At 39.1% G+C, this 144,179-nt stretch overlaps 1 protein-coding gene across 2 annotated transcripts; it reads left to right on the plus strand.

Moving 5' to 3' along the window:
* The first annotated feature begins 15,571 nt into the window (after positions 1 to 15,571).
* STIM2 (stromal interaction molecule 2) lies at positions 15,572 to 78,620 on the plus strand. 2 transcript variants are annotated; one of them, XM_063157755.1, is made up of 13 exons: positions 15,572 to 15,764; positions 51,327 to 51,457; positions 61,852 to 61,966; positions 68,830 to 68,941; positions 69,595 to 69,710; positions 70,922 to 71,099; positions 71,963 to 72,140; positions 72,713 to 72,880; positions 73,073 to 73,173; positions 73,419 to 73,657; positions 76,934 to 77,135; positions 77,409 to 77,557; positions 77,946 to 78,118. In XM_063157755.1, exons 1-13 carry the CDS (start codon positions 15,587 to 15,589, stop codon positions 77,981 to 77,983), a joined length of 1,905 nt encoding a protein of 634 aa, XP_063013825.1. In that variant the 5' UTR covers positions 15,572 to 15,586; the 3' UTR covers positions 77,984 to 78,118. The 2 variants fall into 2 exon arrangements, with proteins under 2 accessions (XP_063013825.1, XP_063013823.1); XM_063157753.1 differs by lacking the exon at positions 77,409 to 77,557 and having other exon boundaries at positions 77,946 to 78,620.
* Positions 78,621 to 144,179: the final 65,559 nt, after the last annotated feature.

Below are 144,179 nucleotides of genomic sequence, written 5' to 3' on the forward strand. Positions count from 1 at the left end.
AGGATTTTTGAGCACTATCTTCTCTTTCATTTTCAATAAATTTGGAAATGCTATAAGTAGGCAGAGATAGAGACTGTTGGATTCTTGTTTGAACAAGCAGTTCTGTGACTAACAGAATATGGTCTCTCTTTATCTCCCATCTGCCTTGCATCCCCTCCATCTTCCCCACTGGGGCACTTAAACTGTGCCTGACCTGCACCAGTGCCTCTCCTGATGCCTGGAAAGGAACCTTGTGCCCTGGAGCTCCTGAGGGTGCTCACACACCTTCTTGTATACAGGAATAGTGAGTGTAAGTGCCTTAAAATGAGATTAGGATGCGATTAAAAACTGAACTAGATCCTCACCTTAAGCTTCAACTATACTGTTAGATTTTTATATATTTTTTAAATCTATTTTTAAATATTTTTACTGAAGTGGTGTTGTTTTCATGTTCCCCTCAGTTACTCATTTAGTTCCAGCATAATACTCTGTTTCAGATTCTGGCTGATACTTGTATTTTAATTTCCTTTGATTAAATAATACTAATTTAATTTAATATTAAAATGATTGGTTTCTATCCTGCAGCTAAATATTTCTGTTGTATCCACAGGTAGTATAAATTATTGAAGTTTTAATTCTTTAACTGTAGAGATCAGTTCAAACATCTTGACATCTGAAGTCTGCCATTTGACTTCCAAATTCCTAAAACTCTTTGTTCATTTTTGCCGTTTTAGGTAATGGCCAGTGTTGTGGTGTGCTGTAATGTCCCATTTTGGCCTTCCAGGTCACTTTCCCAGGTGTGCCTATGTCTCTCTCCCTTCCCCCTTACCCCCATGCTGAGTGAGTCCTGTCACTCAGACCTAACGTTCCAGCAAGGCGTCCTGTGGTTGGTCAAGTTCAAAGGATGCCCCTATGCTCAGAGGTCATTGGCCTGTCTGGGTGTCATCTTCCCCTGAGACCCTGCCCCTCTCACCTGGTTGGTGGCTCACCTGTACCTCCCCTCCCCCTGTCCCTGAGCTTAAAAAGGTGATCAGACCATGCGGTCTCTGTTCTGTTGGAGCAGGTCCTCACGTTCAGACCTCTGTAACCATGGAATAAACCTCTGGACATTAAACCCTCCAGCAGAATCCATCTCCTTTTTCTCTTCACCATCGCCTGAAGCTATCCTCCTGAGGTAACGGGGTCCCTTACAAGCCTGGACTTGTTCAGTGCCCAGCTGCAACCACCAGCAAGCTAAGGTATCTCTGCAGTGACACACCGCAGTTGCTGCCTTTGGCCCAGCAGCGAGGGTCAGACTGGCCCAGGCACAATCTAACTGGTAATATTGGGAGCCACTTTTTCTCCAATAGGCCAGATGTGATTGTAGAATCATATCTAACTTGATAATTACACTGTTTTAAACAGGCTCAGCTTAATGTCCAATGGCTCGATTCAGTCAAATTGTTTTGGTCCATTCCTCCCTATCTGAAATCAATATAAACTGACATTTCAGTACAAGAACCAGTTGTCTTCATTTTTATAGATAATGATCAAATATTTTGCTGCTTACCTTAGGATTCTGGCTATGGTCTGTCAAGTCAAATGTCAAATAGACTGTTGTAAAATATCCAAAAGTAAATACGCTTGTCTAAAAATGTACCCAAGTTATCTTCCTTCAGTACTTCCAAAATATGCTGAAGCTCAAATCTTGATGGCTGGGTCATGGAACAACTGAATAACTAGAACGGTTTATAATTTTTAGTGGATTTTTTTGTCATGGTAACAAATTTTATTATGAGAAATGATGAGACTATAAAGACTGTGAAACAGTTAGATATCCCAGTAAAGGGAAGAGGCTGCAAGGAGTCTCCAGTTTAAGACACGTTTCTACTTGTTGCCACAGCAAAAAAAATATGCTGAAGGTTGCACCTATTTTACTATCTTCTCATGAATTTTATAAAATGCTTCCAACAAGTCTGAAGGGATTCCTTGAAACAGAATTGCTATATAAAGAACAGTTTGGGCATAGCAATACAATGAGCTGTTAATTTACAATAAAATAAGCATTTTATAAAAGATATTGAAATTGCAAAACTGAAGGGCTGTATCTTTAGTGAGGAAGGGGAAGAGCCTTTCAACATATTTTAACAAATCAGTAAAATATTCTGTCCAGTATTTTATGTGAGGAAATGGGGGAGGGAGGGGACGGATGCAGCTGGGGCAGTGGGAGCTGCTGGGCGCTTCCTTTTCCTCTTTTCCTCCGGGCCCTTTCTGTCCCTGCCTGGCAGCTTGCATGGGCTGGAGCAGCAGCTTCCATCCCTCAGCCCACACAGAAAGGGCAGTGAGCTACAGCAGTGTTTGTGCTGCCCAGGCAGCTCCTGCAGGTTTCCTGCAGCCCCAGGAAGCTCAGCTGCTGGGCAGGGAGTGCAGCAGGGCCAGGGTGAGGTGAGGGCACGGGGGCATTTGCCAGCCTTCCTGTTGGACTGGGCAGCACTGCAGGAGAAACAGCCCCTGGGAATAATTCCCCCAACAGCAGCCATAGGAATGGTAGCAGGTATCATTGTTGTGGGGGCTTTCAGAAGTGCTGAAGGACAACTCCAGCACTTGGGTTTATTCACAGCTTTAGCAATCAGTACAGAAGGCAGAAGGTACCCTTCTGGAGGTTTCAGGCTTTTAGCACAAAGTCACATGTGTAGTGAGGGGCTGCACATCCGTGATCTGAATCACTTATTGCAGCAAATAACCACAGAATAAACCAAAATTTCTAGAACCTAGAGATTATGTGCTGCTATTTGAAATCACTGAAAGGCTGGGTTTATTTCTTCCTGTACACTTTATGCTCAGCTTTTTCAGTACCTTAACAAAATTGTTAATGCAGGGAAGATCGTTTTGATCCAGCAGTTTGACGGTTGTGCTCTGCTTTAAAACTGTGAAAATGTCTCAGCTTAGTATTTTTTAAATTAGGCAATTAATAGTATACCTACCAAATTACAGCATTACTGGCCAATTTTGCTTTGGAGAAGCATCTCAGGATACTTGTCTTTTCTGTGGAGGACACAGTGCAGCACAAGTCTCCAGTTACTAAGAATGGTTAGGACAAGATGTTTGGCTTGGGTTAATCACCGTGCTTTATAAGACTGCAACAGATAAACAGTGGTACTGCCATCTGACTGAGCTAAATACTAACCAGGGATCAACCTTAAAATTAATACAAAGGGAGAAATATTGCTTTTTTGGCAATTTTTTTGAGTCTCTGTTTAAGCCCAGGGAGGTTCACCTGATTCTGTGTCTTGTCAGACATTGGTGGTTACAGGAAGTGAACTTGAGGTTCTCTGAAGAAAGTTGCAGAGGGGCCTGAGTGTGCCCAGATTTCCAAATCAGCATGTTGTAGATGTTGGACTACTGATATGTGCAAACAGTTATCTCTAGAGAATTGGTTTTATGGAGGACCACAGTGCTTTGCCAAATGACATTGTGTTTGGCTGAACAATTTGAACAAATTGTTTCTTTTGGAATTATGACCAAAATAAATGGAATATTTAACAAAAGAGTTAAAGACACACTTTGTGCAAGACAAAGCATGTGACCAATTTCTGTGCTTTGCTTTAAACAAAAAAGTCTGTATCATGTTGCTAAGAGACAAGCTGGAATCTGATAGTCAACGGCAAAATATTATGTTTTATTCACATAATATGTTTTAGTGGGTATCTGATTGTTCATTTTATTCAAGCAACATCTCTGAGTGTTACATTCTATGGGTTTGGTTTTTTTTTCTGAAAAGCTCTCTTTAGGATAGTTATACCCTAATAAGTCTAATTATAAATAGTAGATCAGCAGAAAATATTAAAAGCAATAATATTTAATTTTCTATGTGTTCAGTACTATTTCTTATCTATTTTTTTTATAATAAGTCTAGTGTCACAACATTTTCCCTTTTCTCCCTTTTTTCCAAGTGTATCTGGGTTACAAAAACAAGCATTTCTTTGAAGCCCAATTGTGGGTCGTTAAAGTTCTAACTGTGGAAAATGGCATAGTTACAGCTTGTGAAGGAAGTTCCAGTTGCTAGCAGCGCTCACATTACTGGTGAAGTTCTCTCCATCATTTCTGACCTTAAGACATAATTAGATGTCTCATTTTAGTTTGTGATATATTCTCACTGGACTCAGTTTCTGAAAGCATTTCAGCTAGACGTGGGAAAGGGGTGTTAGGAGCATTAATGCCCCTCATTTCCATTAACACAGAGGCAGCAGAGCCCATCTGCCACCTCTGCCTCACCCAATGCACTTCCACTGTGGGGAAAGCCATCCTTGAAAGAAAGGGAAAAGGTGTTCAAATGCTGTAAACTGACCTCTTCAATACAAAAAGCAATCATTTGCTACTTGTATTTTTAACAAAGTAAACTTTCTTCTACTGACTTAATATTGCATCTTTATTCAACAATTAATTCTTTTCTTATTTTAAAAGCTTGAATAAGTTTGTTAATCATACAAAAGAGAAAATGTCTTTTTGAAATGTTTGTATAAATTTTGAAGGTCAGACTTATACCACTAGATTTTTCTATTCCAGAGCTTTACCTTCTCTCTTCTCTTTTTGCTATGTTCAACAAATATCCTTACATAGTTCTTGTCTAATCTGGACTTCCTGTATGAGAATTACGGTTTACAGCTTAGAGAAAAATAGGAAACTTTCTGATTAGGGTTGTTCTCTTCCCCTGAGAAATATGTTTCTCTTCTGTTACAAAGAAATTCTGGAAAAACTTTAAATTCGGTATCAGTCCATTCCTGCATTAGGTGGTAATGGGGATAAGGGATGAGGAGTTGTTTTAGGGCAAGTATTAGTTTATAGTGCAGAGTTGGTTTAGGGCAAGTATTATTTATTTAGGCAGCTAATCAATATTCAGTCTTGAAAACACACAATTAAAAGGTGAAAGTGGTAGATGTTTGGCTTTGCAACAATCTAGGTTAATAAAGACCTAAAGAGAGGTTTGCAATCTTAGAAAGCCAAATATATCAAAGATCTTCCTGTCAGTGCAGTGTTCCAGAAACAGCAGGAAGTGATGCCCAGGGTGTTTTCTTGAACACCCTAGGTGACCATTCTAAATGCAGACACTGGAGAGCTCTGTGGACAAAGGGAGTGCTGCATTGCCTGCCAGGATTTCAGGTAGAAGGGAGTAGTGAAAGAGAAGCAGGGAAACTGCAAGCACCATAGGAAGTGCAGATTTCCTCAGGCTGGATGATAACCTAAGTGTTTACTCAAAGCTGGAAAAAACCTGTCTAAGACCTTGGCCACCTTGGCTTTGGAAGAAATCACAGACACAGCAGTGCTAGGCACTGACTTGCAAGCAAATAATGGAAAACATTGCCAGAAATCTCATCCCTACTACTAGGCTTTGGATGAGGGAAGGGCCAAGGTGGGAGATTGTACAAATAAACTTCTTTGTTTTGAATACACTAGATCTTTACACAGGATTCTAGAACATGAGACTAGGACAAAGTGAAATACTGTTTCCAGAGAAAAGACAGAAAATGTTAGGGCTAGAGTTAGGCTTAAGTTAACCTGGCAAGCTGGGCAAAGAAAAAGCCAATTATCATCTTACATGGTATCTACAATAGTCATTCATAATGTTAGCAGCTGGACAGTTTTATCTAGTTTGTCAGATTTTCCTGGTCTTTGCAAAATGATGAAATTCTGCCCCTGAGATGTGTAGGTTTTTTTTCTTTTTTTTTCTTTTATTTTTTTCTTTTAAGAAACTGTAGAGAGTTTTTTGAATATAAAGAGCATGAGTCTCTCTGACGTGTAAGGTCCATCTTTGCCCATTCAGATGGGATTTTTTTGTTTTCATTGAATTATTAATTTTGTGTTTGTATATTATTATATGTATTTGTATTTTCCTAGTTTAAAAGCTTGATCTGTAATTTTTAGTTCTGTGTTTTCAACTCAAGGCTACTATTCTTCTTGCTAGGCAGTTCTGAACATTATTATAAAATCTCAGTTCAGTCTGTTTTATTTTATAAAGGAAAATATCACCTTCTTTTTCAGTAAAAATACATGCAATGTAAAATGTTTTAGAAGAAATAGCCCTTCATAGATAGAGATTTTTTGTTCACAAGTTCCAGAAATTTTAATAAAAAAATATTCTGAGTTGAACTGTCTTTTTTAGTCCTCTTTTTATAGAATTTACTGTAGATCTTCCAGAAAACTGGGCACAACCCAATGAAATTAGCATGTTCTTGATGCAAATGTAAGCCATCTTTTCAGTTTTCTATAGATGGAAGTTTTCTTCTATTACAGCGACCTGAGGAGGTCACTGGGGTGAGAGAAGGATGAGAATCTTGTTGATGATCAGAAGGCTGGATTTATTGATATATGATATATAATATATTATTACTATACTAAAAAGAATAAGGAGAGAAGTTGCAGAGGCTTGCTAAGCTAAGAATAGAATAGCTAAGAATGAATAACAAAGTTCTGTGTCCAGGGAATCTTTCCCCGAGCTGCTCCTGTGATTGGCCCTCAACTGCACACACGGAACATGAACCAATCACAGGTGCATCCTCTTGCATCCACAGCAGCTGATAACAATTGTTTACATTCTTCTTCGGGGGCCTCTGCTTCCCAGAAGATGGACAAATCTGAAAGAAAGAATTTCTATGAAAAAATGTCTGCGACATTGTTCCTTCTTAGAAAACACCATGGTGAGATTTCTAAATGACAGGTGCAGGATAAATGACTCTCTCCTGACTTCAGTCCAGACATTTAAACAGAGATGGTTACTGATACTGCCCAGGAAATTGTTCCAATGCAAACAGGTCAGTGCTGTGCACTCTGCTTTTGGTGGGACCATGCCATTCAAAGGCAGGGCTATTATGGAACAGAAATGTTCTTTCAAGACTCAGTGCTTTATTAAGATTTCAGTGAGGATTAATGCTAGGCATTTAAGCTTTCTATTTCCTCCATAATGTAATATATTTTGAATTTTCACTAGCCCACTTACTCACTGTGAGTTTTCAGGCCGTGAGATATGTTAGATCCAAAAAGGGAAGTTTGTAGCATTTAAGAAGTACACCACTTGTTCTTTTCAGCTTAAAACTCTCAGGACAAGGCAACCACCCTGTCTCAAAGAACAACACCCACTGCCATAGTTTATGTTTTACTGCAGTCCCTCTCCAGTAACTCCCTATAGGTGTCACATCTGCCTCAAGCCTTTACAGTTCAGAGCCATTAGCAACATACAAGGTGACCTGTAAGGTCCCTGCCAACACAACCCATTCTGTGATTCTATGAACCTAAGTTTTTGGGTCATGTAGGTAACTGTTTCTGGAGCTTGTCTCTTCTTACAGATTACAGAGAGATCAAGATTGTGTAGAAGAGACCTCCTGTGAAGTGATACCAAAACTTTCAGTATTGAGTGATGACAGACACTAATTCCAGGGGAAGGGAACACTGCTGGTGCTAGCACAGGTAATCCCAGTGGGAGCACATCTTAGGAACCAAATACTCTTCTGAGTCTCCCTTTAGTCATTTTTTTTTCTGAAGACATTCTCTGAAATTACTACAGCATAAACATGAAAGCAGATGCTAAAACATTAGGAAAAGTTTACCCATTGCTATGGGATGTGCATTCCAACTCCTTCATGCAGTGAGCAGTTTCTTTTATGGCTGCTTTCTGGTTATATCAGTAAGGCTTAGAAGGTACTTTGATTCCTGTGTCCCAAGAACAGGAAACAAAGAAAGGCATCAGGGGCAGTGTTAGTTGGTCATTTCCTAATGGATAAGAGACAGAACATACATTGTTTTTCCTGAAAGCTGATTTGCCTCTCCTCTCTATGTTTGAAAAGCTTCAGATCTTAGATGCTTATTTTAGTAAGAAATTAACAACCTGAAGTTCCCATTACTCTCTGTTGATTCTAAAGGGATTAAGAGTTGACTGTCTCAGATTTAGACTTTTAGCTGAGCCCTTCCCTGCATTTCCTATTAACTACTATAAACAGTTCAGAAAGAACTGCTCGAACTCATTAAGTAGAAGATAAAAAAATATGACCTGTCCTATACAATTCATATCAGAAAGCTGAAAAACTTTACTGAATACAGAACCTTTTTGTCTCATCCTAACCAAAACAATTTCATAATGGGCAGATTAAGGAATAAAAAAAAGTCCAGACCAAGGAAGATCATGAAAACTTGTTAGACTCCAATGCTCAAGGAAGCTTAGCACATTGCACACAATCTTGCAAGTACCACAACCTGCAAAGCAAGCAGGAACAAAAATGAACTGTTTACTCTTTCTGAAAACATAAGCAATAGATAAAATTTTACTCTTTTTAAGAATTAATTTTAAATTTTTTGTGAGAAATACAGCTGTTTGTAGCAAGTGATAACACCAAATGCCAAGGTTGTGTTCTGACAGTAGGAAGATGGTTTGTATCCAATGACCTTGTAACTGAGGATGCAGTCTCCAATGCTTTCCCCTCTATTACCCAACTCAAAACATAGAAAAACTGAGGCAAAGAAAAAATATCTATTGTGTGATTTTCTTAGCAGTGGTTTTCATGTGTCCTTCAGCTTTCTGGGTAATTTGAGACCAGCTTTCTCTGCCTCTGGAGAATGATCTTACTTACTACAGTCTGTGTCACTCACAGTACCTGGCAGTGCAATGCCACAGATATAGAGAGCTCCTGTTTACAGGATGTGCAACTTGCCTGCAGAAATTCCAGGAAACAGGCAGCTTGCTGTGACCTCAGAGCAGCCATTTCAATTCACCACAAGCCATCTCACAATAGAATTCTATTTACATGATACACATGTTCACTAGGCTTTTTATTGCTCTCTGTTAGTCACAGATCATGAGAATATCATCTCCTACTCACTGAAGTTCTGACTTCTGATTGAGTGATTTCTCATTCCACTTTTCAATCAACAGCTTCTAAAAGTATCAAAACCACACTTGAAGTAAAAGATTTGCCAATTTCTTCTTGCTTCTTCAGAAGGTCATAAATAGTCTTTGTTTTTATCCCAAATATTATCTTAAAGGGACAAATGATTTCCATTGTAAATAATTAATCTGACAGCATTTTCTGACCATGCTCATTCAGGTAAAGAACAGCTCTATATATTATGAATTAAGCCTTTATTTAGACAAAAAAAAATTCTGAAAGTTACTACTCACATTATTTTTAATGCAACAGTTACTTTATAGGCACTGAGAAAATGAAAACTGATCCCCAGAATGCCTCTACCAGCCTGAATAAGCAGACTCCATTCTGATAGTTCCTGTTACACGTGAGTAGGAACTATTTTCTCTGAGTAAAACCAAACCCAAATGTGTCCCAGGAGGCATTCTTCAATACTTGCTGCACTCACGAGAATGTGCTAAATGACTCTGTCCAAATGATATTTTAATCGTGATTTTTTTAAATTGTGATTTTTATTCTTTTTTTTTTTTCACACAGTTGGTCAATATGCTTGTTATAAAACAAAAAGTAGGCATGTGCAGTAGTGACTCTCATCACCTCCTGATTGTGCTTTTCCTTGTTTCCTGTCTAGCAGGAAGGGAGGGAATAAGAAGACACAAAGCACTGACTGTCTCTGCTTAGGTAATGGCAGATTTAGAGATTTGCTGAGATTCAGGGAAAGTGAAAGAAATATTATGTACATACTGAGATCTTTCTTTTTTTTTTTTTTTTTTTTTTTTTTTTTTTTTTTTTTTGGTGGTAAAATGCTCTGTTCTCCATTCCCTCTAAGATAGCCTTTTTTGGCCAGTCATGTCTATAGCTCTCACTTCTGTGTTGAAATTTGTTCAATTCTCACGTTGCTTGAAGAGTGAAAAAGTCAGCAATTTATTTTTAATGTATAGATTTATTGTGTTAATATTGCTGTTCATTAAACATCAGGAATGGTTGCACTGATCATTTAAAGACAGTTTGAACTACAAATGAACCCATTATGATTTTACTGTGAATGCAAAATTACCAGAATCAAAGTCTTGTTAAAATTTAATATGATGCTTGGACTTTTACAGTCTGGCAATCAATTTTGGCAAAACCAGATGTATGTTCTGAGTAGATCGGATGATGAACTTTGTCATATCATGATCTCCAGGACTGTCCCTTGGTAGTTTTTAACATATTTCTGATCACTTAAATCTGTAAGGTAATTCATTTCCACAACCATTTTTGTGTTGCTCCAAATGGTCTTTAGCTGTCAAAATATGTAACAACCCATCACTTTGTTGTAATTTGACAAGCCAAAATACTCAAGATAGCAAGGTCCCTCCCTGCTCCTGCACCACCAGTAAGATTGTGTCCTGGCAACTGTTTGGCTCCTACTATAGATTCCAGAAATCCAAGTGCTGCCTGAAATATTTTATTCCCTCATTCTGCCATTGTTTTCCTTCAGACTCGGTATCTCCGGATGTGCCTCCAGATCTTGTGTAAACAGATTGAGTCTTTGTTTATTTTTGAAATAAACAGAATCCAATCACAGTCTGCCTAGCCAACATCTTCTAACTGGAATGGCATCTCTGTTCCCATAAAGAACTCAACAATTTGAAAAAAGGATAAGCAAAGCTTCTATGCAAATACAAGAATCAGCTGCAATGAACACTTGCTGAACATTGTGTGTGTGTGTTCCAAGATTTCTTTTCTATTTGTCTTTACTCCATAAGTGTTAAAGAAAAAAATCTTCTGCAATGCCTGTGACAATGCTGATTGAAAAAAAAATTCTCAAACTAGGAAACTTAATTAAAAAGTTCTTTGCAGATCTACAGCTCTTGTTTTGCCCTTAATGACTGCTCATTCTTTCTTATTGAAAGAGATTTTGTATTTTTTGCAGCATTTTAGCCTATTACCAGGGAATTTGCTCGTTTGAGGGATATCTAGACTCATGGTCACTGATAAGATCCTAAGGGCTAATACTCCCATCAGATAAGGAAGATGTTTCACTGACCTCCATTCTCTGAGTTCAATTTTCTTATTGAACTGAGATGACAACTATGACCCATACTTTCTTAGTCCATTAACAGCTGGAACTACAGGACCACTTCAAATACTTTGTATAGGTTCCTCTTGAACTAACAAGTTTCCCTCCCCACAACATAAGCTTCAGTAATCCAGAAACAACCAAGAAGGGGTTCCTAAACGGATCCTCTCATCCTGGCAAATATATATCTTACAAAATTCCACCTTCATTTGATATTTTATCAGCACATGAAATCTGGGAACTAGAAAGTTTTACATAAATATTTCTAAATATAAATATTTATTTATAAATATTTATAAATAACTTCTCTAATCAAGAGAAGACATTTGAATTTTAATCTCAAGTCTATTCAAAAATGAATGTTTCTTTTCACAGCACTAATAGAATCAAATGTTTCTTGGACAACTTACAAATAATCTGAATTGCTTATCTGAATTTGAACTTATTGCCAGTTTGTACTTGCACTGTTTTTTAACAAAAAAAAAAAAAAAAAAAGTATTAATTTCTGAGCCTTCTTTCCTTTAAGATAACCTTATAGCATTTTTTCCAAGTTCGTGCTTTGTTTCTGTTTCCCCACCAGGTTTCTTTTTCATCTGTTATTATTAGTCTGGCTCATTTTTCCTCATCAGTCTTCTCATCTACCCAGAGCATTCACAGCTTTTAGTTTGGAGAGACTGCAAATGGCACTAAAGGGCAGAAAAAAAGATTGTTTTTCCTTTATTCCATTGTTCAGACCTGCTTCAGGTTTACTGTAGGGCTAGCTGAATGTATATATTGGAAAGAACTATTGGCATCAAACAACTCTGAAGATTATTTCTCCTCCCTTTTTCTGTTCAGATAAATCAATGTGGTGATTAAGGCTAGGTGAATGATAAAATTGCTAACAGGAAAGGCAACTCAAAGCAGTTAATACACATTAATAAAAGGCAAAAAAAGCTTTCTGCTCTGAAGATCAATGGAAGAATGCAAGACAGAACTCACATAAAAGCCTCTCAGGTTATCCATACAGCAAAGAACACTCAGAAAATTCGACCAAGACTGTAGGAGTCCATTAATACTCATCAGGATTCGTGACAGAAAGTAACATAAATGGCTGAACTCTTAAGGCTTCGAGACCAGTTTGCTCCCTGCAGAAAGATAAACGTAGGCACTTTTGGGAAATGCTGTTGCAACATTTTGTCAACAATGTGCATGTGCCAGTGCCAGACCTTCTTCGGGGTAGGTGGTTGTACTTGGAGCAGACCTGGAAACAAAGCAACTTTAACTTTTACTCCCACTCTCAGGGTGTCCCACGCTGCGGAGCCCCATGTCCAGCATCCATGGCAGTTACACAGGACAGAAGTGACACCAACTCTGAGGTTCTCCTCATGTCTGGGTTCCTCTTGGCTGCCAACAGGCAGAGATTTTGGATATGCCTCTTTGTAGCCTTTAGCAGCTGATAGGGATCAGTGTCTCTATCCTGTCTCACCTCTCTAAGTCATCAGGATTTCTTCATTGCTCTTCTCCAGAACAAGAGAAGTGTCTTGCAAAACTGCACGCAGATGTGCGGGGTTGGGTAATTTGGATGCCAATAGCATAGTCCGAGGTGAGAACTCTTTTGCTGCTGTGTGCTTCATTCAGCAACCCCATGCCCAGAAATTACCATCCATTCTCCATTCACAACAAATTCCAGCCCTTCTATTACAACTGTCTACATCCAGAGGTAGAGAAAGCATTCTAAATAGCAAGCATACCCCAAACCCACACAGCTCTGCTGATGGATGGGGCGGGTCACTAGTGATAAAGAACTGTGAAAAGGCTGAGATGCTCAAAGCCCTCTTTCCCTTGTTCTTTACTAGCAAGGTCAGCCCTTAGGGTTCACAGAGCCCTATGCCTAGTTTGGCAAGGTTTGGAGAAGGAGACTTCAGCAAATTTAGCAAATTACATGTTTGCAAGTCCTTAGAGCCGAACAGGAGCTGCTTGCAAAGGTGCTGAGGAAGGTGAGTAACTTCATTGTGCTGCTTCCTATCACCTTCTAAAGGCTGTGGCAATCAGATGGGATTTCCAGTTTTTGGGAAAAAGCAAATGTGACATCCATCATCAAAGCAAGGTGCAGGAAACTGCAGAGCAGTCATCCTTACCAAGTATCTCTCTCAGAGGAGATAATGAAGGAAAAGTTTCTGGCAGCCATTTCTGGGATGACAAAGGAGATGAGTCACTTCTGAAAACCAGCACAGTTCCACCAACAAAGCTGCCTTTGGTCATGAGAGAGTTGGCTCTATGACTGAAGTGATAAGAGCAGCACATACTGATTTCAGCACGGGTCTTTTGATGTGACATCCACAGCATCTTTGTAGTCCAGTAGGGACTGGGTAAGTAGATGAGGTGGATAGCAGTCTGAACCACTCTATTAAAAAATATTGGTGACCAGTCTGAAATGAAACTGGCATCTTGTTATGAGTGATGTTCCTCAGGGCTGAGTAAGGGAGTTAGACTAGAGGAACTCTAGGTCACACATTTTTCTCTGGTTCTGTGATGAAGCCTTGCAGGGCACTCCTTAGAATTAGGGTCCCCATATTGAAACCACAAATTATTTAGGTTTCTGTGGATTAATGGGTTAGGCTGCAGCCTTTCCTTGATTCTGAGCTCATGCAGCTGATTCAGCATGATATGAACTGGCACTGCATCGTGAAGCATTTCCAGCCAAGAAGCTTCTCACTGCGAGATCTGCTATGGTGTCCTGACCAGCAGTGACATCCCCTCAACTCCAGAACAGAGACACTGCTTGAAAACAATCCATTCCATGCTTGATGATTTGGGGACTTGAAGTTAAAAGCAGGAGGTGAGAATGAACCAATACTGAAAGAGGACTTTTATTAAGGATCATTTATTATTTTAGGCCCACATCGTTTTTATTGGAGCGTCCCCATCTCACAGCTATTCTGATGCAGAATAGGCTTTTCTTTACAGTGCTTGTGCAGTCTGGGTCTTTTGACTTCACTAACTCTCAGTTAAAACAGTTCACACTTGCTCAGGAAACTTGCCTCTTTCATGTGCCCTTTATGCATTCCTCTCTCTTTGTAATATAACATTAACTAATTAATTAAATTAACAGCTGGTTTCTTTGTTTCCATCTGGGAAATTTACTCTGCTCCAGCTCCCCTCCCAAAAGTTAAACAACACTGAACAAGCTTTCTTAAGATACAGGCTTTTCATTGTTCTCTTTGCACAAGATCTGGTCAGATACTGTTGGTCTTTAAAAGCTGTTGTATTCACCAGCAGAAATGATAACGCCATGCACAGACTTCAAAATTCAATCAGAGTTCATTAGCTTTAGACACATTTTCCAAATCTTTATATGCTATATGATTACTTTTAAGTTTTGGTATTTTTTCCCCATAAAAAAATGTTTCAACTGGGATGGAATTTGCATGCCAACTATATTAGTAGAGGAATTGTTTCCTGCTGCATTTCACAGTACTGTAATGATTTCAGACTTAGCTTTCCAGATTTTGCTGACCCACAGAAGCAGCCCGTACAACTCCATTTCGTGCTCCTGTCTCCTGCAAGGTCTACATAGCAGGCAAGGGCTTTTCTCAAGGCTCTTTCAACCCCTCTTCTGTTATTTCTTAGGTAATTGCAATAGTTAATAGAAAATGTAATGTTTATATAGCTTTTAGCACCTGTGTTGCATTTTTTTCTCACGTACTGTGTATCTAAGATAGTAGATTGAATTTGGTCTTTAAAGGCTGTGTTATTCTCGTTAAATGGCTCTAAACGGAATGCTGTAAAGTCCTGCAGGTTTGGACAGGACAAAGCACAGGCTTTACTGCCATTCAGTGGCTTGATGGAAACATCAGCAGCAAAAGTGGATTTTTTTGGTAAAGATTTTAAGCACAATGAAATCACGGTTGAATCTTTGTGAACAGTTAGTTCTCCTGGCTTCAGTTGTGTGAGATCAGATTTGAGACTCCTCCTTTTCTCGTTCTGTCGATGTTTTGAGAGTGCTGTAGTACACCCGAACCTGAACTTCAGACAGTTCTCCTCAGGTGCGTGCCCTGGCCGCGCGATAAGGGCAAGTTTAACAAAGTCCAAGGTTTTGCCCTGTAGCTAAAACATCTTATTTTCACCTTGTGCCTTTCTCGGGTCCGGCCCAGCCGGTCTGGATCGGAGGGGTTCCGGGACACGCCAGGCGGCGCGGGGGTGCCGGCGCGGGCTGCCGGGGAGCCGGGCGGGACCCCGCACCCCGACAGGAGTGCCCCGGAGCCCGGCCATGCAGGCACCTGCGGCTGCCGCCGGTCCTGCCTTGTCCTGTCCGGCCCTGTCCTGTCCCGTCCTGTCCGGCCCTGTCCTATCCCGTCCTGTCCGGCCCTGTCCTATCCCGTCCTGTCCTGTCCGGTCCCGTCCGGGCCGCGCTGTCCGGGCAGCGGGACCGTGGCCGCGCGCCGCTGCCGCCCCCTCCCCGGTGACGTCACCGCGCGGTGACGTGTCGCCCGGCGGCGCGGGGGCCGCCGGAAGCGGCGGGAGGCGGCGCGGGGCCGGCGCGGAGCGGAGCGGAGCGGAGCGGGTTGGTGCCGCCGGAGCGGCAGCGGCGCAGCGCGGAGCTCCAGCCCTGCGTTCCCTCCTTCCGTCCTTGTGTTCCTGCCTTCGCTCCGCGGCAGCGCCGGTACCGATGAGCGGGCTCCGAGCGCCCGGCGTGCGGCCGGTGCCGACCTGCCTGCTCCTGCTGGGGCTGCTCCTGCCCGCCGCCGCCGCGGGCGCGGGGTGCGAGCTGGAGGCTGCGGACGGCGGCGGCGGCCGGCGGGGAGGACGGTGCGGCGCGGCCGGCTCTGCGGCGGAGCCGGTGACAGGTAACGGCCCCCGCGCGTCCCGCCGGCGGGCGGCTCTCGGCACAGGGGTGGGACGCCGCTCTCCGGGCGCCTCCGAGCCGCCTCCCGCCGCCGCGGGGCCGGGCGCGGTGCGGCTCTGCAGAGGGCGCCGGGCCGGTCTGCAGGGGGTCCGGCTGCGGCGGCACTGCGGTACTGCCCGGCGCGGCCCTTCCCGGGAAGCGGCCCGCCGCAGGATGTGTGCAGGATCCTGTTGAATAGCGATATTGTTGAGGTCCGGAGCCGCCGCTTCCGTGTCGGCTCCCGCGGTGCCGCCCGTGCCGGTGTCCGGGGCGCCGCCAGCCGCGGCCGAGCGCGCCCGCCCCGGCGCCGCACCCCGCACGGCCCGGAGCCGGCACGGGCAGCGCGCCCGTCCCGCTGTGTCGCTGCTCGGCTCCTGCGAGGCACGGTGGCCATCCCTGCCCCCAGGGGGGTTTAGTTCTCAGAGAAAGGGGAAGCATTCCAGCCTTCGCTTAATTCTTTAAAGAAAAGTCACATTACCGTACTTAGGGCAGTTGGGAATGCCTGCAATTAAACCAGCGGTTCTGCCGAAACATTTGAAATCTAATTTCGGCAGGCTTTGATGGCTCTGAATTGCTTATACGTATTCTGAATCTATCTTGTAATGACCAGGAGGAAGCTTTACTGCCTCTACACAGTTCACTTAGCAAAATGGGATTTGTACGTTAGGAAATTCTCGGAAATATTTAGAAGTTTGTCCAGTCTCATAATGTGCTTTTCCAAAAGCTCTGTAATTGAAAGGAAGAACTTGGAAGGTGGACGAAACAAGAAGAACCCATATCCCTTCAGAATCAAAGTAGTGTGCGTTTCTCAGAGAAAAACTTCTGATGTTGTTTGGAATATTGTTGACACCCTGAACAGAAAGTGTTGAACTTCAGCTGATGACACACACCTAGGTTTCTTCTCTGCCCAACACCTTGAAGACATGAATTTTAGTTAGAATTAATGAAACTCCAGCAGTAGTCATGACATAACTCCAAGGGAGAGATGCGAGGCTACGTGATGTAGCGGGGGACGCGACATTCCTGCAGTGTGAATTGTCCAGACTGTTGGCTTGCAGGGTGAACCAAAGGAAGCTGGAACATCCGCAGTCTGTGGAGCAGCAGCTGGACCTCCCAGGGGTGTTGTGGAAGTGCTGTATCAGAACAGCTCTTTCTGCTTTTTGATTGTGATTGATCTCGTTGTAGGTGGTGTTAAGCAGTTCTTACTATGAATACTGCTGATGCTGTCTACATTTTGTGCTTAATCCATTTTGATGTGTCAGTCTGTATGGAAAAAAACAAATTTTTTTAATGTTTTATGGACTGTAAAGGTACTGAGATGCCTATCAGTGGTGTTCTCTTCCACTTTGTAGTGACTGGTGAAGAAGAAATACAATTATTTGAGAAATCTAACATGCTCTAAGGGGATTTATTGTGTTACATGACAATATCGTCTGGAAAATACATAGGCTTAAAAGCCATCTTACAAACTGTTTTAAATTTTAGGAGGTTTCAACATAGTTCTGTGTTCATCCGCATGTAATAAATACATATTTCAATTTGTCATGGAGGTTCTTTGCCTATCTAACTAACTCTCAAATAGTTTTAAGTTATTTTTTGCAAAGCTGGAAGACCTCTTGAGCATTTGGAAAAAAACAGATGGCTTTTTCAGGGGGTGATTTTAGTTATATTATCTATCATTTTCCTAAAAGGTGAAAGTTGCAAATATGCTGCTGGAGAGAATATTAACACTTGTCTGGAGAACACTTGTCTGGAGAGAATATTAACACTTGTCTGGAGAACAACAGAACAAACTCTTAATTCACTAATCTTGACTGGTTTGAGAAGTACAATCCAGAAGATAAAAAGCTGATGCACATAAAATGCTGTGCTAGGAAGAGGCTATGGGATGCTTAGATAGAGATGCTTGGGAAGCAGAGCTGTAGGAAATAATTCAGGACTTCTAGTCACAAATTGGTCCGAATGAGAAACATGCAGCTGGCAGAAGTAGATGCCATCCTTGGATATGTTGATTGAGTTTAAAGTACAGAAGGTTTTTTTATTTTTTTTTTTCTTTTTCCTTTTTGATTGCACTTTTGTGTCTAGGTTTGAGTATTAAATCATGTGGCTTGAGAGGTTGAGAACCTATGCATGAATTTTTTTATTTTATTAGAGTATTGGATTATTTTGATGTGGTGGAAAAAGCTGTGGTATGGATATGTAAGAAATGGTTCACGGAAGCACTGCGAGTTTTTTAAAGCTTTTTTTCTATGTTTTTTTTTAAACTTTCTTGTAATTGGGGTATAGGTTAAGAGGAAGTAAATTTTTGTGGGTGGGATTTAGATTAAATATAGGCTGGAAAGTTTTTACCTATAACAGTCAAATTGTGTAGATTGTTAAACAGGTTCCCAGTATCAGAGGTTTTTATTGGCTTAGAGAGGAAGCTGGCAAAGATAATCTAGATGTTTGACAGAAAAGGGATGTGTGGTGATGAGTTTTAGGACTGAGAGAGAGGTTATGATTCTATTTTTGCCATATTTTATCAGATATTCAGGTATTTACTTAAGTGAGTATATAGATTATCATTACTGTTGTCTTTCCTGTGTGTGTGTGCCTTTTTAACAGTATTTTTAAATGACAGCTGAATATGTAGTGTGACTTGACTGTGCCTGAAGGTATTTAGTCATGATTATGAAAATTGGACCAACAGAACTGTCTCCCTTGGAGGGAACACCATGAGGCTGTTTGCTATTCACTCCAGCTCTGCTTGTTCACTGCTTAATTTGGTAGAAGGTTTTAAGGAACTTTCTGTTCTAAGCTTGAAGATAGCACTGGCTTTCCACATTTTTATATTCACCCAATTTTAAGTTGCTTTGTAATTCTGGATTATTTTCATGTTTAAATTTAATCCATGATCATGGATTAGCTTGACTGCCTTTGGGTGCAACAGAGATCCTGCACCTGTATTTGGCTAATAAATTTCTCTCTAATTATGTCTCACAATATTTGAGACCAGTTTTAACTACAGCACTGCATTGAAGCAATAATAGGCAACGTAATGTAACCTGTTTTTTTTTTTTTAGTAATTCAAAGATTTTTCTTTTAATTACATTTCTATTCTGGAACTTAGCCATCATATTAACACTCTGAGCTCTTCAAATTAATCAGGCTTTGGCATTTGAGAAGTGAAGGTTTCTGGAAAATGTGTTTTTAGCTGCAGCTCTAGAGTTGGCTTAAGCTGTTCTAGTGTGGGTGGCTGTTTAAGTGGGGCTTTTTTCTCTGGATTGACCCCAGCTGGTCATGCAGGCAGTAGTTCCCAGAAGAGAGCTGGTAGGAGTAGTCATGCTCGTCCCACTGCTGGAAACCCAGCGGGAGGGAAGGACTTCCACGCTCCCTCTCTGCTCTGTACCACCTGACTCGCCCCGAAGTTGTGATGAGCACTGTCTGTGGCTTTGGCCTGCAGGAATGTGACAAGAACCACAGGCAAGAGGTAAAACCATGAGTTTTTATCAAGACTGTTTCCTAACTTACTTTAAGCCTAGCACCAGTGCAAAGGAGAGGGAGACCATGGTGTCAGGAGAGGGGAACGAGGATGGTCTGCTTCCTGTGATGGCACCTAGTGTGAACAGAGCTGTTCATAGAGTTTTATCACTAAGGTGGCTGTGAAACTCCATCAGTGACCTTTTTGGGGCTTGAATAATGCGTTTGGAATTTGGTGGTTGTGTGTGAGACTTCATTGTATAGTGAGCTAATGCCAAGAGGACGGTGAATTCAGGCACATGGTGAAATGCTTTTGCATGACTAGTTTGGCATGCACTTGTCCTAAAAGTTTGAGAGCTATGAGATTTCCATTGCTTTCTTAGTAAATTGCTAGTAGATTTCTCTAGCTATGGAGATTCAGCACTACAGGTTTGGGGGTTTTTTTGTTGTGTTGTTTTTGTTTTTGTTTTTTTTTTTTTGCAATTCCATTTCTTCAGTTTGCCTCTAGAAAAGCTCCTTGTAATCTGTTTTTACTATTTCTGGTGGGAGGAGTAATTTCAAGTCCTGTCTCTAAAGGGTGTTGACTTCAAGCTACTATTTACTTTTTGATAGCATCTCAGTGCTGTCATTTGTCTTTGAATTAGAATGAGTTTCTCAGTTAAATTAAGTTTTTAATTTCTTAGCATGTTTTTTATTTTTAGTGATGAAGAATAGAAGAAATTCAGGAGAGAGCTGTGTTTTGATAGCTCACTCAGCAGTTGCATTGTCATAACTGTGAGATACAGTTAAAAAAGCTGTGAGTGACTGGATTTGTAGACAGTTTTGAAACAAATATTAATAATTAATAAACAATTAACCAGGAAAAATCCTGGCCTTTATGTAGCTTAGTGACATTGGACTCCCACTCAGAGATTAGACAGCAAGCACTTGTAACTTCCTTTGCCCTTAGCTGAGTTTTTTTGCCTTACAGCCTTCCAGTGTTTTGATTGTAACTCTTCAGTGCTTCTGCCAGTGTGTTCTGCACCTTCTGGTGTCCTGTGAGGATTTTCCTTCACCTCTTCTGAGGATTCATTCTGAGTGTTTTCGTTTAGACAGGTTATTTAGCTGGTATTTTTTTCCTGTGTTAGAGTAGCAGCATGTAGCAGACCCTTTCTTAATACCCCCAGTGTTGCTCCCTGGAATGCTGGGGCTCTGTCATCTCTCCAGCAGCAGGATTTTGTGTTGCCCTTTCAGCTGCGAGCTTTCTGAAGACAGCTCTGCTTTTCTGAGGACCTCCCACCCGATTCTGCAAAGCTGGGCCCACGCAGCCTGGGCATGACTCATTTTCTTCTGCCTGACTCCAGGGATGCTGATCTGTCAGAGCTGCCGTGTGTTTGTCAAAAGGGGACTGTGCCCAGGGACAGGAGCAGTTATCTTGATAACATTTCCTATGATGATACTACAACTGTGAAAATCACCTAAAAATACTGGGGTTTTTTAGCATTTGTATGAAGAAAGCAGTTTGATAGTCTTCTAATTGATTTTTAGGTAGTGTTCTCTAGCTTGGACATCTTTACATCTTTTTTGTGTTTAGTGTTCATTCTCAATCAATATTTAGGAAGAAGAATGCATAGTAAAGAGCTGTGATGTGAGGAAGCTAAGAAAATTACTAGTTTTTTTTAATTTTTTTTTTTTAAATATTAGGGCATGGTCAAAGACTCTTCAAAAGTCAAAAGTTTATTACTTTACATAAGTGCTGACTAATTTACTGCAGAAATCCTGATATATGAGAAGACTTCTTTGGGATTAGTCTGTTAAAACCTGTCTGTGAAACTGGCTTTTTGAAATACAGAAACTTGAGATATTTATCTTGACCACATAGGGAATGTGTAAAAAATTAATAAACACACAGTTTGTTGTTCTAAAAGAAGCATATACACTTTTTTAGAAACCAAGGTAAGTTTCAAGTTATTACATAAGTTAGTGTTATTCTGCCTTTGGTTACTACTAAGTAGTGCCAGTTCCTATGGAAACTGCATATCTGAAAGAGGAGGGGTGAATAAAATTATAATGTGTTGTTAGAATTTAGAATCAGCACAAACAGAATGTGATGATTGTCAGAAAATTTTCCCTTGTTCACTTGATTTCTCTGAGCAATTCAAACTTAACTGAAGAGAGTTTATTTATACCTTTCCTCCCCCTGCCCCTTTATTCTGGATCTTGCTCATTTTCCTTCAAATCCAAAAAATCCCTGGCATTTTTCAGAGACCTGGTAGAGGCAGGCGTCTTTAAATCTGTATAATGAGATGTAGAATTTTAACTAAAATTCATCTTGGAAATCGAAGATAATGTGCTTGTCAGTACAATTCAGAATTAAGAGCTCACAGCACTCAGAACTGTTGACTCATTCATTTCAACAGAATTCAAATTAAGAGCTAAGAGCCACTGACGTTTTTGATCTCATTCCCGTGGTGTCTGGCCAAGGTTTTTATATCAGGAGGTTTTCTCTCCATGCAGGCAGTGTTCTGTTCCTGCAGGTGAATCTTCAGTGATTCCTAGATGTTGAGATGGGAAGGGAACCATCACTGAGTTACTGCAGCTGGTACTGCAAACCACAAGCAGCACCACAGAAACTTGTAAACTGGAATTGTTGTTGAGGCAACAACTGGAATTGTTGCTGGATTGTGTTAAGCTTAACTTCTGCAGTAGCTCAGAATTTATAGAAATGCAAAGATAGCTTTGATCCTTTTCCTCTAGGCAACAGTTTCTGTTTCCTACCTTTTCTTATGCATCATAAATAATTTAAAAACTGTCAGCAGCCCAGCCTTCTGGTACTGTCTCTAGCTAAAATTTTAATACCTGATTTATTTTTTGTGTGTGCTGTGTTTCTGTAGTTAATGTTCATTTCTAAGAAATTGTCACGTTCTCAGCCTCTAGAACTGAGTAGTTTACTAAAAACAGTAGGTTACCTTAACCTATTTAAAGCTGTGTTTAAAAGCAAACAAACTCAAACAAACCTTCTGATGGAGTATTCATTTAAGCAAGGTTGTCTTGAATAAAAATTTGCTTAAAATGTTTTGGTTTTCTAGGCTCTGTGTACTTTGTCCTTAAAAGGGGAAACTTTGTGAAAGCGTGGTCTGAATGCTCCCTCTCACTTTGTAGTTTAGAGTAAAGGAAGGGGTTAATTGTATGCAGTTATTAAACAAGTGTTACAGAGATAAAGGAACAGTTTTTCTCAGTTCCATCTAGTGGCTCTGTGAACTGCATTACTTAAATTCAGTTTCCTGCAAGTTAAATATGTTATTTAGAAAAGAAATTTTCACACAAATGTTATTTTATTTTTAATAGTAAATAACTTCTTGTGGCTCCCCTGGATATTTGTCAAGAATATCTCCTGAATGGTGTGTTTTTTGTTTTTAAAATTTGTTTTTGTTTTGATTTGTTTTGTTTGGTTGGTTTTTTTGATTATTTGTAGCCTTGACAAATGAGTGAATGGCTCAATAAGTGATTATTTTTAAGATATACTCAGTTTTCATACAGAAGTATGTTCAGTGAGCTTTGGTGGGGAAATAACAAGCTTTGACTAATAACTTTTGTCAGTCTGAATTTTCTTTTGTCCGAGCCACAGGCTTTACTTGAAATGCATTCCTCCCTCCTGCCCTCACTAGATGCATTAAGTAGATGAGTCTTCTGTTTTTGTGCTTAGATCTGAAGCATATAAAAAGAATATTTTCTCTGTAGTAGTCTGGAAATGACAAGCTTGGTTAGTTTTTCCTCATTTTGAAGTGTTACACAGTATTTTCATTTGAAGAACAACAAACAAGAAGTACTATACTGTTAACAAATAAAAATCCTATGCAAACCAGGTGTTCTGTGATGATTTTTAAGCAAATATGAAAGGTAGTTATTCTGAGTAGGAGTCTCCCTTCTAGCATAGTTTTAATTCTAGATTGCTATATATAGAAGGTTGCAAGGTAACTTCTTGCTGTAACATTGTATGTCTGTATGAAAATACTGTTGGCTTCAGTTGTTTTCATTGCTTGAAGTATTAAAAATTGTTTTGAAGTGAAAATGAAATTGCTTTTTTTTTACTGCCAAGTACTTTTCACTGTTTTGCTAAATATGCAATTTAGATTATATAATATCATATAGTTCCAAAATTTATATTGTTAAGTGTCAGGAAGGAAAAATATATTTATATCCTTTCCTACTGGTGGATCTTAGTTGCAAATGAAATGTATAGAGACAGTTCTGTTTTTCCCAGAGTGTATTTTTAGTTTTCATTTGAAAAGCTTAACTTTGCCAGTATTTTTGTGGAACCTGGCTGCCTCAGTCTCTTGTTGATACCTGGTTCATGTTCCCTGAATATTTTTACTGAAACTATGTGTGCTGTAGAAGGTATTCTAGTTACTTTGGAAGCAGCACACTAAAATGTCAGTCCAAAATACAGATAAGAGCCACTGAAAAGGATTCCATTGACTTGAGTGTATGAGTGTATTCATTGGGATTGCACTCCAAGACTGCATTTAAAGTAAAAGAGATGTTTGGGTTTTGGTCCTGTGAAGCTCCACTGCTGCTGACTGGTTTTAGAGTGGCCGTGCTGGGGACCTGGGGCTGTGCTGCTGTAGGGGATGTTGGTTGGCCTTGTGACTGCTTCACCTTGCCCTTGAAATGGGCTCTCTGTGCAGGAGGGGCTGCTCCTCCGGGGTGCTCGCTGCTTCCTCCCCCTCCCTGCCTGTCCTGGGTGTTGTCACTGCTCACTTATCCTGTCTGCAGGCGGCTGCTTGGGGGCATCGACTGAGCTGAGAGCTGGGGTTTTCCATCAGGATCAGGTCCTTGCTTCAGTTCAGTGCACAGCTGCACAACAGCATCTTGTGAGGAGATAAAAGTGTTGGGGGAAGTTATCATTAGCCATTTTAGTGGAAGCCTGCACATGCCAAGTAAATAGCAATTGAGAAAGGTGGGTAAGGGAAACTGAACTTATAAAAAACCAACATTTTACCCAGATGTTACCAACTGTGGATCTGGAAAGTGTCATTCAAAATTGATAAGGAAGTACTTTGGCTATCCATAGTACGTGGGGAGGCTTTTAGATTAGCAGTAGAGCTGTGATTTTAGTAGGGCTCCTTAAAGAGATTAGTTATTGTAGATGATAGTAACTTTGCTTGCAGAAAAATGGATGGTTTGGAATGAAACTTTTGTTTATGGAGTTAATTTGTTTTGTGCCTGTTGAGTTATTGTAAGAGAGTTTGTATCTCAAAATTAAAATTGCTTGCCAGGCATAATTATTTACTTCGATTAAGTGAAACTGATGAAATGAGATTTTATTAATACAGGATAATAAGAAAATGTCCCATTCTGATTTGGCTGTAGATGTTTGTAAGCTAAAATCCCCACCTATCAGAACTCTAAATGCATCCAGTTGACTACTTTACTTTTATAAAAGAATACAAGTAAAACTAGTTTGTTTTGTTTATTAAGTAAACATCCTAAGAAACTGCATCTGTGATGTGTTATTTTTTTGTCTCTGAAGCACTCGGAAGTTTGTTTTATGTTGCCTCATGTCTGTTTATAGTATCCCATGAACAGTAGTCAAGGCTTTAACTTCTCTTGATGTGGACAAGTGGTAAGAGTTCCTTATTCCAGCAGAGTGGGAGCTCTGTGTGCAGCCTGCTCTGTGATCAGGATTCAGAAATCACAAAACAGCTGTGAACAATCCCAGGTGCTGTGTTGTCCTACTGGAAAGGAAAAGGATGCATCTTCACAGTACTAGATGGTTACAAATGGAGCATCAGAAATGACTGGGAGTTTGGAGTGTAGTGGGGTGATGAACTGGGACCCAATCTAAGCTGCTGTTGCTTGCACAGGTCTCTGAAAGTATTTCGTGATGCTGTGTGGCATGGTGGTGCTGACATGCAAAGGAGGGGTGCAGGGAGAGAAAAGAGGAGGGAGCTGACTTTAATGAGTGCTTTTGTACCATTCAGTGTATTCTTAGAGTTGATTTAACTGATTAAATGGATCTCTGATTAGCTGTTATACTTGGGATTTTTGGGAGTAATTGTGGATTGTTCTTTGGAAAAAGCCTGGGTGTTGGTCAGGAAGAAATACTACAAATTATGAATACTGAGAAATGGAATACTAATAATTGTCTCTTGAAAGGATATGTTAAACTAGAAAATACACAGAAACACAGAGAATATTCTGAGTTAGAAGGGATCTGGAGGGATCATAGAGTCCCTGCCCCTAAGTAAATGACCCATACTGTGACTAAACCCACATCCTTGGTGTTACTAGAGCCATGCTCTAACCAGCTGAGCTAAGATACTTGAATCAAGCTTGCCAGTGCTTTTATATACATATTTTTGTGTAAGATAATCTAGTAGACTCCTTGGTGTTAAAAGACCTGCCCTGTGGCCATTGTTCCTCAGAAGCTAAAGGCAGCTGCAGTTTAGGCCTTCAGCATGTCTTCTTCCTCATGCTGAGCAGTTCAATTGTTGCTGGAATAATACACTGCAATTAGCTAAGCAAAGGTTGGATGAACACTGGGCTGGAAACAAGGAAGGCCAAGAAGGTGGAGGGAGGGATGGATGGAAAAGCACTGTGATGGTCAAATGGGTTTCAAGTCTTAGGAGGGAGGTAGCAAGGGCGTGGTAGGCCTTTTTTGAAATAATGAGCACTATAAAGCAGGCAGCTGTAAGAAAACAGGTACCTATTTTCATGCTGTGAGACCCGGAGGCATTAATTGTAAAATCAGCAGAATGTTTGAAAATAGATATATCCCTGCCCTGCTTCCCAGTTTCCAGGGTGAAATGGGAGAACATGTCTGCATGAACAGGTACAGTTGAGCTAGAAATCTCATTACAGTGGACTGTTTTGTTAAAGAAAAATGTGTTGTTTGGGGGGAAAAATTGTTGTTGCTATCACCCTCTGTACTGCATCATTTGCTGCTAGATAGTTCTTGACAAGATTGAGTTGGGTGGACACCTTGGAGTAAGAGTGGCTATTTCATATGTTTTTGCTAATCTTCTGTGAAATTACAGGTATGATTGTGTTGTTTGAGACAAAACAATTTGACAGTATAGTTGCTATTTCCATGATTTTTCTTTTTGTGCAAATGTTTAAAGTGATTGCTAAAGTAGAAAGAATAAGGGTAGAGTACTTAGAGGAGAATGTCATAATGTTGCAGTAAGCTGCATCATAATTTAGGTGCTTAGGTTTTGGGAGATGTAAATAATTTGGTGTTTTCAATTTGAGGACTAGCAAAATTTTTGCTGGCATTGACTTACTTTTAAAATTGATTTTACTGAACTGTGTTTCTGCTGTTGATTTGTATTGGTTCGCAGTCTCCTAACACTGAAATTTCTTTCCTGGCAGAAGTTAGCAAAATCACAATGACTTTTTTGGTTTTGATTTTCTTACTTAGTTCATACTTAGTTTTCTGTACTCAAAAGGCTGTCAGCAGCACATTAACATTTGTATAGAAGCCAAAGAACAAGACAGCATTGCCTTGTTGTCCAAATTATTGTTTTTATTCTTTTAATAGGAATGTAATAGTTGATTGTTCATTTGAATAGATGTTCTTTATGCTTTAGTAGAAATGTCTTAAGAAGTGCTTCTGTAATTCTGATAATTTGTTGTTTGCTACTGTGTTTTTAGGTTCTGTGAAGTGTTTGAGAAGACTTCAGGCAGAGAATAAGCATACCAACTGAATATACAGAGTTTTCAGAGTTCAGTAATAGTGTCACTGCTTAAAGACCACATATTGTGGCTTGCTGTCTTTGGTCTTTTGCATTCAGGTCTGACTGTGAGTGGCGATTTTAGGCAGCTGTAAGGTTTTAGGTGATAGTGACGATTTTGCAGGTTGGTCAACTAATTTTTGAAGATTATTCATCCAAATTAGTTCAGAAAATGAGCATTTGCTCTGTAGTTACTACCAGGGCATTCTTATTTGTAGGATACTGAGGGAACATAACTAACTTCTCAGACTTTGTGGCCTCTTGTATTTTTTTTTATTCAGTCCACCATGTGCCCTGCCCCCAAAGGTTTATGAAGGTTATTGGAAAGAGAAGAATTGTTTCACTGCTTCTTATATGATTGTGGATACTTGAAGTGAAACTGTCTGGTCTGGTCTTGTGTGTGCTCTGGAAGCTGACTGTAGAAATGTTTCATGAATTATGTCTAGTTCAGTTTGCCTTCTTCAAAATTTTGTTGATGTACGCAACTAAAATGAAAAGTGGAAGTGAAACGCTCTGCTGGTAGTGAAGACTTGTTGCATGTAACAATTAAGGGAAATATGATGTTTAAAGGAGTGAAAATTGTGTTTGCTTTTCCAGGTCTGTGCTGTAGTTAGAATAATCATAAAGGATAAGCTTAATTCTTTTAAGTTAATTGAAAATGTAGTAAGAGACTGGTTAGAAGCTGGAAAGGAGCGAGCATTTAACTATCAAGACAGACCTTGGCAAGTTTTGCATTCAGAATGTTGAGGAAGACTTAAATATGAAATTCTTTGTTGCCTTTTGCGCACAGATGAGAATTGGAAAAATCAGTGGTAAACCATTATGGAAAGCAACATGTTATGTCCTAGGATCAGCTCAGAGGCTGCCATTTATACTCCTGATTGGGTGTTTCAAAGCTCCTTTTGTTTGGCTAGGTAGTGAATTTGACCTCAGCACCTGACCACAGAACAGTTTGTATTGTGTGGAGCTAAAGCATATAAGGAATTTGCCTAAAGTATTCTGCTTAACCCCAGGTTGTTTGATACCTCATGGAGGGGATAGTTCTGAGTCTTTTCTTAGTGTTGGTGTGTGAGCTGGGTGTAAGTTAGAGACATAGTAAAGGGTGAGTTATGACATTCATGCTGGTGTCGGGTACAGATGCCAGCATCAATAATGAAGTTCTCAGTGTATTGCAGTGCTAGGGCAAGGTAAATGCTGTTCTTGTAGAGAGTTTTAAGTAGCCTGTAATATTTGCATGAATAACGAGCCATTGTCTTTGATGTGTTCGCCTACTTTATGAAGTAGGCTCAACTGATAGTCTTGGATATTTTGAAACTTGCTACTTCTCTGGCCTATCTCAAACTGCTGTTAAACAGAGAATACTTCAAAGTACAAGCTGAAGCTAGTTTGTTAAATAGGCAAAATCCCTTGATTTTACAGATTGTATTTTTCTGTTAGCAACTGAAATGGTTATGAGGTTTAATTGTAATGAAAGTAACTTCAATATTTCATTCCTAACGTAGAAGATTTTAAAGACAATAGGTATACCTAAATATCTGAATATGGGTTAAATACTTCCATCAGAAATGATACTTTATTTTTGTTATTTTTATACTTGTGTTATCATGCAAAGGGAGGCTTTCAGGCACCCTCCAGTTCTCTCTTGGTTGTTGTTCCTTTCAGAGGAAATAGGGAAATAATGATTTGCATTTGGCAGGGCAGGCAGAAAGCTTTGTTTTTTGCAATGCTGGGTGAAGCCTTGTGGTGGTTACTGGTGGGGTGCAGGGCAGAGGAAAGCAGCCAGACCAGTAGCAGCTGCTGCTTCTCACACTGGAGATATCCAGCAGTGAGCCTGCTTCCTTCTTGGCTTTTCTGAGTGGCTGTAGCTCATGCCAAGGCTATTGTTGTTATCCTGGGCTTTGAGAATGCAGCATCATTTGGGAGCTGGTGTTTCATACCATGCAAACTTCAAGATGTGGTTGGAAAAGCATATTTGCATTTACTGTGCAGTTTCCTGCTTCACCTAGTCATATTATTTTAATTTGTTGTTTAACATCGTTGAGTTTGTAGGGCCCAGAGATGTTGAAGTGCATACCCACGGTGTTACTGACCAGAATTTTTAGGCATAGGATTCATTTCAGGTCTTTTGAGGTGTCAGCATTTGGGCTCCTTCTGTAATAGACCAAAATTGTTTTGTTGTGAGATAGGAAATGTTGTTTGGGCATATGGACCTTGCCACTAAGTCTGCTCACTGTGTCAGATTTCTGTTGAGTGTGAAGATGACTCTTAGGTCAGAAACAGGTGAATAAATATTGCTCATCTGGCTTTATATGAGAACTGTTCTAAAAGCTTTATTCTGTTTAAGGATATATGTTTATATGTAAACAGAAATGTTTTTTGAGTCAGGGATTTTTGCCACATTTCTTTAATGTCTTTAAGTTTTTTGAATGCTACAGAACGAATAATTAATTTGATATTTATGTTTGCAATGCTTACTAAGTGCACTTAAGTTTTGTTTCCTCTGTTGTTTAGTTTGAAAATGTTGCAGGATAAGGTTTCAGCCAATCAGTAATACTACTTAAGAAGCTACAGTTAATGTTACTCAAGGAAAGGGAAGTGGTATTAACTCCTCCTCCTCATCTTTGATAGCCTTGTTAGCAATAATTTATTACTTTCAGGAGGTTTGAAGTTTCCTAGTAGATGGTTTATTTACTAGAGAAGATCAATGCTTGAATTCACGTCAGCTTTTGAACTGTTTTACAAACTTTATCTGACTTACAGTGTAACAGAATTTTTTAGGATGTAATGTTTCCTAAAATATTTGGTAAATTCTTTTTTAAAATGTTTTATCTGTTGCATGTGTGTTGCCTTGCTTTCTTCACCCCAGCATCAAATCCTGTACAGATTTTATATGTTCTGCATATTTTATATGTTCTGTGCATATTTTATATGTTCAAGCACCCCTAACAGACCATCTCAACTCCTTTGGTTTCCCACTTATTTTTTGCTCCAAGCTTAGAATGGAACAGGAATACTGAAAAGGTAAAGACAGCATTTCTCTAATGCTAAACTTTTGATGCAGGCGTTGTGTAGGTTTTGTAAAATGCTGGATGCAAGAGTACATAACTGGAAATGCCATCTAGATTCCAGAAAGAATTTCACTGCTTTTCTGGATCTTTTTTGGGGGAGCATGTAAGATGCACAGCTGGTTTCAGAAGCTTCTGCCTATGTTCATAAAGAATGTCAGAAGTAAGGAGTAGACTGCCATCAGTCAACATGGTTCTCTTAGTAGATAAGACTGAAGCAGAGCTATGGAAAAAAGGAAGAACAATTCCACCTCTGCATTAATTGCATCAGGGAGCTTAAAGTTAGGCTTTGTGCTTCGCAGCAGAATGCTGTGCTGAATTAGAAATTGTGATATGCTCGCCCACAATCGTTCAGCATCGTGCAGCTGTGATTGGTTTAGTCACAGGCACAGTGCTGGGCTGCCTGCTCTGCCTGTGAAGCTGCCACAGCCCTGGAGATGCTCTGAGTGGCTTATTATTCTTATTTCTTTTTCCAGTCAGAGGGATGAGAGCTGTGGGCAGTGCCTTTTTTACTGGTGGCATAGACTTGTCTTTGAAAGATATCAGAGAGACACAGAAAACCCAGAATCTTCAGGAATTTCTGGTAACATAATTTGCAGCTTGTTAGGAGGCTACAGTTGTCCTGTGTTTGAGGATCTTTCAGAAATTGTTGGGAATATCTGGCAGGATTCTCCTGAGTGGCTGTTCACTTTTTTGGACTAAAGTTGGAATCTGCAGGAGCTCCTGTCTGTTATCTCTGATTAATGCAAGTTGTAATAGATCAACATTTATTCCTAAGTTCTGCACTGTAATTCTGAGCACAGCAAATGTTTTTAATGTAATTAGGGCTTCTAGAAATCTTCCGGGGAGCTCTTTATATGCAAATCTTTTTAATAACTAAATATTTTTAGAATTAATGATTTTTGTAATATAGAATTACTTACTTTGTCATGTACTTTTTAAAATATATATCTTTTTGTTTGGGGAAAACTCTGGCGTTTGATGCCTATTTACCTTCATTTTTGGTCTTTTCCTCAGTTGAATGTCCAGTGGAACTTGCTAAGCAATGGGTTAAAAAAATTCCAGAAGTAGATTTCTGTGCAGATTTTCCTTTTATATTGTTCAGAAAGTAGTTTGGTTCAGATAGAAGATAAATGATGTGAGGGTGAGTACTTGAGAAATCTGTTCTTAATAAATATGATGCACGGCCATTTGGATTAGTTAAGGCTGTATTACTGTCTGAATTTATTTTAACTTTTTGTAATTTCTGCCCAATTATTGAATGCCTGTATCATTGAATATATGCAAAAAGACTGTTTTATGCAGTGTGACAGTGTAATATCCCTGAACTGGGACCTTGCTTGTGTGTAGTGATGCTAGTAAATAACTGAACGTTCCATAGATATGAAATACTCCATGATTAAAAGTGTCACAGTCAGCTTTCAGCAAAAGTTATGTCAAAGTTTTCACTCTTCCATTCTCTCCATGCTCCTGCTTGCTGCAGTATGTGATGTCCCAGATTGCTGTCGCTGGTGCCAGACCAGGTTGTAGAAAGAGCAGAGTGAGGAGGGAGTGCCAATGAATGTTCCACAGGAGGCAGAGACTGACTGAACATGGGCAGAGCAAATCAGTGAAAGCTGCCAGTGGAGTGAGGGTGGGTTGGGAAAACTCTCTAACACGAGGGTAGCAAAGATTGTCCATGCTGTTCCATTGTAAAAAAATTCGAGTTATTTTGGATTTTTTTAGGAAAGAAACCCCTGGCCATTAATGGCATACTATCCCAAAGACATAGAGGTGACAGATTGGTTTTGTGTAGGGTTGAGGGCTTGCACGCACAGTTCCCAGCAGTAAACAAGTCAGGAAGCTGTGAAATGTTGCTTTGATTATTCCTTGTCTCCCATTCTTTTGGTGTATTTGTTCATGTAAGTAAATGATACTTTTTAGCTGTATAAATTTTATAACTGTAGAAGAAACAATTACAAAGCAAAACAGACATGCTAAATTAAGAAACATCTTTAATTATGTTGTTTATTTTTATAGGAGAAATATGGTGATTTTGAAATGTTCCACTCTGAGGGTGCCTGACAGGTTACATTGTGTATTTTTTATTCCACTCATGGCATATTCTTGCATACTTTTGTTACGTGCCTGGAAGTTCTTAGCTAATTCACTGACAAAGCACCTTTGTGTTTGGAGTAGGTTTACTTTTTTAAAAAACTTGGTTTAGCAGAATTTGTTTTAGTGTACGCATGAGAACAGATTGTCCAAAAGTCAGTAGCACTGAAAATATGCTGCAACAAATCCCAGAGGTTTTTCACTTTGTTGTACATAATTTAGCCTTACTTACAATTATTTGTTTTCTTCCAAAGACTTGGATAACAGACAAGGAGAATGCATGTATCATATTCTTCTCCTAACCCATTTTAAAGAAATTAATTAATGGAATCAAATTTTGGATGTAACTGTAGATCTTCACAGACTGTCAAAATACTGGATTCAGAACAAAGTGGTCTTGGGCACTATTTTTACTGCTTTCATAAAAGAATTAACTTGCATTTCTGCTGAGCATCTATCACTGTCATCTCTTACTCAGAAGCATATTGCTAAAATTTCACTTCCTGATATGACAGAGAATTCAATTCCTGTGGGATAAACTTTAACTAAAACATTGGTGTGTGCTTTTGTAAGCAAAAAGCCATGTTTATTATCCATGCTGCTGTTATGTAGAAATCCACAGTGGCTCTTCAGGGAGTTGTATTTTTTCCAGAGACTGCTCTGTCAGACAAAAACTGATGCTATTCACAAATAGGATTTTAGGCATGTTATTGTGTGATTTCCCTCCTGCACTGGTCCATGAGTAAATGATTAAAATCTTGTTTAACAGCCTAGTCATTACCTTACAAATTCAGAAAATAAATAGCTTATCTAATATCTTGAAATAACCATCTGCCTGGGGCTTGAGAAAGGGTATTGCAAGAAGTCTAGTGCACAGCAATTTAATATAATTCTTCCTAACAAAACACAATTACTAATTGCCTTGTGTCCTGAACTGTGAAGATACATTCCGGACTGCTTGATTTTTATCTTACCCAATATAAACATGGCTTTATGTTCCATCATGTAGATCTCATTTGGAAGAAAATTGGTGTCTTGGACATGATGATCAGTAGATTTCATAATTGTAACTATGTATCAAGGCATTTCTGTAAAGACAGTTTGTATCTAGTTTGTATCTTTTTTTAGCTAGTAGCTTTTCAAAATACTGTCAGTTGGAGAATAACTCTTCTTTATTTTCTGTTGTTTTCTTTTGGTTTGTTTCCTTTCACTTTGTTATCCTTTGTATGCTTTTGGTTTGTTTTTCTTAACTTTGTGGGGTTTTTTTTTTTTTTTGCTTATGAAGACTTGTTTTCTTTTTTTTTTTTTTGCTTATGAAGACTTCCCCTTTCTTTCTTTGAAATTATGCTGATTCTGTTTAGAGATGAGCAGAGCAGTATGCAGTACTCAAGCAAAGAAGGTTTAATTACCTCTGCTTTTCTCTGTTTAGCAACTTTTAATAGCTGCTTATTAAGCAAACAATTTAATGGAGTTAACACCAATTAGCAATCTTTCTGGTAAGAAGTTCTCAAAAGCATTCCAGTATGTTTAATTACCTCAGGTGACTTGGTGTGCCAGTCAGCAATGGTCAGCTGCTCTGCCTCTTCCCCTCCACGTCTCCCTCTGCAGCTCAGACCTGAATTTCTCTGCAGACTGTCATAGGCGGTGCTTTCTGCTAACATGTTTTCCTTTGCCAACAGCAGAATTCACTAGGAAGGAAGAAGATTGTTATGCTCGGTGCCATTTCTACAACTGAACTTGCAGCTCTCCAGCAGGAAAAAAGGAAGTTAGTGTTTGTTTCAGGCATAAAGGGGTTGTAAGCCTCTGAGTACAAAAGAAGTGCTTCATACATTGTGTTCAATATTTCTCTGATGCATTTGTATCCTGTCTCTGAAGATTGTCTTTTGTTTGGTTTTACATGTCTCTTCTGTTGAGTACAAGAGCTTATGAAAAGGATTTTGTATGATCTACTGCTGTTGAATTTGTCTACAGGTAAAATACTAGCTTTAAGGAACAAAGACCTTCAAGAAACAAAGTCAGTATTTTTCAGACAGAATTGAATGCAGCTGTTTCTCTCCTGGAACATATTTATGAAATATTGTATTGATGAGAAAACCCAATGTGCTCTGGTAGGCTGAGTTAAAAAGGCCCCTTATGGGGAGGGGTAATTTTCTCATCTTTGGTAAACACGTGATGTTAAATAGCAAACAATTGGAGGACGTTGTGTCAGGAATCTGTTGGCTCTGTGTGACCAAGCATTCCTGTGGATCCAAACAAGGCAAAATTTTCCTGATTTCTGCTAAAACATTTCACATATCAAATGATGAATGATATCACATTTTTGGGGTGGTAACTCTTATTAAGAAGAAACATGTTATTTATGTATTATGCATATTTATGCACAAATCTTCGGTAATGTGGCTTAGATTCTAGTGAGTTACTGTATCTCCAGTTGAATATGGAATTGTGGGGATACTATTTCCTGTAGTTTCAACACATTTCTTGTCTCTCTATTGTCCCCTAACAGAAGGGGTGAACTGAGTGTGCAAGACCACAGACTGGTGATTATGTTCACTTTGTAAGTCCTGCTTGAGGCATGTGCAAGCTGAGTTAAATATTTGCGCCCATACAGAAGAACTCAAAACTGACTTATGAAATCATCTTTCTGTTATCTTCCTGATTAGTTAATGAGGCACCAAAGGCTGCAGCTTGAGCTTGTGCTGCAGTTTGTTCTGGTGCCTTGTGCTTGTGCAAGGGTGGCTGGGCAGGGCAGCTCTGGTCGGAGCTGGGATGATGCTCCTGAGGAGAGAGAGAGGTTGTTGGGTTACTTGGGAGGCTCAGAGGTGACGGGCAGACACAAGGCAGCAGACATGGCTGGATGTCTGACCTGATTTCCTTGTTGCTGCTTGAAGCCTCTCTGAGGTGTGGCTTCTATCAGCCACATCTTCATGTGGGTGGGTAATTTGCTACACTGCAGAAGCAGATGAATCGGACTCGTGTACAGTGTGCAGGCAGAGCAGCATGCAGATGCACTCTTAGGTTTGGATCAAGATGATAGGGATCATTGAACAAATTCTGACATTTTTTGAAGGATAAATGTACCATGAAACTGTTGCCAAGTTTCCTCTAAGTTGCCATCTGGCTTATTTTCAACAAGGTAGAAAACTGTTCTCAAAAGCTCCTCCTCCCTTCTGGGTCTGCCTAGGCTACTGCAGGTGTTTATCATATGTAGGTCAATGGGCCTGTGCTCAGGTATTGTTGTATGAACTTGGCATATATTGATGTGGTTTATTATGTAGCAACACATATGGGAATAAAAATAAAATATTGTGAGAACATATAAATCTTCAGATCCCATTTGTATCAAGATGTCTGTGTGAAAAATGGGGCTAAAATCTTGTCTTCATTTTAATTTTCTGCAGTTGCTTGTGTTTTGTTTCCTCAAATATCTTTTATTTATGAGCTCCTATTTGTGCTCATGTGTGTACTTTTTTTTATGCGTGTATAGAAGTACACAATTCTAACAAATGCTGATCTAATTTGAAAAGTGCAAGTGGATGTTAAAGCATATAAAATATCTCCTTTTATGGAAGTCCTTACCCTCTTGCTCTTTTTTGGAGCCATTTCAAATAGGTCTGCAGGTAGAAAGCCCTTTCAGGTAAGAAGAGCATGTGCTTGTGTTTATTAAAGGAGATTTTTTTAAAGGGTATATGAAGTTGCATGTGCTGGAGAGTAGGCAGGAATTAGAAATTAGTTGTTACTAGTTTTTAGAATAAAGGAATACTAGCTTTTAGCATAAAAAGCTGTGAAAATTCATGTTATGGAGCTAGTTATTTCATTTGTCACCTCATTGGTCTGCATTTGTGGAATCGCTTTTTCTTGTTTGGCCTGGAAGGGAGCACACAAATGATGGCAAAAGGAATGATTAATTTACAGGCAATGCTTTAGTAGCATCATAGGTTGCATTTTTAGTAAAGTAGATTTTTGTATTATCTCTGCCTGTATTTGCAAAATTTTGTTACAATTTGAAAAATTGTACTCGGCTCTCAACTTTTTAAATTAAAGTTGTGGGGTTTTATGTTTTCACTTGTTTGATGGTTTCTGTAAATTTTTGGTTATCTGTACTTGGACTAGCATATACTTAATTTTTACCCCAGTCTAGCGCTCTTGCAGTTGTGTCTTTGGCTTTTAATAGTCGTGTAATATTTATTTCAATTGCCAAGCTAAAAGAATTCTAAATATCAGGTTTTACTACAACACATAAACCTTTGTAAGGGATCAGTAAATCATTAACCATGTGGTCTTGTATCAAACAAGGGAATTTAAAGAACACAAGTGTTTAATATTGTTCGTTGTAACTTACTTGTTGTACCCAAAATGTAAGTTTGTTTTTCTGTTGAAATAATTACAGTTCTTGGGGAAAAAAAAGAAGAACAGAGAAGCTGTTAGTGCAGACATTAAATTTTGCTGTCATAATTTATATTGTCTTCTGACTTCTATATTCTCAAAACCTGCAGATTTAAAAGCCAATGAATCTTGCAATTGTTTACACCAGTACATTTGGTAAACTTAAGCAATGTTTGTTGCATTGATTTCTCTCTGTTTGTTACTTGAGACTGATTAAGTACTGTTACTTAAGTATGTTAATAATTTTACTCTGCTTACTAGGTAAGCTACTCCTGGCAGGTGTGAGAGACAAGGTTTTGATTGATTGATTGCATTCTATCCCACCTTGAGGCAATGCCCCAGCTCAGTGTGCAGTTCCATGGAACAGCTGATGCTGTTCAGAAAAGGTTGGAATTCTTTTGGGCGTTCTGTGCAGGTCCTGAATTTGCTTCAGGGTTTGTACCTTCTGTTAGATGTTACTGTAGGTAGCTACAAACAAATGAGCTCTGAGCTCAGTATTTTTCATATTAAGGTAGAACTTATTTGAATTTAAGAACTGAACTCTATTGGGATGGATTTGGGTTTTTCAGGGTGTTATTGGTTGCATTAATTCGGCATATTAATTTCACTTCATATATGGAATATTTTCTACAGCTTTCCAGCCAAAATATGGATAAAGTTGAAGGTTATCTAGGGTTGCAAATAATTTTTGCAATACACTGAATGTTTTTTGTAAGATGCTTTTGTTACGCTGCTCTTAAACAGATCAATGAAATTGATGGTTTACTATCTTGTCTCTTTTTCTATTATTTCCATACTCTTCTCTTTCCCTTCCCTCTGCTTTTGACTGCGACTTAGCTAACAGCATCTTGCATCTTATTTTTGATCATGACTGCAGTTGTAGTGCAGTAACTTATGTAACACATTTTCATTAATTACTTTTTTGGCTTGTAAAAACATTTTCAAAAAAGCCTGTCTTTTCTTCCATTCTCCTTCTGCACATGAAAATTGCTAATTCTTCACAAGATGTTTTAAAACTTGGTAAATGCCATAAAGCCATATAAAACTTTTTTGAATGTATTAATTCCCAGAGAATCTCATATGTCTCTATTATTAAATCCTGAAAGGAAAGGTGAGGCTTCGTACCAAAACAATGTGGAATTTTGCTGGAACTTTAGAGGACTGGCAGTGTCAGAGAGTTTCTTTGCTCTAGCTATGGGACAGATGTGTAGACTTTCATAATAGATCTCACTTAAAAGTATGGGTTGCTATTTATTTGGGGCTACACATGGCCATGCAGGTAGATTTTTAGGTTTTTTTTTCCTTTATAAGGTTGTGCATACAAATTTCTCCTTGTGTAAAAAGTAGTTCTTTAGGAACTGCAAGATACAAAGCACTTGTATACAATGCAGTGTAGCTTTACAGAGATCCTCATTCTGGAATGAACATGCCTGTTCTTGTTGAGATGAATTCTTTCTTCTGGATGGTTATTGCCCTGTTCTCAAGCTCTGGGTTTCTACAGGCATACCAATTCTTGGCACCCTGTTCTCTTAGCATGCCTTAAGTTCCACTGAAACTCGTCTCTCTTCATTATATTCAGTGTATTGGTCCTAACTGGTGTGATGGTAAAAACATACAGATTTTGCCAAGGAATTGCTTAGGAGAAGTTTATTTGTATGCATGAATGAATACAGACATTCTTTACTATTGACACAAGATACATGTTGAAAGGAAGCAGAACTTGTGCACAGGTAATCCTCTCTGGGATTTGATCAGGACTTTCCAAGAGTTTCTTCACCTTACCTTGTTTCTTGTTCTGTTATAATTTACTTCATGCTTTGGGATGTAAATGTGCTGTGTCAGCAACTTCCTTAGTACAGAGTGCTTCCTAGGAGAAAATAGGGTGAGGACACAGTATTTCATAAATAAGGATGACATTTTTATTTGCATTTGTGAATTGGAGCCTCAGTATCAGGGGGTAGGGGAGGAAATGATGATGACACAGTTGTTTTTGTGGGATCTGCCTTTGCAAAGAGATGATAGATGCTGATTGAAAAGGGACCACTGAATGTCAAACTTGTGCTTTGACGAACTTGTAGAATGTCACCATTGCATAAGAACACATAATTTGGCCAGCTCCTAAACACTGAAGAGAAGTAAATTTATAGACTTGCTTAAAAGAAAGATTTCAAATTGAATTTCTGACATGCCTGGATGGAAGACTTTTCCTTTAATGCCTTGACACCTTCTCCTTTAAACAAATCTTAAGAATACCACATTTAAATGTTAAAGAAGAAAATAAGGACAAATTGAGAACTTAACAGATGATTACTAAGCTAGTAGGAAAGTGGGTCAGTAGCATAGTCTGGTGTAGGCTGTGTGTAATGTTATCATAGGTAAAGGAAGTGAGAAAACCTGCATCTGCTTACAATATGGTGAGTGTACTAAGCTCCCAATTTACAGTGATACCACTTGAAGTAAACTGGAAAAGCCTTGGTTTTCAAAGTTGAGTTCTCTTTTCATGATAGCCTCATCTTTGTCATGTATGCAAGTACTGCTGTTCTTTTGTCTCCAATGTGTTTTCTCTAGAGAATTTTTGAATAGGAATGAAATTTTTCTGAGTATATTCTCCTAGTTTGGAAAGTATTGATTTTTTTTTTGATAGTGTTAACTGAGTAAGTTTAAAAACATTTTAGAGGCAATGTTATGGCCTTGGTTTGATATTGGTAGTAAAATTTCACTTGCATGAAGAGAACTTCAGCAAACATATTTAATGCCAGAAGAGGATTTTTCATGTGTGTCTGTTTTCATAGGAGCTGGAAACTTTTCTAAGTGTTACCTTATATGTGTTATATTTTCTTTGTTTAGTAGAGCAAATAGAGAATTTAGCATTTTGTTATGAGCAGTACGGCATAAATATGCTCCTGTTTTCTGGTATCAGCTGTATGTCAGTTGTACTCAGTATTTTTCAGAAATACAGAACAGAAGAATGCTATCTGCCTGCTTCCAGCAGATGACTTGGCATAAAAAATACTTAAAAATTGTTACAGACAGAAAAAAAATTAAAGCGAAGATTTACCGCCTACAAGTCACTGTGTTGGTATAGAAAATATTAAAACATTTGTGCTGGTTGATAGATGTGACTGACATGGAATAGTTGTTTTTTGGATGTCAGCTTTTAGGGTATTGCATTTAGGGCATGAGAACAGAGATAAAGCCTGGAGTATGTATGTTCCTTACATTTGATTAAATCAAAGTGAGATTACAAGGCAGAATAGTATTACCAAATGTGTTTCTCAGAGATGTGAATGAACAGCTTCATATTGCCTGTGAAAGCCATAGCCCAGCAACAGGACACCTAACAAAACAAGATAGAAACCCCAGCATATTTGAAAACAATTCTGATGTATTAAAATCGGTTTTTTTCTATATGTTGTACTTGCATGTATTTCTATGGGAAGCAGAATCACATTTCTTGTGAAATTAGCTTCCTGTGGTTTTTGAAAATGGAGTCTAATTGAATGTATTGAAGTAGAATTAATCTTTCATGGTTCTGGTTTATTTTTGTTTATGTTTAATGAAGGGCAAATGGCTTTTTTAACTCTAGGAAGTTGCTTCCTTTTTGATATTGAAAATGATGGACTGCCTGTATGTGTTGATACTTGATACATTAAGAGGAGGTAATGTAGTGGAAACACTTGTCTGTGGCAGTTTGACTCAGTGCCTGTTTTCCTGCTGCTGTCTGGTGGGGAGAGCAAACAGCACCTTCAGTAATGCAGTGCAAGGGATGCAGCTCCATTTGCAGTGTGTGTCCAGGAGAGTTGGAAAAACCTGGAATATTATTTTTCATGCATTAGTGTTTTCAAATATGATAGACACAAATCAGTGTTAGTGTTTGAATTCTTATGTGACAAAACTATACACTTAAATTTTATGTTTAAATAAATAATATGTATAAATGTCATAAAGTATGTGTAATGAATCTCAGAAGTAAAAGTGTCATTGTCTGGGAAAAGCACACTGCCCTTCATTTCTTCTTGACTTTTCCCAGTGTGTGTCAGGAACATACAGAGGGGTTTAAATGAGGCCTGAAGAGTAGATTATATATCACCTAATGTCATTGGTTACCTTTAAGGATCTTATATCAGTATTCTTTTGCAATTGGTTATAACTTCAGTTGTCACAGTCTTAAATTATAAAATGTCTTTTTACTTTCTTTCCTTTGAGCTTTCCTTAAGTATGTCTGTTTCTTCTCTTCAGAAAGCTGTCGTCTCATCTGTCAATAATAAACATTTTTAAAAGTCCCTAAAGAGCAAAACAGTCCCAAACACAAACCCATTTGTTTTTGTGTAGCCAAATGTCAGAGTTTGTCAGCTTTGGGACAGATTCTGTTGTGCTGCTTTTTTATAGCCTTGTGTGTTTAGTTGTTAATGCATGTTCTGGCGCCAGGGTTTTGGAAAAGGGTCAAAAAAACTGGAGCTGAAATGAAGGCACAGCATAAATTAGGGCAGTGTTTGGGGTACTCAGCAGACACCGTGAGCTTGCTGGTGTGTGTTTGTAGCGATGTGGTGTCTGTCCAGGCCGTGGTGTCTGTCTGTGATGGGGACTGGCTGCTGCCCGAGTGGGCTGTGCCTGGAGATGGGGCTTCCCTGGGCTCATGCTTGGAGAAAGGACAAATTGTTGGCTTGCTGGCACTGGTGTTTGAAACTGTTCTGGGAGATGTTGTGGAGAGATCTTTTTGAGTTTGCTGTTACTTCATCTCCTGCTGTAGTGTTGCAAAGTTCTGTTTTAGGTTTTGTAAGGCTACAAAATACACTCGAAAAAAACTTGGAAAAACACTTGATAGTTGTTAATTGCAACAAGTTGTCCAGGACACGTCCTTGTCCTGCACCTCCCAGTAGTGAAAGCCAGGATCTAAACAATGAGGTGGAGTTTTCCACTCCAGTAGTGTAGCTGTTGTTCCATTCCGTGTTTTCAGTGCTCGGTCCCTGCCGTGCTGCTGGCGGATCCAGCGGGAGCGTGGGGTGTGCCAGTGCTGGGGCTGTGCAGGGCATCTCTGCCTCTCGAGGGTCTCCTCCTCCTCCCCTGCACCTTTGCTGCCAGAAGTGTTGGTGCAGGTGCACAGAGATCAGATTCAGACGGGATCGGTTTCCCGAACCTTCCTGCAGCAGGATGGTACGAATGTGCTTGTGTTGGTACCAGGAAGGAGATGGTACAGGGACAGAAATGAACAGCAGGGGCAGGAACAATTAGAAATCCTTTTAGCATTAGTCTTTGGCTTATTCTGCCGTAGAGCATATGTGGAATTACTGTCTTGGCTCTTCCTTGCATCCCAAATATGCTGATGCTGTTGGGGAGAAGCTGTACAAGTGGCGTTTGTACAAGGTGTGCTGTTCAAGCAAATGGAGAGTTTCCCTTGTTGTGGTGTTCTGTATGCAGTGACTAGAGGTGGAATAGCACTACTTTAAACTTTTGTGCAAATTATATCTAACTCATTTTGATAGCAAGAGCCACGTGTTTGTAGCATGGACTTTTTGTTAAACAATCAGTCTAAACTAAATTTAACGTGATAGAACTTATTGTAGGTTTTGGAGTTGTTTAATTACTGAATTTCTTCTTTTTCTACTCTGAGTGATTGCATTGCATGACTATGCACAGAGTATATGCTCAGTGTGTACTCATTGTCTAAGAACTGCCTTCTGTTTTATTCACCACTCTAACACCTATGAAATACATGCTGGAAAAGTACACCATTTCCTACTGTTTTTTTGGGCCTAGAAATACATTTGCCAGAATGGTATCAGCCAAGATGTGTCTAAGATATGTGCAGCTCTGGTTTATTCTAACATCCTGATAATTGTATATCTTACTAGCTGTGTTTGGTTTGAGCAAAAGCATAATGCTGATATGGTATCTCCCAAGATCAATGACTATTTAATTTTTTAATTTTTTTTTCTTCTTTATAGGATTGGGTTTTTTTAAAGGCTCTTTATGTCTAATTTCCATCAAATAAGCCAAGGTGAACTGAGACACCATAAGTAGATTTGTCAGCCTGGTTTATCACTTGGTGAAATTCATCATGAGAAAAATATTTAGCAGCATATTAGTAGGAGCAAAACTGCCAGTTATGCAATCTGGAGTCGGAGTGCTAACAGCAGAGCAGTTCACGTAAGCTTCTGGAAGTAGGCTAGTCCTTAACCAGCCAACAATCTGTACTACTAAATTTTCACAAAGGCTAATAGGACTCTTTAAAGAAAATTATATTTGTACATACTTAAAATTACTGGTTTGTTGAATGGAGCTAAAAGGAAGTGTTTCATTATGGTGTTAGTAAATAAAGTGAATCTATGCATTCAGTGCCTTTGTATTTCTGAAAGTATAAAAATAGGCTGGCAAATTTAGTACTCAAATCCTAATAGATTATATATATTAAAAAAAGAGTGCCCAGGTGCTTTATTTTAATCTTCTTTTATAGTAAATACTGTGTTACATCTTTTCAATATAGGTTTCAGTTCTATAATTTTGATATGATCTCTTAAAGTATAAATACATCTTGACAACATGTTGTTACAGGAACTGTGAGGGAACTGATGATGCTACAGATGGTGCTCACAGAGGATTAAATTTGATTCCTTGGTTGGAACAGTTAATAATATGAGTACTAGATCAAATGGTGTAGAAGAGTGAAGTAATTCAGTAATGCCAGCAATGTCATGCTTACATGCCTGATTCATGGATATGGGATATGATTATGAATCACATGTGAAAACAAATATATCAGAGGAAACACTGACGTGATTCAAGCTTTAAACTTAAAGATGTATACCTATATATTTAATTTTATCTGAAAATAATTAATTTGACTTTAATAAACTCCTCTAACTTTAGAAAATTTCAATTTGTTTGTCTGAAAGTATCAGATGTTTTTTAAATTTTAAACCCACATCTGTAAAAATTTCTAAGCCTTTTATTAAGCTTAAAAAGAAAAATAAGGAGCAAAAATCCTTTTCTCCAGTGTTTTCCTCCCTTCACCTTTTTCACACTTGGAAGCTGTGAACTACCTTTTCAGTATGAAAAAATGTGTGACTTCTTAATATCAACCATATTATCACAGTTGCTGTATTTTGCAGACACTGTCTTCCAAACAGGAATTTAGTGGTTCATGCTCCTTCTAGGTCTTGAGCCATACTTGAATTGAAATGAATACACTCAATATTGATTATAGGCTTTCACCAGGTATCTGGAGATCAGACTTCCAGGTTAATGTATTAATAAGGATGGAATTCTGAGCAAGAAAATGAGTTTTTAGTAAGAAAATGGTTACCAGCATATTTGCTTTCGGAATCACATGGGCATGTTATCAGATATTTGAAGGTCACCTGTGTATGTCACTTTTCTCATTTCCTGACCAAATTAAGAAAGTGGCTTAAATGCTATGCTGCTGCTCCTTCTTAAGAGCTGACAAATTCCTGGGCAGATTAAAGTATATAATCAGGGATATACTGCATCTTTTCCAGCTCCCTGCTGCTAGAAAAGAGCAGTAAAGAACTAATCAGACCTGAAATACAGACCTGAAAACATAGAAGTGTGATGTTATATGTGCTTAGATGTGTGTTACGCCTTGTCACCAAGTACATATGAGTACAAATCTGTAATTTTTTTCATGAGATTGATGAACGTTCTATTGAGAAATGAACTCAAAATTCACTAAATCCTTTTTCTCTAAATGTGTTTCTTCTAAACATATAAGGAAAATAAGATTGTCCTTTTAAATTTTGTTTGAGTGAAGGATGTGTTTATTCCAGGTGAATTCATGTCATATTTAAAAGTCTAAGGTTTTTTTTCTTGGAACTCTTGTAATTTTGCAGTGTTGATAATCACTATAATGTGCAGAGTACATCATACATTTCTGAAGATGCATTTAAACAGTCTTTACTACCAAATCATGAAAACTTAAATCTTTAAACTACTTTAAGTATTTCCCTTCTTGGTATTTTACTAATAAATATAAGTAAAGTGAAAGAGACTTTTCTGTTGCTGAGAGCAACTATCAAGCATGTGGCATCTTTTTTTACTCTGAATATCCATCCATATGTGTTTGTAGGTTTGTATAGTAGGTATTATAGAAGTACAAGTAAAGTTAGAAGGAGGAAAAACCAGGATTTTAGGGGCTTGCGTAAGATGCATCTCCCAGTTTCCTCTGGTTCTGCTTTGTTAGGGTTGGCAGGAGTTCCTCTTCTAAATCAGTCTACTTTGACCATTGTATACAATAATTGTCGAACTTCCTCTTCCCTTCAAACTGTGTAATTGCTCAGGGAGGGTGTGGGAAGGAGATGGAAAAGCCATGAACTCATCTTCTTGGTTTTTATGTAGTCAGACAGAGCAGCGCTGTAATTTTAATAATTAATTCCCTATCAGTCTAAATGAAGTATTTATACTGATATTTTCATCTTGACAGAATGATCCTTGGCATGATTAACATATTCAACCCCGTTTTTGCAACTTCCTTTTTAAACAAGCATTACTGATTTGGAATAGTTGCTTTTAATGCAGTTACATTAAAGCAAAATTAATTTGCCATCAAATCTTATTCTCTAGGGAATTCCTGTCATATATTTTCCTTTGAGTTACTGTTTATCTGGGTATGAAGTTCTTAAACATTCTTCTGAGATAGTGTGTGATGTTTTGATATCTTAATGAGCGACCAGAAAATTAAGTGCTTGCTGCTTCTTTTGAAGATTTTACCTTGGAAAGATTAGAAAAGCTTTAATAAACCCGCCTTAACAATTTTGTTAATAATATTATTTGACTGAATTTCTACTTTAAATAAACTGATCTCACTGATACTCTTTTTTCCCCAGTGCCTAGAGAATGAAGTTCAGAATTAGACAGCTTTTTTGTGGGTGTGGAGAGAGCAGAGATGAGCTAGTGATGATTTAAGAAAAAAAAATCAAAGCCTTGCTTGCCTCATCAAGTTTCTATGTGGGGGAAAGAATCTAATTGATCTGTATATATGAGAAGATACTGAAATAGCAGAATAAATGGACACTTTTCAGTAGTGACAAAATCAGATTTGAATCTCTCATGCGAAAATCGTTTGTTACGTATTGAAACTGTAACGATTTATTTTAAGGCTGTTTGAAATGTCATTTTTTTACTGAAGGTGTTTAGTGGATTTTGAAAAAATCATGGCAATTTTCTTCCAGCTTATCTGCAAATAGTTTGGGGCTTTTGTTGAATTTTTTTTTCCTGTTAAACTGCAGTTTTACCAGTCACTAAACATTACATGTGTATTCAGAAGCAAGCGCTCCAGATACCAGACTTAGCAGTCAGGAGTTTAATATATGAATTTAATTACTGCTGTTGCATGAATTTATAAAGTCACTTGAATTTCTTATACAGAGCAATGGAAAAGCCCAATGTGAAACATTTTTAAAATCTTTGGGGACAACAATGTTCCAAATTTCCTTTCCTGTTGCACCTCTTCCCCTTGCCCTTGCCCTGCTGTCATTAATAACCATATTCCTCTTCAGGAAACTCATTTAAATAGCATCACTGTTGTGGTTAGAAGATAAGGTATTCTATACTTTTAGTCAAAATTTTATCTGTTTTTTTTTTTTTTTTTTTTTTAATGTTTTTACTGGAAAGATGTGCTGCAATGATAAACTTTTATTTAAATAATTAGAGTGAAAAATAATGTCACAAATTACTTTTGTCAAGTTAACTGTTAGATGCTGCTCAGCCTACTTGCCATATGGAGGAGTTTAATTATTAAGAGTAGGAGTGATTTGCTTTGGGAGCTTTTAATTGAAAGATTAAAAGAAGCTCACTCTGAGGCTGTCTCAAGCATTTGAAGATTTTTGTGACAGGATGTATTATGTAAGGATTTGACATAAAAACATGTTTGCCTTTACTGTGAATAAATTTATTTTGAACATCAGGTAAAATTCTTGAAAACACTTGCTTTTCAGTATTTTTATTAATCCCTGTTCTATCTGACACTCCAATTTGTTCTCAGGTCTTCAAAAATTGTTGTTCTTGTAAAGGCTTTTTGCCTTGAAAGGTGTCACTGAATTGATTAAGAAACTGCAGTACATTAACGTACATGTAAAACAGAAATGTCAGGGAATAGGAATCCCAGTTAGGTGAATATTCATTTGGCAGGGGGTTGAACATATTGTGGACACCTCCTTTGTGTCTGGAAAATGCAAAGAAATCCATGTCTGTCATGGCATACTGAGGCACAGTTATTTTAAGATGAGAGTATGTACTTAGGAAGCTGATGCTTTATAGTGCTTGCCTTTTCTGTGAGGCTTCCCTTTATCCCCTATGGCTTTTTAGGAATGAGGAATCAGAAACCGGGAACAGCATGGTACACTTCTGAATTCATCAGCAAAAGACAGGCATGGGAACCCTGCAGGCTTCCATAGGACTGCCATATGTTATGATAAAAAACAAGCTTTTCTTTCTTGGTGAATGCTGAACATCCTCGCAGAACAAAAACAATGTGTGGTAGTCAGGATCTTGAAATAACTCCCAACTGCTACATTGCTCTCAGTGAACTAATGGAAAAATTTAAAGGCATTTAAATTTTAGATTTGGAAGTGTCTACCTGATTCCAGGTACCTGTGAAAAATCATGAAACTTCTGTGTGTCCCTGTATTCTTAAGAAGGCTTTTTCAGACTTTGAAAAGTTCCAGACTGGAGCTGTGGACACCTGGTTGTAGTCATTCTGTCAGCTTGGCCCAGCCATAGCTGTTGTGCTCCAGTGTGTGTATGCAAAAGGAGGCGTGTGAGAGAACTGCAGGCTTGTTCTCTCTGTTGGTCTGTCAGTCCCTTTTATTCTGAAGTCTGGAACATTTGCAGCTGTTTAGGGAGAGGCAAATGAAAGGTGCATGAAAGGCTATGAGGTGCATATACCTTTCTGCTTTCAAAACCCTTCTGATGGTGTTGTCCTAAATAAAGTTCAGGGGCTTTGTTGAGATGAGTGCTTGAGGATAAAGGGATATTTAATTTTCCTTACTGGCTTGTATTGACAATGTCACATTTTAAGTTTAACCTCTGTTGTCGTTAGGAAATGGAATAGAGAGCTGTGAATCTAAAGTTGAGGAGAATTTCAAACTGAAATTCTTGTTGTAGTCTCACCTTATTTTAGTCTCACTGAAGAAGATTAAAGTGGGGGGGAAGGAGGGATGGGGTGAAAGGGTGTGAAGTGTTATTTTCCCTTTATTTATAAAGTTTTCTTTATCTTGGGTTGGATAACTGTGCTTGGTTCATTATCAGACTGTCTCCTGTGGGAGCCTCCTGTGGACTGGTGAGGACCTCCCCTCTTGCCTTAGAGCTGGGGGGCACTTACTGCCTTAAGGCGGGAGGAAGGCTTGTTTAAAAATCCTCTGCCAAATTTTGTGAGCCACGAGTCTGACATTTAGTAGTTCAGGAACAAATTCCATCCTTATTATGACCAGTATTTCTGAAACTTCCTTGCTTCTGAGCAACATGGAAAACTGAAGTATAAGTACTTGTGCCTGGAGTGATATCTGCTGTGCCTTTATGCCTCTTGCCCACCTTGTCTCTTTTGTTTCCTTTGCTAATTCTTCTGTGCTTTTCATTAAAGGAAAACTCAAATTCCATGCTGTTGGTTCACTCCCTGAGTGAATTTATCATCTGTTCTTTCTTGTGGTGATGATTTTGGACTAAGCGTATTTATGACAACACACCAGACTAGGATGGAGAAATCGGTCTAGACATTAACTCAGGCTTTTCCTTAAGGTCCAAGAGAAGGTCTGGAATCCCAGAACATCTTCAGTATTGTCAATTCAAAGTGAAAAATTATCAGCTAGGCTTATGATTTGTTGTGGGGCTTCAGGGCTATATTTATGGTGTTTGCTGTGTCTTCAGGCTTTGTCTCTTGGCTTTTGTCTTAAAAACTTCCCAGACATCCAGGTAACTAATTGTACTCCATCTAGTATTAATTTGAATTGGTTTTGCCATGCAACTGAGGCAAACTACTGCATTGTAGAAATATTCTGTAGAACTGCAGATGATTAAATTTCCATCAGCTGTTTTTTGGATTTGGTAGGGCTCCATAGGTATGCTTGTGAAATGCTTTTCCTATATTCTTTAGGTTGTGGCTTTGTAGTTTGGTTTGAGATTGTTCTCTGAGGAAAGGGATGACTAGTGTTGTCGGTCTGTCAGTCTAAAGGTTTAATTTTACCACATGAAAATAAGCTTGAAAATAAATCTGGATTCTCTTCAGAGTGGGTTAATTTTTATTAGAGTTGACATGTGGTCCTGCTCTTTTTCTCAGTCCCATAAAGAGCAATTGGCACTCTATTGGCTCTTAAGAGAGAGATCAAGTGTTCTTGGAGCCAGCACATGGGACATTTGAAGCACAAGCACCCTGTTTACTTCTCTCAAGAAAAGCCATAGCTCTTTAAAGTGCCTTCATGCTTGAATATCCTAAAAAGGCATATTTAAGATAAGTACCCTGATTAAGGGGACTGATCAGCCTCAGTTGTGAGAAAATGTATTCTGAGAAAACATTTTTGATTTGAAAAACTCTGCTGATTAAAATGAAAAAAACCACATTTGAATGAATGCTTGCAAACTGTGAACACATTTATCTGAAATTTTATTCCATGTTAGAATAGAATTAAGTACAAATTAAACAAGTTGGGTTTGTTTGAGGGATCTGTTTATGTTTTGACAACTATACTTTCTTCTAACTTAAGATAAAGTATAGATCATAACTTGCAGTACAGAGATTTTTCTTCTGATATGATTATATTTTAGTAAAATAATATTTTTTGTTCATGGCCATGGAACGTAATAATTAGAACTTTGAGGTGGTTCATTGTTATTGCAAGGGAAACCTTTCTACATGGAGCACCCTGTAGCTGCAGGAATAGGTCCTTCACTCCCTCAAATGATCGTAATTTTTTCATTGCAAGGCAAAAATCTAAATGCTGAGTATTGTGCAAATTAAACCTTTTGTAATAAATAAAAAATGGACAAATAAAATAGATTCTTTTAGTTTTAAAATAGATTTTAAAATTAACCCTTTCCCCTTCATATAATATCAGTTGCATTCCAAAGCTGAAAATTATATTGTTTGTGATTGGTCCAGTTTAATATTTAGTAATCAATAATAATAATAAGTATTTTATTAATTAAATATTTATTAATACTTAATAATTCAGTAGCTAATAAATATAGAAATCTGTCTTTGTATTAAGTGTTGCTTTTAGAAATACATGAAGTAGTTCTAAAAGCAACACCTCTGTTCTTGGACAGTGTCAGTGAAGTGTTCAGGTTTTTTCTGCTGTGTTTTGTTTGTTTGTTTTTTTAATTGATGCCTGGGAACAGATAACAGGTTTCCTTTAACTCCTGTGTAGTAAAACTGAAGTATGAAGTAGGAATGCATTGACTCATGTCTAGCTGTGGAAGCCAGTCCTGTTAATTATGTGTCTGAGATTCCAGCTATGTCATGCTTGTTATCTTTGCACTTCCTGCTTTTGTAACCTTATACATTCCTTTATTTTGATTTTTAATTATTTTAAAATTTGTTTTAGAAAGAAAAGCAGAATCATGCTAATCCAGCTAGTATGAAATCATAAACTAAGTAATTTATTTTTTTCTGAAGACATTTGATTCCTCTCTTTTTCTAGAAGTGCTTCCTTTACTTATATAAGTGAGCCTTTTAATAAATTCTGTAGCAACATGAAAGCTTAATTCTTTGATAGATTAGAAGGAGAAACATTACTTATGCTCCCTCAATTTTTACTTGCATTGATATGATTTAAGTGTAGTGTAACAATTTATGGAACTAGTCAGTGCAGTTTTATAGTGGCTAGTACAGTGGGAATTTGTTACCTTATTTAAGTTCAATTTTGAAAAAAACTATTTCTGTATCTTTCTCCACCTTCTGTTCTTTGCTGGTGTTCAGTACATCAGAATTAATGTAATAGCTGCTATTAGTGAATGCCAAGGTCTGTGTAAAGCTGCTGTGGTGATGGTTGATCATGTGTTGTAGAATTTTGGAGCATTTGGCATGTACTTTGTACAAGGGAAAGAACACAGATTTAGCAGTTTGATGTGGTGCAAGCTGAACCATCAGATGTGTGCAAATCATGAGCCTTCAGTAATGAATGCAAATGAAAGAGTTCTATTTTTGACTTGGAGCTCTACAGTGACTGCAGTTTGTGATCAGAGTGTACAGGACTAATACATCGTGTACAACTATCAGCTGAATTCTCTTTGCAGTGTGCTTTCTCCTCTTGCAGTCCTGGAGTATTTTGTGTTCAGTAGTACCACCTCTTTAGAATTTGATCTGCAATGTGATTACTATTCCTTTATCTGTTTATGAAACTATGATTGTACGATATGACAATTCCTTCTCTTTTCCCCCACTGTTCTTTGTTTTCAAACTTTCAGACTTTCAGAAGAAGGGTGGGAAATGCAGTAGCTTTATTTGCCTCTGCACTGACATAAACTAAATGTGGATGATAAAGGAAAAAATGGAGATAGTAAGTTATTGGGATGGAAGAAATAAATGGAAGTCAAAAATATTCCAGTCTGTTTTTGGGACTCCTTCCTGAATAAAAAAAACCAGTTGATTTGCACACACAAGCCTTTCACCTTTTTTTTGTACAATTACTATTTTATGATTAAATTTGATATCTGTGACCTGGTGATTATGTGCAACGAAGTACACATACGCAATGCAGAATTTTAAACCCTTTCTTTTGCTTGGGAGCTTTGTATTCTGAAGTGAAAGTAAATAACATTTCTGTTGTGGTTTTTTTCTTTTTGTTCTCCTCACTTTAGATCCCTGCAGTTCCCTGAGCCCGCCGTGCTTTACGGAGGAGGACCGGTTCAGCCTGGAGGCGCTCCGCATGATCCATAAGCAGATGGATGATGACAAAGATGGTGGAATCGAGGTAGATGAAAGTGATGAGGTAGGAGTAAAAATATTTTACTTGTGCATACGTGAAGTCTTTTTTTATCCTTTTGTTTTGTATAGCTGCTCTTTATCTTTCAGCACTTGAGTAGTTGTTGCTGTTCTTCTTTAATTCAGCCCTTTCCTCAGACACATGTGGAAGGAAAGTAATTTCTGTATTTGTCTGAAGAGGGATATTACTGTCCATTGTTCTAGCCTGAAGGAAAGTTTTGCATGACTATGTATAAAAGGTGCTACTTTTGTGATTGGTGTGAGAGGTGGGTAAAGGTGACTTAGCTTGCAGTAAGACAGTGGTGGTGTGATCCATTGCTTGGTGTTGCAGTTTCTTCACTCAGTTTTCTTGGTTGAGGCACCACTGGCTTATCTTATTTACCTTAGATCTGTTGCAGGCACTTCATGTTATAAAACAATACCTATTACAGAGAGCAGTCCAGAAGAAAGATTTCTGGTTTGATTTACATTTTACAAACAAGTATTAAGGACATTGTCCTTACTAATGGTAAATTAAGTCCTCCAACCTAAGGAAGTTTTTGTGACTGTGTTTGAATGAGTTTGGTAGGTGCTCCTGGTGGTCCTGGCAAAGGACTTGCCCTTGCATTTACTCAACTTTACCATTGGGATTCTCAGAATTACTTGAGTAGGAATGCAAATGTCTGTGTAGTTTGTTGTGCTTGCTTATTTTGCTTTCTGGCCGTTATTAGGCACATGCTTGACAACCAAGGGGAGTGAAGATGTCCCCTAAAAATGAGGGTATTGTCATGTGGTTCTGACACCCATTCTTACTGCAAATGAATGGGAGAAGAATCTAGCCCCGTTTTGTCATCCTTTTTTATAACATCTAGGGGAAGATTATTATTAACTCCATGAATGAGTTATGAATTATCATTGTCAAATTGAATGTGATGCTGCTTACTTTTCTGTGTGCCTATGTGCAAACAGCATCAACAGGCCTCATCCAGGCTGACTCTGAACTCTTCCAGGGATGGGGTCATCACAGCATCTCTGAACAGCCTGTTCCAGTGCCTCTTTACCCTCTAAGTAAAGAATTTGTTCCTAACATGTCATCTAAATCTCTTCTGTTTTAGTTTAAAACCACTCACCCTTGTTCTGTTGCTATCTGCCTGGGTAAATAGCTGTTCTCCCTCTATTTTTTACTCCTCCTATATGTACTGAAGGTTGCAATAAGATCTTCCCGGAACCTTCTCCAGGCTGAACAGCCCAGCTCTCTCAGCCTGTCTCAAGATAGGTGCTCCAGTGCTCTGATCATCTTTGCTGACCAGACTTGTTTCAGCAGGTCAGTGTCTTTCTTGTGCTGGAGGCAGCACTCCAGGTGGGATCTCAGAAGAACAGAGGGGCAGAATCACTTCCCTCGACCTGCTGGCCACTCCTCTTTCAATGTAGCCCAGGATGCAGCTTTTTGGCCTGTGAGTGCACACTGTTGGCTCATGTTCAGCTTTTCATCCACCAGCATCCCCAAGTCCTTGGTAGGGTTGCTCTCAGTGACTTCTTCCAGTCTGTGTTCATGTCTTGCATTGCTCTGATGCCGGTGCAACACCTTGTCCTTGGACTTCATGAGATTCTTATGGGCCCACTCCTTAGGTTTGTCCAGATCCCTCTGGATGGTATCTCTTTCTTCTTCTAGTTCAGCTGTGCTGTTCAGTTTCATGTCATCTGCAAACTTGCTGAGGTGCTCTGTCTGTGTTGTTGATGAAGGCATCAAAGAACCCCTGTCCCATGAGAGAGCCCTGAAGGGCACCACTGATCACTGGCCTCCACCTGGACAGACAAGCTGTGTCCCTTCAGGCAGTTCCTTATCCATCAAATGATCCATCCTTCCAGTCTGTCTCTCTCCAGTCTGGAGATGATGAGGATGTTATGTGCCACTGTGTCAAAGGCTTTTCAATGATCTAGGTACATGACATTTGTCTGCCCCCATCAACCAGTGCAGTCACCCCACCATAGAAGGCCACCAGGTCAGTCAGACACTGCCCTTAGTGAAGCCAAGCTGGATTGTCTCAGATCACTTCATTGTTTGTGCTGTAACATTGCTTCCATGAGGATCTGCTCCATCATCTTCCAAAACACAGAGGTTTGAGGCTCAATGGTCTTTATTTTCTCAGGTCTGTGTTTCTCCTCTTTTTCAGCAGGAGTGATGTTTCCTTTTTCCTGATCACCAGGGACTTCACCTGACTACCATGAGTTTTCAAAAATAATGCATATAGTCTGCCTTTGTTATTGCAGAATATTTGGGGCAGGCACAGTTCAGTCTGCAAGCTGAAACATTACTGATGGAGTGTGAGCCTCCTGAGGAGCTTCCCAGTACTTTGACTGTTTCTCTTGTACTGCATTTTTTTATACACTGAAGCTGAGGAAGTTTTTGAAAGAAAATACTGGAACATTTATACATTGGAAACATTTTATTAGTATTCAGAAGATTTGCCCTGGTTTCCAGTGGACCATCTTTCTATCTGACCTTAATTTCTTCCTCTTCCAGAGAAAACAAGAGAAACTATGCTAAAGACCTGCTTAAATGGCTGAAATTATAATGGTTGATGAGGCATGCTGTTCAGCTGGGGTAATCAGAGATGGGTGAAACTATATGTTCAAACTACACATTGTGCATAAAATAAGATGTCTTAATTGTAGCCCTTGTTTCTGCTAGTTCATTTTTAATTATTGAAGAAATATTTAATAACCCGCTCTGTGCAAAGTAGCACTTTTCTACATGTAATTTCCACGCAAATCAGTGATGAATATGTATTTGCATAGAGTGCTTTCTTCTAAGACATTAAATGCAAACCTGAAATTAATGAGAAATGCAGTTTAATTGCAAGTTCAGCTCGTAACCTCTGTTTTTCTTGTAGTGCTTTTACTAAATCTTTACCATTATCTTAAAAGATCTACATTTACACAACATAGTTACATAGTTACCTAATTACAGTAGGTCTGAATATGTACTAAATATGTCCTATTTATATTTCAGAACAAGATTTTGTTTTGTTTTGTCACAGTAATGCTGCTTATTCTGATTAAGAATGAGGACTGATAATTAAAAAACCCACTTTATTAGAAGTAAAGCTTACATGGAATAGAGGGATTTTACTTAACAGCAGGGAATGGATTTTCTGTTTTATGCTGCATGGTTTTTACTTGCAAGACTCCTGAAGAGCAGCATACTGAGTATGTGGATTAGGTGTTCATTCTCTTTTTACTTGGCAGGAAGAATGTGACAAAGTAGAATAACTTTCTGCTGTTTTAGCAGCACTACAACAGTGTTGCAAGGATATATTTACACCAAGGAAGGAAGTTCTTGTAAATAAGTTATTTTGAGACAGGAAGGTAAAAAGAGCTAAAGATGTTGGACTATTTATTTTAACTGTTTTAATTTGATAATTCCAACAGTTAACTCCCTACAGTGATTCCAGACATTTCATCTGCATGCAGTGTATTTTTCCTAATGTTTTCATGCCCTGTTTTAGGTTGTACCTTGTTTTTCCTCTAAATGAAGGACCAAATGAAACCATTCTGTAAAGAAGGAATTTTTCTAGGATATTAAGAAATTTGAACGAAGATATTTCCTATTTTCTCAAAACCTATCTGATACTAGAAGACCTTTGGACGTACTTTGTACGGACTGGAAAGAAACTTGTATTTGACTTTGATAAAGTTGATGTGAGGAAACCTGATCTAAATTTTTAGCATGGGATTTAATAGCAAAACATGAGGGATTCTGTTGAAGTCTTATTAGGAAGTTAGAGGGGCTCTAGTCTGAGCATGGAGTAGTTACTTATCACCACAGTTCCTTTTTCCTTATTATTTGGTGTGGTACAGCAGAGAAAAAGAAAAAGGAAGAAAAAAAAGCCCTCTATGAGGGCAGACAAATATGGATTTTTCTATCAGACTTTGCTGATATTATTACTTTATATGTCAAGGATTGTGACTGTTGAAGCTGGTTTCAGGAGGTAGGCTGTAAAGGGGTAAGTGAAAGGGAGAACGTGGTGTTACTAACTGAGGTTTTAGTCATGTGTTGTGGGAGGCTATCTGCCTCAGGAAGCATCTGTTGCACCATGGGAACTTGTTTTGTTTTAATGATGAGACACAAGCAGTAAAACACACTTATCATATGTTCACTATTTACATAGGTTTTTCCTGTTTCCTTCACTTCCCATAGCAGGTCCTACATAAAGTAATTTCCTCAAGGAATCTCTCTGCAGTGTTAGAATAGGTTGATGTTTTTGAAGTATTAGTGTCTTGCTGTGTGTCTGATGTCTCACCAAGCTAAAGGCACAAATGTGCAGTTGTGCGTGGGATCTCTGGAGAGATCACTTCATATTTTGCTTAAGTTTTTTTAAGGAGATAACTGGAATTTTCACTTTATAAAAAAAGTGCAAACTGAACAAACCCCATAGAAAATCATCAACACTTTGCCCCATGCCCTTCTTCCCAAAAAAATAATTTAAAAAAAGACAGAAAGTACAGTAAGGAGAAGAGACTGCAGCATTGAAAGCATCAGAGAATAGCTTTTAGCAGGATGGTCAAAGCAGTTGGGACCTCAGAGATGATATGCCAAAGTGACTGGCTTAAAAATGTTGTCTGGAGGCAAGAATCAAATAGAATCTAACTTTTGTGGGCTAAACCAGGGAAGATGATTCTCTTCTATACAGTGATTAAAGCAGGAGAAGTAGCTACCATGGCCTGGAATGATAATACTGTTATAGCACTTGGGCTGCAGTAAGTTTGACAGGGATAGGCTTCATTTTGTTCTCTGGAAATATACTCTTAGCAAGATGTTAAATGTCCTTTCAAATTCCCTTAGTAGTTTGATTTTGTCATTGTCATTTATGTAATAAAAGTCCTTAAACTGGAGTTAATATTTCTGTAAACAACTTAATATTTTGGTGTCAGCTTTTTAGACAAAATTCTGCCTGTGGAAAAATATGTGCTGCCGTGGTTTAGAAATGGAGGATATTATAACTGTTTTTTTCATGATGGCTCCTGAGTGCATTTACATCTCACTGTGCAAGACATTCTGTTACAAACATTGGTCTTTGGAACAAGGATTTTGAGCTTCCTAACCAGTGCAGCAAATCCTTGCCCCCAAAGCTACTGGGTTACTTTGAATTCCTTAATTTGAGGAATAATAGAGGTCTTGAATAAATAGAGGTCTTTTTTGAATTGGTTTTTATTTTTTTTTTCATTCAACTGCTAATGTATTTGTCTCCAGGCAGAGTGTGTTTTAGTCTCCTGAAGTTTTGTAAGCAGCTCTGAACGTGTCTCGACAATTTGTCTTTGCAGAGCAGGATAGGGAGCCAGGTCTTGTGTGAAAACATGGATGGTGTTGGTTGACAGCTGTGCCAGTGCAGAGAAGCCCTTTGCAGAGGCAGCACGTGTTCTCCTGGGTACAGTTGCATGGAAACCTTTCCAACGTGGCTTGGAGCAGACCTGCCTCACGCCTCGCCTCCTTGGAAGTGCTGAAGCTAACACGAAGCTGTCTGCACCTCTTTATTTAGTCCTGCTACAATGAAGTGATCCCTTGGAAGTTCTGTCTTGGCTTTGCAGAGTTTACTTTGCAGTAGATAGCTGCAGTTTTGTTTTCAGCTGGAGTAACTTTTTTTGATAGAATGTGTAGGTTATTTAAGATATACTTGATAATACTTTCCTGGCTGTGTCCTACGTTGTTCTTGTCATGTTTTATTGTTAATATTATTAAATATGTTTTATTTATGGCATCTTTAGAAGCCATTTCTGTAGGGCAGGCAGTCATACCTGAATCATGGTATGTTGCCATTTAAAAGCACATCTGCCATCATAATTTAGTCAGTATGTACGACACTGCAATAGCTGCAACAAATCTTGTAGCAAATAGATGTGAGGAAATGCACTAAAAGGCTGAAGTTGGAACTTTTGCTGATTTTTCCTTTGAAGGTGTAAATATGAAGGAAATAACACTGTTTGAGGAATAGATGTTCAAGGGTGAGAGTAATACTTGGCCAGGAGATGTTACTAATTGTTCTTAAACTTGTCAGTTAGAGTCTATTTTAAGCTGATGAAACTGAAAATCATAAACTTGAGCCTTCACCCAGAACAAAATATAAACATCATGAGAGTGGTTCCTGCTGCTGTTAGTGAGTGTGGTTAATTTTACTTTTCCAGTGGTATTCTTGAAAGTATGCAATTGCTTGTTTGTCCTGAGTCTTGCAGCATCGATATTTTAACTTACTTTTCTTTCTTTATTTTCTTTTTTTTTTTTTTTCCTCTTTCTTTTTAACAGCATATATGTGTGTGCTGTTATAGTACTTCTGGGATCAAAAGTAGTTTCAAGTCCAGGTGTGGTGTTTTTTTAATTCTGTACTTGTTTTTGGAGTAACTGCTTCGACCAATGATTGTTTTTGTTTCATACAGAGTTTTTAGGCAACTTATCTTCTGCTTTCTTGGTTTCAACTTTGTAGTCTTAAAAGGACTTCTCCTTCCTGAGTAATTATGTTGGCTAAGATAATACTTAGATGTGTTTTTCTTAGAGCTTATTCTTTTAACCTCCCTGTTTAGAGTTATTTTTCTAACCTTTTCTTTGTATACTTAATGACCACAGCAACAAAAGAGAGATTAGCTGCCATGACAAAGAATAGAAAAATCCTCTTTTTAACTAGAGTTGTTCTGTTTTTGTCTTTCTTCAGTTTAGGTCCCAGTTCTTTCTCTTAAAGAAACACTTCCATATTAGGCCACTTTGGAAACAAAGATACAAAAGAAAGATGTTTGATGTTGTTATGTACCTCTTCCTCAGTGAATGCACTTACTCTTTGAAACACGGTGACCTCTTTCCAGATACGTGCACTGTCACTTTAGCGTTGTGACCTTGTGGTGTCAGAAGAACTCTTTGAGGAAGTCATCGTGGTTATTTTCTCGGGATCTGGGAGCAGTATGGGCAGGAGAGAAGAGGAGCTTTTCACTTGGAAGGAGTTCTCACTCAGAACTCAGTAGTACATCTCAGAGATATACTGTCTCTGCCTCTGAGCAGTAACTGTGCTGGTTACTACCTGCAAGCTGCTTTCCACTTTGTGTTGACGCTCCCTTTTAAAAAGAGGGCGGTAGTTAAATCCTCCCGCGGCTGTCCCGGTGCGCGGGGCCCGTCCCGGTGCGCGGGGCCCGTCCCGCTGGGCCCGTCGCGGTGCGCTGGGCCCGTCGCGGTGCGCTGGGCCCGTCCCGGTGCGCGGGGCCCGTCCCGCTGGGCCCGTCCCGCTGGGCCCGTCCCGCTGGGCCCGTCCCGGTGCGCGGGGCCCGTCCCGCTGGGCCCGTCCCGGTGCGCTGGGCCCGTCCCGCTCGTGGCGATCCCGCGCAGCGGAGCCGCTCCCGAGCGCCTGCGGGCGGCGCCCTCTGCGGGCGGCGCGGCGGAACTGCAGGCGGAGGGAGCCGCGCTCGTCCCGCTGGGCCTGGCCCGGTGGGAAGGGCAGAGCTGCCGCACCTTGGACCTTTTTGTTTTCAGCTGACATCTTCCTTCCCTTGACTTCTAACAATTGAGCAGTACTGTTGACAGCTATTCGGATTTTTCTTGACAGCACCTGTAACCGAACAAAGGTTGTCACCCTTCGATATTTTACAACTTTTACTGACAACTATCAGTAAAGGTAGCGAGTTTGTACAAACAAAAGTGATCTGAGTTTTAGCTGAGGAGACTCAAAATTGGGCCAAGCCTGGATATACAATATATTCTGTCCCTCTTCAGCAACTTGGTCGCCTTACAACACTTGTTTTGGAAAAAAAATGTCCCTGCCTGACATTTGGAACCCCCAAGGGCTGTGCATCATCAGTCACTGGAAAGCTGAAGAGTGAGCGCTAGCATTTACCTTAACCCCCACGTGAAAAGAGATAATCTTTACAGAAAAGGACATATAAGACATGTTTTTGCTGTATTTTTAGTATGTTATTTGCAAGTTCCTGAAGGATATTCTGGGGATGTCAGTTAACAGCAGATACTTGTAGTCTGGAGGGAAAAGGTAAGGTGGGAAAGCATCAGTTCTTTCCTGCTGTTCCATCTGTAAGACTGTACTATAATCTGGAAAGCTTTAGGGACATTAGTGGATAAGAAAATTATTTTGTTTGTTTTCTTTTTTTAGCTCCTGCTCTTCAGTTTAGCCTTTAATAAACATGGAGTGGGAATGAACAAGACAATCCATCTTTCATTGCATGTTGCATGACAGTTGTAGAATTTGGCAGCTTCATGGTAGAATTGCCAATATGGGAAGTATTCAGAGTTCCCACTTGGATGATGGAATGTGCAACAGATATTTTCACAATTCCATACAGTTACAGCATACAGTCCTGTGCTTATTAAACCTTTTTACTGTTGCTGATCCATGGTTTTTCAGAAGATCTGTAATTACCTTTGCCCCAGCAGGCTGCTATTTTAGGTTCTCACATATTTCATAAGTTTCTCATATATTTCTCATGTATATGCATGTGTGTGCATATATATATTTATATATCTCAATTTATGCCATTCTTAGACACATGGAGAAAAGGAGTTTAAAATGCTTATGCAGCTTGTATGGGCTAAATGGAACTATTCTAGGAGTCAAAAGGCTTTACAAAATTAATGTCTGACAATCATAAAAAGTTTTGAAGTAATAGATAAAAGTAAGAGGATTTACATCCAATCAGTGTTTTGATACTATGGCTCTGTGGTTTGTTTAAGGAGGGCAAACTAGTATGTTGTCCCAAATCCATCAGTTAGGGGAGAAACTTGAATCATTCATAGTTTGAGATTCCCTCACATTCTAGTAAAAATATTTTAGTTAGGGAGAATTTGCATATTTAGTTAGGGGGAATTGCATATTTCTTTTCTTGCGTATTTCTGCTATTGTATACTCTTCTTTTTTATTAAGAGTTAATATTGTTATTTAGTGTTGGCTACTTTTCAGTGTCTCCTGCAGTTTCTGAACGGTGTACTTTCTAGGTTTGTTGGAAATGGAGCCTTTGTGGGATGCTCTGCCCTAGAGTTATTACCCGGACTGAATTTTAAGAATTGAGTTCTTTTGCAGTGCATCACTAGCATGGCTTTCTTCCTCACCTCTCTTGAAGTGGTGATGACATATGATCAGCTGTAAAAAAGGCTGTTTTTTGACTTGGCTGTCATGACTATCTGTAGCTGGTTTTGTTGGAGCAGCTTCATTAAACTTTATGAGCAGAGGAAAGCAAGCTGTCTACTGTGGAAGGTTACTTGGTTTTCTGGTACTGTTAGAACCAGATACTTGTTTTCTGATACTACTCCTAAGGTCTTCACCCACAGAGACTGTTCATGCAATGCTTTCAGGGACTGATACTTATGAAAGGTTTCCACTATTAACTAGTTGGAGGTCATTTACCAACTAGTGTTCCAACTTTTCTAGGCATTTATGAGATCAAAATATTGAATGTATTTTGCAGTTCCATGGCTTTTCTTGGGTATGTATTTGGAGAACTGTTTGTAGTGACTTGTGGAATACTGATATGACACTGCCATCATAAAATTGTATCATAGAACCATGGAATGGTTTGGGTTGGAAGAGACCTTAAAGATCATTTGATTCCAACTTCCCTGTTGTAGGCAGGGACATCTTGCACTAGCTCAGATTGCTCAGAGCCCAATCCAGCCTGGCCTTGAATGCTGCCAGGGATGGGGCATTTACAGCTTCTCTGCACAACATGTGCCAGTGCCTCACCACCCACTCTGTATGTCATGATTGCATGATATTCCTTTTTATAATGTTTGCTAAAAGGCTTCCTATTAATTACTGAAAATGAAGCAGCTTTATGTAATGCTTCTGTGCTTGAAGTGTAACCACTGAGGAATGATTAGCAAGCAGAAAATTGGCCCTTAGATCACTTCTGTTTTTTAATTCGATGAATAGAAGACAAATTTTTGTTGTCTAATCAAAAGACTTTAATACTACTTGGTAAACAGCTTACTGTCATCCCTCAGGCAGTTGCATTTAACTGGTATGGCAGGATTCAGGCATTACTCATCCAAAAATGACTGGCACACTTTCAAATCTTACATGGCCTTGTTTTCAAGGAGGGGAAGTTGGTTAAATGTCATCAGAATAGAGAAGTGTACAGCGTGACTGTGTGGTGTGTTCCTGTAATCACTGTAAATCTGAGGCATACTAATGATTTTTCAGCTCAGTGCAGTGGCAACTGCATTGTCAGTTTTTCTAGGATTTAATAATTATGAAAAACAAATCTTGTAAGAGGGTTTATTTTACCTTCTGAGTCTTTGATGCAGAAAACTCAGATCAATTCTCTGCTGCTTGCAGAGAATGGGGAAGAACTGGGAAAGACTCTACCTGATTTCTGTGCAGTTTGTCTTCAGAAATCATCGTTTAGGCATTTAAGATGATGTTTTTCTCTTTTCTTCAGTTTCTAAGGGAAGATATGCAATACAAGGATGCCTCAAATAAACATAGTCACCTGCACAGAGAAGACAAGCATATCACCATTGAGGATCTGTGGAAACGCTGGAAAACATCTGAAGGTAGGTCAAGAAGTGTAGCTGAACATGGCATAGGTGTAATTCAACAATTTTTCCACCAAGTATAGAGTAGTGAATGAATGACCTCTTGAAGCATCTTCATTAGTCTGTTTTGACACTGTTATTTATAGGCACACATAAATCTGATTAAGAACTCAGCTAGAGGTAATTTCTTCTTCATGGGCTTTGTGTATTGTAAACTAAGTAAACTAAGATAGTTTACGTGAGGTTGTAATTTATCAAGGTGATGGTGCAAGTGCTGAATTCCAGATTAGCATGTTTTTGGTTTAATAAACCCTAAGAGTTTCTCCCAAGCTATTTAATTTTTTTAATATAGTATTAAGTGGAAAATTCAATGCACTTTGATTTCGATTTTATTTGAGCTGCAAAGATCTAGAATTCTTAGTCCAAAGAATTTTTGAAAAATCTTCTTTAACGTGGGATACAGTAAAATGCATTGACAAACCAACACCATCAGCCCTCCCTCACTTTGATTTAAATGAAATAAGTTGAGCCAACTATTCCAAGTATCAAAGGACAGTATTTGATCAGCACAGTGTTCATTGCCAAATATGTCCCAGGATAGAGTGATTAAAAAAGAGATCTGAAATGTTAGAATTATTAGGAGAAAAATACCTGACTTCCTCAGCCCCTTCCCCACCCCAGCCCTCATTCCAAAGGTGGTGTGCTGTCCTGGCTGTGGCCAGGCCAGGATTAATTTTCAGCAGCAGTCAGGAGGGGGCATGGCTGCAGCCAGGGTGTTATCCTACACCTGCACCCCACGTCATTGCTGGGAGCTGGAACTGGAGTGTGTCTCTGTGCCGGGGAGAGGAGATTCATTCCGGTGCATAAATATGGGCAACGGACCCATCTGGTATTTGTTTATTGTCAGGGGCTTTCCATGTGAGTAGTTTAGTTTTCTTATACCTTTTGTTATTGTATTGTTGCTCTTATTGTTCATTTTCTTATCTCATTGCTGTTTCCAGTAAATTGTTCCTATCTCGGTTTGTGATCTTTACCCTTTGTGCCTCCAATTGGAGGGGGAGGGGAAACTGCACATGTTTGTAAAAGGACTGCTAAATTTGAGAATACCTAAACCACAGCTTGCTCTAATGGTGAGCATAGAGAGATCTAAAACTTGGTATGGGTCAAACAACTGAAAGTAAGAGCAGGAGGGGAATGAATCCAGGAATATGGCATTGGTTCATTCTGCTAATGCAGGAAGTCACTTAACTGCACTCTGAGGTAATGCATGGAGTGTTTGGAATGTTGTAAATTTTCTGTTTTAACCAGTAAATTTTGGCCTTATCTCTTCAAATATTCCTTAAATACTTACTCACTGAAGATCCTGTTCCCTGAAAGTATTGCAACTAAATTATCCGAAAGAATTATTTCCTCAAAACTGTAGGTGTAAGTCACGAGTAACTGTTAAAAATTTAGGCTATAGTGATTCTAGAAGTATAGTTCATCTGTTGTGTATATCTTTATTCCAGTGTTCTTGAATGTAGTGAGTAAGACTCAAAAGACTTGGAGAGGAAAGTCTCATCTCATTGTGTCTGCTTATAGTGGCTTTATTTATATATCCTGCTGAGAGAACTAAAATTGCACCAGAGGGAGACCTTTAGAGTGAGACTCCTGAGCAGTGTTACCAGTGGTCTGATGACTGTTAGAAAGCATGAAGCCCCTCAGAAAATGAACTGCTTTAATTTGATTTTAGGTAACATGGAATATGTTGCCATTCCTTTATATGTTTTAGGAATTTTTGATTTATTTGTTTTTATGTGCCACTAGTTTACAGCAATTTGACTACATTAAATAAGAGGATGGAAGGTAGTGTAAATGATAGTATCAGTAATTTGAGACTTTTAACCAATCTGCTGAGGTATCTGTGTGAGAATTGCTAACTCTATTGCTCCTGACAGTATATACAGAAACATCTTCAGGATCTACTGCTGCGTAGTTTATGCTGAGTAGAATTTGCCTATTCTTGGCCATAAAGCTTGCTTTATGTGGATGTTTGTCTTAAATATTTGTCAAATAGCTCAAAGGTGTTCTTTGTTTAACAATTGGTGGTGCAAGACAGATAAGATGTGAGGGAAGAAAGCAAAAAAATGTCATTGCTGTTTGATGTCTCTTTTTAGGACTAAGGAAAGTAGAGGTTGCTTTTAAATAATTGAAAAGGATTTTATACACTGAATGTAACACTGAGGATTGGCTGCATTCAAAGCTCTAAAAATTGCCTAATAAAAGAAGGGGCTTCAAAATACTGCTTTTTTGTATTTCTGGCACTGGGCAGGTTTTTGATGTCCCTGCCTGGTGCAGAATCCTTAAGGCATAGTCTAGGCTGGTGCAAATTAAAGGAAGTTCAAGGATGTTACAGGTTTTACCTGCATGGCAGGAGTAATATCATAGCTTGAATCAGCATCTAGCCTCTTGTTGCTGTGTTGCCACTCAGTTTAAAGGACTCCTTTGGTACTAAAAAAGACTATAATTTAATTTAGCGTAGTTAGAATGTGCTTTTTATGACCTTTGAATTTTTAAAAATCTAATTCTACAGACTGCTCTGTTTAGAGGAGTGACTGTGAACTATCATAGCTGTTTAAAATGTAGAAAACACTTCTCTCTGAGAGTCTTCTGACTTCTATTACTGTTGTTACTTTTCTTTCAATGTAAATGCCTGTGTACATGCTTGTTGTATGGTATTCTTTGTCTCCTCTTATAAATAAGCAGTATTATACATGTACTGCAGAGCCTTTCAGCTATTCACAAGTAACAAACTTAATAGCTACTGTTAGGTTAATATCAAAGGTGTAGTATTTTTTCTGCAAAGGCCTTGAAGAGGTAGTAGTTTTGAGTGTGGAAAAGGGGACTGTTCATCTGCTCAGCAGTATTTATTGATGTCTGAATAGCAGTCTTTGTACAGTTATCTCTGGAGGTTCTCTCACTCAGTGGCACCTGCTGTCTCTCTTTGCCCCTGTAATGGGCTGTGGTTGTGTGAATTTGCTCTCTGGAGAGCAGGGTGTAGGTATTTAGTCTTAGTAGCAAGAGGGCTGTAAAATCAGTCCAGAGCCTTCAGCTGGGTGGTTCTCTGACCTGTCTCAGTGAGTAGGGCTGGATGCTGCATCCTTAGTGATGCAGAATTGTCCCTTGGGACTTGATTTTATAGCCAAGTAAAAACTGTTCATAAATGCTTGGCTATTGTCAGACTAATTTGAATCCTATCAAAACCTAGTTGCTACAAACAACCTAAAAAAGAAAGTTTTTTTTTTTACCATTATGGCATATTTGAGCTTTAATGTATAGTATCTCCTATGGACTGCCCTATAATACAGAAAAACCTTCTTGCCTTCTATGTGTACCTTTTTTCCCCTTTAATTCTCTTTCCCTCTTGTAGAAAACAGGAGGTGAACTAAAGCCTGGTACATTATTTGTTAGGGTAAAAAGCTACAAAAATGGCTCTATATTTGGATGTGTGATCACCTGTTGTATTCTGATGTACTACTGCACAAGTGTTCTTGCAGCAACTGGGACTAAACTGCATACCACAAACATGTTGTGGTTGCCTTGCTCTCTAATCATTTGCTGTCTCAGGTTTTAAATATCTGGAGGTTGGAAATGAATGCAAGCAGGGCTTGGCTAAGGATGAGTTAGTTACATAATGCTGCATACTGCTGATGTTACTGCTGAAGGTCCTAGAAACTAAGTTTTGAATCCTTTTGTGTGATATGATAAATTTAACATGAAGATAAATGTAACACAAGAAACTGATAAATAGCCTGATCTTTTAATTACTATGGGTTAATAATGAGAAACTTTCATACAGGCCCAGTTAAAGCTACTTTTGCTGTCTTCACCTTCAGGTATGTTGGTAGAAGAGTTGAAAAGAAGTAGAAAAAAACCCCCAAAACTCAAACTTGTGGTTGAATAAAATAGCTGATGGAGGGCTAGAGACTGAGTACTGCTCTTCTATACCTGCCTGCCCAAAACATGTTGCTGACATCCTCTCTCTGAAGGTATCTCTTTGTAAAAAGAGTTGTGAGAGAGAAGAATGTTATAATTACTCTGTAATGCTAAATGCATTTAAGTTACAGTAATTGTGGATTGCTACTCTGCTGTCTGAAGTATACTGCTTTCTTTTTTGGTGATAAACTAAGGAAAAATTACAGCCTCAGCTAATTGGTGTGAATTGGCACCTTCTAATTGGCAGTGCTGATCAAGATGAGTTTCAGCTGCCTTGCTTGCCCTTCAGTACACCTGGTCCTGGTGAATATCACACTTGCCTCGTGTCATGTTTCAGTGCTGCTTGTGGAGAAGGGCCAGTTTGCTTTTCAGTACTTTATGCTGTTGCAGAACAAACATATCTGTATGTCATGAAGTCTTAGTGGAGACAAGTCAAGTAATATCCCTGACCAACACATGGTGTATGGAAGTTAACAACAAAAAGAAGCAGTCTGAACGTTTTCACTGATTGATAGCATAGGAAAGTAAGAACAGTGTAGTTTAGAGTCTGAGTCCACCTGCAAAATTTGGGCATCTGGGGGCACTGACACTGGACTTCTGTGAATGAAGAATTAGTTTACATAATAAATCTAAATTTCTTGCAAAATATGTATGTGAAAAGAGATTCAGATGTTGACATCCCAGAGTAAGAGATGGCAATATATATTCATAGCTTAAATGGTTGAGTGGTCAGTTAAAGGACACAACACAAATAAAGAAGTAATTGATATTATTTTTAATAAATGAGTAACAGTGTAAGAGTACAGAGAGTACAAGTTTCAGTTCTAGTTTAGGATAGACTGTGGTTGCTTCTTTTTGCAGTTTCTGTACTAATGGAGGTATCTGATACAGTGACAATAATGAATAATAAAGTGCTTTTTCCAGAGTGTAACTGATCTGTCTGGGAAAATTTCATGGATAGTCTATGAAGAAAACATCACACCAGTCTAAGCAGTGCAACAGATGTGATTTGCTCTATGGTAAACCACTTAAATGTGTAGCTAATTTCTTTCAGGATGTTTAGTCTTACTACTGGATTATAGAAACCTATAAATTTATGTAAAATTTGGCAGAGTGTCTACAAAATTCTTTGATCAGTAGAAGTGAAAAGTCTCAATGGTATTTTTAACCCTTGCCCATGATTTACAAACTCAGTGAATTGTGTGGCTTCTGAAATGGAGTGTTCTGTAGTGTCAGTGATAGTCTGTAGTGTGCAGTGGCTGTTTTAGGTGGCTTTTTCTCATGTCACAACAAAACAATGCTTTTACTTTGGATCAGTCATGAACATATTTCTAGAATGCAGTTAAGGTGATATCTTTCTGGAGGATTTTACCACTCTTTTGATACTTGTAATGACCAGCCAAAATGACTTTGAATGATTTGTAAATTGGATTGCTTATTATTCACATAACAGTGTTAAGAGTTTTTGCAATGGGGAAACTACTTATTTATAAATGGAGCCCAGATATTTTGCATAAAATCTTAGAGTAATGTGGTAAATTGTGATATTGTAATATGACAAAACCAAGTCTGTGTCAAATCAATACCTGACTGTAGCTTAGAGGGACAGAAGGAAATGGGACAGCAGACTGGGGAGGTTGTGTAGCCATTCATATGGATAGATTACAAGAGGTTTGTACCGAGTTTGTTTTTGAAGCTGTGAGTCTGTGAAATGTGTTCTGTCTCCACCTATCAGGAATGATAATAATCCTAAAATGTTTAAGCTTATTTTGCAGATGTGCTAATGTAGACAAGAGACCTAGAAGTCCTTATTTCATTTACAGTGTGAACTGAAATATGAATTTGAACTCATAAAAATTTCCATTGCCTGCAGCTTTACCTGTCAAGCTTTCAGCAGTGCTTCCTAAAGGATTATTGGCAAAAGTCACCACTGAGAATGTGTCCTATCATCTGTGCCTAGCACTGTCACATGAAGGTAGTGCTAGATAGAGAAATGTTCAAAAAACCCTCAATTTTTCATTTGAATACATGTCTGTCCAGAAAGGGACCATCCCTGTTTCTTTCCTATGCAGACAGACTTTTGCAGACTATAAATGGAGTGAACAATTTCCCTTCAGTTTTGTCAGTGAAGCTGCAAACTGCAGCAGCTGCTCTGTAAGGGACAGAAATGTGATTTTTATTTTTTTGGTAGTATCTGTGGGTAGTATTTTCTTAGCACATCTGTAGCTATGAATGTTTATGTAGAGTGTTGGTGTTATTAAGGAAAATTGTTAATTATTCTCTACATTTTTAGTATTTTTTCGTATTTTTGCATGTTATTCCACTTTTCTTGGGCATGTTTGAGAGATATTTAATAGCTTTCCTGTTACATTTCTTCTGTCTTTTGGTGTTTTCTTTCAGTCTCCTCTCTCCTTCTCTTGTCAGCTCCCATTTTGTGGTTAGAAGGCATAAGCCTCTAAGAAAATTCTTGTCAAAACAAGTTCTTAAGGCATCATCCTGGGGAAGATCTTGGTACATTGCCTCAAATGGTTACAGCACCAGCTGATGTGTGTTTAGTTCTGCAAGGGTAGCGAGGACAAAGGGGCTGGAATCAGTTTAAGGAGTTGAAAGTCACAAGATGCTGTCCTGATTGAAACTGAAGCAAAAGACTCAATTGTTCTGTGAAAGTTTTAGTAAAGAAATACTTCTATTGGTTCCATGCTTGTTTGTTTATAGTTTGCCTAGGCTTTCACAGGGGAGCATGTAATAAAAAAGGCAAAATGCCAGAAACACCTTGGTAATGCTAATTTTTCTGGAATTATATTTGCCTAAGCTCTTCTGGTTATTGTAACCTGCTTTTCTACTGCTTGTCTTCTGAGCTGTTGATTTTTTAGTAAAAACCTAAGGTAATTGAATTCTTCTTTCAGTTCATAACTGGACTCAAGAGGACACTCTTCAGTGGCTCTCAGATTTTGTTGAATTGCCCCAATATGAAAAGAATTTTAGAGACAGCAATGTCAATGGAACAACACTTCCCAGGTAAATATATCTTCTGGATTAGTTTCAGATAATTCTCCATAGGTTGCTACATTAGTTTAAATGGTAGGAACAACTATGTGAACCTAAACTCAAACAAGGTACAGTCAAATGCAGGAAAAGAGAAGTGTCCTTGCAGTTTTGAAGAGGTGGCTGCAGTTTTTTTTCTGCCAGAATATTTCAAAATGCAACTTCCCTAAAAGTTTTATTTCTTTTTGTGGGCCTTATCAAAGGTCACATAATTCTATGTGGTAGCAAACTTCCTTTTGAACATCTTCTGATTTATTGTATGGGTATATAGTGCTATGTAACTCTAAAATACCTTTCCTGGAGCATAAATACCACACCTGAGCATTGCATGTATTTAGGAGTTGGTGTCACAAGTCTGTGAATATACCTTTAACTGTGCAGAATGGGTTTATTTTTTTTCCAAAAAGAAAAGAATAGTTAAATGACTTTATTTTCTTTTTTTGCCACATGCTGATATGCATTTCTATAGCATTACTGCTGTATTGTATTTCTCACTCTTAATTGCATAGCTGTAATCTGTGTAACTGTGGGAAATGCTACTGATGTCTTTTTTGCATAGAGTGATTTTGAATATAGTTTATGGAATAGGTAACATTTTGTCTATTTTGTCATTTTGTCATTAACAGGATAGCAGTAAATGAACATGCTTTCATGATCTCTCACTTGAAAATAATTGACCGGAGTCACAGACAGAAGCTTCAGCTTAAAGCCTTGGATGTTGTTTTGTTTGGACCTCTCACTCGTTAGTAACTTTTTGGAGTTTTTTTCTTATCTCTTGATTGTAGGAATTCAACAGAGCATACTTTCCATGACACTTGATAGTGTAGATAGGACAGCTTATCTATTTTGTGGATGTGCTGATGGATTGCTTGGCATGCGTTGTGGAACTCTGCAATGAATTAAAAAAAGTTATTTAGGTGCTGTGAGCAGAACAAAGGTTCACTTCTGTGTGTAAGATCATGTAGAAATTTTAGTATAACCCCACTTGACAGATGGGTGTTGGCTTTTGTGTCACAAGAAGTGTCCTCTAAATATTTTTGACTGTTTAAATTGCATTTATGGCTAAGGTTACATTCATTTCTCAGTTAGCTTGGACAGTACAGCTGGGATGCCGAAATGAGAGGGGATGACTTTCCCCAAGAAGAAAAAATGAGATGGTGATGCAAATCCAACACCTGTGTTTTGTGCATACCTGAGTTTAAGTGCAGTTAAATTTAATGCAGGAGTTCCACATCTGGCCCATTTTACCATATGCAGCCATGTCCATAGCTCATCACCAGCGCTCTGCATGCCTGCTTGCACACAGTTACAGCTCTGCTCTGGTGCTGTGCATGTCAGGTGCTCCTGAACTACTCAGGCCAGATCTGAGCTGGAGTCACTTTGTGTTAGACCTTTAATGCTCACAGAAACTGTCTTTACAGAGGTGCAAGCGACTTTAAAATTTGTATTAACAAAGATGTATTATGTGAATCTTGAATTTGATAATTTGACAATCCAACTTTTAAAAAGTGCTGCTGTTACCATTTTGATTTTTCCCAAGTGCATTTTTAACTCAGAATAGGGTATTTAAGAGGGTGCAGACTGGAAAGAACTTGCTCAAATCTAATTACACCTCCTACTGGCCTGATGCAGTGCAATTGTGGAACTCTATTTTAACTCTAAGTAAAGGTACTGAGTATGTACTGTGAAGGGGTTTAGTAAGCTTTTCTCAGTCTAATGAATGTTTTAGTATAGATGAAGTAAATTGTATTAGAGCAGACCTGCTTATGTTGTATGAAAATGCTGTGGAATACATTTGAAAGACAGTTGTTGAAAGTGGTTTGAGGTAAATGAGCTAGAATTCTGTTTAGCATTAGGTTCTGTCACCTTTTAGGCTGGGGAGAGGGGGGGGAAGGCCTTAATCTGTTGTCTGTATCAATGAACTAGTTAATGATGGTGTTATTCTCTGCACAGGTCCCCCTCACAACTGGATGAAGGATTTTATATTAACAGTTTCTATAGTTATTGGTTTTGGAGGCTGCTGGTTTGCATATACACAGAACAGAACCTCAAGAGAACATATCACAAAAATGATGAAGGACTTAGAAAGTCTCCAAACAGCAGAGCAAAGTCTTCTTGACTTGCAGGAAAGGTATAAAACCTAAAAGAAAAAAAAAAAAGTTGTCCTTTTGTTTTGAGGTTAAACATAAATGCAGATCCTTTATAGTCTTAAGTTTTTTGCATTAACTGCCTTTGGATTGTGTTCTTCCCTTTGTATGGCAATTGTGATTTCAGTGGTGCTGATTTCTTGGGTAGAGATTGCTCCTGGATATTTTAGCAGGCAATACAAACTTGTGGATGAAGGTAGAGAATAGAGGCTGAGTTTTTCCTACAGATTTACATGTATGTATTGTTGTTTTCATATAATTACAGTTTATTTTAAATAGTTAAATAGTCAAGATTGAAACAGACCTGAGCTGTTTAGTTTCTATTGCATATATAGCAGTGTGAAAGCTGATAGTCTGTGGTGCACCTGTAACACAGTTGTCTATAGAGATTTGTATTTTGATACTACACTTTTAATGACAGTTCACTTAAAAGTTTGGGTATTTTGCCTGGCATGGATATCACGTTGTGTGATGTAATTGCTGCTGATTCACGAAGCTTGCAGAGTCTTTATTATCGCAGAGTGGTTGAGGTTGGAAGAGACTTCTGGAGTTCATCTTGTCCAGCCCCTCCTGCTCAAGCAGGTCCATCTAGAACAGGTTGCCTAGGACCATGTGCAGGTGGCTTCTGAATATGTCCAAGGATGGAGACTCTACCACCTCTCTGGGCAACCTGTGCCAGTGTTCAGTCACTCTCATGGTGAAAGTGTTTCCTGATGTTCAGATGGAACTTCATGTGCTTTGGTTTGTGCCCATTGCCCTGTTGCTGGATGCATTTTGTTATCCTGAGGACTACAACTTTTAACAAATATGCTGTATATTTTCTCATATTTTTTGTTCAATTCTGAAGGCTTGAGAAGGCACAAGAAGAGAATAGAAACGTTGCTGTTGAAAAGCAAAATCTGGAGCGCAAAATGATGGATGAGATCAATGATGCAAAACGTGAAGCTCATCGCCTCAGGGAATTGAGAGAGGGAGCTGAATGTGAGCTCAGCAGGCTCAAATATGCAGAGGAAGAGTTAGTACAGGTACCTGCCAGCTGTTAATAAATCTAGCGTTGACTTTAAATTGGTCCTAGTTTTATTAGATCCTCAGTAGTGTTAAAAACAGCATTCCCCAAATGCTGGATTTGAATGGAAAAATTCTAAGAGTTCTTAATGATTGTCTGTCAGTCATGCCATTATCTAGTAAAATAATCCTGAAAATATTAGAAGCTGTAAACTTTGTATATTAGCTTATCATAATATTTTGGGATTCACAGAAAAAAAATACACAAAAGCTCATTTTATCTTGTTATTAGAAGAGAGAGTAGCTTTGTTTCATCTGAGCAGCAATAAACTTGGATTTGTTGTACCAAAAAAATTATCATCTTACAAAAATATTTAAACTTTGAATTAGGGACTGTATAACATCGGAAAAAATATGGAAGGTCATATGCTAGATTTCAGAGCTGCCAGATCTGCATACCTGACAACAACCAGCACACACCAAAACTCTGTCAAGCTTTGCTATTTTGCTGTGGGCTATAAAGGTGCTTATAGTTCACCTGTTAGTTCTAATGATACTTTTGGTGACACTTTCATTTCTTCTTGATTGCTAGGTTCGCATGGCTTTAAAAAAGGCTGAGAAGGAGTTTGAGTTGAGAAGTAATTGGTCTGTTCCTGAAGCTTTGCAGAAGTGGCTTCAGTTAACACACGAAGTTGAAGTACAATATTACAATATCAAAAGACAGCATGCAGAAATGCAATTAGCAATTGCTAAAGATGAGGTAATAAATTATTCTTCAGCTACTTAATTTTTCTGATTTGTTGCTAGAGATATGAAATAGTAAACACAAAGCAGATAAGCATTTGTGTCTTTTCTTTGAATTGTTGTTTGCTACATGTCAATATTGCTAATGTTTTGTCATCTGTTAAGTATATTACTAGTTTTATGCATTTCACTTTACTTTGCTTTTTAGGCAGAAAAGATAAAAAAGAAGAGAAGCACTGTATTTGGAACACTACATGTTGCACACAGCTCCTCCCTGGATGAAGTGGACCATAAAATTCTTGAAGCAAAGTAAGAGGTTTACTGGGACAGGATGCATATTCTTTTGTGATTATTTGCTTCTGGAACAGAACTCCCGGAGAGTTACGGAATTGAGTGTCTTAGTGGTTTTGCACTTTACAAAAGCAATTTCAAAAATACTAAAATGTGAATATTTCAACAGCTGTAATGGTTCTTCTGGTATGCTGGAATGAATGTGTTGCTTTGCTTTATCAATAAGTACAGTGTATATAATTTTAATATGTGCCTTTTTTCAGGAAAGCACTCTCTGAGTTGACGACGTGTTTGCGGGAGCGTCTTTATCGATGGCAGCAGATTGAGAAGATTTGTGGGTTTCAAATCGCACACAATTCTGGGCTACCAAGCTTGACCTCCTCTCTCTACTCTGATCACAGCTGGGTAGTTATGCCTCGAGTTTCCATTCCTCCCTACCCAATTGCAGGGGGAGTTGATGACTTAGATGAAGACACTCCTCCAATAGTTTCACAGTTTCATGGTAAGTGATGAGCTCAGTAAAAAGAAAGGGGAAAAGTTGTGAGACATGGGATTTTCAAATCAGGTGGGAGAAGAGTACTGAAATCAAACAGGATTAGATCAAAGTCAAAAAGACCAAAATTCTCTGTAGGATTTCAGATACTAGCTCCAGTGGGACTTAAATGGCAAAGTTTTGCAGTAAAGATAACATGAAGAAAAAGCCTCTCTTTTGTTTCAGTGGGGGAGTGGGGCAAATTCAGCTAAGGTTTTGAAAGTGGTTGTCAACCTTGGATTGCTACTTTAACAAAAGTTTGTAATGAATAATGCTGAGTTTGTTAGCTCAGATGGAAGGGATGAGGTTAGTCCAGGGTTCCTTGAGCTATGAGAAAGATCACATCCTTTGGGAGGCCGCATGCTACATAGCCTTGTGCACATTCTTTAGTGGTTGGAACAAAATCCTGTTGTTGTTCAAGGGAGGCTTTCAGACGGAATGTTTGTGTTTGGATACAGTGGGTCGGTTGTTTGAGTGTCCATCGGAGAGGCAGAGTTCTGGAGGGATAGAAGTCCAGCTTTGGTTAAAGTATGATCAGAAGAAATACACTGGGGATTCAGACCACCCTTACATCATGAGTCATTGTGTCAGAACAAGAGCCTGCTTCATGGAGCTTGTGATTAACTGGACTCCAGAGGCAAATTGAAAAGATGAGCTCCCATGCAGTTATTCAAACAAGCTGTTTGAAGCTGAGGAATGAGTAGGAAGGCAAACTATCATGTGGCTACATTTTTCTTCCAGGGCTGGGATTCTCAGAAGAAATTCAAACTGTATTTTAAAATAGCGTAAGGTCGCCACTTTGCTGGCTTTACTTAGTATGCCTTGGGCACTGGTTTTTCTTCTTAATGTACCAACCTTTTTTTCTGCAGACCACAGTGAAAAGTTCATTAATCCTCTTGCAACTTACTGCAAGTTCTGATCACTTTTAAGGAATACTGTTTCTCTAGTTGTCTTCAGTGCAAATACTTTGATTTAAACCCTAGCAACAAATTTATTGGAGACCCAATGAAATATGGATTCCTAGAGTTAAGCATCCAATTCTGTATTGAGAAGTCTGTGGTCTGATTTCAAAATGAAGAGCTCCATTTATTGTCGTGATTTTCCAGATGGTCTAAAATGACAACACTTGGATATGTGTAAAAAACTTCACACTTGGGAGTTTTTTTAGTCACTCTTCTCATTTAACTCTTGCTTAGAAGTGAAGCCAGAGAAGAAAGTGCACTTGATTCAAAGGAATTACGATTCGAAAAGGACTGTACTGTTTGTAAGAGCATACTTAGCTGAAACTTTACTGTATGAGGAAAATATGCTAAATGATCTGTTGTTGAAACTAGTGTTGAGGAGTCAAATTATTGTAGGTTAGTTCAGTAAATACTGAATTATTCCCATCCTTTAGACAGAAATAACAAATACACCGAGGAAGGACAGAAGCATAATGGCTCGTCTTGGTCATGAGGCTTCAGACAAAATGCCCTGTGCAGGAGGTCACTTAAGAAGGGGGCTATTTCCATCACTGGATCTAAAGGAATGGGATATTGCCTGGCCCCAGCATCCTTTGGACTCATAAACAAAATTTGAAATGACAAAATTTGAAGTCTGTTGGACAGGCTTCTTTGTGCCAGAGCAATTGCGTTGATAGGCTTATATGGTGTCAAGTAATAGAGCTGTTTGGTCAATCTCAAGTTGAAGAACAAAAATGGATTGAAAAATAGTGTCTGACACTGGAAAAAAGTCCTTACAGCTGGAAGGTAGTAGTGAAACTTCTATTTTTCCATTGACTCATTAGGATTCAGCTGGTTCCTTGATTTAGTGAGCTTCATTTGCTCTGGAAAATTCTACATGTTCAATTGTCATAGCTGAATTCTTCATATCCCTGTGTATATACACCTACAAAGGATCAAAATGCTTGTTACTTCTCTGAAAATTCACCGATGGTGCAGTCTTGGTTTGTTTTTTTGTTTGTTTGTTTGGTTTTTTTTTTATTTTTATGCCAGTAAGTAGGATGGTATCTGATTTACCTGGACCTGTAGCAAAATTTCCTAAAGAGATTCTTACTCTCTTATCTCAGTTCACATTTGCTCTTTGAGGATTTTTTTTTTTTTTTTTTGTAATTACACAAGATGATTTTTGAGCTCCTAACGTGCTTTTACGGTCAGTAGTTTAGTAAGTAACTGCACCTTTTAGTAAGTACTGTTTAGATTTCCTGTACTAAAAGAGAGTGGACTACTTGTCCTTTTCTGAGATTCTAGGAAGGGAAACTGTAGCTTATATGATGATAAACTGGCATTGCAGAAAATAAAATGTATTTTGTCAGGCTAGACATCCTTGTCTACAGAAATAATTGAAGGGATTTTTAGCGTGTTGTGGTTGTTAAACAATTTTGAACACCAGTAAAGGTGTGGTGTATCTTACGTAAGCAGTGTTGCATTCCATGGGACAGTTTGAGGAGGAGTGCGAAAATCCTGAGACTTGTAACAGCTAGCCTGGAAAGAGGTCTGTAGGTTTTTTTTCTGTACAAGTATTGCTGCCTAATAATCTTTCGAAGGAGGAATTGGATTAGGAACATTTGAGTTTATCACTTCCTGTTGGGTACTTTGCTGATGAAGTCTTGCGTGGCCGTCTCCACCCATTCTTAGTATTTTTACTTCCAGAAATTCATAGTTAGCCTGGCAACAGACAATGTTATCTAAAAGAAAGTTCTTGATCTTAAAGTTAGGTTGAATTATGTATTTTCTGTCAAGTTGTGTAAATGAAATTGGTCTTCTCTATCTAGCCTATTTTTCAAGTAGTGTAGTGTATATCAGTTGGCTGTTTGGTTAGTCGTACCTACATTGCAAAACTTTTACATTTTTTTCTAACCTCCAAATCACCACACAAAATGCAGGACATTGTGTAACATACTAATTTCAGCACCGCTGTTTTTAGATTATGAAGCATTGGGAGTTTCAGTAGAATCTTTCTTTTTGTTCTCAAGAGAGCACAGTGAGCCAGAGCTTTGGTGTACTTGGTCAGGGTAGTATTTGGCAGGCACAAAATCTCTGCAGTTGCATCTTGATTAGCTGCTTCATCTGACTGTAGAATGTATGAGGTGTGTCAGTCTTTGTTCCTCTGAAACTGTCAAGCAATGTCAAAGTTGTTTAAAAGTCACTGTCTCCGAAGCAGATACCTGCTACTTAGTCTTCAGAGTAGATACTGTTAACATCAATGTCACTTGGAGGGTTTTGGTTTGCTTTTTCTCTGCCTCAGGGTCCATTGTAAAAGCTCCCAGCACTCTGGCAAGAAGCAGTAGCTTGTGTAGATCAAGACGCAGTGTTGTGCCATCATCTCCACAGTCTCAGCACGCTCTGCACTCCCCTGACCCTGACATCCTCTCTGTGTCGAGCTGCCCAGCTCTCTATCGAACTGAAGAGGAGGAGGAAGCCATTTACTTCTCTGCTGATAAACAATGGTACGGAGACTAGCAAACAGCACTTGCAACTCTTGATAGGATTATTGAGACTAACAGTTTAGAATTAGAGGTTAAACCAAGCCAAAAGTTAAAGTAATCTGTAGGATAATATAAATTAATATAGTCTACGTGGAGCAGAGAGTTCTTGTCTGGTATGTGTATGTAAATAGCTAGCATGTCATGTACAGTTAAGTAATGTTACAATCCAGGGTGCACTGAACTAACCCTGATTCTCCATTACAATATGTTACTGGCTCTTACATCTGAAACTAGGATCAAAAGCAATGTCAGCTACTGGGCGAAGAGGAGATGGATGGTAACACAATTCTTACAGCATGTTGAGCGTGTACCTACTCTTGTTACATGGCCTCATAGGAAAAGGTTAAATTCCTTTTGGAAGGAGCAAATGAGCTTGTTGAAAGGTAGGGACACTTGTCCTGAAGAAACTTTTTGTATATGATAGGCTTAAATCTCCTTCTTTCATTTCATAACTTTTCCGACTTCACGTGCCAGAAAGATAGCCTTTGTTCTTTGAAGTGAAATACAAATGACTATTTCTGGGCGGATGCTGCTGCTCACAAAAGCAAGATTGCACAAACTAATTCCCTTAAGTTTAGATAATAAAATGATGTAATGCAAGTTGTAACTTAAAATGTTTAACTTAATTTTTTTTTGTTTAATTAACTACTAAGGAAAACTGTGGGTGGTGCTTTTAGACTAATGTTATTGATTCTGAATTAATTTCCTTTTTAACTCTATGAAGACAATTGTAGTTTCATTATGTTTTCTTTTCTCTCTGCTCTGACTCAGGGAAGTACAGGAGACAGGTTCGGAATGTGACTCCTTAAATTCATCCATTGGAAGAAAACAGTCTCCTCCAGCAAGTCTTGAGATGTACCAGACAATTTCTCCTCAGAAAGTATCACCAGAAGAATTCTCACTGGAGGAATCATCTACGGGAGACTCCTCTTCTCTGACTGCAGATGTTTCTAGGGGCTCTCCTGACTGTGTAGGCATGGCAGAAACTAAGAGCATGATCTTTAGTCCTGCAAGCAAAGTTTATAATGGAATCCTGGAGAAGTCTTGCAGCATGAACCAGCTTTCAACTGGGATCCCCGTCCCAAAGCCTCGTCACACCTCGTGCTCCTCGACTGGCAGTGACAGCAAACCCAGCCATGAAGCTGCTTCTGTCCCCAGGATAAGCAGCATCCCACAGGACCTCTACCAGAATGGTGAAAAAAATAAAAAGCCATCAAAAATAAAAAACCTCTTTAAGAAGAAGTGTAAGTGAGGTTGGCAGAAGAGAACCTATAGTAATATTATGAGAACTCTATTTTTTAAATCTTTAGGAATGTAATTCCATTTGAGCATCCCAGAGTGGATGCCCCAATGGAATACTCTGTAGGTCACCTATATTTAATGACTGTACTGTCAACGGTTGTGCCAGCTGTCAATGAGAAATCATTAAAACGTTCAGACAGTTTACATTCATTTCTGCCTATTTATTTCTTTATTTTTTTAGGTTGTCTTTTTCAGCTTTTTTTTTTTTTTTTTTACTTTGATTTGTTGAGCTTTTTAAAGTTTATTCATAAACCATTTTTAAGCCACTCTGGACTCCTAAGCTTTAATGGACTAGTAAGCCTTCCTGGGCTTGCCAAAGTTTCTTGTTTACTGGAGCATCTTCCTATCTTTCCATAGAAATAGGACATTTATCTACTGGACTTTATGGAAAATAAAAGAAGTAGAACTAAATGAATTGCACTACTATTTTACAGAGTGGAACAGTCTCTGCAAGTGAAACTGAAAGACTTGTATTTGACTGAGAAGATGAATCTTTTCACTTTTAGATCTTTTGGGGTTTTTAAGTAAAATTTAGCATTTCTAATTGACTTGATTTCTGGAAATGGAAATGTCATGCTTTTATTATGGGAAGCTTTGTTAGATGCATTTATTATTAGAATGGTTCAAGTCCTGCTGTAAAGATCATTTTTTTCCCAGGACTTTCACTGTGATTTTAATTCACTGCAGGCTGTATGAGAAACAAACAAAAAAAAAAGAAAAAAAGAAAAAAAAAAAGAAAATAGTAAATTACCAAGAGAACAGGCTCTTGATTCCTTATGCAAGATGGTTGTGAAACTTCACTGAAGACTGAAAAAATTCACCTCTCAAAATGAGGAGGGGGAATAGTAGCTTTTGTTTACAGATTGACAGACAATGGACATTTGGGTTGTGAAAGTTTGTACTGTGGTAAAGATAATAAATTGGAAACATTATTGTGCTTGGGAATGTTCCAATTCCAGCTGATGCTTGTTTCAGACATGTTTCAGAGGTCCTGTTAATTGGAAGCTGTCGTAGACTACATTGCTTATGCTCACTGCTGTGTATAAGTTATTATATTTTTTGAATTAGCTATTATTGTCTTAATGTCCTCCTTTTGTAAGATTTCATACACTTTATTTTTGTATAGTTTGAAGATTTAGCTGTTCAGAGATGTCTGAAGTAAATGGTATAATTTTATAATGCATACTGTTATACTAACTCATAATTTTGGATATAAAGATAGATATAAAGGTGAGATGACTGCTTCAGATAAAAGAAATTTTTGTGAAGCTTTTTTAGGGAGAGGTGAAATTACTGTGAGATAACAAGGAAGCCTTCTTAGGGTAGCAGTAGCTAGGTGTTCAAAACCATATTTTTATTTTTTTTTAACAGTTGGAGACAAGAAATATATGGCTTAAGCAACAGTGCCTTTTATTCAGTTTGAAAATATTAATATACTGAGCAGGAATTTCTTCTGAGGTACATTCCAAGGAAATACCTCCTGCTCTAGTCAACAGAAGCAATTTACCCAGTGATGACTAAACAGTCTCAGATCTTCCACAGGGGTGTTCTCATTGCCTCAGTAGCAGGTGCCACCGCCAGGGACCTGTGACTGGGGGCTCACTTCTTGCCACTATGTATGTGATGTACTGTGTGACAGAATTATTCACAGACTGCCTACATTTTTTTCTAGTAAGGAGCCTTCAAAACCTGTAGCTAATTGAAATCAATTGATATGTGTCTTTTCTATCATTTTCTATTTAGGTTTCACTGTACATACCCAATGTGTTTGTTCTCTCCTCAAGAAGTGGTGGTGATTTTAACAGGTTGACTGTGATTAGTGACATGGCTGAAAGAGAAGGGTTATAAAATGGGGTGGAGACCTTGCATTTGCAAGTACTTTACATGTCCTGTACCTTGGTTAATTCCTTAAGAGAACAGAAATAATCCAGAGTTTTGTTGTCTAACAGAGACTGATTGTAGGCCATCTATGCAGAAAATCATGGGACAAATCAATTATTTGATAAAGTTTGGTAAAGAAAAAATTAGTGGAATAGAAAATAATGAGAACATAATATTGTTCCATTATTCTCTGAATCATCAGATTGACCAGCTGTAGCTTCAAAATAAAGCAATTGCAAGGTAGCAATGGTCTCTTTGAACAAAGATTGTGCACTCTGTACATGGCAGACAGCAAAAAGCAGAGATGAAAAAAGACTTGTGCCGAAGAACCACCTCAATGCTGAGCCTTCTAGAGCTGCAGCTTAAACCCTGATCAAGTACTTGAACATCTACAAAGGGAACAATTACTTTTATGCAAGTAGGGAACTTCTTGTGCCTCCCAAACAACATGGAGAAAACTACTACCAGAAAAACCTTGGTGCACTTGAGAAGGCCATAGCAATAATTGAGTTTAAAATAAGATCTGGGGCTGGATAGTAGATCTTGGTGTGAGGTTTGAGTAACTCTGTCTCTATCATTACCAAAAAAGATGAAGTGGCATTTTGGTACTGGAGAGTAAACATTTACACATGGAGAAAAAGCTGGTACTGAGTAGTGGAAGGGCAGCACTTCTTAATTCTGATATCAAAATTGGGCAAACTCAAATGTTGAGAAGCCAGAACAGACAAATTCAGTTTTCTGTAGTAAGTGTAGCTAAAAGTGAAATAGAGGGGGTATTGAGCTCTTTATTGGCTGAGAGTTAAAGTGCTAAGTATATTTTTAAAAAAACAATTTAACTATTTTCTGGTAAAAATACTTCTTTGTACTGTGCAAACAAATCAGATAAGATTATCATAGTGGTAGATTTTAGCTTCAAAATGGCAAACCTTTGGAGCACAGACAACTCTCAACTCAGTGTATCACTGGCTGTAACTTTATAGCTGCTTCTTAATAGAGAACAAAAAGCTTAAATTAATACAATCAGAAGTGGTGAATATTATATGTTGGAGGACAAACGAATTCTATGTTAATTGAGTTTATTTTTTGTTATTTTAATAGCCACTTGCATTTCTTGCCATTTAAATTTGTCCACAATGTAAGTGGCCTCCATGGCTCCTCCTGCAGAAATCCCCATCTTTAAATGGTTTGAGTCATGTTGTTGAGGGATGCTGAGAGCACTGGCTCTGAGGCAGATCTTCACAGGCAGTCATCCAATCCAGTCTTAGCATTGAAGTACCTGGCACACATCTGTTATGAAATAACAGGAAACAGCATCTCACGTCCAGATCTAAGAATGAGACAATGTGCCTCAGAAGGTTCTCTGTTCCATTTGCTGCCAGTGTGACTTGGACTTGCTGGCAGTCAGTGAGTGCAGCCAGCATTCCAACCCCCAGGATTCAAAGGGTGTATCAGTCACTTGAGACAGTCAGCTAGTGTCATTAGAGATTGGTTTGTGGGGTTTTATTTTGTTTGTTTGTTTTGGGTGCTTTTTTGCTTTTTTTAGCTAAAATCCATGTTCTGTTTTTAATTATCTGGTATTTCAGAAGATGAGGTTCTTTGCTATTTAAATGTTTTGTTAGAATACTTTGTCAGGACAGCAGCTTCTTTGTGGAAAGGTTGCTGTTTAAGTCACTTGTAAAATGAAGTGTCAAATGTAAGGTTCTATATAAAGAAGGAAAAAAACCCCAGTTCTTCCAAAACGAAACAAATACAAACCTTTCCACAATTCTTACTAAAGCTACGTGACACTTGATTAGCATAAAAGTTTTGGGAAAGGCATTTTGGTTACCATGGGGAATGCTTTTTACCATCTTATGGTGGGCTTAGAGATAAAACCAGCTGATTGCATTTGCATTTTTTGGTTTTTCATTTTGGTTGGTTCCCCTCCATCCCTCATCCCCACAGCTCAGTGATGGAACTTAAAATTGTTCATTGGCAGTTCCAGGCACACATCAACTTTTCTTCCCCCACTGGTACCTAGGTAGTGGATTACCCTCTGCTTCCTGAAGGGCAGATTGCTGAAAGAGGAAAAATTCTCAATTGTCATCCAAGTAGTAATGTTAGAGTAAGAATGTGGTTCCTTGTTTGGAAGCCTAGAAGATGATGAAGCCAAGAATACTTGATTTCAGATTTCTTACGATATTTATGGATGCCAGCTGGAGTTAGGCAGTAATTTACACCTGATTAAAAGCCTAAAAAGATAACACTAATTAGAAATTAAAGCTTTCAAGATTTTGCCTTTTGCTTCCCAAAATATGGGAACATGGCTTGCACAGGAGGGAGATGAGTTGATTAGTAATACTTGTATCACCAGCCTTTAGAGTTTCAGGATAGTTTCATTCTGTTTCCATGATACATTGCTGGAGAGGGATTGCTACCTTATTTTCATAAATATTTTTTTTCCCCATTCAATTACAAGCATATTTTTGAGCAATGAAGAATGTAAATGATTTTTTTTAAAAAGCCAAATACAGGAATTACTAATTCTTGGACCTCTTGTCTATTTGCTTATCTCCTTGTGCAACAGGTTAAGTTGGCTGAATACATTTTTCTAATCTCTTCCAGCTGCTCTTGCTGTAGGGGTGTGTTAATATCTCATGCTTGAATCACTGCTCCAAATTGCTTGTAGGCATTTTAACCTGGATGCTGCATCTTTATAATTCATGGTGAAGCCCCCTATGCCTGGTTGAGCCTAAGTGCTGCTAACATTTTCTGCTAATGGCACAGATGTTGGGACAACTAATAACCAAAAATTGCCTGCAGAGTTTGGCTGCCTGACAGTGTAGATGTTTAGGTGACCATTCTTTGAGGCTTCATTAGCAGTTCAAATGTGTCATTCAGGTATTCAACAGGTAGTTTTTGCTTCCAGCCCAGTGCAGATGGTGTTTTTCTGTACTCTTCACTTAGTCTTCTGTTACATAAACAGAATGCACCAATTGAGAAAAGTGGTAACAATATCAAATGTTAAACTATTATTCCTGGGTGCTCTTGCATCTGGCATTGCTGAAGCAGATGTCAGTACTTACCAATCTACTTCAGGCATTCAGAAATAAAGTAGATTTGTGTTATCTTTTTTTTTTCTTTACAACTTTAAATCTCAAATTTTTCAAATTCTATGTGTGTGTTCTGTGTATTTAATGCTTTGCTGAAATGAAAGTGGGAAGGTCGATTTCTGCTTAGATGTTAAGGATTACACATTTGAGCAGAGTGAAAAGAAATGCCTCTTGTTCATTGGAGAGGATGAAAAATGTTTGGTGGCATTTAATCTCCTAAGGAACACTCACAATTTAGATTGCTGGAGATAAGAGGTACATTCAGTAACTTTTTATCCAACATAAAAATCCCACTCTTTCCTTTACATGTACTCTCTAGGGTACATGTAAAGACAGGGTACCTTCTTATTTCTGATTTCTATTCTGTTTTTCACCCAGCATTAAATTTAGTAGTTACAGTACTAACCGGGGTGATTGCCACACCTCAGAGCAGTTTCAGAGAACATTTAGTAGCATGTCTTAATGTCAGTTTTGGTTTAATATGTGCTAAAGACATCTGAATCAAAACTTTGTCCTTCACATTCCTTTTATTTTAATTCAACTCAGTTATTTGTGAACCCTGTCCTGTTAAAAAATAAACAGGTACTGGTAGTTGTTTATAGTTTAGAGCATTACAGGCGTTTTTCAGTTGGGAATTATTAGTAGATAAAGGATAAATAGTTGCCTTTTAAAGACTTTGTCACAGTTGGATATTGTAAAAACACTACTGTACTTCAGGTGAATGAGGTGGAGCATTGGCTGGTGTGATTTGTGTATGAGTGGTAAAATTATCCTTTAATTATCCTTTGATTGTTTATTTGTGTCTTAAGTTAATGCTGCACAATTATTTTCAGACTTGAATTCATTTAAAATTAAGGTCAGTATGTCTAACACTACAAAAGTCGGTCTTCAGTTGTCAGCCATCACTCCATTCTTACAGAAATTAATGACAATCTTAAATATTTGTACTAGCTTGTTAGCTTGTTGGGTGGTAATGGATTCTGCTAAGTCTTCAGGTGAAGGCAGAGAACTTCTGAAGTGAGCTAGGTAACCTGTGTTCTTTATCAGCTTTCAAACCCATCTCCCAGTAAGATGGAGTCTCCCCAGGGGAATGTAGATGTACTTACTGCTTGGAACTTTGTAGTTAATTATATTTGGCTCTCTAATTCTAATAACTTGCATGTGTGCTATGCTTGCTTGCTTTTCAATAGCTGACAAAATCTATAGGAGATCTTGGGAGTTTGTCTTAAAAAATTGCTGTTATAAAAAATAAAAGACTGACAAGAGAAATCTGTCAGGCTGTGAACTGAATAGAATGAACAAAGAGACCAGCTGTTGTCTAAAAGTATGGTTTAAATAATTCTTAATGAAATGAATTGGGTAGCACATTGTCTGTTTTCACATCGCTCTCCTCCAAGCAACAAATATAATTAGAATACCCTAGACTTCAGCAAGGCTGTTTGGGAGATGTCTTGCCCTGTTTTTATTTTTAATTTAAATAATGTTGAGTTGTAGTGAGTGTTCAGCATATTAATGCCTGACTTAAAAGATTAGCAGAATTTGAATGACTTGCATTGTTTTGTTTAATTACTGCTTTATAAAAATGTAGATACTTGCATAAAGCCCATTGGATCTGGATATGTTTTAATGACATAGCAAGAAGAGGACCAAGACAAGTAAATGTGTGCAAAATTTGAATCTTAAGATGTTTACTGTTCTGGGAAGAGATGTTCTCCATGCAGATTCTGCTCTTCCTCTGCTCTTGGCTTCTGTTTGTTTTCATTAGTTGAACTAAAACAAGAAAGAAAGCCCTCAGACTGACTAGTTTCTGTCTCTAATATATACACTGTACTTGCTTTTAACCTCACCTATTGCATGTTGTTAATGCTGTACACAAATGCATTTGGGGTATTTCTTTGGTGTTGTACAGCATGATGCATTTCATCCCCTTTTCTAGTTTACCTCCCATTAGCTATATATTGCTTTACAACTGGAAAATAACCCTGAATTTGGGGGAATTTAGTCTGTTTGCATATAAAAATCTTTTTTTTTCTTTCTTTTCTGTGAGTCTTATGAGAAATGTCCTGCTTGGAGAGTCTCAGACAGTATTTTCCTGTGTTTATTCATGTTACTTTGCTTTACTTTATAAGTGAAAATTGATTTTATTGATTTCTGATGTGTTGTTGCACTTAATGTTGAATAAATCTGACTTTCATTTTGAAAAGTGAAACTGTGTTAGTGAAAATGTTATGTAATTTTAATTGATCTTAGCCTGTTCCCTGAGTATATAATTTTTTATTTTTTTTAAAAAAAGTTTTATCTTGAGATAAGTTTTCTTGGTTCTTCTTAGGGTTCTGGCCAGTATTTCTTTTTTCATGCTGTTATTAAAGCTTGACAGCAATATTACTGTGAAAGGAAAGGTAGAGACCATTTTGTTTGCAACTAGAGTGCTACACTCAGGTTTGTAAAAGCAGAGTCTTACTGCTTTTGCTTGAAAAATCCTTTCTGAGTTTAGGTTGTTTAACATTTTGAAGATTTGGGATTTTGGGCTTGTGCGGTTTTGTTTTCTTTTCACTCTTTCTTTTCTTTTCCCTTCTGAACAAGCTGAAAAGCCTTTCCAAGTGACTGCTGGAATAATACGTAGCCTTGTGATTTTGAGCATGAGGATTGGTTTGAGAGCCTGTGGCTCTCTACCAGAAAAACAACCAAAAAAACAACCCTTGTTGTTTAATATTCCTTTTAACTTGTAGCTCAGAGAAGGAGGAAGCTCAAGAAGAGCTTTTTCAATCAGCTTCTCTTGTAACTAAAAATCCCACATCTGTGGAGGTGGCAAGATTGTGGTGGGGTAAATCAGTGAGTGACAACACAGGTGAACCACGGGTTCAATATTAATCATGTTTTATCCCTTAAAAATGGATATTGATAATTGAGTCTGTATATAAATTATGTTCAGCTGTAGTTCTCTAATACAGCCCACTTCAGAAGCAATAATTTAGTGAGCGTGTGTGTGAGTTGGTCACTGGTTTCACTTCAATTTGCCCTTGGTGTTGTTGATTAAACAGTGGTAACAGTTTATCAGTGGGGAAATCATATAGGCTGGCAAAGCCTAAATCAGCATCTTCAGAGAGCTAAATTATTGGGAACCTGCTGTTAATTTCTCCTGCAAATGTTGATTGAGCTATTAAGCACAGCTTATAAGAAATGGCTTATTTTACTGCAAGACTTGGCACCCAAGCAAGTGGAACACAGAGCATTCTAATCCCAAAGGGCATTACTGAGTTTTGGTTAATTAACAGCTTCAGCAAGCTGGAATGCAGTCAGTGAAGTTAGGGTTTGATTTTTTTTTTCTGATGAACTGCATTTGACTACTATTGAATCAAAGTCCATTGCCTTGCACTGCCAAAACTCAGCTTTTAAACTCACAGTTTTTCCAATTTCACTGGTGGTGGAATCACTTGTGAAATTCTGTAGTGTCCTGCTTGCCCTAAGTGAGGTGGAGGATGTGAAATAGGGTTGAAATGGGACAGGTAATGTCCTGTAAGGTCTTTGGGCATTTAGCTGTTCCTAGGCTTAGAGTGTTCCTGGTTGTTTTGGAACATTTTCAGAAAGGTCTATCATATACTCCCTGTTGCTTTGAGTGCCTTGTAAGGATGTGCTAAGTATCCACAAATACATCAACACAGTGGGAAATATTTATTTATTCAAGGAATTTATTTGTATTCAAAGAGAAGTTTAGTTGAATTTCTGTGTGCTTAATGCTGCAGTACTTGTCTGTTTCAATCCTTCCTCTTCCACTTCTGTGTTTCAAAGAGGAAGTTAACTATTTAAGTTCTAAATGCCAGGTTTTGTCTGTATTCTAGGAGGTCTTATCTTTCAGCCTATAGCTAATCATGTCCTGGAAGTAATTTCTGAAGCTCATGCTGGATTTCCTGTTGTTCTCTTTACTGCTAAACTATCCACTCTCCAGTTTTTCTCATCAGTTCTATACAGAAGATGCTTAGCAATAGAGAAATATTCCAGGGGTTGTCACAATTACAGCCTGGGAGTGCAGGCACATGAATAATTGTGTGGATGAAGAAAGAGACAGGGGGCAGGGGCACAGGAGAAGAAGGGATTGTTTGTACTCTGCAATGCAGGAGTCTGGAATAATGATTGAACGTACAAGTTATGCATGAGGGAAGCTCAAACACAGGCTGTCTAATTGCTCCTGCTCTTAAGAAATACACCCTTTTTTAAGGTGTAGATATAAGATCCTAAGGAGGATTGTCAATGGAAATACTGCTTTGTGTTAAAAAAAAGGTAAATTCTGCTTTTTGCTCAGTCTCTACTGTGTGTAAATTTTTTGTAGCAATTTTAGATAAGATACTTTGAGAAAGATAAATAAAACATCAGAAATAACATCTGATACACCTCTGGAGATGGCATGTCATCTAGCAGGAAGACTGCAAGACAGATAACTACCCTAAATATCTACAACAAAAACTCCCAACCAACCAACCGCCCCCACCTTCCAAATTCCCCCAAACCCCATCCATGTTGTGTTAAAAGTATTTTCTTTTTTCAGATTGCTGTTGCCTAGTTGGAGCATATAACAGGCTGGATAACTGCAGTTTACATTGTCAGAGATTTTGATTAATTTCAGAAGAGACATAAGAAACACACACAGGGTTTTGATAAAGTTGGCAAAGTTAATGTGTCTCCAGTACCTAACAAGCAAAGGGCTTCTGAATGTGAACTTTTCCTAATAAAGTTCCTGTCACTTTGAAGAGTCCTTGCATTCATGCATCTAGACATTGCTTGGCCACAGGCGTGCTTTAAGTCTGTAGTTTGTGCTTTGATGTATGACTTCTGATTTGTAAACAGTATAAATTCCAAAATTAATATGTAACAGTTAAAAAAGATCAATTTCAAAAACCTCAATTTAGAAACTTCTCATAGAAAAGAATACATCTTTTAAAGACAAGTTTTCCAGTGTAGGCTAACTAAATATAACAATTAATTGTGGTTTGGTGATTTTTATTTCTTTCAGTCATCTGCTCAACCCATCAGTGGCAGCATTGCCTTCAATATGAAGTTATGTTTTGGAGTGAATCTGACTTTTGTCTTTGTAATGCAGTGAAAAGTTTCTGCAGTGCAATCTGTGTTCTTCAATGGCCTTGTGCAGCCTCCTAAAGCAGGTCTGGGAGACCTTTGCTGCTTTCTTGTTAGCAATGTATCTCCTCATCCTACAGGCAAACCTTAGGCTTTTAATTTTTTTTCAAGGTTTTTTATTGGAGTTTTGCTTTGTTATTGTTATTATTGATTGGAGTTTTCTGCCTGGAATACTGCAGTCCAGGCAGGTGTGGCCAGAGCTGCTGTGCATTGCTGGTGATCAATGGTGTGTCTGAGAGAGCTGCTGTAGCTACTCAGTACTGCTGCTAATATTAGCCAGAGACAAATATACCAATTGAGGCTCTGCAGACAGTGGAGAAAATTCTCTAATTTCTACCTAAATCATGCCAATATAAATGAAGGAAAAGCTTTCAAGGAGCTCTAGTTACTGCAGTCTCGAATCAGGTAATTTTCTTGAAAAAAAAAAAGAGTTAATATTTTATTCTTCAATATCCCAAAGTAGTGTGAATGAAAGGAAACATCGTAGTTCTACTCGGAGTTCTTCAAACCCTTTGTGACAGTGCTCATGACATAGCAGCCAAGAATTAAGAAACTAAAAGGAGTAATATGTTTGTGTACTTGATAGGAACAGTGAAGGCACCTTGTTATATTTTTTAGTCTTTGTTTTCATTAAGGATGTGCACTAAAAAGTGTACAAGAACAATTAGATGATTAGTTTTGTTAATATCAACTAATTTATCCCATAGAATGCTCTAGATGTAGTTTAGATGTGAGGAAAGAGACTTGGCAGCCTGATGTAGGATTTGGTATTGAGCTGCTAATCAACAACTAATGTGCTAATTTGCACATTGGGATTGGATGTGTACTACTGATAAGGACATTTTTAGTGTGGCCAGTTGTGCAAGGTAATCATCAGTTGCTGTGGTAATAATTTCTCTTGTAAAAGCTAACTTTGCTCTTTTTGAATCATCATATTGAGAGACGTAATGTACTGTTCAGCATTAAAGAATCTAAAGAAAAACACAAATGGGGCTCCTCCACATTTCTGACCAGACTCCTGCTGTTCAGACCCTCATTAGTAAAACTGCATGGTAATAATTTCAAAATTATTTTGAGATTCTGTGTTTTAAAGATAAAGATCCTGCAGGAGTACTGTGAAAGGGAGCTCCACAAAGGCAGAAATGCCAGCTGGCATTTTCAGTTAAAGGCTATAGACTTCCCCATGCCTTGTTCCTGAGTGTGTGGCAGAAAATACAGTTCTGCTGCTCATGCTCACCATTTTATCTAGAGCTATTAAAATCAAATGTAAGGTCCCCAATAACACATATTCACTCCTTTCTCTAGATTATCTTAAATATGCCCTTAACCAAAATTGTGAAGAGTGTTTGCCCCATACTACTTACTTACATCTGTAGGTAAAGGTGGTGCCTCTTGGTTCAGGTGATCACCTTCTTTGGCTTCTGCCAGATCTTTCAGCATTCAAACTATTCTGAGATTTGTATGGAGATAATTCAGCCTTCCTTGGCACTAATTTGCTGTAACTATTTTGGATTTGTATCTGCTGTAGTTAAGAATTCTCAAGTGTCCTATTTTCCAGGGAATCTCCGACAAACCTTTATCAAAGAGCTGTGATTGATTTTTTTGTTGCATTACAAGCAAACATTAATTTTTTCTTTTGTTCCAGAGAGAGAAGGGGGTGTATGTTATCCATGTCTTTAAAAGATGCTCTCCATCTCCAAGCACTGTGTAAACTGGCATATGTTAGATTTCAAACATCAGTGGAGAAAGCAGCAGTGTAATTCACACGTTTTCATTTGACAGTTAGGTCGCAAATATGCTCACATTCAACTTGTTGGTTATTACTGCTGCTCCTTTTCACAAGGGAAATTAGTATTCACATTAGAGGATGACTTCTCTGCAAAGAATTACATAAACTAGGCAGGCAGCTCCATTTCTTAGCTTTTTGTGAAAAAAGCCTTTTCCTTTTTACTGTATTCCCTGTCTGGGGGAAGTCAAACATTCATTTAAACAGAAAGGCTTGGAAATTAAACAGATAGTTCTCTCACTTTAGGTGCAGGCTGAGCTCTGCTGAAACATTGGCTGTTTCCTCTTTTTTTCTCGAGGGTTTTGCAGTGGTGAATGACTGTTTTAGTGCTGTGTGCCCATGAAACAGCACATTCACAATTTTCCTACTGAAGATTTGGGGAAATATGAGTGTCCTACTGGGATGCTTTTCTATATATAAGAAAAGAGGGGATTTTAGCAGTAAAGGACACCTGCTTTGATCATTACTGTACTGTAGAGTGTGACTGAAGCAATGGAGAATTTGGGGGACAGAGAATAATAGAAATGGCAGGAATTCAAAGATCACATTGGTATTACTTTTCAGGAAAATACTGTTGGATTGTGGGTCTATAGTTGGAAGCCTCCTTGCTCCTTGAATTTTATAGCTTACTGGTATGGACACCAGAAAGATTTATCAACACCTATGGATTTTAGGTGGGTTTAAAATATTATCCTATCAATTGGAAACACTTGAATAGTGTTTCCATCAACTTGCCAGCTTGATATTACAGCTCATGTAACTTAGCTAGGGGGCTTCTTCCAAATAATGTGTTCCAGTTAGGTTATTACTAATGTTTCTGTTGCAGTTCTGCCCCCCATCTCTGGTTGTATGATATGGTCAGCTTCTTGCTAAGTCCTGCTGGAAGTGCAACTAAAACCTTAATCACTGAATCTTTAATTGCACTTTCTTTCCACAACACTGTAGAACTGGGTTGTAGAAATACACAGAAAATGTCTGTTGTGTATGAAAACACAAGGTACAATCTCACTGTGGAAGAATATAATTTAATATAACTTACATTCTACACTATTGCAGGTCGTTTACCTGTGTTTAGTTACAATGAAGTGGTGTGGTGTTTTTCTCTGTTTTTTTATTGATAACACAACAGTAATGTTGTGCTCTGAGCTGGGAAGAAGTTTGCTTCATGAACCTTACACAGCTTTTTACAGCCCTCTTCATCTTAAGTGGCTCTGGAAATACCTGAGAAAACTACAGGACTTTCAAAGCTGCTTTTAATGAACTGGTAGGACTTTGTTCTTTCTGTTTCAGGAGACAGATAAAGCAGTCCCTGCCGTGGGTGCCCACTGCACCCCAGGTTAGTGTTTGATCTGCCCTGGCTGCTGCTGGCTGTGCTTTGTGTGATTTGAGGGCTGTACCTGATAAGACTCAACCCTGAGCAACTCAGCCACGTTGTATCTAGATGAAACAGCTACTGCCTAGCATGGCAATATTCACACTAGTGTGACGGGAAAAAAAGCCCAAACCCCAAAAACTTCCTTAAAAGAAAATTGACATTGTCTGCTTCAAGCTCAACATCAGCTAGTGTGTGTGCGGGATTTATATATATATATATATATATATATATATATATATATACATACATATGTATGTATGTAGCAATAAATAGATGGCTAAGTATTTATATAAATTTCCACTAATACCTTAGAGCAATGAATCTTTCAAGTGGAATATTCAGTTGTTTTGTCTACTGTCACTTTGAAGTGAGAGACTTCTTTTGTCTTCTGGCCCTTCAAAGGTGAGTGTTGGCAAAGATGTGCCTTTAGATCTTTGCTCTAATGAATATAAATAGATAACATAATGCATTTAGCTAAGCTACAGAAGCTGAAATCTAGTTCTCATTGTCACTTATTTATTTTGTGACTTTTAATTAGACAGTTCAATTGTTTGGTAAAATAAAGGCAATAGTGACTGGCTTCTTGCAAGGGGTTGAATGAAGGTTAAGCTTCTGTTAATTAAAAGTACTATACCAGATTAAGGGATAGAACTTCTGAGAGCTAAGCATTTTTTTCTTGCAAAGAAAAGTGGTGATTTTCCAAAGCTGCATTAAACTCTCCTCTGTCGTTCAAGATACTGTAACCTATTCAAATTTAGAGGGTGAGGGGTGTGGGGAGGAGTGAATGAAAAGTAAAATGAAAATCCAGGAAAGAGTATATTATAAAAAGCAGGTTTCACCTTCTTTCATCTTAAACAGGGACTTTCATAAAGTGACATGATGGGGGAATGGAAAAGATACAAAAGTATTGAGAATGTAAAACCTAAGTGGTATGAAAATATCAAAAATACTTTCAGTAGTGCTCTCAATGTATTTCACATCTGTATTCTAGCTATTTGAAAACCCTGTATATGTTAATGGAGTGCACACAAATAGGAGAGAGGAATATTCAAGCTTATCCCTTCATTTCTACTCATTAGCTGACAACATTAACATTAGTATTCTGCTAGAGCATAGTCCCTGTTTCTGTAGCTTGTGTTTCCATTCTGGAAAAAGTCTTGCAGCTTGTCTTAGTTGGAATCCAATGCTCTCAGTGAGCCCTCCTAGTTTTTCAAAAGTGTTCTGAGCTCTTACTGTAGGTGAGATTTTTGCAGGTTTAACCTGCTGGTGGATTGCAGTTAGTAGATGAGAATGTCTGACAGTCTCTGATTTCTTTCTGTATGTTGAGTTTTAAACATATTGGGGGAAAGTCAGTTTATTTTTTTTCTTTTAAAAATAATTATTTCGGTCTTATTCAGTCACCAGAACATGGGTCACAGTGTCACAGAACCTTTAGAATCAGAAGGAACCACTGGGGACTGTCTAATCTAACACCCCTGCTGAATGCAGTGTTGCCTACAGCAGGTTGTTCAGGACTACATTCAGTTTGGTATTGTGTATCTCCACAAATGGAGATTCCACAGTATTTTTTGTGCTGGGGTTGCTCCAGTTCATCTCTGTTGTGTGTCTGTACTGGGGAGTGCAGGGCTGGTCCCAGCACCTATGTTGTGTATCACCACTGGAAGTATTATCTGTTCAATATCTTTATTGATGACATGGATGAGGGGACTGAGTCTTTCACTGTAAATTTGCAGATGGCACTAAGCTGGGAGTGAGTGTTGATCTGTTGGAGGATAGGAGGGCTCTGCAGAGAGCCCAACCATCCAACCTGGAATGGTTGGATGGATGGGCAGAGTCTAACAGGATGAAGTTTAATAAATCCAAGTGCCAAGTCCTGCATTTTGGCCACAAAACCCCTTGCAGCACTACAGGTTGGGGATGGTGTGTTTGGACAGTGCCCAGGCAGAAAGGGCCCTGGGGGTGCTGGTGACAGCCGGCTGAGCATGAGCCAGCAGGGAGCCCTGGTGGCCAAGAAGGCCAAGGGCATCCTGGCCTGTGTCAGGAACAGTGTGGCCAGCAGGAGCAGGGAGCTCATCCTGCCCCTGTGCCAGCACTGGTGAGGCCTCACCTCGAGTGCTGTGTCCAGCTCTGGCCCCTCAGTTTGGGAAGGACCTTGGGACACTTGAGCACATCCAGAGGAGGCAGCGAGGCTGGAGAGGGGCTGGGAACACAAACCCTGTGAGGAACCCCTGAGGGAGCTGGGGGTGCTCAGCCTGGAGAAAAGGAGACTCAGGGGTGACCTTACCACTCTCTACAGCTCCCTGAAAGGTGTTTGCAGTCAGGTGGGGTCGGTCTCTTTCTCCAGGCAGCAACTGACAGAACCAGAGGGCACAGTCTCAAGCTGCACCTAGGGAACATAGTTTGGATATTAGGAAGAAAGCTTTTAATGGAAAGAGTGATAAAGTACTGTAATGGTCTGTCTGAGGAGGTAGTGGAGTCACCATCCCTGGATGTGTTTTAAAAAAGACTGGATGTGGGACTCAGTGCCATGGTTTAGTTGAGGTGTTAGGGATGGGTTGGACTTGATGATCTTGACGGTCTCTTCCAACCTCGTGATTCTGTGATTTCCCTCTGCCTGCTGGCTTGGCTCTGCCTAGTGCTTCTGGATTGTTTCAAGGGTGCAGGGTGACTCAAGTTCACCAGGATCCCCCAGCCCTTCTCTCCAGAGCTGCTTTCCTTCCATTTGCCCCAAACAGCCTGTGCTGGTGCATGGCCTTATTTCTTCCCAAATGCATGACTTTAAATTTGATTTCCCTGAACTTCATGAGGTTTCTGTTTGCTTATTTCTCCTTCACTGCTGTGGTCCCTTGGAATGGCAGGAAAGCAACATAGCCATCTGGTGTATCAGCCACTCCTCCCCAAAATTTATCATCTGCAACCTTGCTGTTGGCACGCTCCATTCCATCTTTCAGTTCATTAATGAAGATGTTAAACAGTACTGGCCCCAGTATCAACCTCAGGGATACATTAGTGATTGTCCTTCAGCCAGGCCTTGTACTGCTGATCACAGCAACCATCTGAGCCTGGCAGTTCAACCAGTTTTCAATCTACTTTATTGTCCACTTATCTAGTCTGTATTTAGTCAGTGTATCTATAAGAAAGTCATGTGAGACTGGCAAAAGCCTTGATGAAGCAAAGATAAACCACATCCATGACTCTCTTCTCACCCACTGAGCTCATAGGTTTGTTGTGGAAGGCTGTCTGGCTGTTCAGGTATGAGTATAAACTCTAAGTTTATGCTGACTCATCACCTTTTGAGGGCACTTGGAAATAGCTTCCAGGATTATTTGGTGAACCACCTTGCCAGGGTTTGAAGTGAGGCCAGTTGGCCTGTAGTTTCTCATATTTGCCTCCTTATCCTTCTGGAAGATGACACTTGCTGTCTTCCAGTTGTCAGGAACCTTCTTCAGCCCCTATGACCTTTCAAAGATCATTGATGGTGGTCTCACAATGACGTTGGCTGCCTCCCTCAGTACTTGTGGGTGCATCCATCCCTTCTCTACTGACAGCATTTCCCTGCTCCAGACATGTTCACTGATTTCAAGAACCTGAGATTTCTGAAAGGCAGATCTTGCTAGGAAGGACCACAGTGTGGGAGGCACTGAGTGCCTCAGCCTTATCAGTGTTGACTGCTACTATAGAGCCCATTCAGCAGCACACTGCCCCTAATCTTCCTTAAGCTGCTGGTATGCCTGTAGAAGCCTTTCATATTGCCTTTTGTGTCTCTCACTGGGTTCAGCTTCAGATGGGCTTTGATGTATCTAACTCCATTACTACTCACTTGGGCAGTATCTCTGTGTTCTTCCTGGGTCACTTGTCCCTGCTGTCATCTCTTATTTTTCCTTTTGATAGATGAGTTTTGTCAGGAACTTCCTGTTCATCTGTGCAGGAGTCCTTTCTGCACATTGGGAGAGACAAATCTTGAGACTGGAGGAGGTGACTCAACAAAAATCCAACTGCTGCCCCACTCTTTTCTCCAGGACTGTACTCCACATTGCTCCTCAAAGGGAGGAAACCAAAAATACTTTCCTGGAGTGCAGGGTCTTGCTATTTGTCCTCTCCCCTCCTTTCTGCATCCTGAACTCCACAATTCATGATTGCCTCCAGCCTTCACACTCTCTGCATTAATTCTGACTGGAATGGAGTTAATTTCTGTGCAGAAAATACCTGTTAAGTGCCATGTTTTGGACTGATGACCAAAGTGAAGCTCATTACACACCAATATTTTCACTACTGCTGAACAGTGCTAACACACTATTAAGGCCTTCTCTGTTTCTTACTCTGCTGCAGTGAGGAGGTTGGAGGTGGACGTGAGGCTGACTTCAACTGACCAAAAGGAGATTCCATAACATTGTTCTCAGCCATAAAACTGGGAATCAGTTTTCCAGGGGTTGCTGTTGCTCAGAACTTTAGTTGGGCATTAGTTGGCTGGTGCTAAACAATTGCTTTTGTCGTTCAAACAAACTTTTTGTTGTTCACCATTCCTTTCCCCCTCCTATCCCAACCTGCAATTTTTCTCACTTTTGCTCCTCTTTTAATTCATTCCCTCAGCACTCTGCAGAAGGCAGTGAGTGAGCAGCTGTATGGGGCTGAGGTGCTTGTGGGGCTTAAATCACAACACCCCTGGATAGTTGTTCTTTCTTTGAAAGGATGAAGCCCAGCAGAGAATCTGCCCTTTTTGGCTGGCTTTTGGGGGATCACTTGTGTCAGAAAGTCATCATTAATGCACTCCTGAAACATCCTCACTTACTTCAGTTACTTGTGCTCTGCTCTATTATCCCTCCCAGATACTGGGGTGTTCAAAGCCTGCATGAGCAGCAGGGCCAGTGCATGGGGGACTTCTACAATTGCCTGAAGAAGGCCACAAAAACCCAATACACATCCACCCCTTGCAAGGAGCTGTGTGAGTTCCCCACCATGTTCCATGGTCCCAGGCAGATCCCAGCCCTGCCAGCTGTGTGCAGGCCTCCAAGGCCTGGTGTCTGCCCATTGAGCACTGGCGCTTCAGAGAGGCACTCAGTCACCCTGGCTGCGTGTTGATAACGTGACTGATGCCACAAAGACCTATCACACCAGTTACTGAACCTCAGAACGTGTCCTTCGGTGTGTTTCTGCTGTGATGGAGATGAGCTGAAAGGACGTAGCGGTGGACAGTGAATGCTTGCTGCTCTCGGCTCCCAGGATCCGCTCTGCCTGTTTACTCCTGGTTCCTAGAATAGAAAATGTTTTGCTCCCCAGGGAGTCAGCAATGATTGGTGCAGTATTGAAAAATGTGCTAAAGGTTGAGAGAGGAAAAAAATGTTCTCTGACTTCTGGAGGGAAATGTCAAGTGAAAGAACTTGAGGCATAGGGTGTTTGGAAGAAATGTGATACTCAAAGGTCAAATGATTGGAAGAAGGTTGAGACTGGCAGATTTGAAAAGAAAGGTGAATGTATTCAAGGTTAGGAAGATAACAGAATATACAGAAATAATAGTAGGACTGGGAAATGCTAATAACACATAATCCTGCAAATGACAAGAAAAGAAAGAAAGGTCAGAAGAAACCAGTACTTTTTAAAAGTATCTATGCTTCATAAATCACATAAAAATCAACTGCTCTGTTCTGAGTAATCCTTGACTTTATTTTCTCTGTCCTAGGATGTATGTAGGTCGATGTGATCTGAAATGGAACCAGAATAATTTTGCTTTCAAGGGCTTGCTTCCCTATACTTTGCTTCAATGGCTTTCTTTCCTGCATCCCTTGGGTGTGATAATGGCATTCTGTGAATCATAATAGCAGTGCAGAGCTTAATTAATGTTTGCAAAACACTTAGATCCTCAGATGAAGTGTGCTATGTGCATTCGGTGCAACACATTATTGCCAATAAGCAGAGGCTATTTTTAATTCCAGCAACAACTGATTTTTGGTGCTTTTTTTTGTCACCAGAACAACCCCATGAGGATGGCCAGGAAGGGTCATGCCAAGGTTCACTTACCTCACAATCTCAGCTTCGGGACTAGCAGGTGTTTAAGGAACAGATCTCACAAAAGACAGAGGCATTATCTGGCAAACTCTCCTGGCTTCTGGAAACAAATTTTTAAAGACTTTGTGATCTGAAGGTTACATCCAATGCTTGCACCTGGAGGGAATTCTTGTCCCTGCCTTTCCAGCCAATGCTCGGTGAGCCAAGGGATTAACCTTGCATACCCTCTATAGGGTGTTCTTCCCTGACTGAAAGAGAGAAAATAGAGGAAGAAAATAATATATTTAGTTTTTTTCAGTCGCAAGCAAATCTCCATCCACATCGATGACAAATGTATTTGAGTCACTAGAGTATAAATTATGTGTTATTTGGTACTTTGACTGCTCATGGAAGAGCTCAGCATATGTCCTTTCAGCCCCCAGAAAAGGATGAGTTATTGCTTTAAATTTATCAGAATCTGTAAAACCACAGATTCCTGTCTGAGGAGACATAAGTTCTTTGTTCTTGTGAGTAAGACAACTGGATGTAGAGGCATTAGTTCATAGTAATGAGATGTTAAAATCCTGGCTTTTATATAAATTAAAGATCATCAGCTCTATGTAAGGAATTACTTTGTCTTGCTATTGCCTCACTTTTCCCCTCCCAGCTAACAGACAGTGTTTAATGTATCGACTGGCAGCAGGTTTTGGCCTCCAAAATAGAAATATTTAAAAATATAACATATATATATACACACACGTGTACATATATATGAATGAACTGGAACAATTTTTATGTTCAGTTGGATTATAATTTTCTTAATTTTCTGATTTGGTCAAATAGACTAATTCTGGATTTTAAAACCTTGCTAAGGGAATTCTCTTCCATTTATATGGGGAAACATATAACTTCTAAGTGAAGACTTGGAAATATTTGGAGAAGTGTGTAATGAAATGGCCAATAAAAATGTAAATTATCTCAGCTGTATTTATTATATATTTCACCTGGTTCTATGGCAATGCTGCTGATTTTGATAGCAAGCAGCCAACTAAATATTTTGTAGCATGCCTTAAAAAATAAATGAATAAACCCATAATATTTGCATTTAATTATCTGCCAGAGAACGTATCTCTTCCATTTCAAATTAGTCAAGCAGACAGTATATGTTCACCAAAATCTTTCTATCTTGGACGTAAATTTTACTCTAGGTGGCAGAATTGCTCTATCTGCAGCACACAAAGAACAGATTAAGAAACAAAAAATGGTTAATGATACAGATCTCCCTAGTGTGAATAATTCTTGTTCCCTAAATCAGCTGCCTTATTTTTCCAATAGTGTCAAATGTATCAGTAAGCAGGTAGAATTCATAAGCTGTGTTTTTTTTTTTTTTAAGGAGAAAAAATAATAGTGTTTTCCTATATAAGAAGCGCCTGGCTCAATTAGAAGCTGCAGGATTTTTTGTAAAGTGCAATTGCTGGGAAGTGCTGACGCTTGCATCGACTTTGAGGGGATGTGCAGGAGCTGCCGAGTGCCTGGAGATTCCTGGGAGGGGCTGAGGCTGGGGGAAGAGCTGAGCTTTCCAGCAGGGCTATGTCAAATTCCGTGCACATGAAGGGATTAAATTGTAACACAAAACGCATGTTAAACAGGGAGATGGGACACTTTGAACACTTTTGTGAGGAAGCTGTTCTCTCAGGCTGAATGCATTTGTGTAAACTGCTCTGTGCACTGTAAGAGCCCAGAAGGATTGAGCCCCTCTAATGGTTACCTAGGTAAACACTTCAGCCCCTCTAATGGTTACCTAGATAAACACCCTCCTACATCCTCTAATTCCAAGATTTTTGGAACATTAGATATAATTTCTTTATTGGCCAGTGTAATATATTTAATCATAATTCCTTGTGTCCTTCTGGCACTGTTTCTGAACTTTAGGTTATAGAAGGTAAAAAGGGGGCAGTGAAAGCTTTCAGGAGGAGGGAGGTTTCAATTAGACTCATTAGAAAGTCAGACATTTCAAGTCTAGGAAATCTTTCTGGAGCTGTGGAGGGGGTAGAGAATTCCAAGGAAGTTCATGCTCTTCCCTCCCCAGCTTTAGTGATGCTACTCCTCTGTTTAGTACGTGTTTTCATCATCCACATGGTTGGGCTCCCTCTCCACCCATGGTGAGTATGTTGTTGCTACTCCTAAATGAAAACTATTTAGAAAAAAATCTTCTCAGTGCTTACCATTTGTTCTGGATTTTGTAGCAGGGCTGGTGTTGTGGGAGTTAAAACACTATTTTGTAGTGCTGCTCCCAAGACTGATGTTCCCCTTCTTTGCAAGGTGGGGAGTGTTAGCTGGACACATAAATGTAAATATTATTTATTTACATTTATGAAATATGAAGGAGAGAAAAAGTATCCTTTTTTTCCAAGTTATGCTGCATTTTACCAAAAGCTTTCTATATTTTTAGTGGTTTAAAAAGAGAGTAAAGCAATTACAGCATTGGCTTGCAAGCCTCTCCTTGAAGCTGGAGAAAGTGAATTTTCTTTCCTCCTTCTCATAGAAAATAGGATTGTAGACATGCTTGTCTTTGGTTTGTAGACCACCTCGACTTTTTTTCTTTTCTCTTATTGGCTTGCTGCAGTATTGTCTGCTGCGTGTTTTGAGTGGAAAGCACCTTTTACTCATGCTGAGTACAACTTTCCTTCTTGGAGGACTCATTGAAATGAAATGGCACTGCTTTGTAAAAGCAGGGAATAGAAGTCCTTTACAAGAGTGTGAATGCAGTCCTTGCCTGAGCACACCAGCAGCAAGAACAGAAGGTGGAAGGCTCCCATGGCTATTTATCCCTGGATATTTCTGAAGTGTATTTTTCACTTGATTTCACTTTAGTCAGCAGTTTGTGAGACTGTGTGGGTGTATGTAGAGGTATGTCAAAGTGATTGTGTGGGGAACATGGGAACACTTCTTTCTGTAAGATTATCTGGTCAAGGACCTTGTCAAATGTGATAAAAAGGAGAAAAGGGAAGCAATAACTGAAACACAGTGACAGACCTGGCAGACAAACATAATGGAACAAATACAAGAAGCAAAGAAAAATGAATTAATGATTTGCTAACAAATGGGCACTTTAAAACTGCTAAAGTTGTAAACCTGAGGGTCCAGGATGTTGCAAAGGGTTGTTGGTTCTGCCCACACTGGCGGGGAAATGTTGCCAGGCTTGCAAGGGTTGCAGGGTGAAGAGAGAGGCGAGAATCTTGACTCCATGATCAGAAGGCTGGATTTATTATTTTATGCTATATATTACATTATTACTATACTAATAGGAATAGAGAGAAAGTTTAAGAAGCTTGCTATGCTAAGAATAGAAAAGGAATCAATAAACAAAGGAGCTCTCTCTGATTCCGTCCCAGAGAGAGCTTGGCCCATGTTGGATGTGTACAGTTAAGGGCCAATCAAGCCCTTAACTGTACACATCCAACATGGGCCAATCACAGGTGCACCTGTTGCATTCCACCGCAGCAGATAACCATTACATTCTTTTTCTGGGGCCTCAGCTTCCCAGAAGGAAAAATCCTAAAGAAAGGATTTTTCACAACAGATGTCTGTGACAGGGAAATGTGCGTGGGAAGGGAGTCAAAGGGAAACCATGGATATGGACAGAAAGGGATATTAAAAAGGTGTTGCTCACTTGTGAACAAAGCTGGTCAGTACTGACTGAGCCCTACACTGATCACAGTCTGTGTGTCTGATCTGCTGATCAGATCCTGCCTTAAAGATTTGCTGCAGAATCCCTGCGTGGGGGTGCTGCAGAGACCAGGTGCCAGCTGCTGTGGCGCTGTGTGAATGGATTTGGAGCAGCTGGAGCCGTGGGGGGCTGTGGGCTCCTTTGGCCTGTGATGTCCCTCGCTGGGGCCAGTGGCATCTGTGTGCCACCCTCGGCTGTGCAGGGCGGCCTCGTCCCCACCGGTGTGACGGGAGCTCAGTGCCCACGGCTGGGGCCTGTGTGCCACCCTCGGCTGTGCAGGGCGGCCTCGTCCCCACCGGCGTGACGGGAGCTCAGTGCCCACGGCTGGGGCTGGCTCAGAGCCTGCGTGTGCCCAGAGCAGCTGTGCCTGGGGGTGCTCATGCTCCAGCCACCCAGGAGGGGACCTGAGGGGGCAGGAGGGGCAGGGGTGTGGGCAGAGGGGCTCTGCTGGCACTTGGGGGATGCACGAATGTGTGTGTGTGTGCTCTCACCAGTGACCTCCTGTCTGTACCAGCTGAAGGGGAGGAGAGCACTGGGCTGTCTGGTTTGTGTTCTGGGGAGGTGTTGAAGGCAGCACCTTGTCTGTGGCAGCCTGTGTGACCAGCCCTGTCAGCTCCTGGATGTCTGTGCAGCTTTGCCAGTGGCTGAAGCTGCAAGTGGAAAAGCAGCAGCCACATCCCTCGGGCTGAGCACAGACAGGAGCTCCCATGCACTGGGCTGGGCCCCAGGGACCAGGACAGAGTCCTGGCCTGGAGATGCTGGAGTTTGCATCAGTTTTGTTTGCTCCCAACACCCCTAAATGAAGCTTTTTTGGTAAAGGGGAAATTAGGAGAACCATCCCCATGAGGGATTTCTTGCCTTTTTTTTTTTTTAACTGTGAGAGGCAAAAGTATGTATAAATAACTAAAAATTGTAATGTAGATGTTTCAGGAAAATATCAATACTTGAATTTATGAAAAAACTCATTCAGCTTGGCTCAAAGGCTTCTAAATATTTTTAAACAGGAATGAGAGAATGCTGTGCCTATTTCCATGCTTCATCTTTATTTATGTATAAATCCTCAAAGCTTATAAGTTTAGCATTTCTATTGACTATAAAAGCAGCATTTTATTGACTAAAACTTGTATGAATTTGCTCTCTTACTGCTTCTAAAAAAATAAATCAACCCCATTTCCAAATAGAATTGAAGACTGTCTTCAATTTGCTCAATTTGTTTGTAGGAAATCCGTTGTGTTTACTTTTCAAAACTTCCCAAAATTTGTGATCTATATTTTGGGGAATATTTTGACTCTCGAGGGATTTTGGCACTCAGCATGCTAACTAGTGCTGCTGCAATGCAGCCATTTGTCATTAGGGAGTCTTGAAGGTCCTCAGCATTAATGCTGCTCTGCGCTGCTTGATTTGACAAGACTGGTGTTTCTACAGATTACTCATACCTTGTTGTCAATGGGAAAGGTCATAAAAAACTGGATTTTTCCAATCTAATAATATTTCTTAATTTTTAGTTTCTTAAATTTAAACAAAATACTTTCACCTTGCTATAGGAGAATTGAACTAATTCTCCTTAGATAGTAACTGCAATTCTTGTGCTGTTCTATTTTGAGAGAATAGGTTCATATTATCACCTCTCTATAAAACTGTTCAGAGGTCACCTTTTGTGACATCATTTTTCTTCTACTTGCTCTAGTCACCGTGAGGAGATTCTGTTCTCTGTGAAGCAGGAAGCTCTATGCTAATATTGTTTAATGTGCTTTCCACAGGGGTTTGCTATCAAGTAACATAAACTGATGTTCAGGAGGTGAGGGTTACTACCTTTGTAGCTGTTCCCTGTACAAGAGGAATGTCATACTCTTACATGTTTTTAATGTTAATGAAGCTATCTTACAAAAGGATTTTTACAGTGTTTTATGAAGCTATTGTACAAAGGGTTTTTGACTGTGTTTTATGAAGCTCTCATACAAAAGGTTTTTGACTTTGCATTTTCTCCCGGTGAAAGCACAAGTGAAACCTCAAAACCCACCACTTTACCAAGTACTATGCACAATTTTATTTATGTGAGCTGCAAACAGTATTGGTGTCTATTCCACCCTTATTAACATGGCATTAGCTAAAAGTGTCTTAGCTTCTCTCTGAGATGTCAGTTTGTGCGCTTTGACCTGTATATCAATGTGCCCCTCATTTTCCCCCAGCAATATCATTTCAGTCTTTTACTACTCAAACAGTGATGGAAAAGATTTGCCTGTCCTCTTGAAACCAATGTGCTGTGAGCTGCTGTGCTGCTGCAGAGCCCATCAGGGAAAAACCTGTGCAGGGGTGTTGCCACCAGATAAGCTGGCTGCCTGGTGGGGCTGCTGTGGCTTCACTGAGAAAACCTGGAGACAACCTAGTAGTAAATATTTGCTCAAGTATTTTGCCTTTTAATCAAAAGACAGAAGTCAGCTTTCAGAAGGTTTTTTTATTATTCTCAATTTGGAGCTTTTCTCTGTGGAAAACACATTTTAGCAGAAGTGCAAGCCATTTTAGGGAATGGTTGTAACACTGTATGTGTGTGACCTGCAGAGAAAAGAGAGGTGTGAGAAATCTGTGATTGCATAACAAAGCAATATGATGATTTATAGGTCTGATGATTTTCAACCTACAAAAAGCCCTCACAGGCAAAAAAATTAATTTGAAGTTGAGTAGTTTTCAAAATATTATCTGAACATGTACAGTCTATGCTGCATCCCTAATCCTGTTATTGAAAAGGAATAATGCAACACAGTAAATGCTGAAAAGGAAGTGCTGACCACTCCCTGCATTAATAGGGGTTGATCAGAATAAAGATAAATGTTTTGCAATTAAAAGGTGTTTCAATGGAGTTTGATGCATGCTGGAACATTGTTTCGGTATTAGTCGTAATATTTCATCACCTTTGCAGTACCTAAAATATGTCCCTACCTGAAGATGCCCTATATCCTTGCCCTTAAAATGTGCTGTTTATCAGCCATAACTCTCCTTACATTTTGAAGAAGGTGGGGTTCTGGTTTTTTTCCTGCAGCCACTGGCAATCTGACAAGTCTTTTCTGCATTTGAGCACTCCTGAGATAGTTGTGCTGCTGGCATTGCCTGTCCTTCTCCTAAACAGCGAAGAGATTGCCCAGACCCTAATGCCTGATTGGCTTCTGTATTTTTGGCCTGAAGTGTTTTTCACTATCTGGAAGAAAAGGGAACAGCTTATGTGATTACATGTATTTTAAGGAACAGTTTTGTTTCAAAGGGAAGTGCAGATAGGGTTTGTTAGGTTACAGGCATATACCTTATCAATGTACAACTTTTATAAGGAAGGTATGCTGAGAAAATGAGCTTCCAGGGGCAAATAGTGAACAAGAGTCTTAGGGGACAGCTGATTTATTCTTTTCCTCATAAGAGGGAGAGATGCCAAGGGATTTGTTTGGTAGTGCTAGCTCTGATTCCTTACCTGTTGAAAGAGGTCATCTAAGTCAGCCTAGGCACAGTAAGGTGACAGGATTATGGAAGAGGAGAAATAATCTTGGAGCTAATAAAGATTCAACCTTCTTCTTCAAAATCCATGCAGATGTGTCATTCATCTATTGCCAGGGAATGATTAATACTAAAACATTTTTAATGATTAGAAATGGCAAAGTTGAGATTGGATAGGTGGCACATGTTGGAAAGTGAAGGATGATGAAGGATTATTGTGTCAACAGTGGATTGGAGATCCTTGAACAAAATGGATCCATTTATAGGCTAGATTTTCAGGAGTTATGGAATTTTTGTTTAGTGGTGGGGACTTTTTTGGTATTTTTTTTAAACCTAAGCAAAGATGCTACCTGAAAACTAAGCAGCTTTAAAATTTTACTTGTCACAAGACATTTTTCCTGACTGAGAGGAACATTTGTGTTTGCAGTCTTACTTACCAGAATTGTAATGATGTGTATTTAAAATCCAATTCAAAGGAAAACTACTTCTAAAAAATAAAATTATGGGATAGAGAACAGGGAGAAATGGCAAATTGTATGGAGAAAAAAACTATTCAATTTAAAATTATGCTTAGTCTCATAAAACTCTTATCAGAGCAGACTCTCTGGCTGCAGGGAATAGTTTGCGGGTTTTTTTTCTGCAAACAGCACAAGAATGGGATTTTAAAGTTTGTTCAAAATGCTAAAACTCTCTCCATCTCATGCTGAAATAGGTTTTTTAGGGCTCAATAAAAATTTGCTTGTGTTTTAGTAGTTTTTTTGCTTTTCTAATGTCTGCTGAGTAATACATATGAATACCTGAAGTTCTACTTGAAGAGGCCCCTATTAGTTCTTGAACCAATGTGGAAAAAATAGCCCAAACATTTCAGAATCTGATTAGAAAAATAATTTCCATGCACTTAATCTGAACAGATTCTTAAACTACAACATTTATTCATAGTACTTGTAATGGAAGGATTTTAGACAGTAAAAAACCCCGTCCTTCCCAGTGTTGAAAATGGCTGAACTTGTCTCAGGCTGCTCCCTTTCTGGCAATGAGGATCTCCCTGCTTTACTGCAGATATAGGTTTGCTATTTTGTTAATTTTCTTTTGTAGGCTTCAGGGATTTTCTCCTTTTACATTCTTCCCTGTGTGAAGATTGCTGGAATGGGGAAGGTTTTACCTTCAGGGAGGGGAGATGGGAAGCAGCCTGGTGTGAGCCCCCAAAGCAGCTCGCCCGGCACAGCCACCTCTGCTTTCTCTGGCTCTGTGTGTTCCAAAGGAGGCTCCTGAAGCAGCACACGTGGCAGTCACACAGAGCAGGGGTCTCTGCTCAGTCTGGGGAAGAGCTCACACCCCCTCAGTGTCTCTGGAGAGACTCCACAGGTCATATGTGCAGAGAAGAGAATATAACAGTTATCAAGAGTAGCCTCTGTGGTTGTAGCTTGGTATTGGATTTTCATTGTCACACTTTTTTTTTTTTTTTTTTTACCCCAGATTTTTTTTCTTTCTTTCAAGGGTCAAATCCTTTTAATTCTGAAAGTCATGTGGAGTTACAGGCATCACCTTCACTCTCTTGTGTGCATATCTCTCTATGTGACAATCTGCTCACACCCTTTCTCATGATTTCTAGGTTAAATCTTTGAAAATTTTGGGGACTACAAGCCTTTGTGTTCACTGCCTTAATCCCAATATGTGCAATGTTATTTCTATAACTGGGAATGCTGCTTAGACTGAAGTTCTTTGTTTTTACCAGTTATGATAACCAAACAAAGAATAATAGGGAGAGCAGAATATGTGGGTAGGAAAGGAGTCTAACATATTCTTTATCCTCTGACAAAAGCAATCATCTGTGAAGATTCCCTTCTCCTGTGGAGTTTTTGGATACCACCACTTGTGGTGAGTTTGTATCCTAGTCATACCTATTCAGTATTGAAAAATATTTTAAAGCAATTTTATCCTACTCATTAAAGTACTGCCCTGTCACATTGTGTAAAGAGTATTAATACTGTGGTGGGTACAGGAAGGGAGCAAAAAAAATCTATTTTCTGATCTACACATTGAAATCTTCCTAAAATTTGTTGATGTGGTCTTTTGGATTTTTTTCCTTTTGCTTATTATTGGACATACATTTTTGTGAAATTAAGCTATATTGTCTAAATTGAAAATCCTATATTTTTAAAGTACTTGTGGGAAGAAACGGAATCAACTCCTGTGCTGTACCCAACCAGAATCCTGAGTAGTCTCTTTAGCCATGTGACACTTCAAAATTTGCTTGTTGAAAATCAGAGAGAATCAATAACTTTTGGTTTTGACTTAATTTAGGTGGTGTTTAGTCATGTGACTCTGAATGGGGAACAAATTTTCCTGAAGGTTTTCCATAGATTCTTTCTGAGGGATAGACGGAGCAGTATTCTGCAGCCAGTGTCACTTTCAAATGACACTGGAGTTGCCTTATTTCACTGTGTTAAAAAAGCTCAGAGACTGTCATTAGAGCTACTTTTTATTTGGAAAAACTCTTTGGGGTTCTGGAGACTGTGCTTCATTATTGTTAATTTAAAAAAAAAAATTCACTCAATATAGCCAATTAAAAAAACCAACAGCTTATGCAAAGCATATTAAAGATGGCATTAAACCTGCCTGTAGCAATGCTCCCCAGCATTGCTGGCCTGGGGCACTGATGCTGAATGAGCCATGTGCTGCAGGCACCTTGGTGCTTCCCTTCAGCTGAAATTCAGGTTTGTAGCTTCCCCTGCCCGTGAGTGCTGTTGGGGGCACACAAACACACGCGGGCACACAGAGCCAGGGATGCAGGGCTGGCCCACGGTGCAGCTCCCTGTGCTGCCTCTTGCCTACCTTTGTGCTACTCACTGTGGACTTATTCCCAGAGTCAGCCAAATTCCATGAAAAGTTTCATAAACTGGAAATTAGGCTGGCAGAGGAGTATGTGGTGTGTGCAAGATCTTTGCGTGATGATGTTATTAATGTGTACAAATGGGCATGACCATGCTTTCCCATGCAATTTTAATGTTTAATAAGATCCCAGGAAATTAGGCAAACATTCTCCTGTTCCCTGAAAATGCTGGGGTATTAAGCACAATAACAAGTTAATCCATTCACATTCTGAGTTGGCGTTTTTAAGATGCTAAATTCTGATTTAAATTCCATGTCTCTAAAATATTGCTAGATCAAAAAATGTTTTTTTTTCCTTTTTTGTCTCATATAGGTATTATGCATTAATACTGCACACTAACTGTGAGTTATGTGATCAGTTCTAAATTGTTGGTTTTCATCCAACATTACACAATTACAGCTGAGTTTCATGGCTCAGCTTTCATTCCTCATGAGTAGCTGAGGCAGGTTAATGTAATAACCTGTATCACCTTAACTGTCTCATCATCATTTTCTTTAGTTTAATATTTACATAGATCAAAATATCCATTTCTATCAGGTTCTTTGCTTATGAGAAACTCAAACTAACCAGGCACAACTCTTCATAATCTGACAGCGAGAACAATGAATGTTATTGCTACAACTAGAAAGGAATTTGACACTCTGATGCATGATCATGGAAATGTTTCTCTCATGAACTCATTGGAAAGCTCATGTCACATTAATGTGTGCCATCATTTATATGATGTATTGGGTGAACCTGGAGCTACTAACACTTTAACTTGTTTTACAGGCAAAAATCTGCTTCCCTGCAAAAACATTGTGGAATTGGTTGTGTCTATGGTACTTGAAGCCAGATCTGATGTGTCTTGTTTAGACTAAATGATCTTATATCTTTCAAACATTAAGCTAATTAAACCCCAAATAGTGGAAAAGAAATCCCATGCAATGTTTATTATTTAAAGTCAGATTTCAAGGATGCCTCCATGAGCTTTATTTAATTGTTAGAGAGTTGGTTGAGGTAGGAACAGGCTTAGGTATGAAAAGTTCATCCTAGGTCTTGAAGTTTTTAGACAGGGATTTAAATGTATATCTATCTCTATCTTTTTAAAATTGCCAATTAGTATTGTCCTCAGTGCTGTATCTTATTTTCCAAATGACTGTAAAGTGAGAAATTTTTTTACATGCGCTGAGGAAAAAATAGTTGTGCTTGAATTGTCTGTGTGGCAATTTATAAAAGCATGCAATTATTATTTTAAAGGCTTGTAAGTAGGGCTCAATCATGTTGGAGTGCAAATACAAAGCAATAATTAGTCCTTCTCTCAGACATCCTATGTGTTAAAAAGACCTGATGAAGGTACAAGGAGAGGAAGCAACACAGTGGTGGCAACTGCTCATGTTAATACGATTATTTAAATGATAGGGTTTATTAAAGTTTTGCTGAATCAAAAGTCAAGAGAAGGCAGCAAATGTGTGTCAGGTCCTGCTCTTCTGCAGCCAGCTAGGAGAATTTTAATTCTGCTATGGTCATGAAGATGAACATTGGGATAAAACACTGAAGAGTAGAAATGTGGTGAGGGGGGAGCGAGGGTGTGCCCTGGTGCTGGGCTCTCTGCGTTTAGGGCAGTTGTGTGTTCATACAGGAGTGCGCTGTTGTTCTCCAGAGCTGCTTCCCCACCAGAAGAGACAGGGCTGGGCACACCTGGGGAGTCTGAGCCCACCAGAGTGTGGCCACAAATCTGGCACAGAGAAACCTATCTGAGCACTGAAACCAGGAGGAAAGGTGGTGTGAGCCAGGACCTGCAGGTGCTGTTGGAACCGTATCTTAACACTCTTCACAGTTTTTGGAGGCTCTCACAAACACATCTTGAGGCACTTAGATCCTGGCCAGCCACGTATCTTCACACAACAGCCATCATCTTGCTGAAGGCCAGCAGTAACCATTTCCCCTGACCCTGGAATTTCACTGCTTTTCTTGGAAAATACGTTTGTATTTCACTTAAAAATGCACTGAATGCCTTCCTGTAAACCTACTACAGAAAGGACTATTCCTGCCTCTATTTGGAGATGGCAATGCAGAGCAGAAAGTGTTGATGCCCTGGAAAGGCCAAGATTTCAGTGTAAAAGCAAAACATTTTTGCCAATGAAACTAGTGTAAAACAGGCTTGGATTTCTAGATGTTTGCAAACCTAGGGCCTGCTGGCTGCCAATGCTTCACAGAGAATGTTGCATGTTCTGATACATGGTTTGGCAAAGGCATCAGCTTTTACTGTATATGAGGTCTAACTGGAAACCACCATCATTAGCATTGCAGGAGGGAATTATTTACATTACGCATTAATTTATATGCAATGAATATTATGCAAGATAAAGCTGTATTATGCATATAAAAATTTCAATATATATGTACATGTATATGCTTGTCAGTGCAATGCTATTAATTATAGGAAAGCTGTGACTGATCTGACAATCTTATGGTATTCTCAGGTATAACACTTCATGTGTTCTATAATGTGAATTGCAGTAATGTCTGTATTTCTTTTGAGACTGCTTCCCAGGGCTCTGTAAGAGATTCTACAGATTCTGAACTTATACTGGCCTACTGCAAAAGATCATCATTAATTTTTAGGGAATAATTGAAATAAAGTTTGCAAAAATCTAGGCATACCTATGCTATCATGACTGTACAGCTGCAAAAAAAAGCCCCTCATAAAATCAACAGGTAAAATTTTGACCAATAGATAGGCATTCATAATTCTTTTGAATGCAGTGAGTTTTGAAAATACTCTGCAGCACAATGCAGTTGGTGGCCTAATTTTCAGGACTGTTGAAGTTAAAGCTTCTCTTCTGTGATCAAGCAAGAAACTCTATATCACTAAGATGCTTGCAGTTTCATGAAAAGGATCTTTGTGAGGAGAAAATGGTTAACTGATTTTCATCTGATCAATATGAAGCTGACCTGAAATCTCTGCTATAGCAGTTCCCATGGAGGTGATGAGCTGCTAGATGAAGAGTTTATACTGGTGTTATTTTTGCTCCTTCACTTGTGTATTATGTGTATGTGACATAAAAGGGACTTGAATACTTTCTTTGTTTCTTTCTCTCTGCCTAGAGGAGCTTGCAAGCTTAATGTTTGGTGCATGCCAGAGAGTCTCTGGCTCTGATAACTCTCTCTTCACAAGAATCCAAGTGATGTCTCCCAAAGACTGTGTGTAAGTTGATGTTGCTGCCTGAACAAAACCAGCTGAAGATTTTTTTTTCCTTGTTGCTCATGAAAGGAAGGCCTATCTTTTTGGCTATAATTTTTGTTGAATCTGAGATTATCTCTGAAATGATCTTTATGTATCATGATTGAATAACCACATTCACAGCTTGGGGAATATGCAGAGGCAAATTCTTGTAAACAGTAGTCAGATTAAGAGAAAAGACATACCCAGATGGGCTGTGATTTCTAACACTACAGTCAAGCACAATGAACAGGCAGATCAAAAATAAGTATGGCTTGTAGCTGTTTATGGAAATACAGCTAGGAAGAAGCTGTGAGGAGCGTGGTTTAGAGATAAAAATATGTAGGAACCTAACACAAAAATGTCTTGGGGACAATAGATATTCCTTGCTTCCAAAAAGGCTTTTCTTCTAGTCAAATGTTTTATGAGAAAAATCCCTCTCCTTGGAGCAGTCGCATGTTGCAATATGCCTCAGTGGAAGGAAATCTAGGAAGGGTTAAGGCAACTCCTCTAGATGGAATTGAGGCAAGATCATGTGTCTGATCAAGAAATCAGCAAAGGAAAATGATTTCTAGAGATGTGAGCTTTCCTTTTCTCTACTTTCAAGATAAGGAATGCCTATATTGTCTAGTTTCTGAGAAAAATTAGTCTGGATGTGTTGTTAAAACAGATTTTGCTAATGTTCACTGATTTTATTGATCTTTTTAGATAGCCTCACATGCTGTACAGAGTAATGCAAGAAACAGACTTCAGCAAATCTAGAAGAGACCATCTGAAATGATGGAAGGAGAAGTTGTACCTGGTGACTCTGTACTTTATGGAAAAAACTTTTCTTTTAATAAAGTCCTGTCCTACATGATTGCTGGCTGTAATAGCTGACTGTGTTAGTGCTTAATCAGCTGTCTCCATGGGATCTGTGAATGATGTTTTATAGATTTGTAGGGGAGGGATGTGTGTGTGTGGTGGAGGGAGTTACTATTTTTGAGCAGCTCACTTTAGGTACTTGCTCAGGACAATAGCAATTTAATTCTCTGTTTGGGCAGAGGTCTCCCAGGTTTCATCAAATTCTTGATTTCCATCAATGGAAGTGTTGGAATCAGTGTTTTTCTGAGTCCTGACCTGAAAAGCTTTCATAATGTCAACAAAACTGGAGTGAGCACCTTCTGTGTGTTTTTCTGTGAATGTAAAAATGTTAGACTTCAGAAGTTTTTAAAGTGGCTAGTGCTGATATTGTAGTGGATCTGGAAAACATTTAGGAAATAACTTCTCTTAATAACTTCTCTTGCAGACAAGACTGTCTGCAGCTGTGAGCTAGCACTGAGAAATTATCTGTCCTTGAGTTGCAAACTTCTCTTGCCATCTATTTATTTTATTTGTTACTCAATACCTCTACCTTAAAGTGGCTTTAGTATCCCTCCTACTGGATGTTTTGAAGGCTGGCACACGTATAATGCCTTGAGCCTTTCAGATACACAGCAAAAAGGAATTGCAAAGGTGACTAGTTTTACTATTTGCTGGCAATCTGTATTCCTAAGGGTTAACACAAAAATAACTTTAGCTTAGCACAGTTGTCAGCCAATTTAAGGTGAAGATTTCAGAGATTAGTTCTGACAATCCTGTGGAACACACCATATGTCATCTTTTGAAAACTGAAGGCAGTATTCCTTCTGGTCTTTGTTGAGAACTTAATGAGGTTAGAGAAATGTCCTCTGTCTTTTACAAGACACAGGAGCAGAAAGCCTTGATTGGAAAAATGCTGATCAATGATGTATCTTTTGTGAGAAAACAAATTGAATTATGCTGCTGTTTTTGTTTCTGTCATGTCTCTTAATAACAGTTTCATCACAAAATGATTTAATTGTAATTGCTTGTAAACCCCACAATTTGTGACAAGCCAGAGTGGAATCCTGTAGGGATGACTGATTGTTAGTTTTGAGTTTGCTTGCTCCATTTTAGGACATCTAGCCCTGGTGGGACAGCGCAGTAGCTGTGACAAAGGGGCAGGAGCTCAGCTGCAGAGCTGCTCTGGCTGGGGATCACTGGAGGAATGAGCCTCAATGTTCCTCTGCCTGAAAGGAGTGACATGCCAGCATCCCTCAGGCCAATTACAGCGTGATGATGTTTTCATTGTCTCACTGCTTTGGGTATAATGAATGCTGCTGCTATGACAGAAAAGTAGTTTCTTTATTATGAGAAAAGGGACTGGAAATAAATTGTGCATCCAGCTGCCTTGCTGGCTGTGTATTTTGCTGTCTGGGTCCCTTAAATGACAAATTGAAAGTAACCTGGTTGCTGCACTATGTGCTCTGATCATTTTGGATATGTGTATCTCCTTCACCTACCAAACAGCCAAAAATGCTTTTAAGTAAAGTTTTAAATATTATAAAATCAGTCTTTAGGGTTTGAATATTTTTCTTATGTACTTATTTTCTTATGTACTTGATATTCTGCCAACTAAATTGGACTAAAATACTTGTATTTTGTATCTATGTCTAACAAGTTACAGTTGAGAAATACCTGTAGATATTTTCCTTCCTTTTTAAAGAAAAATCTCTTTTTAAACAAAAAAAAAAAAAAAATCCACAATTTCTGCTGTTCGCTCAATCTTTTCTTCTTTAGGCAAACTTAAATTTTGAAATATAGGATTTAGGGATGATGCGAGGTTCTTTTTAATTTAAAATGAAACCAGGAAAATAAAGGAGAGCTCATCACTTATTTTTTCTTTCCCTGTTGAAAGTATTTCAAACAACAGCAATGAGAACTATGTCATAAATGAAACCAATGTGATGTTAGACATAAAGTACTTTTCTGAGACTGTTGGATTTGGATCAAGAGATTGGATCTTCTTCTGACTTTGCTATTGATTTCCTAGGTGATGATGTTTAACTTCTCTGTATATTTGTGCAGGAGCTCTTATCTCATAAGATTTTTTTATACTTTCCATCCATATTTTTTTATTAACCAACATGTGGAGGGAGGAGAAAAGTAAATAAGGTGCAAAGGGAGACACTGACTCCTTACTTATCCAAATGCTATCACATTATGAGAAAACTTGCTTTCTGAGAGAGTAATAACCTGCAGAATACAACACTGATAAATCTAAATGGATTGAAGTCTGTGTATATTTAAGAAGAATGATCAAAAGAGGCAAGTGGCACAAAGCAGAAGAGGGATGAGAAACAGCAGTAATAATGAAGGCAATTAGTTTACTTTCCGTGAGAGAACAAGATGCTTCTGCCAGCTGAACATCAAATTGCCTGGCAGCCGGGGAGGGGGCGTGAGGGGGCCGGAGCAGAGCGGTGAATTGGCACGGGTTGTCCTTTTCTCTCTGTCACCAAGAGCTTCTGGGCCTGGGGCAGGTGGGAGAAAGACTCTCCCTCTGCAGAAGCAGGGCTGGCCTGCCTTCCAGGACAGGGGGACCTGTGCTGGTGAGCTGGAACTCGCTGCAGGTGGCTCTTCTCTGGAGCTTCTCCCTGCAATGCCCTCAGCCCACATCCTGGGGATGAATTAGTACTGTCCTAACAGCCAGAATATCAGGATGCCTTTAAGTCTGATGGGATGACTTCTTGACAAGGTGAATGAGACGGGGAGCTTTGGTGAGCAGGGATGGATGTCTTCCAGAGTATGAGATTTGAATGTCTGATTTCTACATTGAAAATGTAGCTCAGGGTGATGGCTCAGTCTGCCTGTGATGTGAAACACAAAGTAAGAAAACAGTGATGTGCCTGCTGAACTGAGAAAGATAGAAGGCTAGAAATGGTGCCCTGGGGCTGTTGGCCTGTAGGAGTGGATTACTAGCAGTTGAATATCAATGGAATTTAAATTCTGTGATGAAACTGTCCTTGGAAAACTTTGTAAGAGATACATTTGGGTCTTAAAAGGCAACTAAACTAAGAAAAAGTCACCCTCTCATATTCTAGAATCTAGCCTGTGATGGAAACTCTTTTCATTGAGCAAAGCTAATACGAGCAGCTTTATTTTTTGCTGATAGTAAACTGTGAGGACAAGATACATTTGGGTTTTATTTTTAACAAATATTATTTACCATGTCTTTGCTATGTAATCACTGATAAATTCAGATGGAGTGCAAGGCCTTCCTAGCCTAGTTTTAGGAGTTTCAAGTAAATGAGGTACATAAGACTTACGTCTGCTTAACAGAAATCTTTTCTTATGGGGAGCTATTATCCAAATTAAGAGTATTTCTATGTACATTTTGTACAGAAAAAGCAGGAACAGAGAAATGAGCCTTTGCTTTCACAGCATGTATGTGATTTACCAGGCACTGCATTCTTCCCCTGGGGAAAGGTAGGTCAGCTAAAGCATGCAGTGGGGATGCAAGGTGCTTTTTTATGGGGTTGCCTCTTTTTTCCCTCCTTTCTGTTACCTGAGATATTTTGTACACATATGTCAACATAGCCTTTGTTAAGACTGCTTTAGAATTAGCACTACTAAAATACTAAAATACTAAAATAAACTATTGGATTTAAAATTTCTATGTTGCTAGGATGAGTTCTCTGTTGTGGTAAAAAAGTATAAATTATTTTCACAGAAAAGACTAATGCATGAAAATACTTGTTACTGTGAGAGACGACAGTTCTATGGTATTATATTTCGAAAAGCTGCCAAAAAAATACTGTATGAATAACTAGCAATGCTCTGAAATGTCTAGTGCTGTGCCTGCAAATTGCTCCTTGGCATGAAATGTGTTTTGCAGCTGTTATAAAGGTACATCAAAGCCTGGGCTGGGGGAAAATTCAAACTGGCAGGCAAAGAAAAAAGTCCTGGGTGCAAATAGTTGATCTGCCCAGAGTGAGATGAAGCCAAATATTGTTTGTTCTGCATTGTCTGACAGAAGCATTGAGCAAAAAGTACACGCAGGCCAAATTCGCTGCTTGCATAAACAAGCTGAATGTCACTGGAGTCAGCTGTTTGCACCAACAGTGAATTTGCCTTCCAGGTTTTAAATGATTCCTACATTCTTTAATGTCAGAACATAAAACAATGCTCATTACAGGGTCTAAATTGACTAATTATGCAAGTTTCCTGTTTCTTGCTCCAGAGGTGGGAGGAGGGCTCCTTGTACTGCTAAGGAACCTTCTGCACTGGCTCGTATCTCTTGGATCTGGCACAGGGAGGTTCTCTGAAGCTGTGCAGGCAGAGATGGAGATAAAGGCTCAGGGTCTTTGCTCAAATGCAAAGAGATTCCCCTGGCAAGGCCCATGGTGGGGTCAAACTGGAGAATGCAAATGAGCTGTGAGGCTGCAGCGGGGGAGGTGAGGAAATGTTTTATTCCCTCTCTCTTGACTGGGTCAGACTTGGGGCCCTTGGGTGCTGCTTCTCCTTACTCGGGCACACGGCACAGCCCTTAGCTCTGCACTGTCTGTTCAGATCAGTCCCTGGGATATTTGGAATGGACTGCTCTAAGGCCTGCCCTAATTCTGCTTTTCTTTAGCCCTGTTGGGTTGGTGGATGGGCAGTGTTGGGAGCCTATGTGGGGTCTCAGTGAGGGGCCAGCCAGAATTCAGAATTTTTGTTGTCCCTTCCCTTCCCTTCCCTTCCCTTCCCTTCCCTTCCCTTCCCTTCCCTTCCCTTCCCTTCCCTTCCCTTCCCTTCCCTTCCCTTCCCTTCCCTTCCCTTCCCTTCCCTTCCCTTCCCTTCCCTTCCCTTCCCTTCCCTTCCCTTCCCTTCCCTTCCCTTCCCTTCCCTTCCCTTCCCTTCCCTTCCCTTCCCTTCCCTTCCCTTCCCTTCCCTTCCCTTCCCTTCCCTTCCCTTCCCTTCCCTTCCCTTCCCTCCATGCTCTTGCCCTGTTGTCCTGCAAACAGCAGAGGTAAAAATCCAGAGCAATCACTTCTAAGTAGCTAATACTCTGCAGGATGCATCCTGGCACAAGGGACATGATCCTCACCACGTGTAGAAAAGTGATGGTAATTGAAATCCAGCTTATTTTTCAAATCCCTAAGTATTAATACTAACACATTAACTTAATTTACAAGCAAAGAGAATAGTTTTGCCTGATAACAATGGTGTAATATACCATCCACATCTGTTATGTGCTCCTCTGGGAGTTTCTCTCTATTTAACTCTCTCTGTAATGATCTTGCTTTCATTGTTGTTGGGTTTTGTGTAATTACCCATCTTACAACAAGGGCAGAAATTAGTTTGATTTATTTTTAATTTTATTTTAATGGTTCTTCTTTAAGTGACTTGATGTTCTGAAGGATTGATTGTTTAAAAGAAAATAATATCACAACCCTTTCCTTCCCCTAAACAATGAAACTCTTTAGTGAGGACAACTTATATTGAGAGCTTGTTTGTTTAATTTTCATCTGGCCACTTGCAGAAGAAGAATATAGTTCTTGCTACTTTTTGAAGGTCAGTTTTCTACAGAATTTTTAAAATGCATAAATTTCTGTGTTTTGCACAGACACAGTGAAGCATTTTGCTTCAGAAAAATAACTCATAGTTCAAATGCTTTTGGATGACTCCACTTAATCATGTTCTTACCAGCTTCCTCATGGGAACTAGATGTAACTCATGAGCTGAATTGCCTTGCTTTGCTCTGTCTTCCATGTCATCATGGCCTGCAGGAGAGAAAACCAACAAGAATTAATATTGGGAATTCCTGTGATACTGGAACAACCTCTTTTTTTTCTTCATTAGTTTTACTCTGTTTCTTAACCTTTTATTGAATATTAGTGTACTCTGTGCTTTATAAAACATATGACAAAGATTATGCTATATGGCTCCTGTAAAATACCTGACTGAAAATGCAGGATGAATGAAGCTTAGTGAAAGATCATGAGCTTAGTCCCCCATATTCACATGTTTCAGCAAGGTGAGATTTTAGGGACTGTTTGAAGGAGAAGTAATCATTCAATAACTGTGGAGTGCTAATGAGGGGAACAGCAGTTTTTGCTTTGCCTAGAAAAAAATAAAATTAAGCTCCTGAGTGAAAACTTGGCATTGGGGCAGAAATCATCATTTTATTTGAAACTGATTCTGTATATAGTTAATATGTTTGTTCTAAGGATTTAGCATCAGTAAAAGGCATAAATTATTTGGCAGATGAGGAGTGTTTACACCATTAAATAGTAAAGATTAATGTGCCAAAGCTGATTCCCATGTCAATGCCGTCCTAGAAAACCCAAAACTTACTTGTGGAACCTGGAATAGGACTTTGAGAAATAAACAATTATCCTTTGCTTTGGCATGAATCCCCATCCAGAACCAGTGTGGAATGTGCTCATGCCACTGATATGAACTACTGATGCTTCCCTGAAGGAAGCTGTAGCTTTTTGTTTAGGAATGGCACAGAGACAAATATCTCAGCAATGCTTGAGTAAACAAGAGACTTAATAGATGGGAGTGAAAAAGCTGGTTATATGAACTTCATATTTTGGCATAGTAGCTTCCTTTACTGTCATAGAATTTCTGTTTATGAGTATATTTTAGGTCTTAAATATTTGTCTATAAATGAAGATAAAATTAATTCTATACATCACATGCAGGTACTATGAGGAAAACAACTTTAAAGCCTGAAGTGATCAATTTATTAGTAAGTGTTTTGTGTTAAAAAAGACTCATGGTGAACACAGTCACTAGGAAAAACTAAAGCCCTCCATTTACTAGTCTATTTCTGCACAATTCTGCTTTTGCACATTAATCACAAGGATCATCTACTAGTGGTATCTAAATGGCACTTTTTATTCCATGTGTATAGACTCCCAAGCTTTCCAATAACTTCTTGAGTTTGAACTGGTTTGGCTCAGGCCCTTTAATGTGATCTACTTTCATGCCAGTAGATATAAACCTAACTGGAATGATGATACTTTGAAAACCCTGTTGTCTGTCAGTAGGTCACTTCTTGAGCTATATTTCTTGATTTTCAGACCACTGCAGTCAATATGTATTTATATAAAAATATATTTTTTTTTCTACAGGTTACCATTAAACAAGCTATATTTCCCAACTGTTTTTTACTGCAAAATGATACAAGAAAGAGCTTTAAATTTCTGTTATTGGAGACAAAGGCAGAACTGTTGGGAAGAGGAGAGGAGGCAACCACAGAATTTCACACAGAAATCAATTTGATAAATAATGGAAAAGTCTGGGACTTTGAACACTATATTTTCTGAACTGTGTCTTTCTGGAGGTTGTTCATTTTGCTAGGTTTTATTTTAAAAGTAATGCCATAAATTTTGGGAGAAACTGGAGGCATAGCTTCCAGATTAATGGCATTTTGTAAGGAAGGTGCATTTTTTTAATATGTGTAGTTGGATTTTGCTAAAGCAATTCAATATAAATACCTTGTAGAGCTAGGTCTTAAAGTTTCATTTCCATCTGCATTGACTGCTTTAGTAGATCTTTGGATAAATGTCTAAAGAGCTTGGAAGGCAGAATAAGCATTTGATCCACTGAAATCTTCAGCCTTCTCCCAGAAAAAGATCAAGAGCAAATACTATTTTTACTGCTGCTTTCACATGTCTGAATATTACTGGAAAGACATTTATAATAATGCTCAAGGAGAATGGGTGTCGCATCTATTGCGCAAGTATTATAATGTTTCTAAACCAGATAAAAATAATGTTCTCAATAGACACTACAAAATGAACTCCAATCTAATTGCTCTCAACACTATATTAAATCACTCCCATTTGCACCTCGCTAATGATTTCAGATGTTCAAACAAGCCATTTTTAAACTGATCAAAGTCTGCTGCGGTTCTAACACTGATTCATTTCACCATCTAATCAGGTCTCCGACAAACTCCTGAGTACTCATTCCCTTGGAAGTCATTTGCAAGTGGTAATACTCAGGGTATTATGAATTGGTGCAACATCCAGCTGCTTGGTAAGAGATACAGCAAAAGGCCTGTGTTTAGTTTAGAAGAGCATAAAGGGCTCACTTGGCAAAACTCACTGGTCATGCTATGACAATGCAGCAGACATTGCATGTACACTTGGACGTGGCTTTGCACCTCGTTCTCAATGTTTTTTGTAGATATACAACTGCTACAGCATCTCAGGATAGGAGTGCTTTAGTGATTGTCCCCACTGAAGGTTCTTCAGAGGAGGGTTGAGATGAGGCAAGCATTTCTCTGGCACTGTCCTGTCCATGTGCATGGCAGGTATATGGAGTTGTATGAAAGTCTGGCTTTACTGGGCAGGAAGCAGTTTCTGTCTTTGTGTATTCCAGGCCTTCTAAGACTATTGCTGACAAATTATTTTGGGCTTCCACCATTTCTTGTGCTAGAACGTCACAGCTCCCATGCATTTTTCCAAATCCTGCATTTGCATAGAATTCTCTGGAAGTTCATTCTCACCCCACCTGCAAGTTGTGCTCACACTGAGTTTTACAAAGCAGTGCTTTGGACAATAGTTTTGGATTTTGCAATGTGTTCCTAAATGAATATTTATTTGTTCCCTCATCTAAATGAAATGGCCAATGATTGGCATGGATCATTTTTAATAGGAACAGGGCATTAATTTGTATTCAATAATAACCTGTTAAATTGAACACAGTTTACTATAATTGTCAAGCAGTTGGTAACCTTTAGGTTGTGCTATGTCATTTCATGGCCTCTTCTTGGTCTTTCACTTTTAATTTCCCTCCACATAAGGCTGTTCAGCCATACATATTGAGGAATTTGCAGTATTAAGTTGGACCATGTTGAACAGATTAGTAATTTTCCAAGAATTTGATACTGCTATTTTTCCAAGGAAAATTCAAGTACACTTTTATTTAAGGGTAGAAATAATTGCTTTTCATATCCATTTTGCCTTTTTTACTGACAATGCAATTTCCAGCATTTTAATGGGTCCAAAATAAAGATCTTATAGTGCTTAGATGTCCTTTATAAGTTTTTAGTAGAGACTTTACTGATGCCAGATACTGAGCTGACATCTGCAAAGTGGTGTTTGCTAGCCTGCCACTTCTGCTCAGGAAATACTAATCAATTGGGCTAGAGCCACTTAGGATGCTTACATGCAAAAATTATGGCTATTCTTCATCACTTGTTAATTAAACAGACAAAATTCTATCCATAGTCAAGGTCAGGCATTCTGCTAGCTAATGACTTGTATGCATTGACTGAAACACTGCAGAATTTTTCCCCTAGTGATCTTTTTAAAATACTTAAAATTGAGATGAGATTGCTAACTAGATAATAATGGTCTTTGCACATCAAATTAAGTCCAAATATGCCACGTTGTTGGCTTTGATTTAGGAATGATTTAAAGTTCAAACTTCTTAAAATAGCACACCTCAAATCTGAATAACTCAGAGAACTTTGCAGATACAAATGATTTGGATAGAAATAAACTTTTGTTAGGGAGGATTTAAAATAGGAAATGCATTTAAGAAGGAAACAGAGAAGTTAAAAATAACAGCAAATGGACCCTAATGCTGTTGTAACAGTTGACAAGGTACAGAAAATGAAGAATGTACTCTTATGAAGAGTACAGAAAATTGCATGGAAAACCAGTGAAACTGTGAGGATTTTTCATACCTGTAAGTAAGGCTACTGCCCACCTTCATCCTGGCTCCCACCTGCACATGAATTTGAGAGACTCCCCTCACACGGGGAGTAGGCAGCAGCCAGAGCAGAGACTTCCACCCAGTCCTTGTGCAAGTTATTCTGTAGAATCAGAGAGGGCACCACTCCTTGTCTGCTTTGCCTCTGGGTCTGGAGCTAATGGGCAGGTTCCTGGTACTGGTAAGAATTTGCTAGACTTGCACTAAAACCAGATACAGGATTAGAGTGCAGCCTGCTCCAAGGGCCTGGGCCAGAGGAGGAAAGCTTTGTTGGGGATGTGGATGGATCCTGATCATCAGCTATGGGGCAAACCTAGGAGCTCCCATTTATGACCTGCTTAAATGGAGGCTTTGAGGCAGAGCAAAAAATGTGGAGCTGTCTGTATTTAAATTTGTCATCTGGAGAAAAATGTTTATTCTCTCCCTCAAGAGAAAAAATTCTGGAGCTTTAAATTTAGTCTTTTACCCTGCTGACAGTAGAGGGTGTCTAGAAGGCTCCTAATTTGAAAGTTGCACTTGCCTGGCACCTTTACTCCAATGTACTCAACTGGGAGCACCAAATAGCAGATGTACATATTTTCCTTTGCATCGAAGCACTGTGAATAACTATCTTTAAAAGATAGGGTAATTTCATTAAAGAATTATTAGTGTTCAAAACAGGTAAAAGATATTTTGAGGATCTTTCAACCTAGTACTTTGACATCAAGTTCCATCTTAGCCTTTGTACAAACACTTCCTACCTGAATGATGCCAAAAGAAAGCTGATATTTAACAATAAATGTTATGAAAGGGTATCTGTGTTATAAAATTGAGAAAAAAATAATTAGTACCAGACTTCCAACTTTACCCACAGAATTTTGGCAGGTTTCACAGTCATTTTCCATAGCTGGAGTACTTTATCAAAAAACAGAGATAAAAGATACCTGAAAAAGAGTTGATATATAGTCCAGGCTTAAATAGCATTTAATTTTCAAATCTAGAAATGAAAGAACTACAGATTTGTTGTAATTGAACTGGTGATGTAACTGAAAATACAGATACAAATTCTCATGTATTTAAAATACTTTATTCCTGTTATAAGCATAGTGAAATCTTGAAGCACTTGATGAACAGCAGTAGGCTGTGTTTTGGGGTTTATTTAATGATTAATGCAGTGCCACACTGATAAGTGATGTGATTGCTATCTTTCCTATAGTCTGGCTTTTCTAGCCATAAAATCTCAAATACTGTGAACTATATTTACACTTAAAATGAAATAAATTTGACTCTCTTGGCAACGGAGAGACTGCATGGATGCAGAATAGTGTACTAGCAGTAGTTCCAGTCACAAAATGGTTTTATGGACAAGCTACTCTAAGCCTATTATGAGAAGAGCTACAGCAAGTTGTTATGGTAACTGGAGCTGTACAGTAACAGGGTAGGATTAAATACTTGATTTTTTCCCCCATGTGGACTTCTGTGAAGCATTGTTTTCCACATACAAGAAAGAAAAAAGCGTTTCAGAGGAAAATTAATGAAAAACAGCTCAGTTGAATGTTTGGATAAATTGGCTGTGGTACTTTCATGAAATGCCTCTACCCTCCCAAATGACAGGTCTTGTCTCCTTTTGGGCAGAGATGAATATATTTACTCCACTGAATGTTTGCTCCAATGTTTGCTTTGATTGGATGCTTTTTAATACTTTGCTGCTTTTTGCTGTTCCAGTTTTATTATTGTTGGTATGGTGATACAATTTCCATAGCTTTGCTTAGAGGGTGTTTGCATCATGAATTTTTGTGTCTCTGGGAAATCATGTTTATGTTGCCATACCGCTGCAACAGGGGCCTGAAAGCTGGAAGGACTCAGAAAAGTGGTGGGCAAGATGGATGGGGTTGTGGCTGTCCTTCTTCCAAAGCTGTGACATCCATGTGGCACTTTGGTTATTCTGAATTCCCTTTGATAAAGATATTTTTCTTTCATAGTTTAAAACCCACTTGAACCAAGTTTAACAGGGATGTAAATGTATGTTTCTGTGATAATTTTCAGTACAAGTAAATTGTTTGACTCCTGCTTTTGTAAGTGTGTAAGACTGCTTGTCACTCTCTTGCCTGTTGGATCTCTTTCATTTGTATTTATGTACTATTTTTGAGGGAGATGCATTTTTTCCAGCAGTATATCACAGTGTTTGATAAGTTCCTAGCATAGTTTTATGAGAAATCTGGTTGCTTTTGTTTCATTAAGTATCTTTTAAAATTTGTTTTGCCGATTAAATATGTTGACAAACCCCATAGCACTTTTATCAGAATTCTGACTTTAGCTATCTGAACCTCTTTTAAATTTAAAATGTTTACTAATATATTGCTAGAAATGCTGAAGTTTTTAGAATTTATGTTGCTAAACAGGCTCCACAAATTGCCTTGAACCCACTGGTTACCAATCCAGTAGAATTAGAACCAATCAATTTTGTCATGAGTGTTTTTTTACAAAGTACTTTACTCTTAACATTTGCAGTCTGCCTGAATTATAGAAGTGCTCAGAAATTAGAGCTAAACTTTACTGACCATCAGAGCAATCCCCTGCTTCTCCAGTTGTTCTCCTCTTTGCAGTTAAAGCCTAGAATTATACAAAACACTACAAATCAAAGGTTGAGTCAATGTCTTTCAGAACAAAGGGAGTCTCTGTTATACTGATATTTCTTGTCATGAATTCCCCTCTTCAGATTCATAAATTTAAGTTTGTGCCACTTAAAAATTTAGGATTGAACATTAGGAAACACAAAGCAGACAGTGTATATAAAATATGCCAAGAAATAAAAAGGAATAACAGTGCAGATTGCAAGATATCATCCTGATAGAGAATGGTAAAATATGCATGGTTCAGATGACAATAACACAAATGAAATGCAACATTTTACAGAAGTGAACCACAGCTCCTGACACAGCTCTGGCACTATCACGCGACTGGTGATTATTCAAATGTCTCCATGATTAATTCAGTTTGTATTGATGCAAATAATCCTAGAGGAGACCTGGGAGAGCTAATGCATTTTGCTTCTGTGGCTTTCCATTGATAGCACAAAACAGCAAAGAGGAAAGTAATTTTCATGATATTAATAATGCGATTGCAGAATCAGGTCATTTAAAAGAATGGTGCTGACTCAGCTGTAGTAGTGCAGAGTTGAACAAGGAGATTAATTCTTGAGCATGCTACATAAAAATCCACTGCTGGATATCTCATTGCACTAAAGCATATTTCCTCCTTTGTAGGAAATATTTAAAATGACAGCAGCTGATTTGATGCCTTCTTTCCTGCTGTTAGGAATTCTTTTATAACATCAGAGCTCTTTCTGCTGGAGTATTTACCTTTACACATTGAGAGGGGGCTTGCCTTTCTCCCTCCTCCTTTCCAGGGATGGAAATTGGTTCCTTCTTTTAGATAATTCCCTGAAGGTCAGTGAAAGTCTGAGAGGATCATAACTGCTGTGCATGAATAGCTGTCTCAGCCAATGAATCTTATTAAAATCAGTGATGAGAGGGAGCAAACATTTCCTTTTTTTGAAAGGACATCTTCATAGATGTCACTGGAGGCAGGCTCCTGGCTGACTCTTGCTAACTTAGGTAGTTCTAGTGGCAGACATTTGTGCTTTTATTTCGCTTTTTTTTTTAATGACCAGGCCAATAAGCTCAGCAGATATGCTAAAAAGGTGATTCTTACACAAGTTCCTTAGAAAGAGGGAGAAAGACAAGAAAAAATACATAGCCATTGGTTTTTTTAAAGTGCAATTTACAAATGCATGCATTAAAATTTTCCTTATACTTAAAAATGCAAAATGGAAAAGGTTTAAGTAAAAAATGCTTATAACAAGGCTCTAGTAGTGGGTTTCACCTCTTGTTTTGTTTGTTTGTTTGGAGTTCTTGGGGGTAGGCTAAAAGGATTAGAGAAACAACTTCTATACATTTGCAATGTACTGTTTCCACATTAGTGATATTTTTCTTGTTTTTATAGGGAGGAGGAAAAGCCTGTTTTTCTCTTGTGGAACTACAAAATTAAAAACCAGCTAAAAGTTAAACATGCATTTATCTTTCTAATATTTCTAATATTGTATTTTTTTGATCCCAGCTAATTTATGTTTAAATAATATATTACTTCCAAAGTAAATAAGAAAATAATGTAACACAACCTAGAAAAAAATTTCCTGTGTAAATGGGGTGGTTCAAGATTCTTGTAGTTTGAGCTTGCTGGTGACCAGGAAAAAAATGAGAGGGGAGCATTAGTGAAGAATATTAGGAACATCATCAAGTAATAAGAGACATGAATATTTCTGTAACAACACTGGAAGTGAGAGACTTTTTTTTCTCCTTAGCATCTTGGGTGGTAATTGAACTACTTGGGCCTCCCTGCTCTTGAAAGTAAAGCACACATTTTCTTGCTGAGAGTTGTTTCCACATTTTGTGGTTCAAAATAGGTCAGATATGAGCCATTGCCTCTGGCTGTGTATTGAGTCATATCACATAGCTGCAGATCCACTGTCTTCCCTGAGAAAGTTGCAGCTTGGTGTCTGGGAATACAGGCTGGGGCTGGGGGAAGGATTGATTTTTACTGAGAGTGCAGCATGGCAGTCCAGCTGCCACAAGGCCTTCTTTCCACAAGCATCATCTGAAGTTTCCTTCCAAATGCCAAGAGACTTTTGGGGTAGGATTTGGATAGGGCATGGTGATAAAGCCCTTGATGCTGATCCAAATCATCTGACTCTTTTGTTACTCCTGCCAGGCTGGATTTGTACACTGGAGCATTGCCAGGCATGGCCCCAGCTGCCCTGCTGATGCCCAGCCCATAACAACCCCAAATGCTCTGCATCCACCCTCCCTGGCCCTGCTTGCCCCAGGGCATCCCCCTCTGGGTGCAGGTCTCATCCCCTCCTCTCTCTGTGCTGGAAGGGGTTAACACTGCTGTGTGCCTTGCTGACTGGCTCCTGCAGTGCAAAAACAGTGAAAGGAGAGCCCCTGTAAAAGGCCTCTGCTCTCTTGTGCTGATGCCCAGACCATTATGGTGGTCCTGCTGCCCTGAGGGCTGTCACAGGTCCCTGTGCAGCCAAGGGGAAAGGGAAGGCAAGAGCCTTGAGAAACTGCCCTCCCTTGTCTTGTTTATGAAATGAGATTTACTCAAGAACTGATCATAAATTTATGAAAAACATAACTGAATGTCAAAATACTACTGTGTCAGTCTGTACTAGACTTCAGCTGAACTAAATTTGGGTTCTGTACTATTGAATGCGAGATGTGTGAAATTTGGCTGAGGACAGGACAGTTGTCATCATGTTTGTCTGTGCTGTAGGACTGAAAATTGGTATATTGCCTCCAAGTTTGCACAGGTGGGAGAATGATGTGGAAGAGTGAGTCATATCAATTTAAAATAGGAGTGAAGGCTAAAAAGGATTGGTTTAGTGTTTGTTTTTACTCTTGGTGTGACTCCATTTTTAACCACTTTATTACTCTCTGTAGTTATTTTTTGCAAAGACATTTGCCAAGGATTAGTTTTTGTTTGGTTGCAAATACTATATGGCAGCTGGAAGCCTTTTTATGAGGCTTTCAAAAGCTGAGAAACTGGTTGTCTATGTGTGAAAAGTTCTTTGCTGGTACTCTAAACTGCCTTTCATTAGGATGTTGTATATTTAATGATTGCTAACCCAATGGGGCATGCAGAATTTCCTGCTGTGGTCTTCTGTAAAATTTATTGAAGAAAGGCATTGGAAAATGTTGCTGGTATGCAATGATGCATGGAAAACATTTGCAGTTGTGTAAAAGTAATGGAAATCCTCTGAAACAGTTGCTAGATTAAAACTAAGCCAAACCCTTGGTGATTCTAGCAGAGTTATCTGCACACAGATATTGGCAGGTAGGGTAGGTGTTAGGTTTTTATCACTGCCTTTAAGCAGCCTTTGTACACTGGTGCTTTTAGATCCAGGATTAAAATGTTTTTCTTTTGGAAGAGAAAAGTAAAATAATGTTTTCTCACTTGTTTATGTATATGTGCAAAATTACCGAACAGCAATTAGAAATTGGACCATACTACCTATGAATAGGATTCCATTTCTCAATGCTTAAACGTTGAAATTTTGAGATGTGCCATCTATCATAAATCTTGTTGCAGATTCTCTCTGTATCTAGCAGTATGTTAATTTGTCAGAGTCTGTGTTGGGTGGGTTTTTTTTGTTTGTGTTTTTGTGTGGTGTTTTTGTTTGTTTGATTTTTTAGTTTGGTTTTGTTGCCATTTTGGAATAGCATGGCTCTCAGAATGCAGATGTCAAAACAACCAGTGAACTGGATGCATTGGATCAAAAAGGTCTGACTGAGGAAAATATGATGTAGCTCAGGCTAGAGTGGAGCTGACACAGTCCTGAACTAAAGCTACTTAAGTGGTTTTCTGAAGTCAAAATGTTCAGGGATAAAAAGGCAATTTTTAGACCAGTGACTGGAAAGAAAGTGACTGACACAAGAGCTGTAAAAAGTAGATCCTATGTTGGCCTAAGCATTAGGTGGTATTCGAGGGGTATTTTGCAGGCCAGACTCTGCTGCTCCTGCTCTGAGCTAAACACTGGACTGTATATTAAAAATACATTCCACATTCTAATTTCTAGGTGTTCAGTTTGTTAATGAAACTGTGGCTGTGGTTATTCTGCTGATGTGTTCACCTTAGATTTTAGTTGTAAATCCTGAAATTTTAAATATTTGGTGCAAGAAAAACAATAGTATCAGGAGAAGCATGCTTCTGCTAACTGACCTTTCATATGCCTCCATCCTCTCAAGAGGGTCAATCCTCTTCCAGACCTACTGAAAATTTACCAGGAGTCATTACAAAGATCCATTGGGATGGTGTAGTTGACTGTGACATTATGCAAACTGGCAGTACCTAGAAGGAGCTGAGCTAAGATATGAGCAATTTAATGCACGGAATAGTGCATTGTTCAATTGTGTAAGGTGATATGACTCCAATCAAAATGGTCTGGGGATGGTGGCCAAACCACAGCCATATGGAATGCTAACAAGATACATGCTAGAGTTTTAGTTTAGACCTGAGGTGTATGTTGAAGTAATTTCAGCTGCAGTACAGTTTTCTCTGTGGGGAGGATGAATTCTCTGTGTGTGCTCTTGCATAATAGCATCTGAAAGAGCCTCTATCATTCTCTGTGCTGTCCTGCCCAGCAGATGATGCAGCTTTGGAGTCTACAGCATTACAGCAGGTTTAAACATGAATCCCAGTGACTTAGGAAGTGTTATTCAGAACAGAACCATGTTTCAATTAAGTAAATACATAAATTATTTGATAGTCCGTCAGTGGGCCACCAAGATGGACTGCAGGATATGTGCTCTTTAAGGGAGCTGGGCATGTACACGGCCACGTAGAGACTAAGGAGTGATCTAGTAGGTATTTATAACTAATTCACTATGGGGAGTTATGAAGATGAGAGAGCCAGAATTCCTCAGAAGGTACAGATGATGTATCAGGAGGAAACAATCATGATTCTGCATGGAGAGGGTCAAGTTAGCCAACCCATCTTCCCAGGAGTGCAGTGAGGCACCCAGCCAGGAGACTATTTTGGGGTGTTTCCTACTGATGACCTGACTCAGTTCTGCTGATAATCCTGCTTGGAGGGTGAGGGTGGACTGGACATCTTCAGTGGTTTCTTGCAAGCAACCTTTCAGTGATATTGTTATCAGTTTTCTTGACCAAATTTGGCCCCCTAAGAGGTTGAAGGCATTTAAAGGCTGGGTCCATTCAGCACTCCACCAAGCACAAGTTTCAGAAGAAAGCCTTCAGACACTGTCACTTTGGTTCTTCAGGCAATTAAGTTTTATTTCAGCAAAGATTTTAAAATAACCTTCTATAGGAGCCACAGTGGGAATTGCTGCTTCAAATGGAAGTATACTTTTTTGACCTTGACTTCTCTAAAATAGGCACACAGCAGCATGTATATATTTATGCAGGGAAAAGCAATCTTACCAGATCCTGCTTTGCATATGTAATTTGGTTACAGGGAAGAGAATGAGAGAACAAGCTGCTTGTGGCAAGTATAAATAAATTAATTCATTACTGCATAGCAGTTCTTGCTGTGACATTATTGGGTGTTTTTAAATCTTGTAGTATGAAGTCTTATTGTCTTGGTTTGACCAGATGGACTAATGATCTTTTGGGTCCTGTTATCTGTAGTCTAATGACACTTTAAAATATTTGGATTCTGCTCTACACCAATTTTAAATACACCATTAAAAGACACATAAAAGAGTGCTGGTTATTTTCTTGGCATTTTTTTTTTGAGCATGATTAGTACTGTATGAATGGAAAAAAAAGTGATTCTTGATAAGTCTTTCTGAAGGTGGTAATGATGTAAAAACTAAGCAGAGAGAAAAACCACTTGCCCTGGACTACACAGTAAGTCAGGTGTTTTTTTCCTCTTCATTAATTCTGATGATAAAATGGATGTGAAATAATGCTTACACTGATCTGGAACAGCTGTTGAAGATCTTTTAACAGAGCCCAAGTAGGAATAATGTCAAACCAAAATAGCTCTATAAGTAATTACGCACAAATTAATAAAACCACAAAAGGCAGAGGCATACTATGAACTCTGATTTAATCCCAAAGAGAAGAGAAAAAAACTAAGAAGAGTTAAAATATTCTTGATGTATATGTACAGTGACTTCTGCCTGGGAATTTAGATTCATCTCATCAGTGTAAATGCTAAATATCTAAAGAGGCAAGATCGAAGTGATTTCTGTGAGGCAGGATGGGGAAAGCAGATGCTGCTGTTCTAATTATATGGACATCTTGTCACTGAGATTTGCCAGCTGGATGTATTTATTGATCCTCAATTGGTTTTGGGTTTATTTGTGATAGTGATGACAAAAGGACTGTCTTAATATTTTTTTATAATTATCCAGCTGAAAATATTGTAACAGTTGACCAAATTTCCAGCACATAGGTGAATAAACACATCATGGTGTGATGGGAGAGCAGCTGGCTCACAGGTCAGGTGCAAAGGGCTGCAGTGAATGGGGTGACATCAGAGTGGTGACCTGTCCCTAGGGGGGTTCCACAGGGCTCCATCCTTGGCCCTGTGCTCTTTAATATCTTCATAAATGCATTGGACACGGGAGTGAGCAAATTTGCAGATGATGCAAAGCTGGGAGGAGCTGTTCTCCCTCAAAGGCAGGGAGACCTGCAGAGAGACCTCAACAAATCAGAGAGCTGTGCAATCACCAACAATATGAAGATCGACAAGGAAAAGTGCTGGATTCTGTACCTGGGCTGGGACAATGCTGGATGTAGGCTCAGACTGGGGAATGAGATGCTGGAAAGCAGTGCCACAGAAAGAGACCTGGGGGTCCTGATCCATGGCAAGTTGGATGTGAGTCAGCAGCACCCTGGCAGCCAGGAGGGCCAGCCCTGTCCTGGGGGGCAGCAGGCACAGCAGGGCCAGCAGGGCAAGGGAGGGGATTGTCCTGCTCTGCTCTGGGCTGGGGCAGCCTCACCTCCAGTCCTGTATGTGCAGTTTTGGGCACCACAATGTAAGAAAGATAGAAAACTCTTAGAGAGTGTCCAAAGGAGGGCAATTAAGATGGTGAAGGGCCTTGAGGGGAAGGGGTGTGAGGAATGGCTGAGGTCACTCGGCTTGCTCAGCCTGGGGAAGGGGAGATTGAGGAGAGACCTCACTGCAGTTACAACTTCCTCTTGAGGGGAAGAGGGGGCACAGGCTCTGATCTCTGCTCTGGGGTCCCAGTGACAGGATCCAAGGGAGTGGCCTGAAGCTGTGTCAGGGGAGATTTAGGGCAGATATTAGGAAAATGTTCTTCACTCAAAGAATGGTTGGGCACTGGAACAGGCTCCCCAGGGAAGCAGTCACAGCACCAAGCCTGACAGAATTCAAGAAGTGTTTGGATGATGCTCTCGGGCACATGGTGTGACTCTTGGGGATGATGATGTGAAGGCTTGGGTGTTGAATTTATGGATCCTTGTGGGTCCCTTCCAACTCAGCTTATTCTGTGATTCTATGATTTCCTGCACTACAATTTATTGGCAGGAAAGCTCTGCAGAAGAAATTAGCTTATCACAACATATCACAAAAGACAGGTAGATCCCTATACATCAAGAGTAATATTTAAGCATTTGAGAAACAAGCTCTTTTAACCACTGCAGTGTTAAATTAATTAGTGAATGAAAAGCGAGCTCATTTTGAGTGTACATGGTTTATAAGGGAGAAAGAAGTCTGTGGTTCAAGCAAATGTCAGGTAGCTAAAAGCTCAGGTAATTTCAGATTTTTTCATGTAATTCTTGACAAGTTTCTAAGTCCCAGCTCTTTATCTTTGTGATTAAAAATAAAAGGAACAATTCCTCTTTTCCTTCACTGTGCCACAGAGCACTGGTGTTTTGTTCACTCCCAAGGAAAACACGAGCAGTTGGGATGATGTACGCTGCTATGTCTGTGTGTGGTGAAATAACTGCAGTTTTCAGCAGTGTCTGTTGCTGTAACTGCTTAGTTTGATGCAGCCAGCTGTAACTCCAGGGAGGGTATCATGCCCTGGCACTGTCTTCCAAAGCCTCAGAAGAGATCAATCCACTCCTTAAGGTTTGTCTTCTTAGTCCAAACAGAGCCATTGGGCTCATCCTTTCTTGCTGATTAGAGGACAGAAGGGGTCTGGGGCCTGGGTGTTCTCTGTGGGGCTGATGGCCCCTGGGCAGGGCCCAGCCTGCTGGGTTAGGTTGGTGTTACTGCAAGCATCCTGGTGGGAGCTGGTGCTGAGAGCTGGTCCCAGAGTGCTCCAGCCTCCCTGACAAGCTCTCCCTCCTCTGTCACAGCTGTGCAGGTTGGAAGGCTAGACAGCACTTCTTATGTTACATCAATCCAGGTCTTACTGGATCAACTGCTACTAATACACATTCCCAGAGATGCAGAATTCACTTCAGCCCCCAAAATTTGATGAAATTGGCTGGAGGGAGATAATGAAATGTTTTTACATGAAATAAAATCTGCTGGAGTATTCTGCATGCTCAGCCCTTGGCACTGCTGTGTTAGGCGAGGCTGTTGCCTTAAACGTGCACTAGGCGGCACTTTAAGACTGGCTAAAGGAAGCAGAAAACTTAGCAACACTAATTCCACATCATCATGAGCAGAGTAAACAGTCTGGTGCAAAACAAAATATAAAAAAAACATAAGCAATTAAATATGTATTTAGCAGCAAGTGTGATTCGATTTCTGTTTTTCCTGCAGCAACTGCACTTGCTGAAAGTGGACATGCAACTGAAAATTACATTCTTGTTCTAAACAGATTGTATCTTTGTCGTCTTGTTCTTCTAAATAAATGGACTTCGCTTTTCAGCATCTAGCCAAACACAGGATCAGGTACTATATTTTTTTGTTAATCAGCCTGTGTCTCTACAGCTATCTGTGATGGTAGGTTTTTGATTTTTTAATTTTTTCATAGGAACTGCTGAAATGTCTGTTCTCCAACATTCTATTTTATTTCCTTCAACTGGTTTTATCTGACTTAAGCCCATGCAGAACTGTAGTTCTGTTCCAGGACAGCCCTCTAGGGTGTCTCCTGAGCATGAGAAACTGATTTTGCGGCCATTTTAATGTCCATTCCCCTGCCAGGGATATGTGTTGCCAAAGTGTTTGAATTCTGTAATGATTTATCTTGTTAAGCACATTAGAATGACATAAAAATCATAACTCCTAATTCTAACAGAATTTTCTCCTTCAGAATAGTTTAGGGAAGCTTAGAAGTAATCAGATTAATTTGATGGGTACAGATAAGCTAACGGAAGCACAGCTTTGTATAGATTACTTTCCACAAAATGACAGGCCATCCTTTTGCTAAGAATTTGATTTTGTAGTATCAATAAGATGTATAAACTGTGAAATGGTAGATAAGAATGACCCATTCAGAACACAGCAACAAGAAAATGTACAGTATGCAGCTGAAATGAATTAATGTCTTGCAAAAACAGTAGGTTTATACCGGTCAGCATGTAAAATAGCCAGGCAATAAATGCAAACCTTTTTTAGAGTTTGTTGGCAGCATTATCACTTTTTGCCTTTTTTTCCTGCTTCTACTATGCATATAACTGCAGTTCATTGCTTCTCATACTGTTACTTTTGCTTATTTTAAGAAACTGGTAGAACTGCTCTGCATTAATAAATGCACAATTTTTTTTTCTTTTTTTTTTGTCAGGAATTACTATTTTGTTGAAACTGAAATACTTTGTTGAAACAATGATTAAAAAACTTTCTGAGGAAGGTGCCTGAGCATCAGGAATACTGACAAGTGCTAAAAATATGTTCATCCAAGACCAGCTGGCAGCCAGGCACTGAAGATGAGTGTTGCTTTTAGTTTGGTACTTATGCCGTACAGAGGCCTCTACACGACCTCTATATAAAGGGTTATGTAGCTGCACCTACTCCAAGTGCCATCCCAATCTGTTATGTAAAATTATTCTAAGAAAAGTCTGAGAAAGTCAGAAAACTAATGCGAACAGAGAGCTCTGCAGGCACAACCCCAGGGCAGCTTTCGACTGTAGTATCTGCCTAGTCAGATGTTTGCTCCGAGCCAGCTCCAGCCTGGAGCTTTCAGACTTGTTATTGTGCAGCTGTGCCTGCAATAAACTGCCTGCCCTGCTCCTGCCATGGGCATGTGGGCACGGCACAGGCAGGGATGTGTGCTGATGCGGCTGCTGGGGTACACGTGGGGCCACAGCTCCTGCTTCCCCTGAGCACACAGGGGCATGCCTTTGTCTCTACAGTAAACAAGAAGAGTGTGTGACTGGAAATCAATAGGTTGAACTTAGCAGATGAGAAATGAGGTCTAATTGGTGATTAAACAACACGGTGTTTGGAGCAATTAGATGTCAATCCATTTACCTCTCTCCTTTCTGGAGGGAAAGCTAGGTTGAAGAGCTTGAATTTCATGGCTCTTGCTATGTCCTGAGATCCCTCATGGCATCTGGGGCTTTGAGTAGCTTGGGAGAGAGACAGAGACTGATCAGACAGTTTGAGTAAGAAGGGATCCTGGAGGATGTCTGGTTGTCTGAAATTAATGTCTCACTCTTACAGGCTCCCTGACCTCTGCTGTGACTGCTTCCTAGCCAGGTGAGACTGCTCTGAAATATTGTTCTGGGAACCTTTGAACAAAGATGCAGATAGATGTTTCATAGGTGATGGTAAAAGTGGTATAAATTTACAAGGTTGCTGTCTCTTTGTCAGCTTTATAATCTGCTCCTTTTCTTTGTCTGTCCATGATGAATTATGTGTTAAAGAATATCTTCCAGTAGTATTGAATAGGGATGTCTTGTGCCAATAGATGAAGCTAAATGTTCTATTTCAAATATAGTTATTAGTATTGCTCTGGAAGTGTTGGTCTTGGCAGACATTACCAATGGGTCTTGAGTAAATTTGCCCAGTAGGTGTTCCAGTCTGCACTGAGATGCTGTGATTATGCTGACAGCAACATTTATGTAGTTAGCTTAAAGCTAGTTTTGATGTGTCTGTGTGAACAGGAGTGATGCAGGACATGCCTCTACATACGTGCAGATACGTGTATGTATATCATATAACTGTACCATGTGGTGCAAGATATATGAACAGCTATTATATGTTCTACCTTTTTGATGTTGTTGGTACTTCTTATTTTGTCTTGTTCTCTTTTGTTCTTAAAATTATCCTAGTTGATCCCACGGAATGGTTTGCTGCCCTAAAAGGGACTTCTGCTAGCTCTGTTATCATCCTGTACAATGTGCTTGGTGATAGAAAAGATTCCATGGTGAAACAAACATCTAGAAATACCATCTAGAAATACCTCCTTTCATGTTTCAGCTTCTTTTTTGCTTGTTTTTCTCTTTTCCGTAAAATGTTAAAAAATGCAATTGTAATTTTCTGCTAGGAAGCTGAATTGTGCCAGTTTTTGATTTATTTTAGTGCTTGATATTGTAAAGGCATAGTAAAGTCATATTAGCCCTATAGACTTTCGGGTTTTTTTGCCTAACCAAAATAGTCCACTAAATTAACCCATAGGGCATTAACTGCAGACTTAAATTCAAGTCCCTTCTTTGTTTAATTCAGAGCAGGAGAATGAACCTCTAGCTCTACTTTCCTTTGCAGGTGCCCGAGTCAACAGGATAGACTCTAGTGGTATTTTCTTTTTCTTTTTATTATTTTGTTTTGCCCTCCCCATTTCTGATTCAAAATTGCAAGCTAAAAAAAAAAATCTGATAAATAGAAATATCTGGAAAACTGGACAGCCATTTCTTTTCATCACTGGTTCTAGAGAGTATGATAATATTTTTTCAGTTTTCCTAATCCTTTTGTTAGGAAATACAGTCTTGTATGTAATCAGAGTGGAGAAAGGATGCAAAAATGTGAAAATATTACAAAAATATCCCAGCACATAAAACTTTCCTGGGGAGTTTTCTCATCTCTGCTGTTATATTATGAACTTATAATTTTTTTTTTTTTTTTTTTGTGAAGTTTGAAATCCTCAGTGGAAAATTACTGTAAATCAGAGTAATTCTTCCTGGGAGTTCTACTGCCAGCAAGTATAGCTTTGAGTCCATAGCTAATTAAAATGTCTCTGCTTAGGCTTTTTAACTAGAAGAATCTCCTCCATCAGCAGTTCCCAGTGATTCCGGCGCAGTGCGGCATACACGTGTTCCTACAGCACTCCAGGGCTTGTAGGTCATGATCCTTTTCTGCTATGGATGTGAATGCATTCTTGTAATGTAGCTAAAACAGACGAGGGTTCCCATCAAGTGAACACAAGTCTACATGTAACACAGTGAAAGGTCCCTGCACTTTGGTTTTGTGTTTGGGAAGGTGACCAAACTGATCCCAGAACCACAGACTCTGGTAGAAGAGTCTGAGTAGAAAGGAATATCTGGAGATTGTCCAGCCCCCTATCTCCCATAAGGGATAGCTAGAGCAGGTTGCTCAGGGCTATATTAAATCTGATCTTGAATATCTCCAAAGGCCAAGACTCCACAACCTCTCTGGGAAACCTCTTCCAATTCTTAATCTCCCTCACAGTGAAAATATGGGGTTTCTTTCTTCTTCTTCATCACTTAATGTATTTTAACTTATGGCTGGTACCACTGAGGAGAGTCTGTTTCCATCTTCTTTACTGACAGGATTAGACGTGAGCCTTTGTTTCTTTATGTTGAAGAGTCCTAGCTTTTCCTCATGTGACCCTTAATCATCCTCACAGCCTGTAAACAGACTTGCTCCACCTGTGTCCCTGTCTCTCCTGCACTGGGGATTTCAGGACTGTGCCCAGCACTCAGTGGTTTCACCAGTGCTGAGTGAAGGAGAAGGACCAGCTCTCTCAGCCTTCTACAATACTCTCCCTAACACAAAGCAGTGACTGCTGACTGCCTTTGCCACAAGGACACATTGCTGGTTAATTGTCAAGTTGTTAATTCCCTCCTTTGCAGTGTCTCTGCAGAGCTTCTTCCAAGCTAGCTAGACTCCATCTTGTGCTGATGGATGGGATTGTTCCTTCCTAGATACAGGACTTCTGCTCTTCCCTCTTCATGGCCTTTCTGTTGGCTCATTTGTCCAGGCTGTTGTGGTGGCTCTGAAATGGCAACATCTGGTGTACCAGCCACTCCTCCTGTTCACGTGCACTCAGGTCCACGTTACAGGTAATTAATGAACATGTTAACCAACACTGGCTCCAGTATCAGCCCCAGGGGGACACAGTTAGGGGTTGGTGTCACCTGGACCCTGTGCTGCAGATCACAGTCCTTTGATCCTGCCAGTTCAACCACTTTTCAATTCACCTTGCTTACTATCCACTAATCTACTCCATATTTCATCAATATGTCTATGAGAAAGTTATGGGAGAAAGTGTCAAAATGCTTACTAAAGTCAATATAAAAATGTCATTATAAATGCATACCACCTATTATCTCATTTTCTTTCATATTTTCGGAAAATTCTTCCAATTTTTTCTTCATTACTTTCTCAGAGATTGAAGTGAGGCCCATTACCTTGTAGATTTTCTGTCACATTCAGCTCCAGATGGGTTTTGTTGTACCTAACACCATCATTCCACACCTGTACTGTATCTCTGTATTCCTCCTGAGCCAAATGTCCCTTCTGCCACCTCTTATTACTGTTTTGTAGTTGAGATTTTCAGGAGCTCTCTGCTACCTTTGTTTGACTTTCTGCACATTGGGGTGGACCATTCTTGAGTTTGGAGTGAAATGATCCTTGAAAAATGGTTGAAGTGTGCATGAGCACGAGAGCCTGTGTATGTGAGGCTTACTACAGCTGTCTAAAGAAGGCCACAAAATCCAGTATTTCCTCATGATATTACTGATTTTGGTTTGCCCAATGGTTCTGACTTACAAGTTGTCAGCTGGCTCATCACCCATCTGCTGTTTTCACATCAAGGGCAATTCTCCCTCCTCACAATCCTGACCATCCAAATGGTGGGTGCATCTGGATCCACCATTGCTAATAAAGTTTCCTAATAAGTCTGTGTTCACCCATTGCAGCACTTGAGTGAGCTGCCCCACATCTCTAACCAAAGGAGGTTGTAGCCCTGTAACAGACATCTAATTACTCCTGCCTGTTCCCCATGCTGCAAACTGCTGTACAGGCACTTCAGAGAAGCACCAGTTTACTGATTTCAGAGAAAACATCTGCAATCTGCTGTCCTGTTGGCACTTCATTTGTTTTCATAGATAGGATAGGCATCCTCTTCAGGTCAGATTGAGGTGTTTCCTGTCCACATCACATTGCATACTTGCCAACCCCACCCATCATTTCCTTTCTGCAAGATGGCTGTTGCCATCTTCCTGGCCCCTTGTTCCTGGTTTGAAGCTTTCTTTTCCAGGCTGGCCAGCCTGTTGGTAAAGATGCTTTTGCTCCACTTGTTGACTGGATCCTGTTTCTTCCAAGCAGTCCTCAGCAACCAGAGGACAGCAGGATTAGTTGCTTTGGTCACTGTGCCCTATGTCATGTCATAACAGCTGGCTAGGCATATATTAAAAAATTTTAACCTCTTTTCCACAAACTCCACTCCTCTCTGTTGCTCCTGCTGAAAGGGTGCTTGACCCTTCCTAATATCCTGATTGGAACTAGAGCAACCTTTGACCAAGAGCAGCTGTGGGATCTTGCTAGAAGCTGCTAGAGCTTGCTAGAGACTTCAGTCTCCTGTAGCTATCCTTACCTGGCAGTGGCAGGAACCTTGGTGCCCCTCAAAGTACCCAGCAGTCCCCCAGCCATCCCAGGGGCTCAGGAAGATCCAGAAGCAGGCTCCAGAAACTGCTGTGCAAGCTGCTGTGTCTGAATTCAACACTGAAGGGGTTGGCTAGAAGCAGGTTCTAATTGCCTGTTTGAGGCATTTGTTTCTTTTCCTGCCTGTGCCTTAGGCGCCCTGACTGCAAAACAGCAAGTGGGGACATAAATGAATTGTACTTGTGCACTACCTCTGATCCAAGGCTGTAGGGTGACTGCTTCTTTTGTGTTTATTATACACAAAAGGATAGAACATGGAATGAAAGACGTCCTTTGAATTTTGTCCTCAGTTGACTAGGTTTTTTTTAAAATAATTTTCTGCATGTTTCAAGTTGCTCAGAAACAGCCTACTCTGGATTGGAGAAAACCAGAAATATACCTAATATTGTAGATGGCAGGAGACTCTGCCTGCTGCTGACACTTTGTACTGTTTTGTTATCATAAGTACAATGGAAGAGCACTCTTGTTGTTAAAAGTTTTCTTTCCATCTGCTCATTCTGACTTTAAGCATAAGCCTGCTTAACACAAAGGGAAGGCATCCTATCTAACAAGGAGAGGTTCAGGAGGGTTCACTGTAAACAAACTGATGGGAGAATGTAAACAGGAGCAGTGTATTCTGCTACAGATGGCTTCCCCTCCCTCTTGCCTTACAATTTTCTTGTACATAATGAAATATTTTTGTTCTTTAGAATCCTATAATGAAATGTGAGTTAGCAAGAAATGGCATTTTTGAAAATAAGGTTGAATTCTTCATCTGCTGCCCATGATAATAGATGACTGAAGAATTAGAACCTTGACTTCACATTTGACCTTGTTTTTGGGCAGAAGTTGGCTAGATCATCTTCCAACCTGACTTTTCCTATGGTTTTATGAATTATAAGAGATTCTATAGCAATATTTTCAATAAAGCAGGTTGAGACTTAACTACACCAGTATAGAGTGTAGTGCTACATCTTGCCTAATTTCTAACCTTTCTGTAGTATTTCTTCCATAAGTTGTTACTGAATGAATGAAGGCATTTTTGATGTGTCCTATTTCCCTCTAGAATATTATTCTTAATATTCAATTACCTTGAAGATGGGGGGTGGGCTGTAGCACTTGTCCTGTGAGGAGTGATTGAGGGAACTGGGCTTGTTGAACTTGGAGAAGAGATGGCTCAGTAGCTATGGTGACACTTAATATCTGCTTCCAGTGCCAGAGAGGTCATGAAAGAGATGGGAGTCAGGTTCCAGGAATCAGTACTCAGAGTTGGCTCTGCTTTGAGCAGGAGGTTGGGCTAGAAATATCATGAGATCCCTTCCAAGCCAAATTACCCTGCAATCCTCATATAACAGCCTCTATATTTGTTCAGAAGATGATTATAATTTCTCTTATGAAATATCAAATGGCAGTAATATGAATGAGTTTGATTAGGCTTGAATCATTGGGCATGATGTTTCTTCCCTTCCAGGTTATGAGAGGAGATCCTATAATCTATGCAGTGATGTCAGCAGAAGTTTGTGAAGAGAATCCAATGGAAGGAAAGTTTGGAATTGAAGAATTCAAGGGAGTCAGTGATTGTTACCCCTTTTGGCCCCAAGCAGAATAGACATCTCATCTGTTGATGGTATGGTTTCTCAGTTTCGTTTCTAACTGGATATTCTGTGTCAGGCTGTGATGAGGGAAAGAGAGTGCAACTTGACTTTCAGGTTGCAACTTGACTTTCAGGTTGGTGTTGCTCATGGAAGCAGTAATTAGTAGCATAGCTTTATAGCTCCGATATTCCTGCATCTATGATTTTGAACATAATTCAGACTCATAGGATTTCTTTGTGACTGTGATGGGTAGTCCTGTGCTTTTTTTGCCTTCCCCTCCTCAATCCCCCTAAAGATGAAATTCCATAGAATCAGAAGAAGGGTGCAAAAATGTGTAGGATCCATACATGATATGGATGGATTGAACTCTCTCTCTGCTTTCCTTACCCCTGCTCAACATAGCTGCTCAACAGCTATTCCTTCTGTCATACCTCAACAAAACACTGGAGTTTCATGCTGTTGTTGCTGATATTGCCTTACAGATATGCACGTTCAATACTTGGTCTACTGAGAAGCTGGTAGAATCACTTTCAATTGATATAATTCAGCAGCTGATATTCTTTTCAATCCATTTCTGGACTAAGTGATTCAGAGAAACCAGAGCTGCTGTTATTTGGAGAAGGATTAACATAAAGGTACAAGTTCCACTTCCTCTCCTTTGCTATGATGCATACATTTCTTTTGCTTAAAAGGTACCTAGTATTTACCAGTGTGTGGGGTCCAAGAGAAGAGGTTGCTTTTGTGGCTAGGGAAAATACTTTGTGCTCTAGGCTTTATTTCCCTGCCTCATACAAGCCCAGATGGTGAGATGAATGGCAGATCTGTAGTTCTGTCTGTTCCTATCCATGAAATGTGATCTCTGTCTTGGTGCTTTAATATCTGGATGAAGCCTGGGGTAGTGAATTTAGAGTGTGGAGTCATTTGCATATGTTTGGAGACACAACCGAGGCTTTATTATTATTGCTGTCCTTTTTCATCTTTGTTAATTATTCCTGTAGTGAAGAGAAGGAATAAAGTCTCTCTTCTGAGATTCTTCAAAAATGGGACATCTTGGATATTAGCACTGACACCTCCTTTTGATTTAAAAGAATATTTTTAGAATTTTAATGAGTGGGTTTTGCAAACGGTAAGCAGAGAAAGTGGATTTATACCTGCAGAAATCCATATTAGATTGGACAGTATTTCTTTCAGGTGAGTTCCAGGACGTCTGTATGTTGTGTCTTTGAGAGGAGCCTCTCAGTTGCCCTGAACTTCTCAGAGCCAAACTGGTTATCTTCTTTCAGAGTCTGCTGACTTTGACTTCCACTAACTAAAATCTGATATGCGATAAAATAATATTTTTAATTACATTTATACTTAAAAAGTGTTGCAATCTAAAGAGTTATATTTATTTGTCCACTCTTTTTAGCTCTAGGAACTGATAAAGATTGAAATATTTTTGAAGAAAGGTTTGAAATGGATGAGATGCTTAAACATATCAACATCGTCTTTCTGTCATTCCAGAAAGTTGTCATTTATTGTACTCATTTTGAAGGGCTTTGCAGAGATTCTCTATGACTCTTTTATTTAAGCTTGGATTCATTTTTGAAATAGTACCAAGAAGTTGACTGAAAGGAGGCAAAACAAGGATTTAATGAATAACATATTGAAGTAGATTTCAGAAACTTTGTGCTATCTTATTTCCTTTCACCCCTCAAATATGTGTGTAAATATATGTATGACTCCCCCCATCTTTCCATAGGCTTGTCCAAAAATCCTTGCATTCCCACCTCCAACTTCTTATCTTTGATTGAAACAATTCCAGTTTCTTTCATCTCTCCCACATCCTCAGGAACTTTTCAACACTGGCTCTGATAGAGCCAGCTTTCTCCCTTTTCTTTGATTCCTATTACTTCAAAGTAACAGTAAACTTTTGATGTGAAGGAGAGAATTTCAGGAGGAAGAGAGGGATAGAAGAGAAGATGCAGACATTTAATGACATTTTCCTGGGAAGTTTCCCAGCATAATATTCCTGAAAGCTATTCCCTGAAGGTATAACTACAAAGTAAAATGTAGGTGTGATTGCAGCACACTAAGAATAAAATGAATATACTTGTATCTCTGTATCTACATATACAACAACACAGGCACTAATAACTAAATTTCAAACTGAGGATTGAAGTACATGGCTGCCAGTCTGTGACTGCCTCTCCATTGCTGCATTACTGTGCACACTGAAACTAGAATAAAGACACCCATGGATATTTCTTTCTCTGATTTCAAGTATAAACTGGAGACTTCGGCTTAATTTCTAGCTGCCAAATTAATGATAAAGGATTTGATATTCCAGTGCTTCAACACTCTGCCAGTTCTGTCCAATAAACAGGAATTTGCCCTTATGGAGACTGTAATCTTAGGGAATCAGATAGGAAAGAATCTTAGTGTGACAGCCTTCACCATATTTTTTTTGGAAATGTTCAGTATCTTCTTTGTTCCTTGGCTCTTTAAAACCAATTGCTGTACACACACAAGTGAATTTTGCACACTGCACAAAAGCACATTCCTAATCACGACATATATTTGGAAATACTCTTATCTTAAAAACTGCAGTTCAATCGTAAACAATTTTGGAGACATGGTGGTATGCTTTGCTTCTCTTGTTTGGGAGCCATTAGCTACAAGAGTGGATTGTAAGTAATTCTGGACTCCTCCTTTGATAGTAAAAGTTTGCAGCCATTATGGAACTTCTTCTTTAACATTTTTGAGGAAATTTGAAGAGCATTTGAGTTGGTTGCTCTGGCTTCAAGATATTTTTGAGCCTCTTCACATAGTGAATAACTCATGGAATTGCTGAATGTCAATTAGAAGTAAACATAACAATTAAAGCTAGTTAGACAGAAATCAGCTAAAAGTTCAAAACCAATACTTAGCCTACCAAATTAAACTGTAGAAAATTGCATCTGGAAAGACAGGTTAGATTGCTTTATTTTTGAACAAGATGCAGTTTCTACAAAATATTTCTCGTATAGTTTACAATTCTTATTTCTAATCTCTTTCCAAGAGGCTGATTTCAAGTTTATTGTTCTGTGTTTTCTACTGCACCCATAATTTTGGATCTATTTAATTTCTTCCTCTTATCCTTTTTTTGTTTTAATGTTTGCTACAAAGATTTATTCAGGTTGGAAAATTTAATTTGTTTTGCCTTTTTTTTTTCATTACAGTCTCAAAGGGCTGCTCATCTCCTTTCACTTCTTTGTTAATTGTATTTTATTTTCACCTGTTTAAGGGTATTTCCCCAAGGAGTTGGATGGATTAAGCTTTTGTTCAATAAGAAAGAATTCAAGTCTCAAGTTCAGATTATAACTAGTCATGTGTGTATATGTATAACAAGCTTGGGACTATGCTGAGATCCCCTGCCCTTTTTTATCTTTCAAGGGAGGATAGCTTGAGCTTGCATTTCCACAAGGTGTCTGCATCTAATGTGTTTACTTGGGGTCACATTTACTTCAAATATTAGCACTTTAAAATTCTGTGCAATTACTCAATTCAGTGCTTTAACATTTACTGATATCTATAATCTTTAGATACAAAACCCCATTTTAAATGTCTTTTTCAGCTGAAATGGAAATATCTTATGAAGATAAATGGAAATATTTTGCATTGCACTTGCAGATCTTGATGCTCCTACCTGGACACAAGTGTAAGAACAACAGCAATATCACTGAAATAACCTTTTGTAAAATCATCTGAAAAAATGCTAGAGCAAGTATATTTTGCCTGGATGCTAAGTTTAT

This window comes from Melospiza melodia, chromosome 5, assembly GCF_035770615.1.
Source record: "Melospiza melodia melodia isolate bMelMel2 chromosome 5, bMelMel2.pri, whole genome shotgun sequence".
NCBI classification, from domain to species: domain Eukaryota; kingdom Metazoa; phylum Chordata; class Aves; order Passeriformes; family Passerellidae; genus Melospiza; species Melospiza melodia.

Coding starts and splice junctions, on each gene's coding strand:
- STIM2 (XM_063157753.1), top strand. CDS start 15,587: ATGAGCGGGCTCCGAGCGCCCGGCGTGCGGCCGGTGCCGACCTGCCTG. Junction 71,100..71,962: donor CTTCTTGACTTGCAGGAAAG/GTATAAAACCTA, acceptor TCAATTCTGAAG/GCTTGAGAAGGCACAAGAAG. Junction 72,141..72,712: donor CAGAGGAAGAGTTAGTACAG/GTACCTGCCAGC, acceptor CTTGATTGCTAG/GTTCGCATGGCTTTAAAAAA.